The 127500-nt window shown below is 30.1% G+C and overlaps 7 protein-coding genes and 1 non-coding gene across 11 annotated transcripts in view; 6 read left to right on the forward strand and 2 right to left on the reverse strand.

Annotated features, from left to right (window-relative positions):
* The first annotated feature begins 22594 nt into the window (after positions 1-22594).
* LOC119599849 (serine, glycine and glutamine-rich protein-like) lies at positions 22595-24273 on the forward strand. The gene is made up of 2 exons (XM_037949759.1): positions 22595-22696; positions 22762-24273. Exons 1-2 carry the CDS (start codon positions 22691-22693, stop codon positions 23977-23979), a joined length of 1224 nt encoding a protein of 407 aa, XP_037805687.1. The 5' UTR covers positions 22595-22690; the 3' UTR covers positions 23980-24273.
* Positions 24274-25470: 1197 nt separating this feature from the next.
* On the forward strand, positions 25471-26039 carry LOC119599846. Its single transcript, XM_037949755.1, has 2 exons — positions 25471-25522; positions 25583-26039. The coding sequence occupies exons 1-2, from the start codon at positions 25517-25519 to the stop codon at positions 25976-25978; spliced, it is 402 nt and encodes a 133-aa protein (XP_037805683.1). The 5' UTR covers positions 25471-25516; the 3' UTR covers positions 25979-26039.
* A 1684-nt stretch (positions 26040-27723) lies between these two features.
* LOC119599852 (glycine-rich cell wall structural protein 1.8-like) lies at positions 27724-29422 on the reverse strand. Its single transcript, XM_037949762.1, has 2 exons — positions 29335-29422; positions 27724-29252 (listed from the first exon to the last, which is right to left on the reverse strand). The coding sequence occupies exons 1-2, from the start codon at positions 29338-29340 to the stop codon at positions 27870-27872; spliced, it is 1389 nt and encodes a 462-aa protein (XP_037805690.1). The 5' UTR covers positions 29341-29422; the 3' UTR covers positions 27724-27869.
* Positions 29423-35290: 5868 nt separating this feature from the next.
* LOC119599855 (katanin p80 WD40 repeat-containing subunit B1) lies at positions 35291-76539 on the reverse strand. Of its 3 annotated transcripts, none has more exons than XM_037949766.1 (11): positions 74596-74864; positions 72258-72385; positions 71957-72174; positions 48254-48604; positions 47918-48053; positions 46285-47442; positions 45413-45457; positions 45023-45216; positions 40505-40594; positions 40368-40442; positions 39887-40241 (listed from the first exon to the last, which is right to left on the reverse strand). In XM_037949766.1, exons 1-11 carry the CDS (start codon positions 74621-74623, stop codon positions 40007-40009), a joined length of 2658 nt encoding a protein of 885 aa, XP_037805694.1. In that variant the 5' UTR covers positions 74624-74864; the 3' UTR covers positions 39887-40006. The 3 variants fall into 3 exon arrangements, with proteins under 3 accessions (XP_037805695.1, XP_037805694.1, XP_037805693.1); XM_037949765.1 differs by lacking the exon at positions 74596-74864 and adding an exon at positions 75316-76539 and having other exon boundaries at positions 39889-40241; XM_037949767.1 differs by lacking the exons at positions 45413-45457; positions 74596-74864 and adding an exon at positions 75316-76539 and having other exon boundaries at positions 35291-40241.
* Positions 49274-54839, forward strand: LOC119599856 (peroxisomal multifunctional enzyme type 2). The gene is made up of 3 exons (XM_037949768.1): positions 49274-49477; positions 52755-53515; positions 53576-54839. The coding sequence occupies exons 2-3, from the start codon at positions 52813-52815 to the stop codon at positions 54661-54663; spliced, it is 1791 nt and encodes a 596-aa protein (XP_037805696.1). The 5' UTR covers positions 49274-49477; positions 52755-52812; the 3' UTR covers positions 54664-54839.
* Positions 76540-78242: 1703 nt separating the features above from the next.
* On the forward strand, positions 78243-79460 carry LOC119599860 (proteasome subunit alpha type-7-1). Its single transcript, XM_037949773.1, has 3 exons — positions 78243-78477; positions 78560-78789; positions 78846-79460. Exons 1-3 carry the CDS (start codon positions 78379-78381, stop codon positions 79261-79263), a joined length of 747 nt encoding a protein of 248 aa, XP_037805701.1. The 5' UTR covers positions 78243-78378; the 3' UTR covers positions 79264-79460.
* Positions 79461-84275: 4815 nt separating this feature from the next.
* Trnam-cau lies at positions 84276-84347 on the forward strand. The gene has a single exon. It is a non-coding gene; the product is annotated as a tRNA-Met (tRNA).
* Positions 84348-96108: 11761 nt separating this feature from the next.
* LOC119599853 (TWiK family of potassium channels protein 9) overlaps positions 96109-127500 on the forward strand; it is a 70411-nt gene continuing 39019 nt past the window's right edge. The window contains exon 1 of one of the 2 annotated variants that reach the window (XM_037949763.1): positions 96109-96511. In XM_037949763.1, coding sequence (XP_037805691.1) covers positions 96311-96511 — 201 coding nt within the window. In that variant the 5' untranslated portion in view covers positions 96109-96310. Of the gene's footprint in view, positions 96512-125977; positions 126483-127500 lie in introns of those variants that run through there. The other variant, XM_037949764.1, reaches the window with a different exon arrangement.

Here is a 127500-nt window from a genome sequence, read left to right on the forward strand (position 1 = left end):
GGAATTAACCCTTAGCATGTACTACTTCAAAATTGAACGATATGTAAAGGAATTTGTAAAATTTTGAAAATTATCTTTATTATGTTGTTTGAAAAGTTAGGATAAAAAAAACAACGTTCTACTTTAAAGCTTTAACATCTTCCTTAGGCAATGTTGAGCCCTTACTAAAGGATAAGGGTTAACAGAAAAATTTCATTATACTCTGAAACATGCTGAGGAGATATCACTTTTTAAAGGCAAATTCATTCCAAAAACAAATTCTTAAAAATTTGTTCACTTTCTTGTCTTCTTATCGCCACAGAATTACTGGAAAATGTAAGTCGAATTTACATGCCTAAAATATATACACAGATACTGACAAATACAGACATACATTAGGCCATATTTATTAACAAAAACAATGAAAATAAAATAAATAGAAACCAAAGCTTAGTTTCAATGTTGTAATTAATTTATATTTAAATATATATATATTTGTTTAATGAAAAATATAATGTAACAACAATATTTACAAGTTAAGAAAACATACTAAACAAAAACAAATTAAATTCTTTTATAATGACAATTCAATGTTGTTTAAGTATTTAAAGTTACATATTTAATAACAATAATAATATAAACCAGAAATTTATAATAAAAAAAAAAACATATTTACGATCAAAGAAATTTAATAATATTGAATGAATAAGAAACTATTTTTTAAAAGCTTTTTCTATATTTTATTTAAAACCAAACAAAACCCAAAAAAAAAATTAATAATGTTATTTCCATATACAAAACAAATAAAAAGCAAAACCAATTGAATTGAATAGTATTCGTTTATATAATCATCATCTCATTTATACAAATAACTTATTACAATAAAAAGCCTAAAACTAGCAAAAAGCTATAAAAAAAAATCCGGAATATTGTTTATAAATAACCAAAATTATGTATAAACAAATTCGTAAATATTCAACACACTGCTAAGTTTATGGTATTAATTGCTACTATCAAATATGTATTATATTAAATAAATATTAATCCTAATGCTTTGTACACAATGCACTGCATTTGAAAAGAAAGAAAGCAAAAAATAACATTATATACAACTTAAAAGTCAGCTAGCCAGCTTTTTACTAGTCACTTAACTTTTTACAACTTAACAATCACCACAAACTTTAAAGTGTGTTACTGAAAACTTTTCCATTCATTTAAGTTTTCATACCAAAAAATAAAAAAAAAAAACAAGTACAACCAATTGAAATGAATTTTAAATTCTTAAATTTTTGAAAACTGGCCTCTATGAAAGCATTTCACTTGAAAAATCGTAATCGTATCTGTTGGTATTTATAAAAGGCTCAGTAAAATAAATTTGAAAATATCTACGATATATTTCGTTATTTAAACCAGTCATCTTATATTTGGTTTAGACAACCAAATTTGTATCTCTTTTTTTTTAATTTTAAATTTATATCTTTAAACACTTTTGCTGCAAATTGATGATCATGTTTCATGTTAAAACGTGAATTAAAAAATTTTACATAAAAAGTCCCCCAAAAAGTATATAAATAAATGAAAACTTAGTTACAAAATGTATTAATTAAATGATGATAAAACAGAGAAACAAATTATATATTTAACAAAAAAAAAAAAAAAAAAAATAAATTATTGATATTGCTTAGAGTTTATTATATAAAACCAAAAAATATATATACATATATATAAAAATAAGTAATTATGTAACCAACACAAAAACAAATGAAAGCATACATAATAAAAATAATTATGTAATCACAAAATGTTTTATTAAAGTAGAATGTAAGTATAAATATATAAGCTATGAAAACTTGTTTCTTCAGTTAGCCGAGTTTCCAACGCTTCCACTGAGTTCCAACATTATAATCGTTTAAATCTTATGGTGTTACAACCAAAACGCTTAGAATGTGGGTCAAGCTACTTATAACTTCTACACGGCTGAAGCGATTCCATCGATATTGGTGTCAATGGAAAGCTTGGGAACCCGGCTTTTCTTCACTATAGAAGATTTTTCAACAATTGCCTCAAAAGGAAGTTTAAGCTTGATATAGTGGAGTTCCACACGCTTCAGATGAGTATCATGATCATGGATATTCGTTGAGTATTCTCAGAGATATGATCCTTCAAAGCTAGTAGTTCCACTGGCAATTAGCAGAAGACCAGTCGCATAAAAATCACTTGAAATTGCTTCCGAAAAATTTTTCTGCACCAGGAGAACAGAATCATGTAGTAGGTTGAAATCGTTCAATAAAAATATTTAAACGCTTATAACTCCTGAACGGCTGAAGCGATTTCAGTGATATTCGTGTCCAACGAAAGCTTGTGAACTCTACTTTCCTTCATGGAGAAATACAATTTCCAATGTTTGCATCCAAAGGTAGCTAAGCGTAAAATATACAAAAACGCTTGTAGTTATAAAGCTATTAAACTATTTCGATGAAAACTTGTTTCTTCAGATAGCCGAGTTCCCAACGCTTCCATTGAGTACCATCATCATATACTTTTGTTGGGTTTTCACGGAGTTATAATCGTTTAAATCTTATAGTGTTACAACCAAAACGCATATAATGTGGGTCAAGCTACTTATAAAATTGACTTATAACTTCTAAACGGCTGAAGCGATTCCATTGATATTGGTGTCAATGGAAAGCTTGGGAACTCAGCTTTTCTTCACTGTGGAACATTTTTCAACGACTGCCTCAAAAGAGAAGTTTAAGCTTGAAGTGTAGAAAAACGCTTATAATTAAAAAACTATGGGATATATTTCGATGAAACCTTCTTTATCAGATAGTGGAGTTCCACACGCTTCAGATGAGTACCATCATCATGGACATCCGTTGAGTCTTCTCAGAGATATGATCCTTCAAAGCTAGTAGTTCCACTGCCATATAGTAGAAGACCAGTCGCATAAAAATCACTTGAAATTGCTTCCGAAAAATTTTTCTGCACCAGGAGAACAGAATCATGTAGTAGGTTGAAATCGTTCAATAAAAATATTTAAACGCTTATAACTCCTGAACGGCTGAAGCGATTTCAGTGATATTCGTGTCCAACGAAAGCTTGTGAACTCTACTTTCCTTCATGGAGAAATACAATTTCCAATGTTCGCATTAAAAGGTAGCTAAGCGTAAAATATACAAAAACGCTTGTAGTTATAAAGTTATTAAACTATTTCGATAAAAACTTGTTTCTTCAGATAGCCGAGTTCCCAACGCTTCCATTGAGTACCATCATCATATACCTTTGTTGTGTTTTCACGGAGTTATAATCGTTTAAATCTTATAGTGTTACAACCAAAACGCTTATAATGTGGGTCAAGCTACTTATAAAAATTACTTATAACTTCTAAACGGCTGAAGCGATTCCATCGATATTGGTGTCAATGGAAAGCTTGGGAACTCGGCTTTTCTTCACTATAGAAGATTTTTCAACGATTGCCTAAAAAGGGAAGTTTAAGCTTGAAGTGTAGAAAAACGCTTATAATTAAAAAACTATGGGATATATTTCAATGAAACCTTCTTTATCAGATAGTGGAGTTCCACACGCTTCAGATGAGTACCATCATCATGGACATCCGTTGAGTCTTCTCAGAGATATGATCCTTCAAAGCTAGTAGTTCCACTGCCATATAGTAGAAGACCAGTCGCATAAAAATCACTTGAAATTGCTTCCGAAAAATTTTTCTGCACCAGGAGAACAGAATCATGTAGTAGGTTGAAATCGTTCAATAAAAATATTTAAACGCTTATAACTCCTGAACGGCTGAAGCGATTTCAGTGATATTCGTGTCCAACGAAAGCTTGTGAACTCTACTTTCCTTCATGGAGAAATACAATTTCCAATGTTTGCATCCAAAGGTAGCTAAGCGTAAAATATACAAAAAACGCTTTTTTCTACATTAAAAAAATTAATGTTAATGCAAGTTTATTGCATTAACATTAACATGGGTACATTTAATGCATTAAATTTGCATTAACATTAATATTTTTAAATTTAATGCATTAATTTTACATTAACATTAAATATTTGTGAAATTAATGCATTAATTTTACATTAACATTAAATATTTTTGAATTTAATGCATTAATTTTCCATTAACATTAAATAATAAATAAAAATTAATGCATTAATTTTCCATTAACATTAATGTATAAAATAATTTATAAAAATAAGAATACAGCGCTAAAGACCTCGGTCTAACTAAATTGAATGTTTTAAAGTCCTTTCTAATAAGTCCTATACTCACTGTGGAAGATTTTCAACGATTGCCTCAAAAGGGAAGTTTAAGCTTGAAGTGTAGAAAAACGCTTATAATTAAAAAACTATGGGATATATTTCGATGAAACCTTCTTTATCAGATAGTGGAGTTCCACACGCTTCAGATGAGTACCATCATCATGGACATCCGTTGAGTCTTCTCAGAGATATGATCCTTCAAAGCTAGTAGTTCCACTGGCAATTAGCAGAAGACCAGTCGCATAAAAATCACTTGAAATTGCTTCCGAAAAATTTTCTGCACCAGGAGAACAGAATCATGTAGTAGGTTGAAATCGTTCAATAAAAATATTTAAACGCTTATAACTCCTGAACGGCTGAAGGCGATTCAGTGATATTCGTGTCCATCGAAAGCTGTGGAACTACTTTCCTTCATGGAGAAATACAATTTCCAATGTTTGCATACAAAGGTAGCTAAGCGTAAAATATACAAAAACGCTTGTAGTTATAAAGCTATTAAACTATTCGATAAAAACTTGTTTCTTCAGATAGCCGAGTTCCCAACGCTTCCATTGAGTACCATCATCATATACTTTGTTGTGTTTTCACGGATTTATAATCGTTTAAATCTTTTAGTGTTACAACCAAAACGCTTATAATGTGGGTCAAGCTACTTATAAAAATTACTTATAACTTCTAAACGGCTGAAGCGATTCCATCGATATTGGTGTCAATGGAAAGCTTGGGAACTCGGCTTTTCTTCACTATAGAAGATTTTTCAACGATTGCCTCAAAAGGGAAGTTTAAGCTTGAAGTGTAGAAAAACGCTTATAATTAAAAAACTATGGGATATATTTCGATGAAACCTTCTTTATCAGATAGTGGAGTTCCACACGCTTCAGATGAGTACCATCATCATGGACATCCGTTGAGTCTTCTCAGAGATATGATCCTTCAAAGCTAGTAGTTCCACTGCCATATAGTAGAAGACCAGTCGCATAAAAATCACTTGAAATTGCTTCCGAAAAATTTTTCTGCACCAGGAGAACAGAATCATGTAGTAGGTTGAAATCGTTCAATAAAAATATTTAAACGCTTATAACTCCTGAACGGCTGAAGCGATTTCAGTGATATTCGTGTCCAACGAAAGCTTGTGAACTCTACTTTCCTTCATGGAGAAATACAATTTCCAATGTTTGCATACAAAGGTAGCTAAGCGTAAAATATACAAAAACGCTTGTAGTTATAAAGCTATTAAACTATTTCGATAAAAACTTGTTTCTTCAGATAGCCGAGTTCCCAACGCTTCCATTGAGTACCATCATCATATACTTTTGTTGGGTTTTCACGGAGTTATAATCGTTTAAATCTTATAGTGTTACAACCAAAACGCTTATAATGTGGGTCAAGCTACTTATAAAAATTACTTATAACTTCTAAATGGCTGAAGCGATTCCATCGATATTGGTGTCAATGGAAAGCTTGGGAACTCGGCTTTTCTTCACTATAGAAGATTTTTCAACGATTGCCTCAAAAGGGAAGTTTAAGCTTGAAGTGTAGAAAAACGCTTATAATTAAAAAACTATGGGATATATTTCGATGAAACCTTCTTTATCAGATAGTGGAGTTCCACACGCTTCAGATGAGTACCATCATCATGGACATCCGTTGAGTCTTCTCAGAGATATGATCCTTCAAAGCTAGTAGTTCCACTGCCATATAGTAGAAGACCAGTCGCATAAAAATCACTTGAAATTGCTTCCGAAAAATTTTTCTGCACCAGGAGAACAGAATCATATAGTAGGTTGAAATCGTTCAATAAAAATATTTAAACGCTTATAACTCCTGAACGGCTGAAGCGATTTCAGTGATATTCGTGTCCAACGAAAGCTTGTGAACTCTACTTTCCTTCATGGAGAAATACAATTTCCAATGTTTGCATCCAAAGGTAGCTAAGCGTAAAATATACAAAAACGCTTGTAGTTATAAAGCTATTAAACTATTTCGATGAAAACTTGTTTCTTCAGATAGCCGAGTTCCCAACGCTTCCATTGAGTACCATCATCATATACTTTTGTTGGGTTTTCACGGAGTTATAATCGTTTAAATCTTATAGTGTTACAACCAAAACGCTTATAATGTGGGTCAAGCTACTTATAAAATTGACTTATAACTTCTAAACGGCTGAAGCGATTCCATTGATATTGGTGTCAATGGAAAGTTTGGGAACTCAGCTTTTCTTCACTGTGGAAGATTTTTCAACGACTGCCTCAAAAGGGAAGTTTAAGCTTGAAGTGTAGAAAAACGCTTATAATTAAAAAACTATGGGATATATTTCGATGAAACCTTCTTTATCAGATAGTGGAGTTCCACACGCTTCAGATGAGTACCATCATCATGGACATCCGTTGAGTCTTCTCAGAGATATGATCCTTCAAAGCTAGTAGTTCCACTGGCAATTAGCAGAAGACCAGTCGCATAAAAATCACTTGAAATTGCTTCCGAAAAATTTTTCTGCACCAGGAGAACAGAATCATGTAGTAGGTTGAAATCGTTCAATAAAAATATTTAAACGCTTATAACTCCTGAACGGCTGAAGCGATTTCAGTGATATTCGTGTCCAACGAAAGCTTGTGAACTCTACTTTCCTTCATGGAGAAATACAATTTCCAATGTTTGCATCCAAAGGTAGCTAAGCGTAAAATATACAAAAACGCTTGTAGTTATAAAGCTATTAAACTATTTCGATGAAAACTTGTTTCTTCAGATAGCCGAGTTCCCAACGCTTCCATTGAGTACCATCATCATATACTTTTGTTGGGTTTTCACGGAGTTATAATCGTTTAAATCTTATAGTGTTACAACCAAAACGCTTATAATGTGGGTCAAGCTACTTATAAAATTGACTTATAACTTCTAAACGGCTGAAGCGATTCCATTGATATTGGTGTCAATGGAAAGCTTGGGAACTCAGCTTTTCTTCACTGTGGAAGATTTTTCAACGACTGCCTCAAAAGGGAAGTTTAAGCTTGAAGTGTAGAAAAACGCTTATACTTAAAAAACTATGGGATATATTTCGATGAAACCTTCTTTATCAGATAGTGGAGTTCCACACGCTTCAGATGAGTACCATCATCATGGTACATCCGTTGAGTCTTCTCAGAGATATGATCCTTCAAAGCTAGTAGTTCCACTGCCATATAGTAGAAGACCAGTCGCATAAAAATCACTTGAAATTGCTTCCGAAAAATTTTTCTGCACCAGGAGAACAGAATCATGTAGTAGGTTGAAATCGTTCAATAAAAATATTTAAACGCTTATAACTCCTGAACGGCTGAAGCGATTTCAGTGATATTCGTGTCCAACGAAAGCTTGTGAACTCTACTTTCCTTCATGGAGAAATACAATTTCCAATGTTTGCATCCAAAGGTAGCTAAGCGTAAAATATACAAAAACGCTTGTAGTTATAAAGCTATTAAACTATTTCGATGAAAACTTGTTTCTTCAGATAGCCGAGTTCCCAACGCTTCCATTGAGTACCATCATCATATACTTTTGTTGGGTTTTCACGGAGTTATAATCGTTTAAATCTTATAGTGTTACAACCAAAACGCTTATAATGTGGGTCAAGCTACTTATAAAATTGACTTATAACTTCTAAACGGCTGAAGCGATTCCATTGATATTGGTGTCAATGGAAAGTTTGGGAACTCAGCTTTTCTTCACTGTGGAAGATTTTTCAACGACTGCCTCAAAAGGGAAGTTTAAGCTTGAAGTGTAGAAAAACGCTTATAATTAAAAAACTATGGGATATATTTCGATGAAACCTTCTTTATCAGATAGTGGAGTTCCACACGCTTCAGATGAGTACCATCATCATGGACATCCGTTGAGTCTTCTCAGAGATATGATCCTTCAAAGCTAGTAGTTCCACTGGCAATTAGCAGAAGACCAGTCGCATAAAAATCACTTGAAATTGCTTCCGAAAAATTTTTCTGCACCAGGAGAACAGAATCATGTAGTAGGTTGAAATCGTTCAATAAAAATATTTAAACGCTTATAACTCCTGAACGGCTGAAGCGATTTCAGTGATATTCGTGTCCAACGAAAGCTTGTGAACTCTACTTTCCTTCATGGAGAAATACAATTTCCAATGTTTGCATCCAAAGGTAGCTAAGCGTAAAATATACAAAAACGCTTGTAGTTATAAAGCTATTAAACTATTTCGATGAAAACTTGTTTCTTCAGATAGCCGAGTTCCCAACGCTTCCATTGAGTACCATCATCATATACTTTTGTTGGGTTTTCACGGAGTTATAATCGTTTAAATCTTATAGTGTTACAACCAAAACGCTTATAATGTGGGTCAAGCTACTTATAAAATTGACTTATAACTTCTAAACGGCTGAAGCGATTCCATTGATATTGGTGTCAATGGAAAGCTTGGGAACTCAGCTTTTCTTCACTGTGGAAGATTTTTCAACGACTGCCTCAAAAGGGAAGTTTAAGCTTGAAGTGTAGAAAAACGCTTATAATTAAAAAACTATGGGATATATTTCGATGAAACCTTCTTTATCAGATAGTGGAGTTCCACACGCTTCAGATGAGTACCATCATCATGGACATCCGTTGAGTCTTCTCAGAGATATGATCCTTCAAAGCTAGTAGTTCCACTGCCATATAGTAGAAGACCAGTCGCATAAAAATCACTTGAAATTGCTTCCGAAAAATTTTTCTGCACCAGGAGAACAGAATCATGTAGTAGGTTGAAATCGTTCAATAAAAATATTTAAACGCTTATAACTCCTGAACGGCTGAAGCGATTTCAGTGATATTCGTGTCCAACGAAAGCTTGTGAACTCTACTTTCCTTCATGGAGAAATACAATTTCCAATGTTTGCATCCAAAGGTAGCTAAGCGTAAAATATACAAAAACGCTTGTAGTTATAAAGCTATTAAACTATTTCGATGAAAACTTGTTTCTTCAGATAGCCGAGTTCCCAACGCTTCCATTGAGTACCATCATCATATACTTTTGTTGGGTTTTCACGGAGTTATAATCGTTTAAATCTTATAGTGTTACAACCAAAACGCTTATAATGTGGGTCAAGCTACTTATAAAATTGACTTATAACTTCTAAACGGCTGAAGCGATTCCATTGATATTGGTGTCAATGGAAAGTTTGGGAACTCAGCTTTTCTTCACTGTGGAAGATTTTTCAACGACTGCCTCAAAAGGGAAGTTTAAGCTTGAAGTGTAGAAAAACGCTTATAATTAAAAAACTATGGGATATATTTCGATGAAACCTTCTTTATCAGATAGTGGAGTTCCACACGCTTCAGATGAGTACCATCATCATGGACATCCGTTGAGTCTTCTCAGAGATATGATCCTTCAAAGCTAGTAGTTCCACTGGCAATTAGCAGAAGACCAGTCGCATAAAAATCACTTGAAATTGCTTCCGAAAAATTTTTCTGCACCAGGAGAACAGAATCATGTAGTAGGTTGAAATCGTTCAATAAAAATATTTAAACGCTTATAACTCCTGAACGGCTGAAGCGATTTCAGTGATATTCGTGTCCAACGAAAGCTTGTGAACTCTACTTTCCTTCATGGAGAAATACAATTTCCAATGTTTGCATCCAAAGGTAGCTAAGCGTAAAATATACAAAAACGCTTGTAGTTATAAAGCTATTAAACTATTTCGATGAAAACTTGTTTCTTCAGATAGCCGAGTTCCCAACGCTTCCATTGAGTACCATCATCATATACTTTTGTTGGGTTTTCACGGAGTTATAATCGTTTAAATCTTATAGTGTTACAACCAAAACGCTTATAATGTGGGTCAAGCTACTTATAAAATTGACTTATAACTTCTAAACGGCTGAAGCGATTCCATTGATATTGGTGTCAATGGAAAGCTTGGGAACTCAGCTTTTCTTCACTGTGGAAGATTTTTCAACGACTGCCTCAAAAGGGAAGTTTAAGCTTGAAGTGTAGAAAAACGCTTATACTTAAAAAACTATGGGATATATTTCGATGAAACCTTCTTTATCAGATAGTGGAGTTCCACACGCTTCAGATGAGTACCATCATCATGGTACATCCGTTGAGTCTTCTCAGAGATATGATCCTTCAAAGCTAGTAGTTCCACTGCCATATAGTAGAAGACCAGTCGCATAAAAATCACTTGAAATTGCTTCCGAAAAATTTTTCTGCACCAGGAGAACAGAATCATGTAGTAGGTTGAAATCGTTCAATAAAAATATTTAAACGCTTATAACTCCTGAGCGGCTGAAGCGATTTCAGTGATATCCGTGTCCAACGAAAGCTTGTGAACTCTACTTTCCTTCATGGAGAAATACAATTTCCAATGTTTGCATCCAAAGGTAGCTAAGCGTAAAATATACAAAAACGCTTGTAGTTATAAAGCTATTAAACTATTTCGATGAAAACTTGTTTCTTCAGATAGCCGAGTTCCCAACGCTTCCATTGAGTACCATCATCATATACATTTGTTGTGTTTTCACGGAGTTATAATCGTTTAAATCTTATAGTGTTACAACCAAAACGCTTATAATGTGGGTCAAGCTACTTATAAAAATTACTTATAACTTCTAAACGGCTGAAGCGGTTCCATTGATATTGGTGTCAATGGAAAGCTTGGGAACTCAGCTTTTCTTCACTGTGGAACATTTTTCAACGACTGCCTCAAAAGAGAAAATTAAGCTTGAAGTGTAGAAAAACGTTTATAATTAAAAAACTATGGGATATATTTCGATGAAACCTTCTTTATCAGATAGTGGAGTTCCACACGCTTCAGATGAGTACCATCATCATGGACATCCGTTGAGTCTTCTCAGAGATATGATCCTTCAAAGCTAGTAGTTCCACTGGCAATTAGCAGAAGACCAGTCGCATAAAAATCACTTGAAATTGCTTCCGAAAAATTTTTCTGCACCAGGAGAACAGAATCATGTAGTAGGTTGAAATCGTTCAATAAAAATATTTAAACGCTTATAACTCCTGAACGGCTGAAGCGATTTCAGTGATATTCATGTCCAACGAAAGCTTGTGAACTCTACTTTCCTTCATGGAGAAATACAATTTCCAATGTTCGCATTAAAAGGTAGCTAAGCGTAAAATATACAAAAACGCTTGTTGTTATAAAGTTATTAAACTATTTCGATAAAAACTTGTTTCTTCAGATAGCCGAGTTCCCAACGCTTCCATTGAGTACCATCATCATATACATTTGTTGTGTTTTCACGGAGTTATAATCGTTTAAATCTTATAGTGTTACAACCAAAACGCTTATAATGTGGGTCAAGCTACTTATAAAAATTACTTATAACTTCTAAACGGCTGAAGCGATTCCATTGATATTGGTGTCAATGGAAAGCTTGGGAACTCAGCTTTTCTTCACTGTGGAACATTTTTCAACGACTGCCTCAAAAGAGAAAATTAAGCTTGAAGTGTAGAAAAACGCTTATAATTAAAAAACTATGGGATATATTTCGATGAAACCTTCTTTATCAGATAGTGGAGTTCCACACGCTTCAGATGAGTACCATCATCATGGACATCCGTTGAGTCTTCTCAGAGATATGATCCTTCAAAGCTAGTAGTTCCACTGCCATATAGTAGAAGACCAGTCGCATAAAAATCACTTGAAATTGATTCCGAAAAATTTTTCTGCACCAGGAGAACAGAATCATGTAGTAGGTTGAAATCGTTCAATAAAAATATTTAAACGCTTATAACTCCTGAACGGCTGAAGCGATTTCAGTGATATTCGTGTCCAACGAAAGCTTGTGAACTCTACTTTCCTTCATGGAGAAATACAATTTCCAATGTTTGCATACAAAGGTAGCTAAGAGTAAAATATACAAAAACGCTTGTAGTTATAAAGCTATTAAACTATTTCGATAAAAACTTGTTTCTTCAGATGGCCGAGTTCCCAACGCTTCCATTGAGTACCATCATCATATACTTTTGTTGTATTTTCACGGAGTTATAATCGTTTAAATCTTATAGAGTTCACAAGCTTTCGTTGGACATGAATATCACTGAAATCGCTTCAGCCGTTCAGGAGTTATAAGCGTTTAAATATTTTTATTGAACGATTTCAACCTACTACATGATTCTGTTCTCCTGGTGCAGAAAAAATTTTCGGAAGCAATTTCAAGTGATTTTTATGCGACTGGTCTTCTACTATTTGGCAGTGGAACTACTAGCTTTAAAGGATCATATCTCTGAGAAGACTCAACGGATGTCCATGATGATGGTACTCATCTGAAGCGTGTGGAACTCCACTATCTGATAAAGAACGTTTCATCGAAATTTATCCCATAGTTTTTTAATTATAAGCGTTTTTCTACACTTCAAGCTTAAACTTCCCTTTTGAGGCAATCGTTGAAAAATCTTCTATAGTGAAGAAAAGCCGAGTTCCCAAGCTTTCCATTGACACCAATAACGATGGAATCGCTTCAGCCGTTTAGAAGTTATAAGTAATTTTTATAAGTAGCTTGACCCACATTTTAAGCGTTTTGGTTGTAACACTATAAGATTTAAACGATTATAACTCCGTGAAAACACAACAAAGGTATGTGATGATGGTACTCAATGGAAGCGTTGGGAACTCGGCTATCTGAAGAAACAAGTTTTCATCGAAATAGTTTAATAGCTTTATAACTACAAGCGTTTTGGTATATTTTACGCTTAGCTACCTTTGGATGCAAACATTGGAAATTGTATTTCTCCATGAAGGAAAGTAGAGTTCACAAGCTTTCGTTGGACATGAATATCACTGAAATCGCTTCAGCCGTTCAGGAGTTATAAGCGTTTAAATATTTTTATTGAACGATTTCAACCTACTACATGATTCTGTTCTCCTGGTGCAGAAAAAATTTTCGGAAGCAATTTCAAGTGATTTTTATGCGACTGGTCTTCTACTATTTGGCAGTGGAACTACTAGCTTTAAAGGATCATATCTCTGAGAAGACTCAACGGATGTCCATGATGATGGTACTCATCTGAAGCGTGTGGAACTCCACTATCTGATAAAGAACGTTTCATCGAAATTTATCCCATAGTTTTTTAATTATAAGCGTTTTTCTACACTTCAAGCTTAAACTTCCCTTTTGAGGCAATCGTTGAAAAATCTTCTATAGTGAAGAAAAGCCGAGTTCCCAAGCTTTCCATTGACACCAATAACGATGGAATCGCTTCAGCCGTTTAGAAGTTATAAGTAATTTTTATAAGTAGCTTGACCCACATTCTAAGCGTTTTGGTTGTAACACTATAAGATTTAAACGATTATAACTCCGTGAAAACACAACAAAGGTATATGATGATGGTACTCAATGGAAGCGTTGGGAACTCGGCTATCTGAAGAAACAAGTTTTCATCGAAATAGTTTAATAGCTTTATAACTACAAGCGTTTTGGTATATTTTACGCTTAGCTACCTTTGGATGCAAACATTGGAAATTGTATTTCTCCATGAAGGAAAGTAGAGTTCACAAGCTTTCGTTGGACACGAATATCACTGAAATCGCTTCAGCCGTTCAGGAGTTATAAGCGTTTAAATACTTTTATTGAACGATTTCAACCTACTACATGATTCTGTTCTCCTGGTGCAGAAAAAATTTTCGGAAGCAATTTCAAGTGATTTTTATGCGACTGGTCTTCTACTATTTGGCAGTGGAACTACTAGCTTTAAAGGATCATATCTCTGAGAAGACTCAACGGATGTCCATGATGATGGTACTCATCTGAAGCGTGTGGAACTCCACTATCTGATAAAGAACGTTTCATCGAAATTTATCCCATAGTTTTTTAATTATAAGCGTTTTTCTACACTTCAAGCTCAAACTTCCCTTTTGAGGCAATCGTTGAAAAATCTTCTATAGTGAAGAAAAGCCGAGTTCCCAAGCTTTCCATTGACACCAATAACGATGGAATCGCTTCAGCCGTTTAGAAGTTATAAGTAATTTTTATAAGTAGCTTGACCCACATTCTAAGCGTTTTGGTTGTAACACTATAAGATTTAAACGATTATAACTCCGTGAAAACACAACAAAGGTATATGATGATGGTACTCAATGGAAGCGTTGGGAACTCGGCTATCTGAAGAAACAAGTTTTCATCGAAATAGTTTAATAGCTTTATAACTACAAGCGTTTTGGTATATTTTACGCTTAGCTACCTTTGGATGCAAACATTGGAAATTGTATTTCTCCATGAAGGAAAGTAGAGTTCACAAGCTTTCGTTGGACACGAATATCACTGAAATCGCTTCAGCCGTTCAGGAGTTATAAGCGTTTAAATATTTTTATTGAACGATTTCAACCTACTACATGATTCTGTTCTCCTGGTGCAGAAAATTTTTTCGGAAGCAATTTCAAGTGATTTTTATGCGACTGGTCTTCTACTATTTGGCAGTGGAACTACTAGCTTTAAAGGATCATATCTCTGAGAAGACTCAACGGATGTCCATGATGATGGTACTCATCTGAAGCGTGTGGAACTCCACTATCTGATAAAGAACGTTTCATCGAAATTTATCCCATAGTTTTTTAATTATAAGCGTTTTTCTACACTTCAAGCTTAAACTTCCCTTTTGAGGCAATCGTTGAAAAATCTTCTATAGTGAAGAAAAGCCGAGTTCCCAAGCTTTCCATTGACACCAATAACGATGGAATCGCTTCAGCCGTTTAGAAGTTATAAGTAATTTTTATAAGTAGCTTGACCCACATTCTAAGCGTTTTGGTTGTAACACTATAAGATTTAAACGATTATAACTCCGTGAAAACACAACAAAGGTATATGATGATGGTACTCAATGGAAGCGTTGGGAACTCGGCTATCTGAAGAAACAAGTTTTTATCGAAATAGTTTAATAACTTTATAACTACAAGCGTTTTTGTATATTTTACGCTTAGCTACCTTTTAATGCGAACATTGGAAATTGTATTTCTCCATGAAGGAAAGTAGAGTTCACAAGCTTTCGTTGGACACGAATATCACTGAAATCGCTTCAGCCGTTCAGGAGTTATAAGCGTTTAAATATTTTTATTGAACGATTTCAACCTACTACATGATTCTGTTCTCCTGGTGCAGAAAAATTTTTCGGAACCAATTTCAAGTGATTTTTATGCGACTGGTCTTCTACTATTTGGCAGTGGAACTACTAGCTTTGAAGGATCATATCTCTGAGAAGACTCAACGGATGTCCATGATGATGGTACTCATCTGAAGCGTGTGGAACTCCACTATCTGATAAAGAAGGTTTCATCGAAATATATCCCATAGTTTTTTAATTATAAGCGTTTTTCTACACTTCAAGCTTAAACTTCCCTTTTGAGGCAGTCGTTGAAAAATCTTCCACAGTGAAGAAAAGCCGAGTTCCCAAGCTTTCCATTGACACCAATATCAATGGAATCGCTTCAGCCGTTTAGAAGTTATAAGTCAATTTTATAAGTAGCTTGACCCACATTATAAGCGTTTCGGTTGTAACACTATAAGATTTAAACGATTATAACTCCGTGAAAACCCAACAAAAGTATATGATGATGGTACTCAATGGAAGCGTTGGGAACTCGGCTATCTGAAGAAACAAGTTTTCATCGAAATAGTTTAATAGCTTTATAACTACAAGCGTTTTTGTATATTTTACGCTTAGCTACCTTTGGATGCAAACATTGGAAATTGTATTTCTCCATGAAGGAAAGTAGAGTTCACAAGCTTTCGTTGGACACGAATATCACTGAAATCGCTTCAGCCGTTCAGGAGTTATAAGCGTTTAAATATTTTTATTGAACGATTTCAACCTACTACATGATTCTGTTCTCCTGGTGCAGAAAAATTTTTCGGAAGCAATTTCAAGTGATTTTTATGCGACTGGTCTTCTGCTAATTGCCAGTGGAACTACTAGCTTTGAAGGATCATATCTCTGAGAAGACTCAACGGATGTCCATGATGATGGTACTCATCTGAAGCGTGTGGAACTCCACTATCTGATAAAGAAGGTTTCATCGAAATATATCCCATAGTTTTTTAATTATAAACGTTTTTCTACACTTCAAGCTTAATTTTCTCTTTTGAGGCAGTCGTTGAAAAATGTTCCACAGTGAAGAAAAGCTACTTATAAAAATTACTTATAACTTCTAAACGGCTGAAGCGATTCCATCGATATTGGTGTCAATGGAAAGCTTGGTAACTCGGCTTTTCTTCACTTTAAAAGATTTTTCAACGATTGCCTCAAAAGGGAAGTTTAAGCTTAAAGTGTAGAAAAACGCTTATAATTAAAAAACTATGGGATATATTTCGATGAAACCTTCTTTATCAGATAGTGGACTTCCACACGCTTCAGATGAGTACCATCATCATGGACATCCGTTGAGTCTTCTCAGAGATATGATCCTTCAAATCTAGTAGTTCCACTGCCATATAGTAGAAGACCAGTCGCATAAAAATCACTTGAAATTGCTTCCGAAAAATTTTTCTGCACCAGGAGAACAGAATCACGTAGTAGGTTGAAATCGTTCAATAAAAATATTTAAACGCTTATAACTCCTGAACGGCTGAAGCGATTTCAGTGATATCCGTGTCCAACGAAAGCTTGTGAACTCTACTTTCCTTAATGGTGAAAAACAATTTTAAATGTTTGCATCCAAAGATAGCTAAGCGTAAAATATACAAAAACGCTTGTAGTTATAAAGCTATTAAACTATTTCGATGAAAACTTGTTTCTTCAGATTGCCGAGTTCCCAACACTTCCATTGAGTACCATCATCATATACTTTTGTTGGGTTTTCACGAAGTTATAATCGTTTAAATCTTATAGTGTTACAACCAAAACGCTTAGAATGTGGGTCTAGCTACTTATAAAAATTACTTATAGCTTCTAAACGGCTGAAGCGATTCCATCGATATTGGTGTCAATGGAAAGCTTGGGAACTCGGCTTTTCTTCACTATAGAAGATTTTTCAATGTATTTTTCATGTATGTAATTCAGAATTTCCCAATTAAATTTTAGAAAATTTTAATTATTATGTGTATATATATTTTTTTTTTTTTTTTTCATAATAATCCCTTTCTTTCTTAATAAATAACTCAAAAATTTGAACTCGGCTTTTCTTCACTATAGAAGATTTTTCAACGATTGCCTCAAAAGGGAAGTTTAAGCTTGAAGTGTAGAAAAACGCTTATAATTAAAAAACTATGGGATATATTTCGATGAAACCTTCTTTATCAGATAGTGGAGTTCCACACGCTTCAGATGAGTACCATCATCATGGACAGCCGTTGAGTCTTCTCAGAGATATGATCCTTCAAAGCTAATAGTTCCACTGGCTATTAGTAGAAGACCAGTCGCATAAAAATCAATTGAAATTGCTACCGAAAAATTTTTCTGCACCAGGAGAACAGAATCATGTAGCAAGTTGAAATCGTTCAATAAAAATATTTAAACGCTTATAACTCCTGAACGGCTGAAGCGATTTAAGTGATATTAGTGTCCAAGCTATGTGGCTATTTCGATGAAAACTTGTTTCTTCAGATAGCCGACGCTTCCATTGAGTACCAACATCATATACATTTGTTGGGTTTTCAAGTATTTATAATCGTTTAAATGTGTGAAGTTATAAGTATTCAAAGTTTCAAATGTACATATTCTAATCAAATGAATTTTATCTAGCCGCTGAGGTAATTTTCGTCTTAAATATTTTTAATTATAAATAGTCTTTCTTACGTAAAGCTTCAACTTTTTGTGGTGGTCAATATGGGAACATGTTTCAGAATCAAAATGGCTTTTAGTCAGAACAATAATCATGAGTTCAATTTTGCCCATGATATCTACTAGGTTTGATTGGCTTTTCTTTTCTCAATTGGCGCATTCCTATAAGTGGGTAGAAATATTTCATCATTTTGCATATATTTAAAAATAAATATACTTTATACTTACATAATTATGTATGTATATGCAAAACTTTTATATACATGCATATAAATATTAAAAAGCTAAAAGAGTTTACAAGAAATTTTTATTGTTTTATAACATAAGTTTCAAAATTACGATCTATATACATACATAAATATATTTCGATTGTCAGTCGTTGTGTAGATGTTAACTATTATTAATTTTGAAAATCATTAATTATAATTTACAAGCTTTATAAAAATATTTTAACAGTAGCTTAATTGCTCAATTTTATTTGGTGATTATTACACCGAAAATAATTCATGTCTTATATATACGAAAAATGTCGTACGTTCGACAAAATGGTTCGTTGTTTCGCACCACGAAATTGTTTCGTAATATGTACGAAATATTTTTGTATAATGCTAAATAATTTTATTTTAAATTTAAGCATGAATTATTTTTAGTGTAGTTTTTGATGTACAAAAGTGTTTGTTTTATTTTAGATTTATAAATTTACCCCAGAAAAATTAGGTAAAAAATGAGCAATCTAGGGAATTTCAGATAGCTTAATGAAAAATGGCATATAGCTTCTCGTTAGCATAATTAGTAAGGGATTAAATGTCACCGAAAATATCTTGTGCGCTAAGCGAGATATTGAAGATCAAAGGTTGCAAAAGTCAGATTTTGGCGAATATCTTGCTTATTATGCGTCGTACACTTTTTACAACTGATTATTTTTGCGTATCATTAGATGTTTTCGAGATATAGTGCATTATTTTTCCATAGAAAATAGGAAAAAATCGACATTATCTGTATTGGAGTTAAAAATATTAAGATTTGAATATGTTATTGCAATGAAAAAATAATACACTATAGCTCGAAAACAACTAATATTATGCTAAAATAATCCTCAACCAAAATATAGAAAATTTAATTCTCTATAGAAATTATAATAACATCAAAACGCATACGACGCGTAATAAGCGAGATATTCACTAAAAACAGATTATTCTGATTTTTAAATATCTCGACCTTTGACCTCAAATATCTCGTTTAGCGCAAACGATATTTTCGGTGATATTTCGGTAATAAATAGTAGAATAATATTTAGTTCTTCAATTGAAATTTATCTTATCCATACATATGTTTGTTGAAACTCCAAAAATCGCCTAAAGTGGGGCGGGCACCCACGGGAATATCTGCAACCCTATTTTATTTTAAAATTTATATTAATTTTATCGTATACAGTTTATTAGATTTAAATTTAGATTAACTTATAGTTAAATAAATAAATTACGAATGGTTATTAGCATTTTAAATTTAATTAATATGCATACATATATACATACATATATATATACATATATATGTATGTATTTGCAAATTATGCCAAAATTAGTAGAAAGAAATATTTGTGTTATTATGAATTTGTAACAAAATGTAAAGTAGAAAACTGGTTTTGATTTAACATTTGACCTGTCAAATGCACAATGGAGCCATGTTCGAAAAGCGAAAAAGAAATTTTAATTACTGATAAGAGAACAACATACGGCAGATACGAATTAAACTATTACTACAATTTTATTGGTGTTTACTTACTGCGATCTCCACGGTGTATTATAGAAATTTCCAATCGAATTTTAATAGCTTGTAGATTTTTCAGAAATTTTAATAATATGACTGCTCCTTGTACAATAAGTCGTTGCCGTACTAAAATTTCAATGTATTTTGTTGTTTTTTCTTATTAAAGATGAGTACGGGAACAGACATTATATGTATGTCATTCAGAATTTCCCAATTAAATTTTAGAAAATTTTAATTATTATGTGTATATATATTTTTTTTTTCTTCATAATAATCCCTTTCTTTCTTAATAAATAACTCAAAAATTTGACTTCTTAGATTTTTCCAATATTTTTTCTAGACTTAAAAATTGAAATCCATTATTTCGTATAGCACGACGAACTAGTCGACAAAAATTCGTTGCGTAAATTCGTCGAATGGAACACAATCAAATTATTCGTACAGCGAATCCGTTTCAAAATTTGTTTGTTCGAAATTGGAAAAAGTAAGAAAATAGAACAAAAATTATATTTTTGTGAATCTCCACGATTTTGAGATAATTTTAACGCTTTAAAATTTATTCGAACATTATTTCGATATTAGAAAATGTAAGAAATTGGCCTCGAAAAGAACTAAAATTATATTTTTGTGAATGAATATCCCCAATTTTGAGATTATTTTAACAGCTTCAAAATTTTTTCGAACGTTACTTCGAATTTTCGAACTTTATTTTCAATATTCCAACATAGCATTGTATTGTCATCGAGTGTACTCCAGACTGCCAAATTTCAGACAATTCGGGCCACGAGAACTGGTTCTAATGGCTATAAAAATTTTTCGAACTTAAGTTCGAATTTTCGAAAATTTTATTTTTAATTTTTATGACCCAGAGATTATTTTAAGAGCATAAAAAATTTTTCGAACATAACTTCGAATTTTCGAATATAATTTCGGATATTCGAACATAATATTGTATTGTCATTAGCTGTACTCACAACCGCTAAATTTCAGCAAATTCGGGCTACCGGAATTGGTTTTAAAACAATTTTCCCCAATTAATTCGTCGTTAGTCTGCGTAAGAAATGGAAATAAACCTATCGCATATTTCGTTAAGTATGACGAATTTCGTCATACGCAATGATTGTGTACATTTTCATATACTCAAGTGTGTTCTATTTCTGACGACGAATATTCGTTCCGAAAAATTCGTCGTTCGTCCCAATTGTGCGTATACTATTATTCAATCCTGATGTAGGGTACTCAGAAATAGTTTTAAAAAAATGAAAGTAAAATGTGATTTCATGTAGTATTAATAAAATATAAAAACAAATTAATAAAAAATTAAAAATGCACAAATTAGGCGACACAGACAAACCAACAATATTGGGAAGAATTAATAAATTTTTGGATTTTTTATAACGAAGAGGGTCAAAACGCACTTAAATCATGAAGTAGACATAGTAAAAGCAATACAAAAATGTTTATATTTATAAAGTGGTTATTTGGGATAAACTTAACATAACAACAATAGTAACATCCACGAAGAAGATTAAGCAATTAATTATAGTTTTTTTTTTTTTTGCTTTCTTGTTTTTGCTGTAATACATAGTTTGTCAGAGCAAATTAAAAATCAAAAATAGATAAATAAATTGAAAATTTAGAAAACGAAATTGAGATAATGAAGTAGAAGACGAGAAAAAATGAATATGCAACTGTGAATTATTAGTAACGAATGTTTTTTATACCCACCATCAAAAAAGATGGGGGGTATATTGATTTTGTCATTCCGTTTGTAACACATCGAAATATTGGTCATAGACCCACAAAAGTATATATATTCTGGGTCCTCATTAAATTCTAAGACGATCTAGCCATGTCTGTCCGTCTGTCCGTCTGTCCGTCAGTCTGTCTGTCTGTCTGTTGAAAGCACGATAGAGTCCGAACGGAAAGAGCTAGAGGTTTGAAATTTCACATAAATATTTTTTGTAGGTAAGGTTTGTTTGGTATTGAAAATGGGCAATATCGGTCCACGTTTTCGGATAGCCCCCATACAAGTGGCCCCTCGAAAAGCAGCTTTAACAGCCATATCTTGTTTAAAAATACAAATATAGCGATGAAATTCGACATAAGTAAGTTCCTTATGATCCAAAATCACTATGCAAAATTTTAAGAGGATCGGTCCATAATTGACCCTACCCCCCATATAAGGTCCCCTTTAGAAAATGACTTTAACGCTCATAACTGGCTTAAAAATACTAGTATATAGATGAAATTCAACATAAGTAAGTTTCATACGAGTCAAAATCTATCTAAAAAATTTTATGAGGATCGGTCCATGATTGACCCTACCCCCCATACAAGGTCCCCTTCAGAAAATGACTGCAACGCTCATTAATGGTTTAAAAATACGAGTGTAGCGATGAAATTCGACACAAATAAATTTAATACGAACCAAATTCTGTCTACCAAATTTTATGAGGATCGACCCATAATTGACCCTACCCCCTATATAAGGTCCTCTTCAGAAAATTACTTTAACGCTTAACTGGCCTAAATATACGAGTATATAGATGAAATTCGACATAAGTAAGTTTCATTCGAGTCAAACGAGGTGGGATGGTGGGTATATAAGATTCGGCATAGCCGAATATAAAACTCTTACTTGTTTTGTTTTTGTTTCTTCCAAACCAACGCATCCACAAGATTAAAAATTTTACTAATAGGTTGTCTATATGTACACATGGAGATACATATGTATGTACGTTAACATTATAATTAGTAGCGATCTTATTTTGGTTTTGGGATATCAGATTGATTTTAATTATGCAGCAGTGCCTGCTTTTGTTTTCTTATAAAATGTGAGCGAATCTATTGAAATGGTATCAGTCTCATTTCATTAAGACACAACAACTCATCAGGAGTTTCCCTAGATCTCTTAGAAACACATTAAGCAAGAAGATTCCTAAAATGAAGGTAAAACAAAAATATCATTTAATATTAAAGGAAAATAATTGAACATTTGTTTTCGTGATCTCTAGGTTTTCGTTTGTGTCTTAGCAGTTTTGGTAGCAACATGCTCGGCCGGTTTTATTGGCGGTGGTAGTTTTGGAGGTTCATCAGGTGGCGGTAGCTCATATTCCTCTGGTGGCGGTTACAGTTATGATGCTGGCCATGGAGGATCTGGCTCCGCCGGTGGTGTGGTCAAAACTATCCAAGTAATTCATGGCGGTTCAGTGGGTGGTGGTCATGGTGGTGGTGCTGGTGGTTATGGTGGTCAACAAGAAGTAAAGACTATCAAGGTTATCCATGAACAACAATCCGGTGGTCATGGTGATTTCTCTGGTCATTCTGACTACTCGGGTCATGGTGGTCAACAAGAAGTAAAGACTATCAAGGTTATTCATGAACAACAATCTGGCGGTCATGGTGGTTACTCTGGTCACAGTCATGGTGGTCAACAAGAAGTCAAAACCATTAAGGTTATTCATGAACAACAACCCGCTCCTCAAGTTAGTTATCCTGCTCCAGCTCCAGAATATGGTCACGACCACGGTCACGAAGAAGTCAAAACCATTAAAGTAATCCACGAACAACAACAAGCTCCTCAACATGTAAGTTTCCCTGCCCCCGCCCCTGAACATCACGATCATGCTCCCGTTGAAGAAGTTAAAACCATTAAGGTTATCCATGAACAACAACAAGCTCCTCAACAGGTTAGTTATCCCGCCCCTGAACACGGTCATGAGGAAGTCAAAACCATTAAAGTAATCCACGAACAACAACCCCAACAACATGCTAGTTACCCTGCTCCCGAACATGGCGGCTATGCTGACGCTGGTGCCCCAGAAGTTGTTAAAACCATTAAAGTTATTCATGAACAACAACCCGCTGCTGGCGGTCATGGCGGCTACTCTGCTGGTGGTCACGGCGGTGCTGCTCAAGAAGTTGTTAAAACCATCAAAGTCATTCATGAACAATCCTCTGCTGGGGGTAGTTATGCTGATTCTGGTTATTCTTCTGGCGGTTACTCTTCTGGTGGTTACTCTTCTGGTGGTTATGCTGATGCTGGTTCCTCTGCTGGTGCCGGTTTCGATGATACTTTCGAAACACTCAAATCCTTGAAGGTCATCGGTGCTTTGAGCCCCAACGGCGGTGCTCCATCTGGTGGTGCCAGTTACGGTGGTAGCTTTGGTGGCAGTTACGGTGGTGCTGCTCCCTCAAACTCTTACTTGCCTCCCTCCGGTGGTTGGCAATAAGTTCGCCCTCATCTATGCATTCATATATAGATAGGGAAATAGCGAAGCAAACTTAGCATCCACTCATCTCATGCTCACATCCATCCCATCTCACATTGTAAGTAGACATCAGTTTGTTGGATTGTTTGTCAAGCATGATTGTGCCAAAATCTGTTATTAGTTTTTTAAGTAGTCAATTTTTTTAGTTATGTAAGCCATAGTAGATCCATTTATTGTTACATCAAATGTTTCAGTGTAAAAAACACACACCAAAATTCATAAATAAACTTAGTTAAATAAAAAAAAATATTAAAAAACAAAAACATAATTTGTCTTTCTTTTCAAACGTTAATTGCCGGTGAACTCTTAAGCGTTATAATGACTTGGTCACTATTGAAACACACACGCCAACTTATTTACACCAAAAGAAATTAGTTAGTAGTAGTTAATTAATTTTCAAGTATATTCCAAATATTTGAACTGGTACAAATGTGGGATATTTTATAACAAAATAGTATTGGAATATTTACTTCTTAAACTACAACAAATTTAATAATTTCGTTTAGCTTTACCTTTCAATTGATATACATAATGCCTATATACAAGATTTTGTATCCATGTGTCCCAAAATATGTATCGTGGTTAGTAGTTATTATATAAGTTTATATTTTTTGCAGACTTTATAGAATATACTGGTTAATACTTATGGGATATCCGATAGCTTTGAAAACCTAATTTTAGCAAATACACGGACAGACAGACGATAATCATAAAATCGAATTTCCGAAAATGGGCTGAATCTGGCCACAGAATTTCTTCATCACATCAAAATAATAGCGCGAAGACATCATATTTTTTAAAATCTGTATGTCATCTCAAAGTCCAATATGTTGAATTGAAAATAAAAATATAACCCCCTTTATTCTTTCTTCGAGATAACTTAACCTAAACAAAGATGTCTCCATGCTATTATAGTGTCTCAAATATGGAAAAAACGGAGTTTTTCAAATATAAGAAAACGATATCTCAAAAACCAAATTTGTTAGAGAAATTCTGAGGCCAGATTCGAGTTAAGCTCAATACTCTAGAAAAGTATACTCTGGATTTTGACTTTCGCTCAGAAAAGTATTCTCTGAGTCCCTGAGTTTCAACTTTTTTCATATTTCCTGTGTTATTATAGCAATATTAAAATTTCGAACATTACTTCGAATTTTCGAAATTAAATCAATTAAGCCTTGTTATACAGATAATATAAATTTTAAATTTTATTGCAATCTGTGACATACACTTCACCCAACATTTAACTAAAATTTTTAATGAGTGTATCTCCATTATATTATATTAAAATTACGATGATGCAAAATAACCTACAACATAGCACAACACTCAACGAAGTAACTTTGAAACAAAATGATGAGTTAATACAAATAATAAAACTCATCATTCAACTATCACTATAAAATCAATGATGGACCATGAAAGTAAAATCAGTTACATCTCATCAAACTTAAGGATTACTTTAAAACTTTATCTTCACCGTAAACATAAAGCGGAAGATATGAAGGTCAGTAAAAAAAATCAATAAAAAAATATTTTTTAATTTAATTAAATTTGTTCCCTAAAGTTTTCAGTAACATTTGCTTTAGTGATACTCGTACTTCTACAACTATGTTCAACTATATCGGCTAGACCACCCAAAGGTGGCATTGGCGATGGTTATATATATCCCGTAACAAAAATGGGAACTAAACCCAAGAAAACTACTACATATTATGCTAAACCATTACATCCCCCTAAACCCAAACCTAAACCTCAGGTTTATAAAGTTATTATACATGATCAACCGGCCAATAAAGCACCTCCTCCAAAACAGGAACAAATTTTTAAAATAATAACATTACCAAAACATTCGGGACAGAATGGAGGAGGTAGTTCCCATGCTGGTAAATCGGTAAAAATTTTAAAAATCATACATGTTAAACAACCAAAAGGTGGTCAAGGTGGAGCTTGGGGAAAATAATTTTGGGTAATAGTAATATAAATAAGTGAAATGTAAATATTTATATAAATTATTTTTGTTATTTAAATTTAAATAAAGTATTATTAACATTATTCTATCAATTATGAGCTGAGAAGTTTTATTTTCCAAAAAGTATTTTTGTCGAATTTTATCTTAATTATATTATAATTTTTGAACGATTTATTGATATTTATGATACTTATTTTCGGCAAGAGAGGTTATTTGTGGGTAAAATCAATTATAAGAGATTTTGATTTTATATATAGTTTTTTAAACGAATTCATCATTGCTATTACTATTTATGCAATTTTTTTTCTGAACGGGACAACTGTAGCCCGATTTTTCTCATACTTTACAGTACCGATAATTTCTTTGTGCTGGAAAGTAATTCGTGCAAACTTTTATAACAATTGCTACATAATAGACGATAGAACACTTTGGGTGAAGTTCATCTTATAAGCTCCTTTTTTATGGACTCTGTCTTGCCAACGACGGACGAACATAGTTGGATCGTATTCGATCGAACCCAGAATATACATGTATGTATGTATATAATTTACGTTGTAACAGCGCCAATACACATGTTGAGCTTAAAACAACTATAAATCGAACAAGTGGGAAAGTATAGTCGGGCATGGCCGACCATATAAAACCCTACACCATGAGTATATTTTAAAAATTTGTATTTTTCACAAAGAATCTTTTATGTTGAATTTTACCTTAATTCCAAAGTATTTAAGTAATTTATTGATAAAAAAAAATTTTCTAAATGAGGCTTTATATAGGAGTATAGGTCAAACATGGGCCGATCCTCATTAAATTTGGGAAAAGGATATATTTTTAAATAATAGTTAACTATGTTGAGTTTCATTGCGATACAAATGGTTACAAGTCAATTTTAGACGTTTAAGACATTTTTTGAAGGGGGGTTTGTATGGGGGCTAGGGTCAAATAAGAGCCGATCATTACGAAAATCTGCATTTATACTTATATAAAACTTATTTGTGCCAATTTTTAGAGAGATAATAGCGTACCTCCCAAATCGGGAGGTACGGTTGTATGGGGGCTAGGTGAAATAATGGACCAATTTCAACCATTTTCATTTCTTCGTCCTTGTGCCAAAAAACATGCTTGGTCCAAATTTCATCAAATTATCTTGAAAATTGCGGCCTGTACCTTGCCCACAAGGTTTACATGGACAGCCAGCCAGCCGGACAGACGGACGGACATGTCTTAATCGACTCAAAATGTGATTCTGAGTCGATCGGTATACTTAAAGGTGGGTGTAGGACCAATATTTTTGTGTGTTACAAACATCAGCACAAACGTATAATACCCTCCCCACAATAGTGGTGTAGGGTATAACAACTTTAATATTGCCTTTATTTTAAGGCAAACCCATCATCGGACTATATCTCAGCAAATATAAGAGATTTTTAAATATTTCGAAAAGTATTGTTATGGTAAATTATGACAAGTTGCTCCAAAATAAAGGGGTTTAAAATTTTAGGACACGGTATTAAGAAAACATGTTTTGATGAAGAAATTCAGGAATTCAGCAGAACTCAACCCTTTATAACTACAAGTCAATATTTTAATGTTAATTTTAAGCCAGTCATTTTGATAAAAATGAAGAACAATTAAAATTAAAACAATATCAAACTGCAGCATTATAAAGAGTTTTCTTCCCATATAAATCTGCATATTTTGAAATGCATTAGATCCGATCACAAAATCACAACAACTTTTAATTATATATAATTTATTTTTTTTAACTTAATCCTAAACAGTTCATATTACATACTAAATAACAATAACGGTAATGATTCTACAGTTTTTACATAGAGACTAGATTAATCACATGTGGCTAACATAGCCAACCACAAAGTGCTTAATTCCATCCGTGAGAATGACCACCTTGTTCGTGGAATACTTTAATGGTTTTAACTTCTCGATGACCGCCATGGCCATGTTCAAAATGACCGCCGGAGAAACCACCATGGGAGTGACCAACATCTTCATGAATTACTTTGACGGTTTTAACTTCTTGGTGACCACCAAAATGTTCAACATGACCGCCGGAGAAACCACCATGACCACCTTCTTCGTGGAATACTTTAATGGTTTTAACTTCTTGATGACCACCATGACCATGTTCGAAGTGACCACCGGAGAAACCTCCATGACCACCTTCTTCGTGGATTACCTTAACAGTTTTAACCTCTTGATGACCGCCGGAGAAACCTCCATGACCACCTTCTTCGTGGATTACCTTAACAGTTTTAACTTCTTGATGACCGCCGGAGAAACCGCCATGGGAATGACCACCTTCTTCGTGGATGACTTTAACGGTTTTAACTTCTTGGTGGCCACCATGTTCAATATGACCGCCGGAGAAACCGCCATGACCACCTTCTTCGTGAATTACTTTAACGGTTTTAACTTCTTCGTGACCACCGTGACCATGCTCGAAATGACCGCCGGAGAAACCGCCATGACCACCTTCTTCGTGGATTACTTTAACAGTTTTTACTTCTTGATGTCCACCATGTTCGAAGTGACCACCGTGAGAATGGCCACCTTCTTCGTGAATTACTTTAACAGTTTTAACTTCTTCGTGACCGCCATGACCATGTTCGAAATGACCGCCAGAGAAACCTCCATGACCACCTTCTTCATGAATTACTTTAACAGTTTTAACTTCATGATGACCACCGTGACCACCAGAGAAACCTCCATGACCACCTTCTTCATGGATTACTTTAACAGTTTTAACTTCTTCGTGACCACCATGACCATGTTCGAAGTGACCGCCGGAGAAACCACCATGTCCACCTTCTTCGTGGATTACTTTAACAGTTTTAACTTCTTGATGACCACCATGGAATTGTTCAACATGACCACCAGAGAAACCGCCATGACCGCCTTCTTCGTGGATCACTTTAACAGTTTTAACTTCTTGATGACCACCGTGGAATTGTTCAACATGACCACCAGAGAAACCACCATGACCACCTTCTTCGTGGATTACTTTAACGGTTTTGACTTCTTCATGACCATGATCAAAACCACCAGAGAAGCCACCATGACCTCCATGGCCACCTTCTTCGTGGTGAACTACAACTGTGTGAACTTGGCCACCATCATGACCGCCATGGCCTCCTGCACCATAACCATAACCACCACTACCGCCACTGTTACCACCTTCAAGAATGCCAGCCAATAAACCGGCAGAGCAAGTAGTTGCCATAACAGCCAAAATACAGATGAATACCTAAAAACATTTGCAAAAAAGTAATCCTTTAAATATCGGCCCAAATAATCCACAGCATTTGATGTACGAACGATTTTTTTACCTTCATGTTGGAAATTTTGCGCTTAAGTCTTGTTTAATTTCCAACTAAAGCAAAACTGGAACTACTCTAAGGAATGTAAGTAACGAACTGATACTGTCTGCAAGTTCATCAATGATTTTTATACTAAAACTATAAAATCATTATAATCATTGTCGTCATCACTTTATTGTAATAAATTCAAATACTCTTCATAAATAGTTCATTCATTTCATTTAAATTCATTTAAAAATTACACAATTTCAAATAAAAATATATTTTGCATTTTGAAATTCCCCAAAATCTTCAAAATCTCTTCAAATACTTTTGTTAAGAGATTTTTTGTTGTTGTTTCATATATAAAATTAAAAAACAATAAAAAAGCTAACACTTTACAAGTAGTTTTTGCTAAATAAATATACAATATTTATACAGCATCCCAATTTTTCTGTTCGAACTAAAAGTATCAAACCCAATAAAAAAAAAATTGGCTAACATTATTTTATATCTCATTATCATATGAATGAATTATGATCGCGACGATTATTTTGAATTTATTAATGAGTTGGGGACGCCTATTCAACAAAAATCTTGTTGTTGTTCAAGTTTATAAAAATTTATGTTTTTGTTGTTGTAAACATTTAAACCAAAAAATTTCTTTCTTCAAAATAGTTTGCAAAAATTTAAAATTTTGCATAAAAAATATATTTTTGCAAAAGTTTATTATAAATTTACATTAATTTGAAAACAATTTCGATTTCATTTTTCACCACTTTGGTTTATAATTTAAAGATTTGATTAATTTAAAAAACATTTTTGTGCTCAGTATTTAATTAAAAAAGTCACTCCGTATTGATTCCCATTGAATCAGAAACGTAAAGACTTGTATTTTCTAGACGCATTATTTTTATGAAAAAGTACCATAAAGTCAAATTGTTATTCTAAGTTCAGACCCTTAAGGTCCGAGTGATTTGCAAGATAAGACCAGTAATCAAACAAAGGAAAATTAGTCTGATTAGAAAAGCTGCTGAGAAGCTAGCCAGGCCAGCCAAATGAAAAAGATCACCCATCTGTCACTATTTCAGATTAATTTTCAAGAGAATCCTTGACATTATCAAACAGTCCTGGAATAGTAGATTGGATTGCAAAATATCAAAGGCCTTATGGCCAACACTTGATGATCAGACCCTTAACGTCCGAATGATTTGTGAGATAAGACCAGTAACCATCAATAAAGGAAAATTATTCTATTTCCAAAAAGATGCTGAGAAGCCAGCAAGCCAGAGTTCAATCAAATGAAAAATGGCTACCAAGAAACTTATAGGTCTGGAAAGGCGCAGTCTAATGATTCATCATCACATCTGTCATTATTTTAGATTAATTTCCAAGAGAATCCGTGACATCATCAAACGTTCCTGGAATAGTAGATTGGATTGCAAAATATTAAAGGCCTTATGGACAACCCTTGATGTGAGGGCTACCAAGATACCACATACAGTCATATTCTAAGATCAGACCCTTAAGGTCCGACTGATTTGTGAGATAAGATAAGACCAGTAACCATCAATAAAGGAAAATTATTCTAATTCGAAAAGATGCTGAGAAGCCAGCAGCCCAGAGGTCAATCAAATGAAAAAGGGCTACCAAGAAACTTATAGGACTGGATAGGCGCAGTCTAATGATTCTCACAGAGATCTTAACGGGTCATTTCTCACTTATGGCCTTTGTCAGTAAGTTGGACAGTAATATACCGTACTAATGGGCAGGATATGTGAAGATGTAGAGGAACTAGAGACGTTTAAGCACATAATTTGCCACTGTCCTAGAATACAGAATGAAATGGCTGGGAATTAGGTTCCATGACCAACTGGGGGAAATTGCGGGACTCAAACCTTTATGGGGAAACTCAGATTCTCTCACAATTCTTTCTTCAGGGAATCGATTTGATAAAACTTTCAAGTTAAAACCTCTTGAGAATCGACCTGTTCAATTCCTCTCTCCTCTTAACTTGTTTTTTTTTCGAGTGAATTGAACCTTTTTATAAGCATAACCGTTCTTAATCTATCACCATTATGTAGATCATTATGTAAGATGTAAGAAAGCTTCAAAGCTTTGTCTGTAGTTTAGATATTTTTATAGGCAAGGGAGTTCTTAACATACAAATTTTTGAAAATTTCAAATCGGCCCTATCCATTCCAAAATTTTGGTTATAAACCTAATGTATATATCCGATTTAAACTAATAAAAATCTTAAATTAACAAAAGTAAACTCTTATACAAACTCTCTTTTATAAAAAGCAGTGTGATCATCATTCATTTTGTTAGACAAAAAAAATATGGGTCATTAAAGATTCTCATTAGAGGTTTGTATGTGAAATAAACAAAATTAAATTAATAATATTTAATAACAAAAAGAAAGACATAAACAAAATAACACTAATCTCTTATGTCGGCAGCAAAATTAAAAAAAAAACACCAAGTACTTTATATAATTGTGATAATAAATTTATCAAAATATGAACAGTGGTTGGGAGACAATTTATTTTCGGAAGTGAACATTTTTCAACTGAAAACTTTTTCAATGTAAAATATGTAAATTTATTTTTAATTTATGTACATATTAAGTACATATTAAGCAGAACATTTTTATGAGAGTAATAAAATTTAAAAAACTCTTTTGAATTGAAAATAAAAGATTTACAGACCACTGTGCATTAAATAGATACAAAATTATGACAAAAAAAGGCGTGTAAAGGTAAAAGACCATTAAATGGAGAATTATTCTCGTTAACTGAACCATACAAGTGTTATGTCGAGTTGAAATGTGTTAAAAACAAAAACAAAAGTTTTTTTAATAATTGCATAATGGTGGTGGTAAATGAACTACCAAAAAATGGGTGTATGTAGAAAGATCACTTACAGCCACCAAAAAAACCAAAACCGTACATAAAATCTAACGATCCAACAACAATTGGGCCAACAGAGCATGTAAGATTTCATAATTATTATGAATTTTTTTTAAAAATTAGTTTTAACAATTTAAGTTTTAAAATCTCTTATTTGAAGTTTCAATTAGTTGAAATTTGTGCTTAAAAGAGTAAAGAACTAAAAACTAGAATAATTATTAAGAAAAACAACAAAATAATAATAATAATGCTATACTTTATAATATTATTAACATTTCTAAAATGTTTAACCTCATATCCTATATCCAGTGAAAAATCCTCAATTGTACGTATTTACACTAAAGGAATAATGCCTTACGAAACCGATATTCTTTTACCATATTCTATAATACAAAAAATAAACGATCAACAAATATCGGGACATCAACCTTTTAAAACAAAAATACATGCTGTTATAAGACCAGGCAGTAAATTTATACCGAAATATCGTAAAAGTCGTAATAATCTTATTACTCCCACACGAAATTCCTTAAAAGGTCACATACATTTTCAACGAGATCGTTTTAATGCTAGAAATTTTAAACTTTATGATGATGATGGTGAATATTTATTAAATTTAAAATATCCTGATGAGTTAGCAATTGGAGAAATACAACATCCAGTTATTACAAATACTACCACAATGTATGTGGATAAGGGGCCGGTGCAAATGATAGCGGGAAATACAAATCGGGATTTGAAAAAATTAAGATCATCAAAAAAAGTAGTGCAACATGTGTGGATCAATTTGAAATAATTAATAATAGTTTTTGTGAAATATTTAAATAATGTTTTGATAAATAAATTATTATATTAGTGAAATAAAAAAATTAGCTGGATGTGTTTTGAATTGAGAAAAGGTTCTTAATTAGAATTGAAATAAATTCATATTCTTTAAAATTGTGTAATATTTGGGATGTAAATTTTCAGGTGATATTTAATTAAGAATCATCGAAAGTTTTTCATAAAATATTTTTTCAATAAGAAATTGAAATTAGTTGGAATAAAATTTTTGTGCCTAAGTAAGAGGAAAAAAGGTGGAATTTAATTTTATTTTAATAAAATTTCGTAAAAATGAGGACGATTATTTTGATATTGGCCACCAATGTTATATACCAATTTAAACACTGAGTATTTTGAAGATTTAAGGCCCGAAAAAAAGTGTTCTTAACCTAAAAAGGAATTTGGTTCTCTATCGTTCTAAACGTATTTTATGGATTTAAATTTAGAAAATCTTTATGGAATTAAAATCTATACGAGGGAAATTTTTGTCACTTTTTCGTTCTTTATCTATAGAATGAGAATCTAGAAGAGGGGAGTTTTTGGTACTTTTTTTGGTACACGATCACTGTAGCGTCTTGCAGGCTGAAAATGATTTCCAATTTGCCTAACATCTAGTATACGCTGGCCCATTTATGATGAGCGAAGGTCTCTTAGATTCATTGAGCTTTCAAGAATGATTCCATACCAAGTAGCCATCCTGACGGGTCACTGTATTAGCATACCAGGAAACTGAAACCTCCATTTACTAAGACTACTGCTCGAATTGTCACAACGAGGATGAAAAGGAAACTGCACTTTCAATTTCTTTGTCTCTGTCCTGCCTTAACAAACATTAGGACTGAGTTCTTTGGTAGTCCGATATGGCATGACCTAGGGGCTCTCTCTTATATTAACATAAACAAGATAAAGTCGTTCATTTGTTGTTCGATCCCATGTTGAACTCGGACATGTAATGTCCAAAGGTTGGGTCGAGGTATGATCTGTTATAAGGTATTACAACGGAATCAAGTGAGTCGATCATTAGCCGACTGGCATGGCATGACCTAGGGGCTCTCTCTTATATTAACATAAACAAGATAAAGTCGTTCAGTTGTTGTTCGATCCCATGTTGAACTCGGACATGTATTGTCCAAAGGTTGGGTCGAGGTATGATCTGTTATAAGGTATTACAACGGAATCAAGTGAGTCGATCATTAGCCGACTGGCATGGCATGACCTAGCGGCTCTATCTTATATTAACATAAACCAGATAGAGTCGTTCATTTGTTGTTCGATCCCATGTTGAACTCGGACATATAATGTCCAAAGATTGGGTCGAGGTATGATCCGTTATAAGGTATTACAACGGAATCAAGTGAGTCGGTCATTAGCCGATTACCTCATTAACCTAACATATGGGACTCTAGAGTAGGGTTTAACACTTTCACAATAGAAACAAATAGGTGTGGGACATATATTAACAAAATGGCGGCTTATTCTATTAATTACGCCATGAATTTAAATTTTTAAAGTTATAATCGATTCTATTGGATCTGTATAGAATCTATCTGTAATATATCCCCAGAAAAAGAAATAATCCATTTACCGTAAACGCAATTTTATTCCAATTAAGATCTTCTAATCACCCCTATTCTGCATTTCGATTACGTTTCCACATTCAGTTACGCTACGATCGAAAATTGGTATTCCAACAAAAATTCGGAATCGTAAGAAAAAGAAGATTGTGTGTATTCTGCATTACGATCGTACCTACGTTTTTGTAAGTTGTTAATTTAGTGAAGGAGCTTCGAATCGAAATGCAGAATACCATAGATGCCAAATGGAGAAAATTTCGATTCGAATTGAAATTCAGAATATTGGTGAATATGAAAATTTTGCGAAAAATGGGCGAACAAGAAGTAGTGAGCGTGTCATCTCCCACATAAAGTTAATACCTAAATTCGTATATCTGAGAAACTATAAAAGTAGAGTGTTTAAATTTTTTACGATCGCCTTAAACATCAATATTTTAGACAAAAAAAGTAAAAAGTAAAAGCGGTGATAAGAACTAATTTTAATTTTGCTTCTATTGTATAACAGATCCTTATATAAGTCCATCATCTAAAAACCACTTATAATACTCATTAATAGCTGCCCTGAAAGCATCACAAATTCGACTGTAATATCATACTTGTTTTCACATTTTCAGACACTATGTTTAACACTTAGATCCCCGGAAATTTAAAACATCGTTATTATTTTTTTGAAAAAATGTTTTAATTGTTTCTTTTTATTAAATATTATTAATTATTTGTTATGACAGTACATGTTTGTTTAAAAATATAAAATAAAACGTTATTACATACAGATAATTAATTAGCATTTAAATAACTAAAAATTAAATTAAAAGTTTATTTTTTAGGATTTTTTAAGATAAAACTACAAAGACATTTTAAAACTAAGTTTTTTTTTCAATTGAAACTTATAAAGTAAATTAAGCTTTAATAGAATTAAAGGACTTAATTAAAACTAATTATGAAAACTTTAGTTTTTTTTTTCCTTCGATAGGATTAAGTACAATTTTTTTGTTGTATTGTTTACTTTAAATAGGTATGAGTGTAAATATAAAATGTAAAGAACAGGAAGTAAGTGATGAAGAGTGAAAGAGAGAGAGAGTTGAATATAATGTTAGTGTTGTTGTTTTTATATAATTATAAATTGAAATGCATAAATATTAGAGCTTAGACATAATTAAATTAGTTTTATATACTTTAGTTTTATGTTTCGTAAAAGAAAACACAAATTTTAACAAAAGTTTAAACTTTAAAATGTTGTTTGTTTTTGACTAAATTTTTTGTGGCGATTTATTATTAATATTCTCTTTCTTTTTTTTTTTTTTGTAGATGATAAAAAAGAAATAAAATCATTATTGCTTTAAAAGAGTGTTATTTGTTATTAATTTAAAGTTAACAAATACATACATATTACTATTGCTTTGTGTTTTAGTTAATGTGTTTAATATGATGATAAGAAACTAAATTGTATATTTTGTTTTATTTTTTTATGGTTTTAAACTGAAATATACATACTTATAGTGATATGTGATTATTAATATTTTATTAATAAAAAAAAAAAACAGTTCAAAAAAGTGTTGTTGGTTTATTTGTTTGGTGGTAGTAGGTTTGTTTTTCTTTATTTGTTTTGAATTTCGAAAAAGCTTTAATATCGAATTTCTAATTATTTCTTAGTGTTTTAATTATAAGTAATTTTATTTCTTTGTTATTATATATTAAGTGCAAAAATATTTATTTTTTTATATTATATACTTTATTTATGTTAAAACATTTTCATTTATGTATTTCCTTTGTAAATGTTATTTACAGCAAGACGGTTTAAAATTTCTTTTGTTCTTTCAGGGTTAATATTTTTTTCATTAATTTCTTTGTTTTCTATAAGTATGATTTACAACCAATTTTCACATTCAATCATTGTCATAAATTTAATTTTTTGTTTCTTTAAATTTGAATCAAATTGTTTTTAAAAACTTTTCATTGCTACAGTCTCTAGGGGTTTATTTCTTCTTAATACCTACAATTCCTTTTAATCGGTTAATGAGTGAAAAAAAAGCAAATTAAAAATAATTTAAAAACAATAAAGGGCTTTTAACATAAAATACTATTTGTTTATAGTTTTTTTTTTAATGTTTGCATTTTATAAAAAGGCACTTTATGCAAATATTAGTTAAGGAAAACAAAACAGAAACGTTGAAGAGGGGGAATGCTATTAAATTCATTTGTTAAAGTTTTATTAATTTGTTAACAACAAAGTGGTTAAATAAAAATAAACCAAATACTTTATATTTGAGTAAAATTTTTTGTTTAAGTGTAAAAATTTGAATGTTTTTTTTTAATGGAAGATCAGTTTGTATGGGTTGATTGATTGGCTTGATGGTTTTTATTATAATAAAAATTAAATTAAAAAGAAGAAAATATGATTATAAATTTGGCAGTTGAATAATAATTTCAATAAAATCCATTTAAAATCTCGATTATTATGATTTTTTTATGTAATTTGAGTTGTAATAAAACAGCAATACAAATTAGAGTTGTAAAAATTTGAAATATTTAGGAAAAAAATTTATCACTAAAGACTGCCTGCTTCAGACAAGAATGAAATTTAATTTGCCCAAATATAAGAAATTTTCTTGAAAAATATTTAATTTTTATAGGATTTTAGCTTTAGTTTTTCAAAATTTTTATTTGTTCAGAACTAGCCGTTTAACCTTCCACTTAAGGTTATCCTAGCCACCGACTACCTAGTTGACTAGCTATTTTAACATGTGCTTGTCCTAACAGAAAGTCAATCGTCATACAATTTATGTACGTTTCATATTTTTAATGATTTGGGGATTCGATTCTTACTATTTATCACAAAATCCATTTCAAACTTAAATGTTTCGGAAACTTAAAACTTGTGCGAGTTTTACAAGCTTTTAGCAATGTTAGTTAATTAGTTTTATTAGTCACTTTGTAAAATAGTTTTAGTTTTATATTCGACAATATGAAATTAAAATCGAATTTCGTAGTAATTTTTGTTTAGCTCATGATCCTCAAAAATATCAAAAAATCAAATTTATGTTCAAAAGTCTTTAAAGGCTAAACAGTTTCTACTTATGCCAGATTTGTGCGGATTTGTTTTTTATTTCACTCAAAGTTTTGAAGTCGATAAATTTTCTTTTGATCCTGGACTCGCAACAGTATTTTGAGTATCAGACAATTTGACAAGAGGTTTTGAAGATTGAAGAAATTGGTTTTGTTATTTTGTAATAATTTAATTTTCACAATTCACTGTCGTTCCTACGACAATTGCACTATCATCCCACAGTTGTATACATACAGGTCTGAGTTTAAAACAAGTTAGGGCGTCATCGTCGTTACCTCGACTGTTTTGCGTCTCACGAATGGTATAATATATGACATCGAAAAACAATTTCTTGTTATATGTACGTTGTCTACAATAACCGCTAGTATTCATTTTATCTCAAAGTGAAGTAAAGTTTTGACCGGTGGACGTCATAAAATACTCAGATTATACGCTGATGGAAACCATTAAAACTCTTAAACTGTTTACTGGACGAGTACTTTGGAAAACAAAGTCAGCTTTCTATACAAAGATTTACACATGTGTGTGAAGAGTATTCCTCAAAGACTAGGACTGGTCCAAAGCTAATCCGAATATATGTACAAAAACATACTGCATTTAACATTGTGATGTTCTAGGTGATTGCCACTTAATCCATCCATGCATCCCATTAATCCCAAAACTAAAGTTATGGGAGTACATGATCCTATGTTAAAAAAATAAACATGATCCTGGTCAACAATACATAGGACTACTAAACGGATCTTGTACCCCAATAATGTTTACAAGGGAGTAGTTCCACGACTTTTATTGAACAAACTAACATTCAAATTCCTGATAAATAGTACAAAATCTATTATTCAAAGAGTAATGTTTGTTGGTTATTGATAAACTCAAAACTAAACGGGCCCATACACAACACCAACCAATTGGACTCGAGTGAGCTTGTGGTACGATTGTATCAATTGATTGTGTGATATTTTTGTGATTGTACCAAATTAACATTGTGCAAGCATGCTGGAGTATTATATGATTCAAACTTGAAGCTAATTAATAGGAGTAAAAATCAAAAATATATTTCAGGGGTGGCGAGTTATAGGTAAGGTTAGTTAAACTCCTGTAAAGTGTTAAATGTGTCCGATAAATGACGTATTAGTTTTATATTTGAATCAATGGTTAACGCTAAACCGATTAAAGTAGTTTGGTACCAAAATGAAGAGGTATCAACTAGTTAAATAATAAATTAAAAAGGTAAGTAAACTTTTTAAATAATTTTCTTTAGAAAATATCTTCCAAAGTAAAGAAATTTTCAACAAGAAAATATTTCGAAAACTTAGAGGATAATTTCAGATTACCGAAATTTTTTCTAGAAAAAAATCTTTTGAATCCGAAAAATATTCTTCGAACAGAAACCTAATTTCTGTAGTAGATATTAATAAAACGTTTAGTAAAAATTATTTAGAAAAAAAATTAGTTTTTTCATTAGTAAAAAGTTGTGATGATATGACAATTATCCCCAAAAATATTGAAGAATAGAATTAACTTTCAAACAAACTCTTAGAAAAATTTCACTAAATTGACTTTTTTCTTGTTCTATCTATGAATGTTGCTATTTTTCATATTCATAAAATATTTTCCCTACAAATATCTGAATTTTTACAACTCTAGTTATGAAAAAAGGAAAAGTAAATAAGATGATGTAAATGTTATTAAATAAAAAAACATAAATTAAAATCACACACTCACATACCAAAATCATTCTAAAATTAAATTGTATTAATACAAAACGGCCACATGCACACAGGACTACATACATTACAAAACAGAATCAAAAAATTAAATATACTAATTAAAAATACAAATTTAATTGGTGTTAAAATACTTTAAATTCAAATTCACATAAATTTAGGTGAAATTTAAAATTAATAAAATTAATAAACTAATAATTGATAATAAAAAAAGAACAAAATGTAAAGGTGCTGCCTGCAGCTGCTAAAACCAATTTCGAACCAAAAAGGAAAAGCAATGCAAAAAAAAACATGTTAATTTTTTAATAAGTTTAATTTTTTCACTTTATAAACAATGATTTTTTGTGTTATAATTACAAATAAGGAGTGTTTTTTTAATAAATTAAAAAACAGAAAAACAAAAATTTAGTTACACACAAAAAAAATAAAGAAAAAACAAAATTAAAATTATATAATAAAATAAAAATTAGAAACAAAGATAATCAAAAAAAAAAATAATAAAGAAAAAAACATTAATAAATAAATGTATTAAGAGAATATAAGTAAAAAGGTTAACTATTAAACATAAAAATTGTATAAGACCTGTGTACTTATTATTTCTTAAATATTAACAATCATATTTTGCAATTGGCTGAGGGTGGTACCAAAATGATTGCTTTCGGGTAAATTTCGTATTTGCAAAAGCCATCGTTGACATTCTAAACATTTACGATGGCGTTCTTCGCGTGTAACATCCACACCCAAACCATTGACCCAGGGATCAAGATTATCCTGAATAATTGGCAAGAAATTTGAGAGTATAACACGTAGCGTATCACAAGCACGTGTATAGTGACTAAAATAAAAAAGAAAATTAAAATGATATATTGTTTAGAATATAAGCAATCCGTTTGCAAAACAAAAGTTTTAAGAACCGTGTCTTTTTATCATTAAATATAAAAATTCTAATATTTTTACTTACAATTTATGTTGACTTTGCAGCAATTCATAAATTTCGGGTAATATTAAAATACATAAATCTAAATTCCAGGACGATCTATAATTAAATTGAAAGTTTATTTAATAAATTCGCTTTTGTTATATATTTCTATAACTTACGTTTTTTCTAATATTGCTCCTAATAGATCCACAAAAACTGTGCGACCCATTTTAATGGCCTGCCTAAGGGCAGCAAGAACATCATGAGATCTAAAAGAAAATATAATTTATTAGTAGGGAATTCTTTCATATATTTTAAGGAATGAGATGGAATAAATTTTAACACACACATTTTCAATTTGCTTATGATTAAAAACTTAATTTTTAAAAATTTTGCTCAATGCCCTTAAAATTTAATTATTTATTAATTTTTCCACATTACAATCACAAATTATATTCAGTAGGAATCGTATCCATAACGCACAGACTGATAAGCTAGTACATTACAAACTAGTCTACCGTTTTACTTTAAAAATTTCTGTTAAAGTAAAGTAAGGAGTGAGATCGAAAAATTCTTAACACACGTTTTTCATTACATTTTTCAACCAAAGTATTATTTGATTTTTTTTTTGATCAAGTTACCTTTGAAAAACATGTCAGTTATTATGTGTAATGTCAATTATATTAATTTTTTTGTTAATCTGATTAAAATGAGTGACCAGAAAAAAGTGCGTACTGAAATTATTAAATATTTTCAACTAAACCCAACTTGGTCTTACAAAAAGTTGGCCAAGCATACAAAGGTCTGCCGTCAAACTGTTTCCAATGTTATTAAACAGTACCGGGAGAACTTGTCAGTTGATAGAAAACCTGGTTCAGGTAGAAGGAATGGTCCACATGATGTTTCTAAAGCCAAAAAAATAGAACGCATTTTCAAAAGAGCTCCCAACACATCCGGTAGGAAAGCAGCCCGGTTAGCTCAGTGCTCGGACTATTTGGTACGAAAAGTTAAAGCTAATGCAGGTTTAAAAACATACAAGGCTCAAAAAGTTCCTGACAGGAACGCTGCTAAAAATTTAGAGGCCAAAAACAGAGCACGGAAATTGAAGTCAAGTTTTATAAAAAAATATTCTTGCTGCATAATGGATGACGAAACGTATGTTCTGGCAGATTTTTCGCAACTTCCAGGTCAAAAGTTTTATGTTGCTGATGCTCGAGGGAATGTTGAAGAAAAGTTTAGGACCCAAAAGCAGACAAAATTTCCCAGAAAGTTCTTGGTATGGCAAGCAATATGCAGTTGCGGCAAAAGAAGCCAATCATTTGTTACGACGGGCTCTATAAATACCGAAATTTACATCAAGGAATGTTTACAAAAAAGGCTGCTTCCATTCATAAGACTTCATAATGTGTCCACTTATTTTTGGCCTGACTTGGCATCCTGTCACTATGGTAAACAAGCCCTTGAGTGGTACAAGAACAATAATGTGGTATTTGTACCAAGAGAGGCAAATCCTCCAAACTGCCCGGAGCTAAGGCCAGTGGAGAGATATTGGGCTCTTGTTAAAAGAGAATTGAAGAGTACAAAAAAGGTGTCCAAAAGTGTGGTAGATTTTAAACGGAGATGGACTACATGTTCGAGCAAAGTGACAGAAAGCACTATAAAAACGTTAATGGAAGGGTTTCCGAAAAGGGTTCAAAATTTCATCACTAGTGATTAAAAATATAAAAATATTTTTTTTTTGTAAATTGTAATAATAATTTCAATCAAATAAAAAAAAAATAAAGCTGTAAGTTTCGTGGTTTCTTTTTTATAAACATATATGTATGTTAAGAATTTTTCGATCTCACTCCTTATATTTTTCTAAAATATTGTCCTGAACTAGGGTTCTATAGTTGAAACGAAAAGTCGACTTTTCGACTTTTTTCATTTAGTTAAATGTCGACTTTTCGACTTCTCGACTTTTTGCATTTTATGAAAAGTCGATTTTTCGACTTTTCGACTTTTTTCATTTAATTAAAAGTCGACTTTTAGACTTTTCGACTATAAGTATTTTATAAATGGTCGACTTTTCGACTTTTTCCGACTTTTCGAGTTTTTTCGACTTTTTGACTATTTTCGACTTTTTGATTTTTTCGACTTTTTGACTATTTTCGACTTCTTTCGACTTTTTTCGACTATTTTTTTGACTTTTTTCGAGTTTTTCCGACTATTTTAGAGTTTTTGACTTTTTTTCCACTTTTTTTAAGATTTTCGACTATTTTTGACTTGTTTGTACAATTTTCGAGTTTTCGACTTTTTTCGACTTTATTCGACTTTTTTCGACTTATCGACTTTCAGACTTTTCGACTTTTTTCGATTTTTATTGACAAAGTCGACTTTTCGACTTTTTTCACAGACCATAGTCGAGTTATCGACTTTTTTGGAACAAAATTGTCGACTTCGACTTTTCGACTTTTTTCGAAAAAAAGTCGATTGTTCGATTATTCGAAAGTCGATTTATAGAACCCTTTCCTGAACTGAGTCCGAATCTGGTATCAGATAACTCGAAGAAGAAAGAAGTTACACCTTTATTTTAAAGTCCACAGATTGGACTTTCTGAGTCCGAATCTGAGATATCGTCAGATATCTCGAAGCAGGAAGAAGATATAACAAAAGTTACATCTTTATTTTAAAGTCCACAGATGGGACTTCCCGATGACATAACAAAATTATCAAATAAAGACGTCTTCGTCTTTAAAAAATGGAGTTTCTTCAAACTTTAGAACAGGATAACATGAAAAACTCATGTGATGGAAAAATTTGTATGGATTCGTAATCAGCGATTAAAACTAAGCTACCCTTAGAAACACTTCGGCCTGTGTGATCTAAGTTTCACTGAAAAATCAATTTTTTACTTAGATCCACAAGTTTCACTAAAAATTCAAAGTTTTACTAAATATTCGAAGTTTTACTATAAAATTTCATTTAAAATTTGAAGTTTCACTAAATTTTCATTAAAATTTTCACTAATTTTTTATTAAAAAAAAGGTTCATTGAATAATCGAAGATTCACTAAAAATTTAAATTTTCGCTAAACATTAGAATTTCACTACAAGATTCGAAGTTTCACTAAAAATTGCAAGTTTCATCAAAAAATGTAATTTTTACGAAAATCAAAGTTTCACTTAAAATTCTAATTTTTCGGAATTTCATAAAGAATTCGACTTTTCACAAAATTTAAAATTTTTTTACAAAAAACTCGAATTTTTATAAAAAATTTGAATTTTTATCAAAAAATAATTAAAAAATCTAATTTTTATTTAATCAAAATTTCACTTAAACTTAAACATTTCCATTACAAAAAATTCAAATTTTCACAAAAAATCGATTCTTTACTAAAAATTTTAAATTTTTATTAAAATGCAATTTTTACTTAAATGTAAATTTTCACAAAAAATTTAAAATTGTAATAAAAATTTTTGTTTTCGAATTTTCACTAAAAAGCCAATTTTTTACTTAAAATTAAATTCTTTACTAAAAATTCGAATATTCATTAAAAATTCGACTTTTCTTAAATTTTCTTAAATTTAAATTTATACTAAAAATTCTCACATATATTTCGTTAAAAACTAATTTTTTCTCAAAAAATTTAAATTTTTGACTAAAAAGTTTTATTAAAACTGGAAGGGTTTAATAGAATTTCGAATTTTCATGAAAGCTTTATATATTCACTAAATTCAATTCTTCATAATATTCACTGAAATATAGATTTTTTACAAAAATTACTTCTGTACAAAATTCACTTTCATTTCTCCTATAAAGAAAACGACTGGATTTTTATAAAAATATCTTAAGCTTGTTTCGAAATCATTTAGTATCAAATTTATTGAATTGTTATTATGACCATTAAGTGGAAATGTAGAAATAAAGGATATGTGGGCATTTACATTGCTGGATCTATGGAAGATTCATCAACCTTATTCTAAACTGAGAAATACATTTATCTTAATTTTCTTCTACCAATCTGGACGGTTTTGGAAAACCAATCGAAAAACGCAGCTTTAGATTGCCAAACATATTTTTGTGCTCAATTTGTTTACTATTAATATGTACGTAAAAAAAATTACGCAATTTTTCACAATAAAATCTACAGTAACGTCTATTCAATTGCCTCATTTTGAAGATTATTTGATCCGATAATCAAAAAAAATTACCTATTTTATAAAAAAAAACATATTTTTGAAAATTTATACATAATGCCAAAGAATAGAATAACAAGTGTGTTAAAATTACTGCAAACTCACTCCTTTTTATATACCTTCTTAAAATTAGACTTGCTTCTTAAAATAACTTAATGCTTTTACATCTATTTGAGTTTTTCTTTAATTATTTTCTTATCACTTAGTTTTGTTTTTAAAATTTTTAAATTTGTTTTAGATTAATTCACTAAACATTTCACAATTTCTTGTTAACATGTTGTAGTTTTTGTAAACACCAATTAAATGTACAAATGTAAAATGATTTGACTTTCTGTCATTTTAACAAACAACCGAGAAATGCGATGAACATTTTTTAATTTTAATAAAATGAAGCCAATATATAACCCCTCCTCAAGTATATTTAGTTATGTTATTTTGATTCTCTTAATAGTATCAAGTTAATATTCATTAAAATTATGTAATTATAAAACTTTAAAAAAAAAAAATCTCTTAACATACCTTGTTGAATTTCGTATAATTTGTAAAGTTGCATTGCGATTACTTAATTCCTGATAAACTTGTTCATGTGTTGCTGATAACATTTCTATTTCTGGTACATTATCATCAATACCATGACGACTATTATTAAAGCTTTTTTGATTCATACCCGATTGACTGAGTAAAGACGGATCTGGACGATAACTAATAGGAATCTAAGAGAAATTATATAAACAATATAAGTAACATTTTAAAAACAAATATTTTAAAACCCAAATTGAATAATTGATAAACATGCATTCTTTTTCAACATTATTACAACAACAACAACTATAAGGATATTCAATATTGGGTTAAACAAAAATAAACATACAAAATAAATGAAAATAATGAATTAAAATAAATACACACATTTGCAGAGCCATTACTAGTATCCATGTTGTAACTAGAAAGGCGCTATAGTTTAAAAAAAAGAAGAGAAAAAGCAAAAAAAATACAATTTTATAGCATACAATATAAATTTATATGTACAATAACAACAACACCGTTTTATACGTAACACCAAAACCATTTTATTTTAGTATTAAGGATTTTTCTTATACAATTATAAAAAGGAAGTACAAGTGATCTAACTTATACAATTTCTATTTAGATTTTCCTAAACATTTTTATTATATGTGATAAAAGTACAGATTTTTCTAGTATTTAATTGGATAAAAAGTCAAAACTCAGATAGAAACCATTAAATCTTCAAACAGTACTTCCTTTTTATGTATATCAGGCATAGAAAATTCAGTAATGTACTTTTTTCGGTACTTTTTGGAACTCGAAAAATATCGCAGTACATCCATAATAAGATTGTCCATAGACTAGTCAATAGACTAGTCAATAGATTCGTCCATAGACTATTCAATAGATTAGTCAACATACTAGTCCGTAGACCAGTCAACAGAATAGTCTGTAGACTAGTCAACAGACTAAACCATAGACAAGTCAATAGTCCAGAATATTCAACCGACTAATCCAGAGACTAATGAACATACTAGTCCGCAGACTATTCAAAAGACTAGTCTACCGACAAGTCAGCTGACTAGTCCACCGAATAGTTAACATACTAGTCAACAGACTAGTCCTCAGACTAGTCAACAGACAAGTTTTTGAAAAAATTGAATACAATTTCAAAATAAAATTTCCTATGCCTGATATATAGTATCTAAATGAATCAATGCAAGAGAGACAACATTTTCCTATACTACAAAAACTACCACACACACACTACTTACTTGTGTCTGTCTTTGTGCCGCCGATTGCTGTGCTTGCTTTTGCGGTGATCTCAATTCCAACGAAGTACGTGAACGTGTAGGAGGTTTAGTTATTATTTGCACAGTGATATTTTTATTACGTGCATTCTCTTTATTCACATGTGCCTTATTTTTATTTACAACAATATGTGATGAAGCGGATTTCTTAATAAGCATATTATCATCCATTTTGTGCAATTCAGTTGTGCTGACGGATGATACTTGCGATAGTTTATTGCGTTGTTGAAAGGTGGAGGAAACACTGTTCTTAACACCACCACCACCGCTCGTTACCTGGGTAGTGCGTTTTGTAATGTGCGATGTTGTTTTTGGTTTAGCTGTCTTCGGAGGCGGATGGGCGAAATTCGACGAACTGGTTGTTGAACTCACCGAATTGCTGGTGCCATTTGCGGGGCCTGTCGAACCGGGCGGTTGATGAAGATTTGTATTGACTGGAAAATCTTCAACCATTTCGGTATTATCGTAATTTGTTATAACAGGCGGGAAACTTTCATTGAAATTTATTTCGGAATCCTGATTAAAAGGATCTACAAAACGTTCATATTGATATATATCCCCCCGTTCACCGGGCATTTTCAATGAGCTGGGACCATCAAAATTTAAAGCCCCCAAACTACTACCACCAAATGATGAATACGCGGTGCTTGAAGCTATATTGGGAAAATGATAAGGTGATGATGATAGTTTTTTCAAGGGGACATTAACACCACTACTACTTCCTCCCATTGACGTATAGCTTGTTTCAAAATCTGTTAGGGTTATATTTATTGAATTGCCTCCATGACCATTGAGGGGATGTGTGGAGACGGACGGTAGTGTGGGTGTTTGCATTGCTGGATCTATGGCAGATTCATCAACCAATTCTAAGCTGAGATTTGGCGACGAATGACCATCTAAACTCGGACTACGATTATCTTCATTTTCTTCCACCAATCTGGACGGTTTTGGACCACCAATCGAAAGTCTTAACTTTTGATTGCCTCGCGAAAAACTTTTTCGTGTGGTTGAGTTGTGATTAAAGGCGGGGGCGGTATTGTTAGATGGATTGTAAAAGGGAAATACGCGGTTAACACTGAGAGCATCAATACTAACGTATTCCTGTTCAAAGGAGCCACAAATCTAAAATTTAAATAAACAGATAATGATTTCTTTTGTCTATAATTTTTTGTATTTTTATCGAAAAATCAAGTTAATGTAATTTATGTTAAAAATTTTGACGATTTTTATCTCTAAAAATTTCGATTTTTCATCAAATATTTCATAAAAAATAAAAATTGGATTTTTCATCAAAAATACCACGTTTTTCTAAAAATCAGATTTTTCACTAAAAATGTAATTTTCCACCAAAAAATGTATTTTTTATTAAAAATCCGATTTCTCACTTAAAATTCTACTTTTTACTAAAAATTTAGTTTTCACTAAAAAATAAGATTTCTACAAAAAAAAAAAAAAAATCACTAAAAATTCAATTTTTCATTAAAAATTAGATTTTTCACTAAAAATTAGATTTTTCACTAAAAATTCGATTTTTCACTAAAAATCGATTTAGATATTTCGAACATAATATTGAATCACGAAAATTAAAAAAACATACCAATCTTCTGTTGACAATTTTCATATCACCCAATGCTGTCCAAGCTGATTTAATATGATCAAATTCTCGATCTGGTTCCCAACCAATTACTGAAATAGCAGCTGCTGTGCCCACAAACAAACACTCGCCATTTTCACTAAAATAGAAATGACACATTAATATTTTTATTTGATCAAATATATGGTTTTAATCTCGAATTAGTTCGGAAACAAATATCGTGAAGAAATTTAGCAGATTCCGTAAAAAAAAATCTAATATTTTGAAAAATTATTTCGGATTAGACCAATTTTACTATACAATAGAACTCTACATAAATCATAAAAAACAACAACTTACCTAAATGTTATACATTTAATGGGATGACGATAAAATAAACTAGTCGAATCTGTTTGTGTTATACGCGATTTTGTTTCCAAATCATATATACAGACGGTGCCATCAACACGACCGACAGCCAGTAAAAATTCAAATGGATGAAATTGTATGCAGGTTATAGCAGCACCAGCTGGTTGATCACAAAATTCCATAATCTGTTTACTCTTGCGTATATCCCAAATGATGACAGAACCTTCGGTGCCAGCCGAGGCAATCCAAAGGCCATCTGGTGAAAATTTCACAGAGTTAACATGTGATATATGACCACGATAGATTTTCATGCAACTGTTTTGATTGCGAACGTCCCAGAGTCTGAAAATAGGAAAATAAAATATAATATTAGAAAATTCACTGGAATAGATAAAGTACTATGTATTAGTTAGGATGAATATTATAGAATATTCAAGAAGTAAATTTACGAAAATTCACTCGAATAGATAAAGTACTATGTATTAGTTAGGTTGAATATTATAGAATATTCAAGAAGTGAAATTTAAGAACAAAAAAGTACCAAATAGTGTCTTCTTAAAGATTCTCATTCAATATGAATCGCGGATATTTAATATTATAAGTTTGGTTCCATATTATAGAAAATTCAAAAATTACCATTTCTAGGTTTAAAATTATATAAAATTTATAAAGTACCAGTTTAGAAATAAAAAAGTACCAAAAATATCTATTTTATTGATTCTCATTATACATATTCAAACTTAAAAAATTCCATTTCCGCCTAATCTATAGCATCCCACTGTTTAAGCAACATTTTAAGTTCGTTTGCAACCAATAATTTAATGTTACAACATGTCTAAAGTGGTGAAATATTAAAGGTATAGTAAAAAACTAGCAAAGCCACAAACCATATTAAAGTTGCCACATTTCAACTTTTTATTTAAATTAAAAACTCTACTAAACGAATAGTGTATTGAAAAGAAAATGTCAAATTATTAGCTTTTTTAGTTCTTTGTCTTTTTTCTTGTTTATTTTCATTCATTCGTCAAATTCAATCAAGTTGTAGACGGTCGGTCATTCCAGTTGTACTTCGCAATTTTCATTTTATGTTTTTCACTTATCGCTTTTGCAATAACAATTAAGACAAAAAATAATAAAAAAAATTGTTTAATCACAAAGATTTCTAAAGGAATTTTTATTGTTTTGCCAAAAATAAAGTAAAATCGAATTAAATTGGTAAGTTTTTGTGTTGACACACCCTTCACATCTCTCCGGCTTTTAATAATTTTCGTTTGTTTTCAACAAAAATAATGTTTAAAACTTGGTTAATTAAATAATTGAAAGTCTTTAAACGTATTAGAAATATATTTATTTTAAATTCAGATTTGATTATTCAAAATTTGGAGCTAATTTATTGGTGCCCCATAAATTGATTTTACTCTAAAAGTTCGAAAATTTTAGAAGGAACAAAGTTCATATTACAAAATACAAAAGTTGGCGATAACAACAAAAACAAGTATTAAATTTCTTAAGTTTCCAGCATGTTCGTTTACAACTATGTATAAAATAATGTTTGGCTGTAATCGAACATGTTTGCCATTGGAAAAAAGTTTAAATAGTTTTGCCTGCATAGTGGTGCAACAATTAAATTTTCAGGAAATCTTCAGGTTTAATTTAAGTTAAACTTATTGTTAAATTATTTAACTACGTAACTTTATTGATAAACTTTAAAAAAAAACACAGATTGTAAATAAAAATTTAATATTGTACCGAATTAGTTAGTAATTAGTTAGTAAGTTAGTGATAGTAGTTAGTTAGTTGGTTAGTTAGTTAGTTAGTTAGTTAGTTAGTTAGTTAGTTAGTTAGTTAGTTAGTTAGTTAGTTAGTTAGTTAGTAGTTAGTTAGTTAGTAGTTAGTTAGTTAGTTAGTTAGTTAGTTAGTTAGTAGTTAGTTAGTTAGTTAGTTAGTAGTTTTAGTTAGTAGTAGTTAGTTAGTTGTTAGTTAGTTAGTTAGTTAGTTAGTTAGTTAGTAGTAGTTAGTTAGTTAGTAGTTAGTTAGTTAGTTAGTTAGTTAGTTAGTTAGTTAGTTAGTTAGTTAGTTAGTTAGTTAGTTAGTTAGTTAGTTAGTTAGTTAGTGTTAGTTAGTTAGTTAGTTAGTTAGTTAGTTAGTTAGTTAGTTAGTTAGTTAGTTAGTAGTAGTTAGTAGTTAGTTTAGTTTAGTTAGTTAGTTTAGTTAGTTAGTAGTTAGTTAGTTAGAGTTAGTTAGTTAGTTAGTTAGTTAGTTAGTTAGTTAGTTAGTTAGTTAGTTAGTTAACTTCAAGCTTCAACAATAAAAATATGAGAACTATAAAACTTTTAGACATATAGGTATATAGGTTGTAGCGGTCTTTCAGGAAAATGTTAACGTTTTTTAAACTTAAATGGTAATATAAAGTACATTGTTACACTACACTTATACTGATCGATTATATGACCACTGTCCATCAAAAAGGATGATGGCAGATCAATCCTTATTTAATTTAATCCTTTATAAACCCACTTCAGAAAATGATTAATGTTTATAACTACATATCGTCACCTAAAACGCAAACGGCCCTATCTAACATTTTTAAAATTTTACAGGAGAAGCAAAAAACTATGTATATAAATTGAAAAGTTTGTTTCTATCAACGCGATTTATTTGTAGTAAATAAACAAATTATTTAATAGTGAAACCTATCATTTGTTATCATTGTTGACAGTGGCGTATATAAAAATGGATATATTAGACTTTTTACCTTCAATATTCAAATGTTTTTGTAGATAGGGCCTTTTGTTTTTTGTCAATAAAATCGATAATATTGGTCGTAGGAGTCCAATTTTTGGTGTGGACATTTGTTTTGATGCAATTCATTAGAATTAGCAATAAAATCGATTTTGATTTTTTTGTTAGTTAGGGCCCTTTGCGTTTCAGGTGACGATATATTAAGAATTCAAGTAAAGTGATGTAATTTGTCATAAACAAGATTTTTGTGAACCAAAATCTCTGTAGAATCGGTCAATAATTGACCACCAATATAACCACTCTTATAGAATATTACGTTATTGGAAATAAATTGTTTAAAAATCAAAGTATTTAAATTAATCTACAAAAATGATTCATTATTAGAAGTTAATCAACTCCTTCGAATTCTGAGAAGTTTCACTTAGTAATATCGATATATGGCAAGAATTTAATAAAAAATTATATTGAAAACTCAGTAAAAACGTGACAAATTTAGAGTTTAATCAATTCTTAAGGGATAGTTTATCATAATCGAAGTAATTTTAAGATTGTCAGCCCATCGAAGCTGTATCAACCGAAAGTTTTTTCCCCAGGAAAGAACTATCGGCCACAGTCGAACTTTTACAACAACAACAATAAAGAAGTATTTTCAATTGCTCCCAAGACATCTTTAACACTTTTTACCACATAATGAAGTTAGTGCTCTGTAATTAGTCTCTGGTCAAAAACAGTTTTCTTTGAAAAATTTTAAATGTTTGCTTTGATTTATTTTAGAACAAATGAAATACAGTTTCAAAAAATAGTCCTTTAAAAAAATAATATTTTCATTCATATAAATTAATAAAATATTTATTTTACTATCTGATAATGACTAGCGCTTTTTTGTTATCAAAATAGGATAATAATTATGTATACAAATTTCTTATCAATTAGCAAAAAGAATATCATTCTTTTTAAAATAAATAACATTTTAAGATAAATTTGTATGTATTAATAAACAGAACAAAGGAACAATTTTGTATATAAGTTTTAAGAAGACAGCTTTTAAGAACTCAATATTTAAAAATACTTCGCAGAGAACCTATACTTTTCTATTCCCAATACTACTACCTCCTTCTGAAACTTTTGTAGCAAAAAAAAAAAACAGCCTAAAATTTCAGCAATTTTTTTAATAAATTATACGTGACGAGTAAAAATGATCTTAATGTTCCTTTTTGAGATGATGACATTCGATATCGAACAAGATATATAGTAAATTTTAGCATAACTCCGATATCGAAATATTTTTTCGATAGGAAAACCTATTCGATCAAGTATGCGCATATTCGGCCCCTGTTTTGTAACTTTAGGCTTTACAACTTTTAAAAAATATTATTATAATAAACTGCACTTTATAAAATTTTCCACATTTGCCATAATTTCACATGTTACGCCCACTTTTCTTTAACAAAGAAAACACTAAAGAACTCACATTTTACAGCTCTGTACTATAGAGAAATAATCTATAAAATAAAAAGTCTTATCGCAAAACCTAGTATGTAATTGTGTACTCTTCTTCGATTTATCTTTAAATACACCGGTTCCACAAATATACAAATACACTTGCAAATTATTATCGTCTACTCCGGCTATTTTCTTTAGTATATGTGGACAACAAAACTGAACTTTGACGGGCCTGTATTTCTTGTATTTGAATATATTTGCAAACTTAAATAACATTTTTTCCATTTTAATTGTTTTTTTTTTTCAGTTTCAAATTGTACTCAGTTTGGTTTTGACCAGAGCAACAATAACAACATAAAATAAAAATGGCCACTGATCAATTGCGTTATGATGGACGTGTAGCTATTGTGACTGGTGCCGGTGCTGGTTTGGGTCGTGAATATGCTTTACTTTTGGCTTCCCGTGGTGCCAAGGTAGTAGTAAATGATTTGGGTGGTGCTCATAATGGTGAGGGTGCCTCCACACGTGCTGCCGATTTGGTGGTCAATGAAATTAAAGCCAAAGGTGGTGAGGCCGTAGCCAATTACAACTCCGTAGTGGATGGTGATAAAGTTGTAGAAACCGCCATTCAAACTTATGGCCGTGTGGATATTATCATCAATAATGCTGGTATTTTACGTGATCGTAGTATTTTAAAGACTTCCGAACAAGATTGGAATTTGGTTAATGATGTCCATTTAAAGGGTAGTTTTAAGGTGACCCAAGCTGCTTGGCCCCATATGAAGAAACAGAATTATGGTCGTATTATTATGACTTCGTCGAATTCCGGTATTTATGGTAATTTTGGTCAAGCCAATTACTCGGCTGCCAAAATGGGTTTGGTGGGTTTAGCCAATACGGTAGCCATTGAAGGCGCCAAAAATAATATACACTGCAATGTTATTGTGCCCACTGCAGCCAGTCGTATGACTGAGGGCATTTTACCCGATATATTGTTCAATGAATTGAAGCCACAATTGATTGCGCCCGTAGTGGCCTATTTGTGTCATGAATCTTGTGAAGATACAGGTTAGTTTCAGAGATTTATATAATAAATTGCAATAATTTATATTTCTTTTTAATTTTAAGGCTCCTATATTGAAAGTGCTGCCGGTTGGGCAACCAAGGTCCACATGGTACGCGGTAAAGGTTGTGTCTTGCGTACCTCTATTGAACAGGATACAATTACTCCTGAATATGTCAAACATGTTTGGTCTAAAGTTACCGATATGCGTGACGCCAAACATTTGAATGCTATTGGTGAAGCCTCTGGCACTTTGTTAGAAGTTTTGGAAAATCTTAAAGAAGGTAAAATTGGCGGTATTGAAGATACTTTCAATTTTGCTTCAAAGGATTTGATTTTGTATGCTTTGGGTATTGGTGCTACGGTCAAGAATCCCAGTGACTTGAAATTCTTGTATGAAAATGATCCTGATTTCACAGCCATTCCCTCATTCTTTGTTATGCCTGGTCTTCTGCTTAGCATGACGACCAATTTGGTTTCCAGTGCTTTGCCTGATGGTAAAGCTGATTTAACTAATATTTTGCATGGTGAGCAGTATTTGGAAATTTGCGATGATATTCCCACCAGTGGCAAATTGAATACCAATGGCAAGGTGTTCGATGTTATGGATAAGGGTTCTGGTGCTGTTGTGGTAACCAGCTGTGATTCTTATGATGAAAATGGCCGTTTGTTGGTTAAAAATCAAAGTTCCATTTTTGTGGTTGGTGCCGGTAAATTCGATGGTAAGAAGAATCCCAAGGAGGGTGTAGTACCTACTGTGCCCAATCCTAGCCGTAAACCTGATGCCTCTGTGCAATATAAAACCTCTGAAGATCAAGCTGCTCTTTATCGCTTGTCTGGTGACTTAAACCCTCTACACATTGATCCCAACTTTGCTGCTATTGCTGGCTTCAAGACTCCCATTTTGCATGGTCTCTGCTCTTTGGGTTTCTCTGTACGCGCTGTTTTAGCTAAATATGCCAACAACAATTCCGCCCTCTTTAAGGCCGTAAAAGTACGTTTTGCTGCTCCCGTATTGCCGGGACAAACATTGAAGGTCGATATGTGGAAGGAAGGTAAACGTATTCATTTCAAAACCAGCATTGTAGAAACTGGTAAGGATGTTATAACTGGCGCCTATGTTGATCTTAAAGATACTTCTGCTAAATTGTAAATAATTTGATCTTTCCCTGTATTCAATATTTTGCTTTCAATTAGGGATTTTATTTGTTTAGATTGTTGGTTTTAGACTGGTTTAAGATATAAATATGTTTATTTTTTTACTTCAATTCGAAAATTTATTATTAAAAATAATAAATAAATAAAATGCTAAATACTTTTAAAAGATAATTGTTTTGTGTTTTAATTTTTTGCTTAAGGCTTGCGTGAGATTAAAATTTTTGATAAGATTTTGTTAAATTTGTTGAATAATCGTTATCGTGTCATTGGGTACAAAGGTGTTTTATTATTTAAATTGTATACAGTCAGTGCATGTTGGTAAACAATGAAAATTTCTATAATTTGAAATATTAAATTATGAAGTTCAAGGCCATTTATGAAATTTATGGAAAATGCAGCAAATGTAACTCGAGTCCTTGGCCTAGGAATTGATAAGTTTTACAATGAATTTAATTTAAACAAAAGAGTTAACCAAAAACATAAGGTTTTTGTATAAAAACTGCAAAATTTATATCATAACTCTTTAAATATGTCTGTAATACTAAAAAGTATTGAATTACTTGAAGTAACTGAACAGATTTCAATTTTATTTAAACTTTTCAAACATCACCCTAATTTTACCAAATAATTAATTACTTTAAACAACTGCAATTAATTTCAAAACAAAGAAACGCCGGAAGCCTAAAAGTATGTATAAATAAATCTATAAAAATAACCATTTATCACTGGAAAAATATTAAGAAAAGAACACGTCTCATACGCCCCAAATTAAAAAAGCAATAAAGAAGAAAATCATTTTAAAGTAATCGTAATAAAAGCAAAGAAAGTGTCTTCTTTAATATGCTAAAAAAAAACAAAATTAATATTTTTCACTTTTAACCTCTTCTCAACCATAACAAAAGGGTTATGTATGGATATTAAACAAAATTTAAACCGTGGTAATAAACTAACAAACAAACAACTCGCTAAACATTTGAAACAATTTCTATTATGTGCTACAAAAGTTTGTTGGTGTCAACTTTTTTCATTTAACATTGAAAAGAAAACAGCCACATAATCGTACATATTTATAGAAATTACACTCACTAACCAAATAAAGCAGATTTAACAAGCTTTATTTATTAAAAATGAGCGTAGTTATTAAAAACAAAACTTTTAAAATAAATGTGAAAACACACAATAAAAACAACGTTTTAAAAACGCAACAAAATTTAGAAAATGTCACATGGTGCACAGTTTGACGAATGTATCTAAAAATTAAACCATTTCCCAAATTATTTGCCGATAAAAGGGAAAGTTTTTTTGTTGGCCCTAATTTCTGACATGTATGAGATATCTGGGATACATTTTAAACATATCCACAATAACCAAATTGTGGAAGCATTAAATTAAATTTATATAAAAACTTATTTGGGTTGTTAAGATGGGTTAATAGTCATAGAGACAGCTGACTCACTTGGGTCCATGAGCGGGTGTCGTTGTGTTATTCGAGAGCGGATCATGACTCGACCCACGCTCAGGGCATTACCTGTCCATATTAAGCACGGAATGGAACTATCTCGAGATGCGAATGAACGAATCTATATTCGATTTCAATACTAGATATATATAGCGAATCTATCATGCAGGAATGTTCAAGGTCTCAGTCGTAATACCCGACAAAGTAGTACAGACACATTATTTTGTATATGGAAGATTCAATACTCTAACATGCACACTTAAGTATAAACAGTAATGTCACCCTTAAAAGCCAAAACCAGTTCTGTGACATTCGGCCGTCATAAAAAGAGCAGGTCAGCCCCGATGTCGAGCACTTCTACAAATGATCTAATGTGCGCAGATTTAATCATCGGCGAGCAGACAGACCACCGTTTCTTGACTTTCTCTACTTATTCAATGGGCAATCGAGCAAATCGAGCAATTGATCAACTACCGCAACATTTTTACCAAATTTGTCATTCTTCAATTCTGTACGCAGTTTTATAGAATCAAAAATTTACCTCAAGTAATCGGTATTCAAACAAATTATTCAGACTTCCTTCCTCTTAGTAAACCCGCCCCCTCTGTCAATGAGTTCACAAAATTAATTATTCCTGTAAGAGATGGCAAGACATCATAAGTAGTAATCCTTTTGGTGATTTTGACTATCGTACTCCGTTTTTAGGTTAATTTTAAAACAATTTTTGAAAAACTTAACTCTTTCGATCTCCTGTTACAGAACATCTTTCCAATCAAAATTGGAATTACTTCCTTATTTTGCTTTAATTGTTTCGGAATGAACCCATTTTCAGATTATGAAGTGGAATTAAAATTTCTATGTAGTTAATACGAAAAAGTAGCGACGAATTGTCGCAGCAGTTCGACAAAGAGTCAAGGCATCCGAAAAAGGCAGTAATTTCCACTAACGTCTAACCTGGATTACTCTTATTGGTTGTTCGTCCTGAACGTACATATTTTTAACTGAAAGGCAAAAAAACAGTGGTCACTTTAGTGTCCGCTTTGTGTGTCAGAACGGAGCTAGTCGTTGCTTTACAGTCTATAGAGTAAAACTTGAAAACCTAAAAACTTAAGCAAAAAGGTTCATTGCCATGCATTGACTCCTTTGGACTAGTTTTCTGACTGTCTCTTTGTAAACTGTGGAGTGATGATTGACTTCCTCCTAGGACAAGCACATGTTAAAATAGCTAATCGCCTGGGTAGTAGGGTGTGAAGAATGTCAAAAAAATCTTTGGAAACGGTGTAATAGTGGTAAGTAAATACGAGCAGCGGCAGAAAACAACACACGATCATATAAACTTAAAAAAATAATAAAAGCCACCTCACACTTTTATAGATCCCCAAAATCATTAACAGCGTTTCTAATTGCACGACAACCAAATAAAAGACAACAACAATTAACTTAACTACACTACTGATCGTGTCATAGGGTTTTCGAAATATATTCACATAATAATTTTTCCTTTATAGATAAAAAAAGCTTATACGACCACGAAAACATTGTCATTTTATAAAACAACAACAACAATAATAAACCACATTAGTTTAAGCAAAAAAAAAATTAACAAACTTATTTGTAACTGAATTGTTATTGTTAACTGCTGTTAACTATTAAACATCGTAATTGGTTGTATATCAGTCAAAAACTTTAGCAGACAGACGATTTTGGCCGTAATAGCCAACACACGATTTTAAACTTTTTTGTTAGGTTTTTTTTTTTCTTCTCCTCTCTTTCTCTTTTACTCTTTCTAAAGAAGAAAGTAAAAATAAATAATTACATTTACAACAACTTTTCAAATGATATGGACAAACAAAATGTTTTGTTTACGCCATTAAAAAAATTTGATTAATTTCTTATATTGTTTGAGAGTGAAAACTCTATTACAATTGATTCTATAGTGAATTTGAATTTGAAGACATATTTCACAAAGAGATAAAATAAATAATAAGTTTACAAAGATAAAATGACAGCATTGCACCGTTATTTATTTAAATTTATCTCTAAAACGTAAAGATAAATTTAAATTGTATAATAAAGATTAAAATATTTTTATTTTATTTAAGAAAGTTTTTGATTTCACGATTGTATATTAGAAAATTGTATGGTTTTTTATTGTTTTATTATTTTAGAATAAAATTTTGAATAATAAATAAGCCTATTTATGGACAATATATAAATCCTATTCTTTCAATATTTTGTTTTTAACTAGTGTTGTCAAAGTATAGAAATCGAAAGTGTAGTATATTTTCAGAAGATTTCGATATCAAAAGTAACTATTAAATACAGAGACAGAAAATAATTATTATCCATGAAATTTTTGCTTAAAAAAATCAGTATGAAAGAAACGTCCTAGAAATGTTCTGAATGCACCAAAATATTTGCCAGGCCTTTTTTAATCGATTTCTTCAATAAACTTTTTTTTCTTGATTTTTATAATAAAAATTTAAAATAAAAATTATTTTTGATTTTTATTCTATTTGTTTCAATAAAAAATAATTTTTCTTTTTTTTAATAATACTCAGTAATTTTTATTTATTCAAACAAAAAATAGAAATCAATCAATGATTTTTATTTTTCAAAACTAAGAATAAAAATCACCTAAAATAAATATATTTTATATATTTATTTTAGGTGATTTAGGTGATATAGGTGATATATAAAATATATATATATTTTTTTTAATTTGTTCGAAATTAATGAATTGATTTTAAGAATATTTTAACAACTCCGAACATAATTTCGAATATTTGGACATACATAATATTATATTGTCATCAAGTGCACCCAAGACTCCAAAATTTCATTAATCCGGGCTACGTTTACTAGTTTTATCTGCTTTAAAATTTTTCGAAGTTAAATTCGAATTTTCGGAAATTTTATTTTTAGTTTTTATGATTCGGAGATAATTTAAAGAGCATAAACAATTTTTCGAACATAACTTCGAATTTTCGAACTTAATTTCGAAAGTTCACACAATACTGAAAAATTTCAGCTAATTCGGACTACGATTACTAGTTTTAACAGCTTTAAAATTTTTTCGAACTTAAGTTCCAATTTTCGAAAATTTTATTTTTAGTTTTTATGATTCAGAGATTACTTTTAGTGCATAAAAAATTTTTCGAACATTACTTCGAAAGTTCGAATCTAATTTCCGCAAAATTTTAGCAAATTCGGTTGACGATATCAGTGGTAAAGAAATGTTACCAATTTTCTATTAATCTCTGTTCAAAAACGATCATTTTTAATGTGTTTTAAACGTAAATATCTCATAATGAGTTTTATAATTAATTTCAAAAAATAAAAATCATTGTCTGATTTTTATTTGGGCTTTATGATTTAAAAATTATTTGTGTTTTTTATTATTGATTTTTATTTGAAAAAGTTCTCAGTAATTTTTACGGAAAACATAAAAAATACAAATCAAAAGCAATTTGTATTTTCTGAGAAATGAAATACAAATCAAATATAAATTTTAAATTTGATTTTTTTAAATAAAAATAATAACAATTACATGTTGTTTCTAGATAACGAGCGAGTAGTTTGAGCACAAATTTTACTTGTATTTTGTTATTGTAACAAAAACCAAATACAAGTAAAATTTTAACTCAAACTACTCACACGTTATCTAGAAACAACACATTACTGTCTCTGATTAAATATCTAAATTTTAGAATTTTTCTTTTGAAATCTAACACTTTTTTAATAAAAACTTATCTAACAGTTTTAGAACTTTCCATTACTATTCTTAACTACTTTTCTTAAACAATCGTAATCTGATCTCCCCCTCGCTGATTGGTCATCTCTGTGAGTAAATATTTTATTCACAAAAAATTTGCAAAAAAAAAAAAAAAATAAAATAAATAAATTGTTTAATACTCTTATTCAATAGAAATTTAAATAATGTCGTTTTATTATTTGTTTGTATTTGATTTGATTTTTTTTTCTTTCATACGTTTTTTATGTCTTTTATTGTTATTTGCTTTCTTAATAGAATTATTTCATTCATTAAGTATGTGTGATTTTATTTCACTTTTTATTTTAAATATTTCGTAGCTGTTGTTGCTGTTGTTTTTTATATAAATAAACTTAAAACAAAATTTGCATAAAATTAGTTTGTTGTTTTTGTTTAACAACAAACTAGGTTAATTTATGCCATATACTTGGCTGACTGTATGGTTTTTTAACAAAAAAAAACAAAAAAAAAGAAAGATACCCGCACATAGTCAGCTATACAGATACATAGTTAGAAAGATAGATAAATAGATATTTACAAAAAGTTTTTAAAAAATAATAAAAAATAAAAAACATGTTTTATTATGTTCTAATTATGGCTTTCTTTGTTGTTTTCTTAGCGAAATAAATTTCATATTTTATATTCGGTTCCGTTTATGGTCAAATTATTTGTAACAACATATTTCCGGTTAAATGAAATATTTTATTTAAAACAAGAAAATAACAATTTATGAAAAACAAACAGAAATGTAAGAAAACTACTTTCGCAAAATCTTTTTAATTGCTATTTGTTTTATGGTAATTTATTAGTGTAATTCAGAAAATTATCTGATTTAAATGGAAACAAGTATTAGAAATTAGCTTTTTATTATTAAGCTATTAATTGCAAAACAACGTAATACCAAATAAATCTTTTTATCACAATCATTTTTTAAAAGAATTGAAATAAAGTATCGAGTCATGTCTACAACATGGACTATAGTATACAGCAGTCTGAAGTGAAGTCAGAAATGTAGTCTGGACTGTAGTATAAATCTATAGTCTAAACGATTATCTTTAAAGTAGTCTATACTGTAGTCTGGACTATAATGTGAACTACAATCTGAAATATAATGTGAACTATAGTCTGGACTATAATGTGAGCTATAGTCTGGAGTATAGAGTGAACTATAGACTGGACTATAGTCTGAACTATAGCCAGCACTATAGTGTAAAATATAATGTGGACTATATAGTCTGAGATATAAACTATAATCTGAATCTATAGTCTACAATATTGTCTTTACTATAGTTTAAATTACAGCCTGGCTATAGTCTGATCTAGACTCTAGAGTATAATCTGGACTGAAGTCTTAACTATAGCCTGAAATATAGTTTGGACTATAGTTTGAACTATTTTATGTAATATAGTCAATCTCAATTCTATTGAGATATGACATAATTTGGACCCTGGACTTTAGTCTAAATCTAAAGTATGGACTTTTGTTTTGATATAGTCTAATCCATATTTAGGACTATAGTAAAAACCATAGTTTGAACTATAGTCTGCACTATATGCTACACTATGACCTGAACTACAATCAGAACTGTAGAGGAACCCATTAACATACTTAATCGGTTAAATTTAATATAACAATCTGAATAATATAAACAAATAAATAACACAGTGAAACAAAATAAGCGAAAATTGAAATACCTGGAAAGTGATACTATTTTTCTGAAAGTTGGACCCGATTAGAACAAGAGTATGTTTTTGAAATTTGCCAAACACCTCCAAAATCTTGAGTTACGGGTAAAAAACCGGTTTTTCGTACCTATAAACACTTATAAATCAGTAACTTAGTTAAATCTCAACCGATTTCAAGTTTCTCCACGGTACAAAACTAAAATCAAAATTATGATTGCTGATGAAATTCACACATATCTCTCCAGGTTACTTAAACATTATATATATCATTATAAAGGCCTCAGCTTCTGCTTTCTAAATCTGTGGAGAATTTTAAAATCGGTTGAGATGCATCTAAGTTACTGACTTTTAAGAGCTTAAAGGCCCAAAAACCCGATTTTTTACCCGTAACTCAAGATTTTTGAGGTGTTTGGCAAATTTCAAAAACATACTCTTGTTCTACTCGGATCCACCTTTCAGTAAAATAGTATCACTTCCAAGTTATTTATTTTTGTCACATAGTGTAATCTGAATATTGAAATACATACTCAAGTCCGCATTGATTAATTTAAAAATATAATTTAACACTTCCTTAAAGAATTTTCTAGTTTTATAAAAAACAGTTTCATACAAAAATCTTTAATACAATAAAAACAAAAATATTTAACTAATATCATGAATTAAAAACTTTTAATTCCTATTTACGTTTCTAATATTTTCTATATAAAAAAACACAATATTTATACTTAATATTAAACGCCTCTTAGTCTTAATCATAAATCTTGTCTTAGCATATTTGGTAATATCTCTACGATACAACTATGTATGTATGTGAACTAAACTATGCATAAAATTCTCGTACTATGACGAAAATAATATCTCTTAAAATCAATAGAAATATTCGTACAAGTGGTTTTTATAGTTTATATACGAATATTCAAGCAGTTAGTCAATTGTAGAGGCCAACAACCACCAGCAGCCGGTCACAAGTATTTGTTTTTATTTTGAAAAAAAAAAAACAACAAATTTTTTTGTGAATGAAATTGAAGAAAAATCAAATATAAAAACTCGTAACTATAAATCTTTGAAGTAAAACGCGTTGATCTCCAACACATTTAAAATACTAAAAGCAATTAAAAAAATATGACACCCCTCATCTAATGCTTCAAAAAACAAAAAAAAAATCATTCATACACCTCCAATTCTAAATATTTTTAAATGAAGAATAGAAATAGATAAAAAATGTTGATCGAAAACAGAGCTTAAAAGAATTACATCTTTTTTTTATTCTAAATGTAAGCCAAACTTTTGAAAAATAATGTTTCTATAAGGAAGTTACCGAAAAGTCTGATATTTAGAACTTACACCTGGCGACGATGTAATTTATTTCATATTAAGAAGTTATACTCGAAAAAGATATAAAAGCTGGTAAAAAGACCGGCATAATCCAAATAATGTCGTTTCGAGAAAAATGGCTTTGAATATTTAATGGCATTTTACTAATTTTTAAATAACTTTTAGACAAAACAAGAGATTTGAAAAATAAAACCAGATTCAGATAGTTGAGTTTAATAGCTTTCTCAACTAAATTTACATTTAATTTTTATTTATTTAATATTCGTGAAACCATGAGTTTTTGTTTTTGCGTTTACAACAAAAAATCGGTCTCATACTTAATAAGGTCGGAAAATTATATTCTTGATATTACAAACGGAATTACAAACTTATATATACTCTTTTCACTCCCCCCGGGGCATGTTTCCTTGATGAATGACCCCATCTTGGTGTATTGCAATCCTGGGGTAAAGAGGTTCTCCCAGTACCTCTAGTCTGCCGGGACTATTTGATCATCACAAGTTTGATGATCAAATGTATCCTCGGCCTTTCCTTGGAATGATTTGACATGGGGCCGAACCCATATATCTGTGGATATGTCGGAATGACGGATAGAGTGACGATTGAAGTGACGGAAAAGTTTGTTGAGACGTTGGAGGAGTTGTTAATACCTAAATTTTTAATTTATCGGGGATTTCCCTTCATTATTGAGTGTGTTGGAGTTTACTCTAAAATATGCTCAATTTAACACACAGTAGGTCCTTGTGGCCACTGAAATACGTCTGACTAATTAAATATAGATCTGTGTTTTCGAACCACCAATTACCTCCCTAGGTGATGTTGCCGAAACAACAGAGTCATCTTAGTAGTGTTTTTGGGCGACTTTAAGAGGTCAAGGAATGCACTGGGGTGAGTAGGGACAAGATCATTACTTATAGCATCAATAGGATGTTTTCATTTGATGGTTGGGTCCGCCTCTTCTATCGGCTCTAACCAGTGATTGTATTTTCCTTTGTCGGGGTTTGATAAGCTTGACACATGATACCTGTCATTCATCAACGGGGCTACTATGGCAAGAGATTGGATAGCTCGAGTACTTGAGCAAAGTTCTTGTATATGAACCAGCAAATCATGTACAAAAATTGACATGTGCGTGTAAGATACACAAAGGGGTGGTGGTAAGTCGTCAAAGAAGCTCACTTAGTGGTTGAAAAAGATCACCGTGATATAAGGCCAACACGGCAAATGTTCACATAAAGCACTTCGACATATGTACATACCCTTTTCACGAAGGTGAAGGGTATACAAATGTGTAAAGCTTAAAACAACAAATTAATTCCTTTAAAGTACTGCTATACATATTTGTGTTTTGTTACTATGATTGGATACTTAACATTCAGTTCATATTAATTCAAACTTTAAATTACAAACACACACACACAAGAGTATGAGTAGCTGTGTACAAAAAAAAAATACGTAGTCTATGATGCAACCTACGCATCATTTGCTTTAAAATAATAAAATAAAAAAAATTATAGTTTGAAAATCTACTACAATAAAGAAAAATTAAAAAATCAAGCAAAATTTATTTTATATCACAGCTTGTCTTTTGTCAGTTTGCAAAGTCATTGTTTTTTCTTCTTCTTAAGCGAATTTGCCAGTTTTCACTAATTCCCTAACAGCTGTTCGTTAGTTTTCTTTCCAAGCACACAACTGTTATGCTACTATTCTCATTAAGTGTTTTTTTATTTTTCTATTTTTTGTAATTTTGCCTTAAGTTTATTTCTATTGCCTCTAGCTTCTGCTTATTACGTTTTTTTTTTGGCAGAGAAGTTATTAACTTTTTCTGTTTAATTTTTGCGTCGACTTTTGTTTGAATTTTTTTATCTTTTGTTTTTGAAACACAAATAATGATTCATATAAATTTATTTATTTTTTTTTTCTTATTTTATTTTAATACCTTCATTATCGTATTGTTTTTGTAGTCGGTTTGTCGTTGTTGTTTTATTTTCAACTGAATATTTGTTATTTATAATTCAATACGATCTTTATTGTTATTTGAACTTTGCATAAATGTTTTTTTTTTTTTTTGTTGCTGTTGCCTGCTATTTCATTTAAGTCGAACTTAAACTAACTACACAAGGCTATTTGATTTTAAAACTGAACAAAAAATGAAAAGATAAAAAAATAAAATAAAACACATTAAATTTTAAATCGTTTAAACGCTTATCAGTACTTCTCCTCCCCTGGTAGGGAGGAATCAATTTAGAAATGTTTTTCGTACTAAAAAGAACGATCTAAGTTTGAAATTCTATTAAATGTCATTAAATTCTGCTATTTCAAAATATTCAACATATTCTGTAAATCAAATTTAATAGATTTTAATAAACCTGAAATTCACAAAGTTATATTTAATGGTTTCATAATCAAATTCTAGTTATCCGTTACTTTTTAATCATAAATATTTTGTTTTATTTTTAATTATGATTTAATGTCTTATGTCTGTTTATTTAAAAGAAGTAATCTTGATAAATCAATTTTATTGTCATGACAATTAGAGTTTTCCTCAGAAGTAATAAACTGACAATAATGGCGTTCACATTATGAAATCATAGTTTTTTTTTACGATTCAGTTAATCGTTATGCATACACATAATATGTAATTAACATTAGGGAGGATCAAAAAGTATTTATTAATTTATATTAAACGTACCTTAAACATTTAAGCTATGCTAAATCCGAAAAATTTTGAAAGCCCGATCCGTTATTTTAAAAATAGTTTTTTTATTATAAAATAAATTATTGATATTTAAAAATAATTAAAAGCTTTTGATAAGCGAAAATCTTTGCTTCTAAACTAAGATTCTATGAGTCGTCGATAGTCAAACCTTCTCTCGAAAATCACACAAAAAATCTCTACGAAGTACACTTGACACGTGTGCAGGTGTCTATATCGCTGATACCGATATAAAAAGGACCATCAGGCTGCCTGAGGAATGTAGTGCCTTCCAAGCATAGATACTGGCGATCTGGAAATGATACGGAATCATATCGATCTAGGGTCAATTGTGACAATTTATGTCGATAGTCAAGCTGTTCTTAGAGCAGCATACATTCGTACATTCGCACCTGGTTTTAGATTGTAGAACAGTTCTTAGGGACATTATGAGCCTGTTTACGATTAGACTATGATAGGTTCGGTCAATGTATATGAAGTTGCAAACAAATTACCTACATTAGATCCGAAGATTGAGAAATACGACAAAGATAGAAGTGTATAACCACCAGTCTGTCACTATTATAGTTTGATTTTCGAAAGAATTTGTGACATCATCAACCACCAGTCCTGGAACAGCAGAATGGATTCGAAAATATAAAAGGCCTTATGGCCAACACTTGAAAATACTTATAGGACTTGATAGGCGCAGTCGTAAGATTCTGACAAGTATCTTAACACAGCATTGCTCAATTATTGCTTTTGTCTCTAAGTGAGAGTGTAATATACCGGACTATTGCAGGATATGCAAAGATGGAGAGAAACTAGAGACGTTTGCCACAGTCCTAGAATATAGAATTTCAGGTTGAAATGGCTGGGAATAGGTTCTATGACGAACTGGGAGAAATTGACGGACTCCACCATCGCAGTATACGAAGTTTTATCAGGGGAATTAGTAATTTCTCTATCTTGGAATCTTACACTAAAACTTAAACGACCCAAGAACGATATTTTTAAAATCGGCAACAATCGAGCAAATATATACAGCACATATTTCAAGGAATTAAAAAAGAATTATGATGAAAGCTATACCTCATAAAGATTAAGGGAACAATTCTTCAAAGTTTTCCCAATAAATTGAAGCGAGAATGGTTCCTAAATGTCTGTCAAGATAATTAAATTGTGCCTGATTAAGAGAAATGTTGTAAATAGTAACATAAGATAAAAATAACAAAATTCATAAAGGCAACATTTTTACTAAAATCCTGTTTTTTTTTAAAAAGGAAATAAATACATTTTGATAGAAAAATTTTACTAAAAATCCGAGTTTGACTAAAATAATATGTTTGACTAAAAAACTTTTAAAATCTTCCGATTTGGATGAAATTTGAAACAAGGTTAGTACTATTAAGTAGTACGCCAGACTTTTTCAGCTCTATCGGTTATGAACTGCCGGAGTTAGTTCACTCATTCAAATGAGTGTAACTTTTCACCTATTGGTCCTAGCAAAAGTTGCCCAAAGGAGATAAGATAGATAATTTCATTGTTTAAAAAAAAAAATTTTTAATTTTTATTTCTTAAAGGAAATGGTGTAAGCTTTCTATTAAGTAAAAAAAATACAACAAAAATTTCCATTTTGAAAAAATTAAGAGCCAAGTATTGAAAAAAATTTGATTCCTAAGTTAAAAAAATTTTTTTTTTTTTTGATAAATATCACACTCGCATTCCATTCTGGGACTATAAAGCCATTAACGGAAATTGTCTAAGCTTTCATTTGATCAAAAATAAAAAAATAAAAAAAAATTGAGTTTTTAAAAAACCTGACCAAAAAGTCCAACTTTGACTCCCTCTAACTTCGGCAGTTCTTAACCGATAGAGCTGAAATTTGTGTACTAACCTTGGTGTAATTTCATCAAAATCAATTTTTTGAGTTGGGTCACTTGACATGAAATGCCCATATATTTTTTCAACAAGTAGCTGATGCCTTTGGAAAGGTAATTCGATATTTTACATTTTATACATTGACAAAATGAATACCGCTTTAACAAAATTTTTTCAAAATAATCCATTTTCAGAATCTTCGTAGAACAGATTCTTCTTTGAAAACTAAAATTAAAAGTATGTTAAAAATTGTGCGGAGAGAATCGGTCTACAGTATAAAGTTGTAATTTCCTCTCACAATTATTTTGTATTACTCCAATCTACACACCTTACACAGGAAATGTTATTCAACTTTAATTAATTTACCAAAGTTTCGAAAAAGGGAACCATACTTGGTTAATTAGTTTTTTTTTAAACGCCATTTTTTTGTTACCCAATTCGTTTAAAGGTCTGAGTGTGTGTATGTGCAAAAAATTTAACAAAGATATACCCCACATAAAGCTATCTGTCTGTGTTGGTACAAAAAGTGATTAATTTTTTAGCCAAAAGTCTTTGTTAAGACTGGATTCATACGCATGTGCAAAATTATATGCTTGTAACGTGAGTAGTTCATAAAGTTGAAATTTAAACTACTTTTCAAAAAATCACCTACGCATGGTAATCAGTTCATGAATTACAAAAAAGCAATGTATAAATATTTAGCAAAAAGACTAAAAAAAACTAAAAACAAAATACCATATTTTTAAAAATAAACTAACACAACAAAAAAGATATACATAGATACCATGTAAATGTACATAAATACTACAAGTAGTACAAATATGATGTATGTATGTAGACCTCAATAAATAAATGCAACCTTATATGAATGTAAGAATATTATTTAATTTTTATTATTTTTTTTTTTTTTTTTTGTAACTATAATGAATACTTAACTAAGGGGCGTTTATAATTTTTTAATTTTTTTTTTCTTATTTTGCATATTTACATTGTTTTACGTTTTATACCTACGAGTTGTTGGTTATTGTAATTTGTTTGAAGACGAGACTGACTACGTCAAAATATTTATGAGAAATTTATGCCTTAAAACTTGCAACCATATAGGAAATGTACAACTACTCTTTTTATTTAAGGAAGTGCTGGCGGTATAATTAAAATAAAAATATTTAAGATTTATTGTTTTATATATCAAAAATAAAAAATAAAAACAAAATGTACTTTTGTTAAATTATTATGTGAATTTATAAACAATATTATGTAGGAATCCACAAACAATTGAACAAGTAATAAGTCATACAATGTAATGAAATTAATCACTTTTTTACAAATTGTATACACAAGTTTTTTTTAACGAATTAATTTCATTAATTCAAAAACATTCGAATCTTTCGTTCTAAAGAGTATTTTTTTGCAAATTATTTGGGTAGAGTTTCATAATGTCTATTCTCATGTCGCTATGGCGATTTCAAAGTGTCACAACGTCCATGAGCATAACATCATAAAGTATATGGTTTACAAAAGAAAGTTTTATATAGGGAAGCTGGTATTCGAAACACAATAGAGCGGCTATCCCTGACCCAAAATGCAGCATACAACAAAGTTAGGAGCAATTATATATGAGTCTTTTTCTTAAATCCTATACAGATCAAATTTTTTTTACTTTATCGCATTCGAGTCATTTATGACTCATCCGCTCATGAATTGTGTCCATTTTATGATCATAGATGATACTTTTGTCTGCATAAAATGATGATACCCTATGAGCACATCTTCTGATCAATTTCGATTGATTTTTGAATCCTTTTAAGTCTAATTGCTGGTCGTTTTGGAATATTCAATTAAAGCAACTGAGGAATTTCTATGCTGTAGAAATAATATTGGCAATCTAGTAACAGAACAACAGGATACATCTCGGCTCTGGAAGGATCACACATTTTGCGAAGATCGAAAATCGTATGACTTGGAATTATAACGAGAATAAGGATCAGTAATACTATTTACTACAAAAGTTTCATGTTTTTCGGTCACAATATCGCAATACTCGAAAATCAGTCAAAAATCTTGGGATTCGAGGTGAAATATTCCTCTTCCTATAGCAAAAATAATAGTGACAATCTAGTCACTTACGAACATGGTACACCTCGGCTGTGAAAGAATTACTTTTCCAAGCTTTTAGCAGGAATTAAAGTAACAATTTCCGAGGATCGAAGATCTTACGACTTGGCATTATGACGAGAATATGGATCACACGAACATTTAGTAAAGTCCTTTCCATACTCGAAAATCAGTCAAAGATCATGGGACTCAAGGTGAAAAAGGACAAGACGAAGTATCTGTTTGTAAGCGCAAAACATCGAAAAAAAATGTTCTTTTATCTTTTCTTTCGTACGTCGTACTGACAGTGTTCGAGAGAAGATTATGGCCCTATACAACAAGGTAATGGTTTTCAAAACATTCTGAATCACGAGATGTACGGATTTTAAGCGGACATTATTAGACACGTATTGGACACATGGATAATCATACCACTGATGCGCCAAATACCTTTGGGATGACCGGGTACAATAACACATAACACTTACTGCCTGTTCCTCTAAATGCGAACCAACATTTCATTCTTACTTTATATTGAAAACTACAACAATTGTTTTTTTTGTTGCCTTTTGGCTCTAACTAACCAAAAATTCAATATCTATTTTATAGTTGATTCTAATGTAATGCATTAAAACAAACGGAATCCTCCGACCAAAATTAGCGATTTTATTGACAAAACAAAAAAGGCCCTATCTACAAAACCATTTAAATATTAAAGTTAAATAGTCCAATTTATTCATTTTTATATACGCCATTGTCAACTATCATAACAAATGATAGGTTTCACTATTAAACAATTTGTTTATTTACTACAAATAAAACGTGTTAATAGAAACAAACTTTTTAATTTGAATAGTTTTTTGCTTCTCCTGTAAAATTTTAAAAATGTTATGTAGGTCCGTTTGTGGTTTAGGTAGCTATATGTATGTTGTTTCTGTTTTCAGCCAACACAAGAACATATAACAATGAAAATATTTTTAGTAGTTGTTTTGAAATATTGCATATATAGTATATCCATTATTTATGGACCAATTTCGCTGTAATAATGAATATTTGAACCCTAAATATATCTGTGATCTTGATTTGAACAAACATACAGACAGACAGTTGAACAGACGAACATAACATAGTCGACCCTGTTATATGTATATAAGAATCCAGAATATATAGTGTCGCATGAAGGTGAGAAGTAAAATCTTTTTTGTTTGTAAAACACTTTTTTAATACAAAGTTTTTTGGTATGAACTAATCCCTGTCATAGTATGTAAATATGTATAATTAAAAGAGAAAAAAAAAAAACAATTTCAAACAAATATAATTCCATTTTAAAAGCGAATAGAAAAACTTTTTCTAAGAGTGCTTGTTTAGCTGGGTGGTACATAGATTTGACCTCTCATAAATTGTAATTGAAATAAATTTTCAATTGAATTAAGTTGGCATTTGTGTTTGGAACTCAAAGCTAAAATAAATCATTACTTATCACACAAAAGAATAACTCTCAGCCGCTGTTGATCATGATGCCTGCTGACAATGATAATGATCACAAAACATAAATTATAATTTTTTGTTTAACTATTGATAAGCATTTCTTTCAAAACGTTTTTAAATTAAGCTTTTCAAATTGAATTTCAAATATATTTTGTATAAATATTTTTATTGTTTATTTGTTGTGGTTTTTCTTGCGTTACCATCCAAAGAGTTGATAATGAAAAATAAACGAAACTATTGAAGAAATATTTATTTTATATGATTTATATTTTTTTTACATAATACATCTGTATCATTTTAGAGGTTTTTGGTGAGTTTGTGCGTGTTTTGATTTTGTTGGTTTTATTTTCGTAATCTATTTTATTTGCTGAATACAGAAATTGAAAGTAATTTAAGAAGAGGCTAGCTAAATAATATAATGCATACGTATGTATAATAGAAAAATTACTTATTAAATAAGAAAAATTATTGTATTTTATCTATCAGCAGCCTACACGATTGAATTAAAAACCACAACAACAAGTGTTTGGTTTTTAATATAAGTGGTTTTAATAATAATAAATATGAGTCTGTTGTATTTATTTCCTACATTCACATGAAAAAAATATTGAATGGTATTGAAAATGATGTTTTAAGATCATTCGATTTTTATATATTTTTATTTAAAGAGAAAAAAGAGAAAAAAATCATATTATTCAATATTTATATAAAAAACCTAGCCCAACTAGAATCTAAGTGATGACGAAATTGTATTGCAAAGCAAACAAATAGTATTTGATTTGGAAATTTATCTCGAAATTTATCTCATTATATCTTTTTATTTTTGTAATTTTATATTTATTTAAATATTTTCTATTAAATTTTCTTCATAAACTCACCTTACTGTTGTATCATTACTGCCCGAAACTACATACTCTCCGGATGGATTAAAATCCAATGTTCGCACACTTTTCATATGACCATTTAATGTGGAACATATTGTTTGGGCATTTAAATCCCAACGTCTTATAATGCCTATATCATCGGCAGAATATACAAAATCATCATTGTATGCAAAACGTACACAATCTATGGGTCGATTGTGACCGGTTAGTGACTAAAAGTAAAAGAAATATAAATAATCAACTTATTAATATTCTGTTGTTAAACAGTAACAATAAAAAAAAAACGTTAACTTACCATAAAACATTCTGTTTGTCCTATGGCCCATAAATTAACATTACGATCTTGACCACCCGTAACTAAAACACGACCCGTTTCACCAACATCCAGACAAGTAACATTGCCATTATGCGCTTTTATCTCATCTGAAATGAAAAAAGAATAAATATGAATTTTTAACTCTTTAGTTGTTTTTAAGGAAAGTGAAAACGAAAAATCGTATTTTAATAAAAATAATATTTATTATCTTTTTTTGAAAAATAGAAAAAATCGGATATTTAGTGAGAAATCAAGTTCTTTGCCAAAATCAAATTTTTAACGAAAAATCGGACTTTTATTTTAAATTGGATTTTACTGAAACATAGAAATTTTAGTAAAATTTAATAAATAATCGAATTTGTGGAAAACAATAAGTAAAAAAACATATTTCTACCTTGATTCTGAAATATTTTGACAGTTGTTGACATAAAAATTATTTATGCAAAATTCGATCGTGATAAGTGAATTATTGATTTTCAGGCTATTTTCTGAAGGGGAGATACAAGAATATTTAACATAATTATGAGCTCAAGAGCCCTATTCGGAGGTACGAATAGGGCAAAATGACCGATTTCAAACATTTTCAATAGGCTTCGTCCTATTTGCTAAATTTTATCAAATTATCTCGAAAATTGCGATTCGGCATTTATCGGTAGACAATTTTATCTACCTCTGTTCTTCCTTAGAATAGTTAGTAACTGCTATTTGATCTGTTCTTTTTTGCAATACATGGACTTTGTATTGATATTTACAAGCAACAGCGTTTCATTTAAAATATTTCATAAATATTGTATAATCGTTGATAATGTATATTTTTTGCAATTTCTTTACTTATTATGTAAATCTTTTTAAATTAAATAATTTCTATAATCAACAAAATAAAAGCTGAATGAAAAATAAGTATAATTTTTACTTTTAATGATATGGATACACATTTTTAAGCTTAATTTTATAAATTTCTTTATTTCATATTCATAAATTTTCCGGCTTCTTTGTTCTGATTGTACTTAAGGAACATTAAGCTGATTTTATTATTAATTGAAAAAATATGAAACATTAATCAACACATATAAAGAAGAACATCCAAAATAAGTTAATCAAACAACTAAATTGTTTTTGTTAATTCAAACAGATTTGATCGAAACATAGTCATTTGAAAAATACGATATTGGAAGTATCTTTTAAATTACTTGGAAGTTAAGAAATAGCAAAAGAAAAGAACATTCTATACTCGTTCTTTAACCAAACATATGTAAGTATTAATTCCCATCTCTCTAATCTCTTAATAACCAAACTTCAAAGCCTTTGATATATTTCAATTTAAGGCCTTAAGATCATAAAATCAACCACATTCGCCCATTACAAATTGCGATTTGTACAATGATATGTAATCTCTCTACAAAAGAAGCAGGTGATGGCGTCTAAATTTCACTCTTCAGAAATTGGTTATGTAGCTATCAGTCAAAATGATCAATGTACTATTATTAAATCATAAGAATACAGTGAGTCGATATTAGATATAAAAGGAAAATACTCTTATTGAAACCCTTTCTGATTTCTATATAACAAGCCAATTCCTCACAAAATACTAGAATAGGAGAGACAACACAGTTGTTCGTCTTTAGGAAGGGAAATCAACATGTTAGTTGTAGCCCCACTTTCATGCTTCCAATAACAAATAAGATAAACTACTGTATCATGGGTGGTTTTAACTATAAAACTATCAAACACACCGGACAGCTTCATCAGAAACTATGACCGCTAAATCAATATACTATAACAATAACTGGCCAATATCATTCGGATTATATATAATCGCTTAATTCGATGAATCATATACACCACAGTCCGAAATTTTCAAGATAATTTGATGAACTCTTTTCTTGACTCGAGAACGATGCCTACTGGAAATGGTTGAAAGCGGTCCATTATCTCACCTTGCCCACAAACAACCGTTCCTGCCGAATAAGGCTTATAAGCTTATATAACGAAAAATTATAGTTTTCGTCAATTTATTGTTATATCAAGTTTTTAGTGAAGATATTTCGAAAAAGAAACGCAATATGCCAAATGTTTTAAGCCTTTATTTTAAAGTTGTAAAAATGGAGTTTCAGATAGAATACCACATTTTATAAATAAAAATTCTCTTCGAGCAGTTCTAACGTGTCAAAAAGGGACGAATATGGCGTTTTTTAAACTAGAACAGATGTGATCGATCGATTCTGACAGATTCGAACTCTAGTAGGTAGGTACCTATCACGATAAAATTCAGAATAAATAACTTTATTGTAAACATAATGCCTCTACACATACTCACTTTTGTACGGCATCATATGGTCGGCCATGCCCGATTATACATTATTTTTTACATTTAATTTAGTTAGCATAGGATAATTAAAAAGGCAACTTTTCTTCAATTTAATGTCGCCGTACACTCCCCTTTCTGACCATATTACACTTCCTGTAAATTAATATTCCCAACTTCTTTCACACAAAATTAAACTAATAAGTATCCTTTAAGTTATTAACAAAGGAAAACAAAAACATATTCCCTAAACAAAAGCCGGTAGGTAAGCTTATATCTACGAAAAATAATAGAAATAAAACACCAAAAGGAATCACAAAATAAAATACCAAAACAAAGAGAATCTAAAAAAAATACAAATATCCCCCAAATAAAAATTTTACCGTTACGAAAAGAAAACGTCAACCCGGCAGGGTGACACCATTAGTAAAACAACAACAAACAAAAAAGCCAATACACATGGGAGAAAAGAAAAACTGAAAACGCACAAAATAAAATAAAAACTGACAACCAAAGAATCACATAAAAAAATGCAAAAGCAAAACTAAAAAATCAAATGATTTGCATAACCTTGCAATTGTTTAGCATATTCTATATGTATTTTTGTATGTATGTATGTATGTTTTTATCTATAATGCAGTTGTTGTTGCACAAACTAGGCAATAAATCTTTTACACATTAATGAGTGCTAAATAAAAAATCAAAAAAACAGCAGCCGGAGCTGCAACTTACATATTCTTTCGGTTAATTTACGCGCTAATGCCATCACTTTATTTTAGCCACTTTTTTAATTTTTGCTACTGCTGCTGTTGTATAGTTGTTGTTGTTGTTGTTTTGGGGTTCGTTGAATTTAGTTTAGTTTTTTTTTTCAGCAAACAGTGGATCAATGTACAAAGTGATGGATGATGTCTTCCTACTACCACTTTTATAATAATATGTATAATTTTTTTGTTTTGTTTGTGTTTATTTTTATTGTTTTATTTTTTTCTATTTGCTTTTTTACCATTAACTGATCTTTTAGGCCACTACTTAGTCATTCACTCACAATACACTCACTCACTTACTTACTTAACCACTTGGATTTACTACTCTATTCTATTCTTTAATTTACTTTACTTTGCTCTTTTGCTTGTTTTGATTTGAAATTGAGATTTTTAATTTATTTTTTTTTTCTTTCTTTATTCAATTTCTTCCAATACAAATCAATTGCTGGCTTGTTACTTTTTTAGAATTTCCGCTTTTAGCTATTGGATTTTTTTCTTCTTGTTTTTTGTATTTATTTCTTTATTTATAATGCCACATTTAGATATTTTTTGGTTTCGTTGTACGAACCAAATTAGCTCAAGAATTTCTACACTTTTGTCGAAGCGGAGTGGAGCAATTGATTGGGGATTTTTATTACACTTCACTGATGTTTTTGTTGCTGTTGTATTGTCTTGCTGTTATTTTTACACCTCAAATTTAATTTTATTTATTTCTTTTCGATTTTGTGTATTTAATTTCTTCTTGCCACTTCATGGGGCCTTTAGCAAACTTTTCTATTTTCAAATTGGACGACGTCGTCTAACTACAACGTTAATGCTGATGACTGCAAGACACCAACAAACAAACACGGCCCAACAGCACAAGACATTCAACGATTCACTCTATTTTTTTGCTTTTTTCGGTTTGATTTTTTTTCGTAACATTCAAGCCCCAAATTTACTTTTTTAACTTTCTTATAAATATTTGCAATTATTTAACACTTTTAACTTTTTTTTTCTATTTTAAAAATAAAATTTTTATAAAAATTTCTTTTCTAGTTAAATAAAAACAAAAAATCCTTTCTCCCGTGTTACTTTTTTCTGTTTTTTTTGGTAGACAGACACACACAAACACTAGTTGTCAAAATAATCGACGACAGAGAAACAGTAGAAGAAAAATTAAAATGAAACGATAAAGTAGACGCACAAAAGAAAACTAACTAACAACAACAAAAAGAAATTTCAAATTTTTACTGACAGTTTGTTGGCAGAGTGGAGAACGTAGGAATGAAAGAGATAAACTGTTTAAAAAGGTGAAAATAAGAAAAAGCAATTGGTTAACAAGTTAGAGGGAGAAGGTTATATATTTCTATTTTGAAATGTTAAAAGAGGAGTTACCGGACTGTTTTTGTGTTAATATGGAGAAGTAGGATAAACAATAAATTTGAAATTTGTTTTTAACTGCAATTAAAGTTTCAAATAAAATAAAAAATAATTTTAATATGAATAGATTTGAAAAAAGCATTTAGTCGGTTATTTTCGTTTCACGAAAATAATTTTGCAGTTCAATCGGGAATAATAACACAGGCCAACATATGTTTTAACTCAGAGACAAGTATACTTTTTATACAAATGATTTATTAGCAGCGCTGAATCCGATTCTAGCCCCAGACTTTATGCATCACATAACGCGTCATGAAGATGAGAAATAAAGTCGAAATTTGTTTTTAACTGTAATTAGAGTTTCAAATAAAATAAAAAAAAATTGATTTGAACAGATTTGATAAAGGCGTTTTGTCGGTTATTTTCGTTTCAAGAAAACAATTTTAAATGTTTTAACCCAGAGACCAAAGTATATTATTTATACAAATGATTTAGCAGCGCTGAATCCGAATCTGGGCTCAGAATTTATGCATCACATAAGGTTTCCATATAACGCGTCATGAAAATGAAAAAATACCGGTTTTTCCATATTTAGGACGCATAACTATACCTTTATTTATAAATTTCGGTATTTCATATAAAAGTCCAACTTTAAAATAAAGATTTAAGCATGATATAAAGAACTATATCATGTTTTTTAAAATTGTAAAATAGGCAATCAAATTTTAAAAAAGTTTTTTAATTTTAGGAATAAAGTTTTGAATGAAAAAATGTTTTTAAAAATTTAGAAATATGAAAAAATAAATCAAAAAACATAATATGCACTAAAAAAGTAAAATATGCTCTAAAAACTTGAAAATATGCCTTAAATATGCTACATAAGCCAAATCATGCAAAATTATGCTATAATGGGTAAAATATGCAATATTATGATCTAACAAATCTATGCCAAAATTCTTAAATTATTCTGAAACATATAAATATATTGTCCATAGGCCTATACGACGCATCACAAAAACACGCATTTAAATAATTTGGTTTTCACAATCATCACCTTTCAAATCGTTCGAATTCCATCAAATAACAGATTATTGTTAAGTCAAACAAAAAAGAACTAAAAAGAGAAAAACTTCAAAATCTTCAAATGAAAAACCACGAAAAATGCCTTGAAATGTTTATTGAACGGCACACGCAAACAGCATTCCACTCTTCTGTATCCTGTTTATGATTTTTATTGGTTTTGCGATCTTTTTTATTCAAATTATCCAATTTTATTTTTTTCACAAAAAATTTTTCAATAATTTTTATTTGATGTTTTTTTTATATTTTTTAATTTTCTTTTTTGTGACAATTCAAGGCATGTAAAATTGAGAACGTACTTTTCTACTGATTCTACCTTATTATTGTTTTATTATGCAATTTTGTAATATTTTTTTAAATAATTACAAATGATTTGTACTTCACACACCATTGTTTGTAATAGAGTTTACTTCCCATACAAACAACTATGAAAATGTAGTAAAAATACTACGCATTTTAGCAACACTGAAGCTGACAAACAGTTTTTTGAGTTTTTTGCAAATAATCGTCGGTGTTTTGTTTAGCGGCAGCAAATTTCAACAAGAGTTTGGAAATATTTAATTATTTTACATATTTTTAATAAAAAACTATGTCACGTTACGATCGCGCTGTTACCATCTTCTCTCCCGATGGTCATTTATTGCAAGTGGAATATGCTCAGGAAGCTGTGCGAAAAGGATCAACAGCGGTAAGATGGAAAAAAACTTAACCTCGTTTTAATGGTGCTAAAGAAAATCTCCAATATAAAATTTTTTGTTTATTCCCTTAAGGTTGGTGTACGTGGAGTCAATTGTGTGGTTTTAGGTGTAGAAAAGAAATCGGTAGCGAAATTGCAAGAAGAACGTACAGTGCGTAAGATTTGTTTGCTGGACAATCATGTTGTTATGGCATTTGCTGGTCTCACCGCTGATGCTCGCATTTTGATTAATAGAGCTCAAGTGGAGTGTCAAAGTCATAAGTTAAATGTAGAAGATCCAGTTACTTTGGAATACATTACCAGGTAAGTTAGCTTTATTCTGCAAAATTGAGTCTTAAGTAATATTTTGTCCATCGCAGATACATTGCCCAATTGAAACAAAAGTACACACAAAGCAATGGTCGTCGTCCATTTGGTATTTCCTGCTTAATAGGAGGTTTTGATTTTGATGGTACTCCTCATTTGTATCAAACTGAACCCTCAGGTATTTACTATGAATGGAAAGCTAACGCCACTGGCCGTTCAGCAAAAACAGTGCGTGAATTCCTCGAGAAACACTACAAAGATGAAGAAGTTGAAACAGAAAATGGTGCCGTCAAATTGGCCATTAAAGCTTTGTTAGAAGTGGCGCAGTCGGGCCAAAAGAATTTAGAAATCGCCGTTATGGAAAAGGACAAACCATTGAAAATGTTAGATGTCCAAACTATAGAACAGTATGTAGCTGTGATTGAGAAGGAAAAGGAAGAAGAGGCAGAGAAGAAAAAGCAGAAGAAATAAACTTGTATAGTTTAAGATGCTGCCACCACAGTCCTTTTCTTTTTTGTTTCGTCATCGTAATATTCAACATAATAAGAACACGATCCTGTGAAACACATGGTTTTTTTTCTAATATATTAATTTAAAATAACTGGTTTAATTTTTAGCTTTTCTAAATGTGGAAATAAAACAAACAAGAGAAAATTTTAAGTGAATATGAGATCCGCTTTCGCTTTGTTGTTTTACATTATAACTAAAGCGGGAGTTTTTTGTGTATGAAGCTGAATAATTGTCAAATTCTTCTAAAATTCTAAATATTTCTTATGGTAACTATTTTATTAATGTACAGCAGGAGTTTCTTTGTATTTCGATTTGAAAGAAAAGGCCAACACTAAACAATTTTTACAGCTGTGATATAACTCCATTCTGATCAAAAGTAGATTTATTTCCATTCTTTGCTTCTTCGGGTAAATAAAAATATCGAAACGCAAACTTTACCAAGAACAATATCTTCTATAATAAACATATCAATGTGATTGTTTGATACGCCTTTTTATACCCTACATAACAATATAATGGGGAGGGTATTATGCGTTTATGCTGATGTTTGTAGCAACGACACTTACTTTTTCACCGATTAAGCTTTTTCCGTCTGTCTGTGTGCCCATAAAAAAAACTTGTGCCTATACTATTGAGAGCAATTTGCAAGATAAAATTCCCCAAATTGGGCTTTTAAGCTCACAATTATGTTAAATGTTCTACGTAGTATCTTCAAAATTCGACACAACTTAGTTATTTATAAGTCTAAATGATACATCCGCTTTTCGAAATGATCAGGCTTCAGTCAGATAATGACTTGAAGGTCAATAATATACTGTAAACACATTAATGTAAAAGTAAATCGCTCTACCAAAATTTATGAGAATAGGCTCCTGGCACCACTGATGCCCGACTATATATTCTTGTTTTATTATATAGATGTAGTATATTCTAGGAGTATTAATAGTCGTACACATATGTATACATATATCAGACATTCCAGTTCGTAGTGATCCAATTTTCCCAGATTAACATTGATTTTGACAATTCCAAAAAAAAAAAAAACATTAAGTTTGGACAGCATTAATTCAAAAATGTTTAACAGATTTTGTGTTTTCTTTATAAAAATTAATTTTTGATGGAAAACTAATGTGATCAATTGTCTCGAAACAAACTATACATTCCATATAGATCGAAATTTCAAGGGAATTTATACAGTCCCGCTCACTTAAATAGGTTCACTGTTTTGTTTACATTCAAATTCATTTTTTTCAAAAACTAATGGACTAATTAGTAACATTAAAATTTTAAATAATAACATGATGTCTTAGGTATCACAAGTAAGACAAAAATTAGCACAATACCTAATAACTGATTTTTAATAATTTATTTTCTAAAACACTTCGTTTTTGAACAATGTTTTTTTGGATCATTTAAATCAACAAACAACAACAAAATGCATTTTTCATGAAACTTTTTTACTTTTATAAACAAGGTTTTAGAAAAGATTTAATAAGGAACATATCCACCGTTAGTTCATATAACTTCCAAAATTCGAGGTGATAAAGAGTTATAAAGATTCTTAAGTAAAGGTAAGGAAGTTTCGGTCCAAGCTGTTTTAATTCCTTCAATACTGTCTGCCCGACCTATACACTTTAGGAGAAAGAATATCCGAAACGTTTTCAATCAAAAATTGGTGAGAAGATTATGGAGGCCACTCCAAAATTTTTACATTCTATCTTTGAATCCATCCTTTTACATCCCTAGAGGTAAGGATCGGGACATTATATTTTTCAAATTTCCACGTCATGGGTTCAAAGATATCCGAAAATGTGAAATAAGCGTGAAATAAGCTGTTTCCATTATGGCATTACAATTCTTACTCGATAAAAGAAATTGAAGCTCACATGTTTTATAATATGAAATTGCCCTCCACTATATCCAACATCATCCACAGCTATGCAGACGACTTACGTAGAGGTCTTCCTTTCAAAAATCATAAAAAATAATGATCTGGTCCTTCTAAATTAAACTTTTCTTCATCCGAATAAACAAGATGTTGATATTGCTTTTTATAACCATGTGTTCACGTGCAAACTGAAGAGGTTTTTTCTTTATGAGTGGCAATTGGAGTAGCTTTTATTAATTGTTTAATATTGTTAAAGCCTTGGCCCTTCTTACAATACGTTTTACTACAGCTAGGCTTGCTGTAACACCCACTTTTTATTTAAATTTTGCTGCAGAATCACTTGACTTGGAGGCAGATTTTATGAAATCTCTTCTGTGCGCTTTTGTTATGAGTCCATATGTACGTCCATTAATGTTTTCTTAATATTCAGACTATTTTCTTTTAAAATTGCGAATAACATTCTGAATTTGCCCATTTTTTTAGCCAATTTCCTGTGATTTCCAAAAACGCTTAAATTTTGCCATTTTATTCTTTAGTCAATGGCTTACCGCGACCTATTTTTTAAAAAATATATTGCCTATATTTACAGTCACTAAATTATGAATAAATTCTACCTACTGCCAGCAGTAAACTGATTTTATTCTGAATGAACCTAATCAAGTGAGCCAAAAAAAAATATAGCTAAAAAACGTAGTGTGTTAGAAAAAAAATTATTAAAAATCAGCTATTAAATGTAAACAAAAAAGTGAACCTATTTAAGTAAACGGGAGTGTTCATATATCTTTTCAGTAGTTAAAGCGTGAATAAGTAAAGATTAGTTCAGACCTATCAAATATTTGACGAAAAAAAAAAAAAAAAACGAAAAAAATTTTAATGCGATACATTAATTAGTATAGAATCAATAAATGTCGACTATATGTTGATTTTTTAGGGGTCACATCAGATTAAGATGTGAACTAAACAACATTTGTATAAATTTAGGATTCGTTGCAAAGATTCTTTTAAATTTATTAGCACAATAAAACCTAAAATGGGTTCTATCTAGGCTCGAATTTTTTCACAAAGTCATTATTAGTACATATGTGAATTTTGTTCTTCTGAGAGTTATTTTAAAATTATCCATGATTCATTTATGAATCCAATCTAACTTTACAGAATTTGATACAGCGAGAATTTTTTAGATGAAATCATTTTATTTCAAAACTACAATATTTATACGGGGTAATATCGATTATTAAGGGCCAATCTTTAGGTGAAAGATTAGCGATTAAATTAAAATTAATCCTCGAAAGCTGTTTTTGAGTACTCAATTAGTTAATTTTGTTTGCAAGTTTAAGCGCCCAATGGAGGTGGTTTAAACTTAAGCACTAAATGCAAAAGTGTAAACAGCTGATGCAAAAAAATTAATAAAATGTTTATAAATATAAACATTAAAATGTTCTATTTATTGATTAGTATAAATTATGGATACTTCAAAATACATTTTTTTGTTTTTAATTTAAGTTTTCATTAATTTTCATATTAAATTTACAATTGTCTTCTTCTTTTTTATAAAATATGCATTGTTTTCATAACAAACAGTGACATTTTCTGTTGTTTTGTATGGCAACACTGCGAAGTTTAATCTTGTACTCAAAAACATCAAAGGGGATTAACATAAGATTAAATTTATTTTTAGATTAACTAATCTGATTATTAATTGGCATTTGATTACCATCTCAAAACCCCGCTCTAAATGATCTTTGATTAATTTCTATTTTAGGACATCAATTGTAAATGTAAAGAAAATAGAGAAGATAACTTTATTTGGGGTCTAGTCCCAAATGTGTGTGAAGGTCTAAAATTAGTATATTTCCGCTAAAATATATTGATGGATTTAACTGATTGACGGACAAAAAGTGCTAAGAGTTACAAAGTGTTATTTTTGTTTTAAAAAACTTTTTAAGTTAAAATTTAAAGGGTCTTTATTAAAAAATATGAAAAGAAATACTCACAAATTTTAAAAATGATTGATGTTGTTTACACCTTTCTTTATAGGCTTCAAAACAATAGATAAGAAATTTAATTAATTTTAATCATAATTTGTGAAAAACTTATGGATTATAAGAAAATATAAAAGTTATTAATGAATATTAACAGGCGAGACTAATGATCATTAGTATGACAAAGAAAAGGTCAACAAATCATATAAAATATAACCAAGCATTCTCATTCCTTACAAAAGTCATTAATACAAACCAAACAATAATGGAATATCTAACTCTATTAAATAGAAAACAACTAAAAACCATAAATATTTTAGTTTTTCTTTTATTAAGTCTGAACTTTTTTCTTTTCTTTTTTTTTTGCTTTATGCAGTTTTTCTTTCTAACGTACATGTGTATTTCCTGTTAGTTTAACATTCAAACATAAACAAACATTCATGTTATAGAATAGAATTGAGAGAGACGTGACTTGTTTTCATAATAAACAAACTTCAATTCCAAATAAAAACAGAAAACAAAAAAGAAGGAAGGTAAAAATAATAATTTCAATATGTTAAAGGTGAAACTAGTTAGTTTTTTATGTATGTATGTAAAATAAAAGAAAATGCAAATAAAATAAAATAAACATTTAAATTCTTGTGGCAGTTAATTTAGACCCAATTTACACAGAACAAAGTTTTCTTTTGTTTACACATAACAAGTCTCTTGCAAACCTAAGGACAAAGAAAGAAATTTTAAAAGAAAACGTGAAAAATTGCGGATTTACACTAGACAATTTTACTAGCCCAAGTTTTTGTTGCTTTTGTATAAGAGAAACAAGATAGAAATACAAAATAAAAATCTTGGACAAGTTAAATTGTCGAGTCTAAATCAGGTCTTACAAACAAAGACTTGCGGCAAAAAAACAAGTGTAAATAAACCATGTTTAATAAAACGCACTGCATGGTGTGTATGTGTAAACCCAGCGAAAAAATCCAATAAGATTTTTCTTATTACAAGAATAAAATAACTGTGTATTTGGTTTTGCTGTTGACATGTGTGTTAGGGGTTGTTGTTTGTGTTTAATTTTATATTTCGATTTTGACACGCAGTTGATAACAAGCAGAGTGGCGCAGTGGAAGCGTGCTGGGCCCATAACCCAGAGGTCCGAGGATCGAAACCTTGCTCTGCTAGCAAAGTTGGAAAGTTTTTTTTTTTTTTAATTTTTACTATTTTTTATTTAATAAATTATATTTGACTGTTTTATGTGAGATTTGTTAGTGACTGATATTGTTTGCTCTTCTATATCGAAAGAAATGCGATACAAAATGAATTTGTATGAAAATCGTTTAAAAAATTATAAACTGAGTGTTTATACTTAAAGGGGTATTCAATTATTCGACTTTTATTTCCATAGGTTTTTGACAAATAAATGTTTGAGGTTTTCACTTAGCTGGTTAATAACACAGACCAACAAAATTTAAAAAAGTCGTAACCCACATATGAATATATATGTATTTCTAAATGGTTGAGCTGCGCTGAATCCGAATCTTAGAATCTCGATCTCATCATATTTTCGAGATATTTGAAAAAACAAAAAGTTTTTTGCCAAATTTTAGACGTTGTAACAGAGGGAATACATACATCTTTATTTATTAAATCTGTTACGTCGTCCAATCGTTACGAAAGTCCAATCTTCCAAATTTTAACTTATGTTATATATTTATCCATCTTTGAGATATTTTCAATTAAAGCTTGAAACAACTATAAATCCGAAAATTTTACGGCAAAAATTTCATCGTTCGATATCTTCGCAAGTACAAGAGATTTTTAATTGATTCTAATGCGATTTTATGTATAACTATAAGAAGCATATAATAAAAGCGAAGTGGAATTTTGCTTTTTTATTTTTATGGTTGTTCCAAATTTTAGCTTTAGATATCTCGAAGATGCATGAAGATATGACGAAGTTTAAACCTTTATTTTTAAGTTGACAGATGGGACTTTAGGATGACGATGTCTTCGCGTGGTTATAATGATTTAAATATAGCCAAAAACGGGGATTTTTCAGTTCTTACTTCTAAAGAATTTTCAAGGAACCAATACTTTGAAACTAGTTTTCAATTATCAGGATTTTCCGATAGATAGAGTTAGTGTTAATAGTTTATCAACATTTTCTCAAAACTGGTCCCAATCTTGTCAAACAAAGTACACTAAAAAATAAACAATTTCATAGATGTGTTTGTTCTATAAAGCTTCCGTAAAACTAGTTTTGATGATAAAAATGTCGGATTAATTTCATAGGAACATAATATACATATGTTTATATAACTTAATAAAGTCCCCCTTAAATAACTTAATAAAATCCCCCTGATAAGCTCGCTTTTGCGTTTTTGTAGCAATTTAAACGTATCGCTCTAATTGTGCTTCTACATTTAATTTGTATTTTTTTTATCATAATAAACTTTGGGGCAAAAAATGAATACATTTTAAATGGGATCAAAACAAACAGGTACAATTTTAATACATATTTTATTACACATTAAAAATTTGTGATAATAATTTGTCATTTTTTGTTTTTTTTTTTATTTATTTGGGCAGTTAGTTAGGTTTTGATAGATGTGTATTTTATGTAAATTAGACAAAAAATGGTAAACAACGAATAAATAAGGAGCTAAACAAGTAAAATGTTAAAAAAAACATTTTTGATATTTTAAGACAAAAAAATATTCTATAGAAATTATAAATAGGACGTATGACACTGTAAAAGATATCGTGTGATTAATGAGGATTAATGTTCAAATTTGAATTATGTTCCCAAACTTCTCAAAATAAAAGGCTCATAAGTATGGCCAGCAATTATAAAACTATTTTGAATATTAAAAAAATTATGTAAATTTTAAGGAAAATATGTTAATATCCAAAAGTTTTTAAGGAGAAAAAAAAAATTTTATTTAAAAATCAGAAAGATAAAAACTTTTAATTTTATTATATTTTTATTAAATTCGATTCTACAAAATGGATTTGAACTTTAAAACAATCATGGAACTTCGAAAAATGAAACTTACTTTAAATAGCAGAAGTTAGTAAATTTCCTAACTGAACTGAATTCATATAATCATTATTTACTAAAACAAATCTATACGAAATCATTTATTGATTGATGTTCATTATCAAAAAAAAAAACGTGTCATCATTTTACCACCACATCGCAACAAATCGTTAAATTTTCCAATTTTTGACATTAAAACAAAGTTTACGCCAACATGACTAGTAAAATCTGACAGACCCAGACAAGTCAAGTCAACTAGTAGTATGTAAAAATATTTTAGGGGGAAAAACAAAACAAAATTTAATTGAAATAATGAATTTTACAAATTTTGTTTTATTTTGTTGCAAAAATTTATTTATTTTCTTTGTGGCAAAAAATAAACAAAAATTTTTTACGATCTATAATGAAAAAAGTAAAAAAACCACTGGAAAAGAAACTATTTTAGTTGATTTCGTATCATGGAGAGATGGACAGATGAATTTGAGCAATAAGAACCGTGAACAAAACAATATAAACTGTTTTATGCTAATGAATTCCATTTAATAATTTTAACAAAATTTCCCACTAAAAACCGATTTTTGTATGAAAAACCTTAAATCGGATGTAGTTTCTTAAATAAAGCTTCAATTGAGAAAATAGTGAAAATCTGTGATCACTCATATTTTCCACTAAAAATCGATTTTTATATGAAAACCTTAAATCGGCTGTAGTTTCTTAAATAACGCTCCAATTGAGAAAATAGTGAAAATCTGTGATCACTCATATTTCCAACTAAAAATCGACTTTTATATGAAATCCTTAAATCGGCTGTAGTTTCTTAAATAACGCTCCAATTGAGAAAATAGTGAAAATCTGTGATCAGTCATATTTTCCATTAAAAATCGATTTTTATATGGAAAACTTAAAATCGGCTGTAGTTTCTTAAATAACGCTCCAATTGAGAAAATAGTGAAAATCTGTGATCACTCATATTTCCAACTAAAAATCGACTTTTATATGGAAAACTTAAAATCGGCTGTAGTTTCTTAAATAACGCTCCAATTGAGAAAATAGTGAAAATCTGTGATCACTCATATTTCCAACTAAAAATCGACTTTTATATGAAAAACCTTAAATCGGCTGTAGTTTCTTAAATAACGCTCCAATTGAGAAAATAGTGAAAATCTGTGATCACTCATATTTCCAAATAAAAATCGACTTTTATATGAAAAACCTTAAATCGGCTGTAGTTTCTTAAATAACGCTCCAATTGAGAAAATAGTGAAAATCTGTGATCACTCATATTTCCAACTAAAAATCGACTTTTATATGGAAAACATAAAATCGGCAGTAGTTTCTTAAATAAAGCTTCAATTGAGAAATTAGTGAAAATCTGTGATCACTCATATTTTCCACTAAAAATCGATTTTTATATGAAAACCTTAAATCGGCTGTAGTTTCTTAAATAACGCTCCAATTGAGAAAATAGTGAAAATCTGTGATCACTCATATTTCCAACTAAAAATCGACTTTTATATGGAAAACATAAAATCGGCTGTAGTTTCTTAAATAAAGCTTCAATGGAGAAATTAGTGAAAACCTGTGATCACTCATATTTCCAACTAAAAATCGACTTTTATATGAAAAACCTTAAATCGGCTGTAGTTTCTTAAATAACGCTCTAATTGAGAAAATAGTGAAAATCTGTGATCACTCATATTTTCCACTAAAATTCGATTTTTATATGAAAAACCTTAAATAGGCTGTAGTTTCTTAAATAACGCTCCAATTGAGAAAATAGTGAAAATCTGTGATCACTCATATTTCCAACTAAAAATCGACTTTTATATGAAAAACCTTAAATAGGCTGTAGTTTCTTAAATAACGCTCCAATTGAGAAAATAGTGAAAATCTGTGATCACTCATATTTTCCACTAAAATTCGATTTTTATATGAAAAACCTTAAATAGGCTGTAGTTTCTTAAATAACGCTCCAATTGAGAAAATAGTGAAAATCTGTGATCACTCATATTTCCAACTAAAAATCGACTTTTATATGAAAAACCTTAAATCGGCTGTAGTTTCTTAAATAACGCTCCAATTGAGAAAATAGTGAAAAGCTGTGATCACTCATATTTCCAACTAAAAATCGATTTTTATATCGAAAACTTAAAATCGGCTGTAGTTTCTTAAATAACGCTCCAATTGAGAAATTAATGAAATTCTGTGATCACTCATATTTTCCACTAAAAATCGCAAACAAAATGACGTTTTAATACACAACTTAATACTGACATTATTTCATTATAAATTTAGTTTATTCAACATTTAATGACGACATTATAAAATACAAAACAATTTTGTTTATTGTATTAAATTTTTTCCTACAAACAATAAGTACTATTTCTAAAACTGTATAATTTTCACCTCTTTTCAATTTTTTTTTTTTGAAATTTCTTGCAATCTATTCTTAATTTCTCCAGCGCAAAAAAAATTGTTTAACAAACTAGAAAATATGTATATTTTTGAATAATTATTTTCATTTTTATTGATGTTCAATGTTTTTAGTTGTTGTTTTAATTGTTGGCGTTATTTAATCGACTTCGTATATTATGTATGTGTGTGTGTTATTGTTGTTTTTGTATTTTTTTTTAATATTGTTTAGAACATTTATTTTGGCCATTCAACAATTTTATCGAACTGTGTGAAGATTAATATTGTTTTGTTTTTGTATTTTATATGAATGTTTAAATTTTTTTATTTGGTTTTTATTTTGCAAATATTTATACAAATATAAATAAATGTTTTATAAATATGTGCAAATATAATAAGTGTTTGTACTTAAATTTATTAAAAGAAAAATAAATTGGGCGGCTCGATCGTTTGGTTCTGGAAGTGGGCACTTAACTTAAGTATAAGAGATATTTTAAGTATTAGAAATAATGAAAAGAAACAACATTATGAAGAGGTTGTATGTTATGTTATCTTTTAAATTAACAACAAATATTTAATGTTTTAAATTGTTTGTGTGTTTTTATACTATTTACCTTTGATAGTAGAGTATATAGTATATAAGTTTGTCGTTCCGTTTGTAATTTCCAAACTTCTGTATCTTTATAGATAGTGAAGCCGATGAAGATTTGTCTATCTGTTTGCCCATTTACATGTCAATTTATAACTTCGCGATTCAAGTCTCCAATAATTCTATCAGATATACTTAACTAACTAGACTATAGTCTACACTATAGATTAAACTATAGCCTACAGTATAGTTTAGACTATAGTCTACACTATAGTTAAGACTATAGTCTACACTATAGACTAGACTATATTCTACATTATCGTCTACACTATTGACTAGACTATAGTCTACACTATAGACTAGACAATAGCCTACACTATAGTCTACACTATAGTCTATACTATAGACTAGACTATAGTCTACAATATAGACTAGACTATAGTCTAAACTATAGTCTACACTATAGACTGGACTATAGTCTACACTATAGACTAGACTATAGTCTACACTATAGACTAGACTATAGTCTACACTATAGACTAGACTATAGTCTACACTATAGACTAGACTATATTCTACACTATAGACTAGACTATAGTCTACACTATAGACTAGACTATAGTCTACACTATAGACTAGACTATAGTCTACACTATAGACTAGACTATAGTCTACACTATAGACTAGACTATAGTCTACACTATAGACTAGACTATAGTCTACACTATAGACTAGACTATAGTCTACACTATAGACTAGACTATAGTCTACACTATAGACTAGACTATAGTCTACACTATAGACTAGACTATAGTCTACACTATAGACTAGACTATAGTCTACACTATAGACTAGACTATAGTCTACACTATAGACTAGACTATAGTATACACTATAGACTAGACTATAGTATACACTATAGACTAGACTATAGTCTACACTATAGACTAGACTATAGTCTACACTATAGACTAGACTATAGTCTACACTATAGACTAGACTATAGTCTACACTATAGACTAGACTATAGTCTACACTATAGACTAGTCTATAGTCTACACTATAGACTAGTCTATAGTCTACACTATAGACTAGTCTATAGTCTACACTATAGACTAGACTATAGTATACACTGTAGACTAGACTATAGTATACACTATAGACTAGACTATAGCCTACACTATAGACAAGAATATAATCTACACTATAGACTGGTCTATAGTCTACAATAGACTATAGTCTACACTAGACTATAGTCTACCCTAGACTATAGTCTACCCTAGACTATAGTCTACCCTAGACTATAGTCTACCCTAGACTATAGTCTACACTATAGACTAGACTATAGTCTACACTATAGACTAAACTTCAGTCTACACTATAGACTAGACTATAGTCTACACTATAGACTAGACTATAGTCTACACTATAGACTAGACTATAGTCTACACTATAGACTAGACTATAGTCTGCACTATAGACTAGACTATAGTCTACACTATAGACTAGACTATAGTCTACACTATAGACTAGACTATAGTCTACACTATAGTCTACACTATAGACTGGACTATAGTCTACACTATAGTCTACACTATAGTCTACACTATAGTCTACACTATAGTATACACTATAGTCTACACTATAGTCTACACTATAGTCTACACTATAGTCTACACTATAGTCTACACTATAGTCTACACTATAGTCTACACTATAGTCTACACTATAGTCTACACTATAGTCTACACTATAGTCTACACTATAGTCTACACTATAGTCTACACTATAGTCTACACTATAGTCTACACTATAGTCTACACTATAGTCAACACTATAGTCTACACTATAGTCTACACTATAGTCAACACTATAGTCAACACTATAGTCTACAGTAAATCACAGATTTCCACCAAAAATAGATTTTTTTATAAAAGATCTAAAATTATCCGTAGTTCCATAAATAACGCTCCAATTGGTCACTCATATTTCCCACCAAAAATGTATTTTTATATGAAAAACCTAAAATCGGCTGTAGGTCCTTTAATACTGCTCGAATTGAGAAATAGTAGAAATCTGCGATCACTCATAGTTTATATTAAATATCGATTTCAAAAAAATCAGTTGTAGATCCTTAATTAAATCTGTGATCACTTATATTTTTTAAGTTTCCTGGACTGTTATATGAGAAACCTAAAATCGGCTGTCATCCTTAAATAATGCTCCAATTAAGAAAATGGCTAAAATCTGTGATCATATTAGATTTTTTTTATTCAAAAAATCTATATTTAAAGGATATCCATGAGGACTTTGTTACGTTAATAATATTTAAATTTATATGAAGAAAACTCTTTTGCAGCAAAAAGTTAAAAATTCGTCATAGCTGATGACTAGATTTTCTTTTATGCAAAAACAAACAAAAAAACCTTCAAAAATATAAATAAAATTTACAACTTTTACATAATTTATTAATATTGACAAAAATATGACCCAATATTATTCTCTTCAACTTGACAACAAAAGCAAATCGAATACTATAGACGGAACAATAAAATAAATAATTGACTCCAAACTTTTTTATAGTTTTTTCAAGGACATTTCCTTATGACAAAAATACAATTATATGTATGTATGTCCTGCTTAATATTTGTTGTAAGAAAAAACAAGAATCATACAAGTTGTGTTTACGTTTGAAGGACTTAAAATAAATATATATGAAGAAAAAAACAAAAAAAGAAACTTTCTCTTCTATAGAGGTTTGAAAGGGAGTTTTGGAATTAGTTAAGATGAAAAGAGTTCAAATGGGGTTAAAAGGTGAGATTTGAATAATAAATTTCTGCTACTTACACATTGGTTTCGGCAAAGTTTGTAATAGTTATTCTTGTTTAGACTGTAAAAAGAAAAATAAATAAAGATTTTAAATTCATACATCTATTTTCTTTTAATCATCTTGTTAATTATTAAATATTTTAATATATAATTCGCACTAATACTCATATTAAAAAGCAACAAATTTCCAAAAGCAAACAATATTTCTAAGGTAAAAACTGTTGGCAAAAAACAGCACTGAATAATTCACACATTCTCATCACGCAGACAGACAGACACAATGAATGAATTTTCACTTCAAATGAAGGAATACTTTATACATCATAGGTGCTGATGCTGCCAAGGAAGATGATGATGATGTTATTGTTGATTACTACAATGACGATGATGTGAACGAAAATAACAATTTTTACGAGATGAACAACTAAAAGATGATGTTGGCAAAAAATATATATTTTGTAAGAGAAATTGTTTTCTAAGGAAAAACACGAAAATATGAAGTACGAAGAGTTTTCCCGACACGTTGTTCAAATATTCGCTGGTTGAGTACGAAAAGTTGAATATCCAGCATCAGTTAGTGTTTTGATAGTGTAACGTAAGGTTTGAAATCGTATTAAACGGAAAAATAACGCAAAGTTTAAACATAATAATAAAAAGAAAAAAATAAGGAAAAATAACATAAATTTGCGAATGAATTAAAATGTTTATTTGAAAAAAATTCCAAATTTAAGCAAACAAATAAATGTAAATATTATAAATAAAATAAATTAATTAAAGGCAATAAAAAATGTAATAAATTGAAAATATTTCCAAAATAAAATACATATTTACAAAAAATAAAATAAATATTGAAAAATAAAAAAAACGTAATAAACTAAAATTATCACTCATACGTTTAAGTGTCTCAAAAAAAAATCTTTTAAAAAATTAAGGCAAACTTTTATAGTTTAAATAATTTTTCTCAAATATAATATTTCAATTAAAAATAATTGCCTAGAAAAATATTAAACAAATTTACACATACATATGTATAACTCAACAACCAACCAACAGCATTTCGTTTTTTGTGATAATTTTGCGACACTCATACGTCTCGGTGTCTGCCAGTAATAAAATATTTTAATTATACGTATAATTTATTTTTATATACGGGTTCACAAGCCAAACGTATACGTTCCAGTGTCCATCATTGCAAGAAAAAAAAATACATAAATTTTATTTTAAGAGATGCTGCCTGTAAATATCTAAATATTAATAGTGTTTTGCTTGTTTTGCTGAAAAAAATAATAATAATTAAACTATTTTTAAAAATTTTTGTGTGAAAATAATTAGTGCAAAAAATATGTTTAAACAAATATTAAAAACAAAATTTTTTCACACATAAAAAAATACACTAAAACTGTGAAAATTTTGTGTTTATATTTAATTGTTTCTAGGAATATTAATAAAAAATATTTTTTTTAAATGTTTGTGTTATTTGGTCTAATAAGCTTTTTTGATAATTGTAATTATTTTAAATAAATTTAATTGCAAAACTCTATAAGAAGGAAAAGTTTTAGGGCCCCTTTAAACTACACAATAATCCAAACTATAGACAAGCCTTTAGTCCAGAATAGACATGACAATAGTCTAGACTATAGACCAGACTTTAGTCCAGACTATAAAACGGACTTTAGTCCAGACTATAGACAAGGCCATAGTCCAGACTATAGACCAGACTTTAATCTAGACTGTAGAATAGACTTTAGTTCAGATTGTACTACACTTCATAGTTTGAACTATGGAATAGACTATAGTGTGGACTATGGAATAGACTATAGTCTGGACTATAGAATAGACTATAGTCTGGACTATAAAATAGACTATAGTCTGGACTATAAAATAGACTATAGTCTGGACTATAAAATAGACAACAGTCTGGACTATAGAATAGACTATAGTCTGGACTATAGAATAGACTATAGTCTGGACTATAGAATAGACTATAGTCTGGACTATAGAATAGACTATAGTCTGGACTATAGAATAGACTATAGTCTGGACTATAGAATAGACTATAGTCTGGACTATAGAATAGACTATAGTCTGGACTATAGAATAGACTATAGTCTGGACTATAGAATAGACTATAGTCTGGACTATAGAATAGACTATAGTCTGGACTATAGAATAGACTATAGTCTGGACTATAGAATAGACTATAGTCTGGACTATAGAATAGACTATAGTCTGGACTATAGAATAGACTATAGTCTGGACTATAGAATAGACTATAGTCTGGACTATAGAATAGACTATAGTCTGGACTATGGAATAGACTATAGTCTGGACTATGGAATAGATTATAGTCTGGAATATAGAATAGACTATAGTCTGGACTATAGAATAGATTATAGTCTGGACTATAGAATTGCTTATACTCTGGACTATAGAATAGATTATAGTCTGGACTACAGAATAGCTTATAGTCTGGACTATAGAATAGACTATAGTCTGGACTATAGAATAGACTATAGTCTGGACTATAGAATAGACTATAGCCTGGACTATAGAATGAACTATAGTCTGGACTATAAAACAGACTTTAGTCTGGACTATAGAATAAACTATAGTCTGGCCTATAGAATATACTATAGTCTGGACTATAGAATAGACTATAGTCTGGACTATAGACTATAGTCTGGACTATAGAATAGACTAAAGTCTGGACTATAAAATAGACTAAAGTCTGGACTATAAAATAGACTATAGTCTGTACTATAGAATAGACTATAGTCTGTACTATAGAATAGACTATAGTCTGTACTCCAGAATAGACTATAGTCTGGAATATAGAATAGACTATAGCCTGGACTATAGAATAGACTTATAGTCTGGACTTAAGAATAGACTATAGTCTGGACTTTAGAATTGACTATAGTCTGGACTAAGAATAGACTATAATCTGGACTGTAGAATAGACTATAGTCAGGACTGTAGAATAGACTATGGTATTTACTATAAAATAGACTATAGTCTGATCTATAGAATAGACTATAGTCTGGACTATATAATAGACTATGGTATTCACTATAGAATAGACTATAGTCTGGACTATAGAATAGACTATGGTATTCACTATAGAATAGACTATAGTCTGGACTATAGAATAGACTATAGTCTGGACTATAGAATAGACTATAGTCTGGACTTTAAAATAGACTATAGTTTGGACTATAGAATAGACTATAGTCTGGTCTGTAGAATAGACTATAGTCTGGACTATAGAATAGAGTATGGTCTGGACTATAGAATAGACTATGTTCTGAACTATAGAATAGACTATGGTCTGGGCTATAGAATATACTATAGTCTGGACTATAAAATAGACAATAGTCTGAACTTTAGAATAGACTATAGTCTGAAGTACAGTCTGAATATATAGTGGCGCAGTAGGCTAGACTAGACTAATAACCAGTCTATAGACTCAAATACAGTCCACACTACAGTCTATGGACTGAACTAGAGTCCAGACACTAGACTATAGAACACTTTAGTCCAGACTATAGGCTAGTCTGTAGTTTATACTAAGTTAGTTTTTTTCGATCAAGACTAGAGTCCAGAATATATACTAGACTATTGTCTAGTCTAAAGACTGAAATACAGACTATAGTACTGACTATAGCCTACTCTTTACTCCAGACTATAGGCTGGTCTGTAGTTTAAAGTAAGTTAGTTTTCTTCGATCCTAGCTTATTGTATTGTTATTAGATGTATTAATTATAATTAATCAATAATTATTGCCAAAATTCGAACTATAGAACTAGAACTCAAGTTGCCGAATTCCTTAACATAGATGGTATTAAGAACAGATAAATCCCCCATTATTGGTCTCGGACCGATGCAAAACTTAAAACAGCTAGTGCTGCTCTAATTACATATTAAATTTATTGTCTTTCAAATATTTATGAATTACTACTAAGCATAAATGTAAATATTTCAAATATTAATTAATCCTTGCAGTTAAATATTATACAAAGTTTTCAAACTTAATAAAAAGTAGCTACTTAAAACAAATAAAGAAAAATATAATTTAATCCTAAATATTCATGACAAATACCACTGAAATGTTATTAAAATCATAAAGTAAAGAAAAATAAATAAAATTTATGCAAAAGCACAAAAATTAAAATTATAATTTCATAAAAAAAAAAAACAAAAAGCGAAAAAACTAATAAAGAAAGTCAAATAAATTTAAAAACTTCAAAACTAAATAAATCTAAAATACTAAAACAATGGTGGAGTTTGATGCAACGGATGATGCTAATGCTGAGCTTTTAAACAAGCTAAAACATCTGGATGTGAGGGTGGAAACCGTTGAAACCAATAAGGGGATTTGTAAGAAAAGTTTTTGGAAATCGTTAAAATTAAGGGCAGCCTTAAATCACATTGGTTTATTGGTGGGTTTATCGGTATACTGTGGAGTTGGTGGCATGGTGAGTAATATAAAAGGAAATTGTATAAAAAATATTTTAATATAAAAAAAAAAAGATTTTTTGTTATAAATGTTGTACAAGTAATGTAAAAATTGCTTTTTTTATTATAAATGTTTTACATTTATATTGCATTTTATGCAAATGAAAACGATAATGTTTTTTGAAATCAGAAAATGCAAAAAGTTAAATGGACATTGACATGAACTTAATCAACATTTATTGTTTTTTTTTTTTTTCTTTTGTTCGTTTAGAGTGTTGAACAAAAGAAAAATATTACAAGAATCATCAACATAAAATTGCTACTAATTTCGTTAATATTAGGAATGCAATTTGCTCAAATATATTTAAATTTATCAAACTATAGATTAGACTATAGTTCAGAATGTTGGCCATTAGTATGTAGACCATGACGTATGTATGTAGCTCAAACTACAGCCCAAAATATACTCCATAATATAGACAGTATATAAACTAGACTACATACTATACTATAGAATAGTCTATAGTCTAGACTATACAGTAGACTACGGTACAGACTATATAGTAGGCTATAGTCTAGACTACATAGTAGGCTATAGCCTAGTCTATAGAGAAGACTATAGTCCAGACTATAGTCTATAGACCAGACTGTAGACCAGACTATAGTCTAGACTATAAACCAGGCTATAGTCCAGACAATAGTCCAGACTATAGATCAGACTATGGTCTAGACTATAGTCCAAACTATAGACCAGACTCTGGGCTAGACTATAGTACAGACTGTAGACTAGACTATAGTCCAGACTGTAGACTAGACTATAGTCCAGACTATAGACTAGACTATAGTCTACACTGTAGTCTAGATTATAGACCAGACTATTGACTAGACTATAGACTAGACTATAGTCCAGACTATAGACTAGACTATAATCCAGGTTATAGAATAGACTATAGACAGACTATAGTCCAGACTATAGACCTGACTATAGTCCAGACAATAGATTAGACTATAGTCCAGACTATAGTCTAGACTATAGAAAGACTATAGTCCAGACTATAGAGTAGACTATAGAGAAGACTATACACAGACTATATTCCAGACTATAGACTAGACTATAGACAGACTATAGTCCTGACTATAGACTAGACTGTAGACAGACTATAGTCCAGACTATAGACAGACTATAGAATAGACTATAGACAGACTATAGAATAGACTATAGACAGACTATAGAATAGACTATAGACAGACTATAGAATAGACTATAGAATAGACTATAGACAGACTATAGTCCGGACTATAGACTAGACTATAGACTAGACTATAGTCCAGACTATAGACTAGACTATAGTCCAGACAAAAGACTAGACTATAGTCCAGAGAATAGACTAGACTATAGTCCAGACTAGACTATAGTTAATACTAATGATGAAAAGTGCTTCCAACTAAACGTTATATTACATATATTCTCAACCGTTGTCCAGCTGATCGTTAATCTTCTTAATTATAATATTTTCAACAAAAAGGCTACTAAAAATGTCTACTCACTGATAAAATGACATTGTAATTTTCAAAAAAAATAATTTATATTCAACATTTAAATGTCTATTTGACTACAGCTAAAACAGAACGTGAAAAAAACTTTTGCTAGGCATTCAGTTTAAGGTAAAGTATTTCAGTCAGTTAAGAAAGTTTTATTGCTACAGAAAAAAAAGACACAAATAAAATTTATTTAAGAATTTTATTTTAAATGTCGCCAGTGATTTCTCCTTAAGCAATTCTAAAATGGATTTGTATTTATTTTTTGTTTCTCTTAAGGATTTATAAAAATTTTCTGTTCGTTGAGGTAGTCAATCAAAGAGGAATTTTTATTGTTTCTTTTACCACTTATACTTCTATTTAACTTTCCATGTGTTTTGTATTTGTTGCTATTTGGTTTGGCAAGTTTGCGTGCTGCACGTGTCAACAAGGTAGCAAGGCAGGGTAAGAAATGGAAAGTAACTGCCACACAGTATTCAAATTTTTTTAGTCATTTATTTCCCTATTGATTTTTGTGTTCGCTGAAAACGTTTTTTAGCGGATTTACGGACATTTTGATTTTAAAGAAATTATTTATTTGGGTCATGTTGAAACATGCATATTCGTTGTTTAATTATTGTTACTGTTGTTATTGGTGTTAATTTGGGGTCAGATTTTTTGGAGCCGGCAGATCACATGCAAAATAAATAAAATTACTTAATATTAACCAAACATGATAAATTAAATTAAAGTCGTCCTGTTAAATGAGGGAATTCTTTAAGGGTTTGTTAAATTTGTGTTAAAGTTCTATTAAAATTAAGTTATTTATTCTGTAAGTAGTTGAGTGTGGCCATAACCTTTGACTATATAATTTTGTTTTTATGGAATCATAAAAAAGTTTCCTTTTTATAGGGAGCATATAATTAATATTTAATTTAATGATACTCTTGTTGTTAACGTGGTCAGGTAAAAGAAATTTAAACACAAAACTTTTTATTTCTATAGAAATTATTATAATTTACTTTAATTTTGTTTCCTTCTAACAAATTTCCTTTAATAGAAATAATAACAAAAAACACAAAAAAAGTGAAACGATAAAGGAAATAAAGCTAAAAAGGTTTCTGTAATTCATATAATGATAAGAGCAATAGCAAAAAATACACTAAAGCCCACTTAAATCACTTAATGCCAATTTGGTACCGAAACAACTAACAAGAAAAACCCCATAAAGTATACAATTTACTTTTTTTGGAAATTAGTCCCCAAAAAGGGGAAAACTCCTGCCATAAATAAACTCCACTCCATGTCTTTGGCAATATGTCTTTCTTTTCTGATACTTAACTCTCTTAATCATAAAACAAATTGCCTTTACGCACAGAATATAATTGATAAATAACAGTTCGAAATAAGACATTGAATGAATGAACGAAAAAAAAGACAAATTTTTAAAGCACGCAAGGACATAATTAAAAATCAAATATAAAGAAGACGTTACGCGCTAAAATTACAGTAAGAGAAAGTATGGGGTGAAATTATAAGACAATGAATCAATGAAATAGTCTAGTCTATAGTCTAGTCTATAGTCTAGTCTATAGTCTAGTCTATAGTCTAGTCTATAGTCTAGTCTATAGTCTAGTCTATAGTCTAGTCTATAGTCTAGGCTATAGTCTAGTCTATAGTCTAGTCTATAGTCTAGTCTATAGTCTAGTCTATAGTCTAGTCTATAGTCTAGTCTATAGTCTAGTCTATAGTCTAGTCTATAGTTTAGTCTATAGTCTAGTCTATAGTCTAGTCTATAGTCTAGTCTATAGTCTAGTCTAGTATCTAGTCTATAGTCTAGTCTATAGTCTAGTCTATAGTCTAGTCTATAGTCTAGTCTATAGTCTAGTCTATAGTTAGTCTATAGTTAGTCTATAGTCTAGTCTATAGTCTAGTCTATAGTCTAGTCTATAGTCTAGTCTCTGTCTAGTCTAGTCTAGTATAGTCTAGTCTATAGTCTAGTCTATAGTCTATTCTATAGTCTAGTCTATAGTCTATTCTATAGTCTAGTCTATAGTCTAGTCTATAGTCTAGTCTATAGTCTAGTCTATAGTCTAGTCTATAGTCTAGTCTATAGTCTAGTCTATAGTCTAGTCTATAGTCTAGTCTATAGTCTAGTCTATAGTCTAGTCTATAGTCTAGTCTATAGTCTAGTCTATAGTCTAGTCTATAGTCTAGTCTATAGTCTAGTCTATAGTCTAGTCTACAGTCTAGTCTATAGTCTAGTCAATAGTCTAGTCTATAGTCTAGTCTATAGTCTAGTCTATAGTCTAGTCAATAGTCTAGTATATAGTCTAGTCTATAGTCTAGTCTATAGTCTAGTCTATAGTCTAGTCTATAGTCTAGTCTATGGTCTAGTCTATAGTCTAGTCTATAGTCTAGTCTATAGTCTAGTCTATAGTCTAGTCTATAGTCTAGTCTAGAATCTAGTCTATAGTCTAGTCTATAGTCTAGTCTATAGTCTAGTCTATAGTCTAGTCTATAGTCTAGTCTATAGTCTAGTCTATAGTCAGTCTATAGTCTAGTCTATAGTCTAGTCTATAGTCTAGTCTATAGTCTAGTCTATAGTTTATTCCATAGTCCTGTTTGTTCTAGTCTATTGTCTATTCCATAGTTTTCTACTACATAGTAGTAGTAAAAATTTTTCAGTGTACACTACAATATGTGTGTTTGTATTTCCAGTCACTTGACATTATTTACTACATTAATTTCTAATGAGATTATAGAATGTGTTAAAAAATCCGTATACATATTACACTGGAAAAGGACTAAAACGCCACTATAACAAATATAAAAACTTTAAAGCATTTTAATTGTTGTGTTGTTAAATTAAAAAAAAAAAAATTATACGCCCCAGCAATTTTCCCACATTGCCTCATAATTTTCAACTTTGAGTTAAAGAGAATATTCCTTCATTTTTATAAAGAAAGCATTTTTCCTTAAGAATTACTACAGCTACTGACAGAATAGCAAAGAAAAACTATTCACTTTGTTGCGCATAAAACATGGAAGACACAAAGTAAATAACAATCAAACAACAACCCACCTCGTCAGTCTGACGGACGCCTAAAACATTGCATATGCATTGATTTTCTCTTCTTTTAATGGTGTTAGTTTCCTTTTTTGTTACTGTTTTGATGTTTATTGCCTTTGGAAACATATACTATTTTCTTATAACACTGAGAGCGAGAAAATATAGTGTTAGTATAAAAAGAAAAGCCTTTTATTTATTATTTCAAGCTTCAAATATAAAAACGTACACATATATTAATAAACTACTATGAACTTACATACGTATGTATGTATGCATAAAAAACACGTCATTATAATTATACAGATGCACAAACTTGCATAAAACATTTATTTACAACCCAGTATTTTTGTAATATGTGTTCTGTTAATATAATGTTTTTGTTAGTAAAAAAAAAATAAATAAAATATTGTAAACGGATATGGAAATGTTCTTTGCATACTTTCATTATTATCAACACACATACCAAAACACTATATAAACAAACATAAACGTTTAGACACAGTAAAACTTGTTATGAGTGTAATTTTCTCTCTATTTATACTTATTGCAGGCATGGAATATTTAAATTTTGAAATTATACATAACTTTTTCCAAAAAAGTACATTTTTAAGATGAAAAGTACCAAAATAACCTTTTGTTAGTTGTAATGAATAGTTATTATATGTAATGAATAGTTCATGGACTATTCTATAAATTCGTAATTAGTCTATTCACTGGTCTAAGAAAAATTTTATTGACTAGCTCAGGGACTAGTAAGTATATTGTCTGGTATATAAACTAGTTTATTGACTAGACTATGGACAAGTATGAACAAGGATTACTAAAGAAATAGACAATAAATTAGTTCATAGTTTCTTGAGTAGCCTAAAAAGTAGTCAAGTAGGGTGGTTAGACCAACTAGTCTTTGAACTGGTCTATGAGTTAGTCCAGTTTATTATCTAGTCTACTGAACTATTGTCGATTAGTCTATTACTTTATCTAATAACTTGTCTATGGACTACTTAGCATAAGTTTAAAAAATAAAAAAGTGCTAAATTTTCCATCCCTGACTTATTGCCTACATATTGTTTGTTTTTGCTGTTTTAGAAAAGCATTGTTTATTTATTTACTAAACAGTGTATGTAGATCGAGTGTTGAAAATGCTGTTATTTTAGCCTTGACCGCCATTAAACTATTTTGAACTTTTGATTCCAATGTTTTGAATGCAATTATTTGTGTATATTTCCTCGTTGTTGTGTTTAATTGTTGTATTTTCTTGTATAATTACGAATATTGTTTCTATCAAAACAATACAAAGCGGAATAAATGGCAATTAAAATTTGTATAATTGTTTTTGATTTGTTATAATTGTGGCTACTATTATCGAAAAAAATCTCGTTATAAATAATTTCAAAGATTTAGAAACAAAAGCAACAATCATCACATTTAATGTTTTTGGAATAAATAAGAAAATCCCGTTCTGTGCTGAAACATATTTTATTATTAAAGTGGACAAAATAATTAATGTATATTTGTAATTTTCATGACCTTTATTAAATGTTATGGTAATCTCCATCAAATAAATGCAAACAAATACAAAAGAAAAAATTTTCATACGTTTGTCGGAAATTCCTTTTTTACTTCCGTTTGCGATTTCATGGCACATTATATTGTCTTTTATCTATTAAGTCTCTCTACAACATGACTTAATAGCAACCTTCAAAAAAGCCCACAAAAAGACAAATGTATTAGAATTAATGACACAAACACACATGTACGTTATGTGTGTAAACGTGTCCTATTTCTTTTTATAAATATCCTGTCATGTATGTTGACAACCCGTACATGATACTATCAAAACTACCTTTTCGCGTATAAAATTTATTATTACGGCAAATATTTGCCTTTTAAGATTAAAAGAAATTAATAAAAATAAAAAAAGCAAACTTTTATACACTTTAAAAATATCGATTTTTAAACATTGTTTGTTCTATTAATGAGTTGTTAAGAAAACGTATTAAATGGAATTTGATTTTGTTTAATTTAGTTCATTAATTTTAATTTGGTTTTCTTAGCATTTTATTTTTCTTTTAATACATCAACACTTTTCTGGAAAGAAAATTAAATTAAAATTCATGCAAATACAATGAAACAATTAAATATGAGAGGAAATTTCTGTTAAAAAATGAAGAAAAGGTGTGAAAGTGTATTTTTTAATGAAAATCGCAAAATTAATAAAATTGGCAATTAAAATATAAATTATTAAAAATATCCAAAACATTTTGGAAGTATTTTTAACAGAATAAAGATTATAGACTAGACTATACTATAGACTAGACTATAGACTAGACTATAGACTAGGCTATAGACTAGACTATAGACTAGACTATAGACTATACTATAGACTAGACTATAGACTAGACTATAGACTACACTATAGACTAGACTATAGACTAGACTTTAGACTAGACTATAGACTAGACTATAGACTAGACTATAGACTAGACTATAGACTAGACTATAGACTAGACTATAGACTAGACTATAGACTAGACTATAGACTAGACTATAGACTAGACTATAGACTAGACTATAGACTAGACTAGACTATAGACTAGACTATAGACTAGACTATAGACTAGACTATAGACTAGACTATAGACTAGACTATAGACTAGACTATAGACTAGACTATAGACTAGACTATAGACTAGACTAGACTAGACTATAGACTAGACTATAGACTAGACTATAGACTAGACTATAGACTAGACTATAGACTAGACTATAGACTAGACTATAGACTAGACTATAGACTAGACTATAGACTAGACTATAGACTAGACTATAGACTAGACTATAGACTAGACTAGAGACTAGACTATAGACTAGACTATAGACTAGACTATAGACTAGACTATAGACTAGACTATAGACTAGACTATAGACTAGACTATAGACTAGACTATAGACAAGACTATAGACAAGACTATAGACTAGACTATAGACTAGACTAGACTATAGACAAGACTATAGACAAGACTATAGACTAGACTATAGACAAGACTATAGACAAGACTATAGACTAGACTATAGACTAGACTATAGACTAGACTATAGACTAGACTATAGACTAGACTATAGACTAGACTATAGACTAGACTATAGACTAGACTATAGACTAGACTAGAGACTAGACTATAGACTAGACTATAGACTAGACTATAGACTAGACTATAGACTAGACTATAGACTAGACTATAGACTAGACTATAGACTAGACTATAGACTAGACTATAGACTAGACTATAGACTAGACTATAGACTAGACTATAGACTAGACTATAGACTAGACTATAGACTAGACTAGAGACTAGACTAGAGACTAGACTATAGACTAGACTAGAGACTAGACTATAGACTAGACTATAGACTAGAATATAGACTAGACTATAGACTAAACTATAGACTAGACTATAGACTAGACTATAGACTAGACTATAGACTAGACTATAGACTAGACTATAGACTAGACTATAGACTAGACTATAGACTAGACTATAGACTAGACTATAGACTAGACTATAGACTAGACTATAGACTAGACTATAGACTAGACTATAGACTAGACTATAGACTAGACTATAGACTAGACTATAGACTATATAGACTAGACTATAGACTAGACTATAGACTAGACTATAGACTAGACTATAGACTAGACTATAGACTAGACTATAGACTAGACTATAGACTAGACTATAGACTAGACTATAGACTAGACTATAGACTAGACTATAGACTAGACTATAGACTAGACTATAGACTAGACTATAGACTAGACTATAGACTAGACTATAGACTAGACTATAGACTAGACTATAGACTAGACTATAGACTAGACTATAGACTAGACCTATAGACTAGACTATAGACTAGACTATAGACTAGACTATAGACTAGACTATAGACTAGACTATAGACTAGACTATAGACTAGACTATAGACTAGACTATAGACTAGACTATAGACTAGACTATAGACTAGACTATAGACTAGACTATAGACTAGACATAGACTAGACTATAGACTAGACTATAGACTAGACTATAGACTAGACTATAGACTAGACTATAGACTAGACTATAGACTAGACTATAGACTAGACTATAGACTAGACTATAGACTAGACTATAGACTAGACTATAGACTAGACTATAGACTAGACTATAGACTAGACTATAGACTAGACTATAGACTAGACTATAGACTAGACTATAGACTAGACTATAGACTAGACTATAGACTAGACTATAGACTAGACTATAGACTAGACTATAGACTAGACTATAGACTAGACTATAGACTAGACTATAGACTAGACTATAGACTAGACTAGACTAGACTAGACTATAGACTAGACTATAGACTAGACTATAGACTAGACTATAGACTAGACTATAGACTAGACTATAGACTAGACTATAGACTAGACTATAGACTAGACTATAGACTAGACTATAGACTAGACTATAGACTAGACTATAGACTAGACTATAGACTAGACTATAGACTAGACTATAGACTAGACTATAGACTAGACTATAGACTAGACTATAGACTAGACTATAGACTAAATTATTAATTTGACAATAAAAAAATACATCTGTAGTTGCTAATAATGTTCAAAATAGTTTCATCTGGGTGGTCGTTGTAATCCATATTGTAATCACTACAATATATGTATATCTTTTTCTTGATATATACTTACATACCCTTCATACATACTTAAAAACTCATTAGGATTTTTATTTAAATAACAGAGAATAATCCCAAGAAAATGGAAAATAAACAAGCAAAACTAAATTATATTTAGACCAATAATAAAAAAACACCAACAAATAAAATATAAACATTATAATGATGCAAAATACATCTTCATCACTCAACACTAAAATGAGTTTAGTCAAGAGGGAAACATTCATCAAGTTTTTATTATTCCCCCCAAAAAACACTTAAAATAGTCAGGGTTATACTAGGTCTGGAAAATGCATAATTACCAATTAACGCTCTTGGGTAATCTTTCAGCAATTAAACATAAATAGGAATTAAAAAATTTAAAAAAAAAACGAAAAGATTAATTATTAAGTAATTTTGAATATTAAACAAAATGCTCAATAAAGTTTTAATAGTGATGGATGTTGTTTGTGTTAAGAGGAAAAAAAAACAAACAAACAATTATTATATTCTTTATATTTTATGTTAACAATTTGACCTAATTATTATAAAGAGTTATTGACGTTTTGCAAGTTCTTTATACGAGGTGGTCTTTTGTCTGATCAATCTTATGTCAAATTCAAGGAAAACAATAAAAGTATTTTTTCTTGTGTGTTAATTTTAATATAAATATTTGGCAGATTTACTCGAAATCTGAATAAAAGAACAAAGTAAGATTGTTGAACATGATTTATAAGAAAAATTTACATGTAAATTGTATGATTTGAGTGGACTACCAATGAGATGATGCTATCAATAAGAATATTATGTAAATATTTACTTTCACATGAAGTCAATGAACTTATTTAAGATATTTTGTTGTTTATTGTGATGACACATACAATTTTGAAGAATTCTTTTTACATAATAAGAAAAACTTAAAGAAAGAAGAAAACCTTAGATATATATTTTTTTTGGTTAATACACTAATTCATTCCTAGATTTTCTTTTAGACTATAGACTAGACTATAGACTAGACTATAGACTAGACTATAGACTAGACTATAGACTAGACTATAGACTAGACTATAGACTAGACTATAGACTAGACTATAGACTAGACTATAGACTAGACTATAGACTAGACTATAGACTAGACTATAGACTAGACTATAGACTAGACTATAGACTAGACTATAGACTAGACTATAGACTAGACTATAGACTAGACTATAGACTAGACTATAGACTAGACTATAGACTAGACTATAGACTAGACTATAGACTAGACTATAGACTAGACTATAGACCAGACTAAAGACTAGACTATAGACCTAGACTATAGACTAGACTATAGACTAGACTATAGACTAGACTATACACCAGACTATAGACTAGACTATAGACTAGACTATAGACTAGACTATAGACTAGACTATAGACTAGACTATAGACTAGACTATAGACTAGACTATAGACTAGACTATAGACTAGACTATAGACTAGACTATAGACTAGACTATAGACTAGACTATAGACTAGACTATAGACTAGACTATAGACTAGACTATAGACTAGACTATAGACTAGACTATAGACTAGACTATAGACTAGACTATAGACTAGACTATAGACTAGACTATAGACTAGACTATAGACTATAGACTAGACTATAGACTAGACTATAGACTAGACTATAGACTAGACTATAGACTAGACTATAGACTAGACTATAGACTAGACTATAGACTAGACTATAGACTAGACTATAGACTAGACTATAGACTAGACTATAGACTAGACTATAGACTAGACTATAGACTAGACTATAGACTAGACTATAGACTAGACTATAGACTAGACTATAGACTAGACTATAGACTAGACTATAGACTAGACTATAGACTAGACTATAGACTAGACTATAGACTAGACTATAGACTAGACTATAGACTAGACTATAGACTAGACTATAGACTAGACTATAGACTAGACTATAGACTAGACTATAGACTAGACTATAGACTAGACTATAGACTAGACTATAGACTAGACTATAGACTAGACTATAGACTAGACTATAGACTAGACTATAGACTAGACTATAGACTAGACTATAGACTAGACTATAGACTAGACTATAGACTAGACTATAGACTAGACTATAGACTAGACTATAGACTAGACTATAGACTAGACTATAGACTAGACTATAGACTAGACTATAGACTAGACTATAGACTAGACTATAGACTATACTATAGACTAGACTATAGACTAGACTATAGACTAGACTATAGACTAGACTATAGACTAGACTATAGACTAGACTATAGACTAGACTATAGACTAGACTATAGACTAGACTATAGACTAGACTATAGACTAGACTATAGACTAGACTATAGACTAGACTATAGACTAGACTATAGACTAGACTATAGACCAGACTATAGACTAGACTATAGACTAGACTATAAATCTCTTTAAATAGAGAGGGAATTTCAAGGGTATTTTTGACAAACACAGAAAATTCCTGATCAATAGACGTTGTTCATAAAAATGTTATAATACACAATCAATAAAGTTCTAATTAGCCTCGTCCGCACCAATTGACTTCGAAATGATAAATTTATACATTTTCAACACTTTATTAAAGTCTGCTTTTTCTAGCATTTAATAAACTTAACAAAAGGGGGAACTCATACAAAAATCCCTATATAAAAAGAAATATACCTGACTTTTCCTATGATATATTGCATAAATACACATATACGAAAGATACAGAAACCATGTCACACTTTGCTTTATTACAAAAACCAACAGAAACACACACACACCCTCCATACCACTCAATAAAAACGACCTTTTAAACACTTTCAAAGGCCACTTATCTTCCTAAAGAATAACATAAAAAAGACCAAATTCGACAAAGGGAAAAATGCTATAAAATATATTTTATAGATACAACGAATGAGTTTGAAAACATATTAAGAACAACAAATATACACAAACATTTATAGTAGAGTCGTGATACCAATGTATGTTTTTATGTCTAGATATTCTGGGTTCTCCATTCATTCTAAATATTTAAGCAAGAAAAATTATTTAGAGCTTTGTGTAAAGGAAAATCTTTGAAGCAAATCAAATATTTAGCTACAAATATTTTATCAACACACAAATAAAACTAATATTTTGAGCAGGGGTGTTAAGATTTATGGTCACCATAATCAAGTCTTTTTGGAATACTTCTCGTATGGTTATAGAGACAGCACAGAAACTGATAGACAGACAGGAACACGCACCCACATATATTTATACTTTCACTTTGGAATGACATCTTAAAAATTGGAGTGTGTCACTCACTTGTAGAAAGTTTTTCTTTTATGTAGTTTGTGTTTTTTGTTTGGTTTAGTTTGTTGTTGAAGGAAAATAGTTTATAGATTTTTAGGGGATCCTAACTATAAAACAAAACAAATATAGAGCATAAAAAACTATTAAAACTTCAATTTAAGGAAAAAAAGATTGATATGCTAGTTATGAAAGGAAGTTTTAACTGCTAAAGAAAAACGGTGAAGTACTTAAAATTGATCAACAATTTTAGTTGAAATGGGTTTATATATTTCTTCTCTCAATAGAAAGTTTATCATTATCAGTCTAATCTATAGTCCATAGTATAGTGTTTGGTCTAGTCTATAGTGTATGCTATAGAGTAGTATATAATGCAGTCTATAGTGTAGTCTAGTCTATAGTCTAGTCTATAGTCTAGTCTATAGTCTAGTCTATAGTCTAGTCTATAGTCTAGTCTATAGTCTAGTCAATAGTCTAGTCTATAGTCTAGTCTATAGTCTAGTCTATAGTCTAGTCTATAGTCTAGTCTATAGTCTAGTCTATAGTCTAGTCTATAGTCTAGTCTATAGTCTAGTCTATAGTCTAGTATAGTCTAGTCTATAGTCTAGTCTATAGTCTAGTCTATAGTCTAGTCTATAGTCTAGTCTATAGTCTAGTCTATAGTCTAGTCTATAGTCTAGTCTATAGTCTAGTCTATAGTCTAGTCTATAGTCTAGTCTATAGTCTAGTCTATAGTCTAGTCTATAGTCTAGTCTATAGTCTAGTATAGTCTAGTCTATAGTCTAGTCTATAGTCTAGTCTATAGTCTAGTCTATAGTCTAGTCTATAGTCTAGTCTATAATCTAGTCTATAGTCTAGTCTATAGTCTAGTCTATAGTCTAGTCCATAGTCTAGTCTATAGTCTAGTCTATTGTCTAGTCTATAGTCTAGTCTATAGTCTAGTCTATTGTCTAGTCTATAGTCTAGTCTATAGTCTAGTCTATAGTCTAGTCTATAGTCTAGTCTATAGTCTAGTCTATAGTCTAGTCTATAGTCTAGTCTATAGTCTAGTCTATAGTCTAGTCTATAGTCTAGTCTATAGTCTAGTCTATAGTCTAGTCTATAATCTAGTCTATAGTCTAGTCTATAGTCTAGTCTATTGTCTAGTCTATAGTCTAGTCTATAGTCTAGTCTATAGTCTAGTCTATAGTCTAGTCTATAGTCTAGTCTATAGTCTAGTCTATAGTCTAGTCTATAGTCTAGTCTATAGTCTAGTCTATATTTAGTCTATAGTCTAGTCTATAGTCTAGTCTATAGTCTAGTCTATAGTCTAGTCTATAGTCTAGTCTATAGTCTAATCTATAGTCTAGTCTATAGTCTAGTCTATAGTCTAGTCTATAGTCTAGTCTATAGTCTAGTCTATAGTCTAGTCTATAGTCTAGTCTATAGTCTAGTCTATAGTCTAGTCTATAGTCTAGTCTATAGTCTAGTCTATAGTCTAGTCTATAGTCTAGTCTATAGTCTAGTCTATAGTCTAGTCTATAGTCTAGTCTATATAGTCTATAGTCTAGTCTATAGTCTAGTCTATAGTCTAGTCTATAGTCTAGTCTATAGTCTAGTCTATAGTCTAGTCTATAGTCTAGTCTATAGTCTAGTCTATAGTCTAGTCTATAGTCTAGTCTATAGTCTAGTCTATAGTCTAGTCTATAGTCTAGTCTATAGTCTAGTCTATAGTCTAGTCTATAGTCTAGTCTATAGTCTAGTCTATAGTCTAGTCTATAGTCTAGTCTATAGTCTAGTCTATAGTCTAGTCTATAGTCTAGTCTATAGTCTAGTCTATAGTCTAGTCTATAGTCTAGTCTATAGTCTAGTCTATAGTCCTAGTCTATAGTCCTAGTCTATAGTCTAGTCTTAGTCTAGTCTATAGTCTAGTCTATAGTCTAGTCTATAGTCTAGTCTATAGTCTAGTCTATAGTCTAGTCTATAGTCTAGTCTATAGTCTAGTCTATAGTCTAGTCTATAGTCTAGTCTATAGTCTAGTCTATAGTGTAGTCTATAGTCTAGTCTATAGTCTAGTCTATAGTCTAGTCTATAGTCTAGTCTATAGTCTAGTCTATAGTCTAGTCTATAGTCTAGTCTATAGTCTAGTCTATAGTCTAGTCTATAGTGTAGTCTATAGTCTAGTCTATAGTCTAGTCTGTAGTCTAGTCGATAGTCTAGTCTATAGTCTAATCGATAGTCTAGTCTATAGTCTAGTCTATAGTCTAGTCTATATTCTAGTCTATAGTCTAGTCTATAGTCTAGTCTATAGTCTAGTCTATAGTCTAGTCTATAGTCTAGTCTATAGTCTAGTCTATAGTCTAGTCTATTATCTAGTCTTTATTCTTGAAATATATAAATTCTTATAAAGTTTTCCAAATACTCTTCCTGAAATAAATAAAATCATTAATTTCTGCTGGTGAACCACGGTGCTGCGTTTATGCAAATTCTTTTCATTTTACAATGTTTAAGTGCAATAAATAATAATCACATACAAAAAACGTATTGTTTTTTATAAAGAATTCAGCAAAACTAATAGAGTTTAAAGAAATATGTTTCAATACCTGTTTATTATCGAAAAATCGAATTTAATATCTTAAAGTATAAAAAAATGAAATAAAATTTTAATCCCTTAACACACATTTAATAACCAATAATCTTCAACGACCTCTTTCCATATAATACATAAAATGTACAGCAAACATATGTTCCTTTTTATATACAAATAAGAAACAAAATCTAACATATATTTTTCGAAAAGAAATGCTTGAGAGTCAGTCAGCCAGTTAGCAGCAGACAGACTGTCTATATGACTAACGCTCTGATTTAGTAGAGTTTGAAAATGTTGGATTTTATAATGATCACTTATCATAATTTTTATGGCCCATTAATGTGTTAAATTAAACAATTTATTTTAAGTGTTTTGATGATGGGCCTATAAAAACAACAACATACAAAAACAGAAAAACAAACAAAGAAATTAAATAAGAAATTATTGGAATTTTTGTTTTATTTTAATTAATTGTAGTTTATTGTTTTGTTTGTTATTTAGTTTAATTGATAGTATTTATTACGTGTAAGGGTCAAGAGGTCATATTTCTGAAATGTTTAGAGGGAACCAAAACCAAAATGTTTACATTTCTATAGTCTAGTCTATGGGCTAGTCTATAGTCTAGTCTAGTCTACAGTCTAGTCTATAGTCTAGTCTATAGTCTATAGTCTAGTCTATAGTCTAGTCTATAGTCTAGTCTATAGTCTAGTCTATAGTCTAGTCTATAGTCTAGTCTATAGTCTAGTCTATAGTCTAGTCTATAGTCTAGTCTATAGTCTAGTCTATAGTCTAGTCTATAGTCTAGTCTATAGTCTAGTCTATAGTCTAGTCTATAGTCTAGTCTATAGTCTAGTCTATAGTCTAGTCTATAGTCTAGTCTATAGTCTAGTCTATAGTCTAGTCTATAGTCTAGTCTATAGTCTAGTCTATAGTCTAGTCTATAGTCTAGTCTATAGTCTAGTCTATAGTCTAGTCTATAGTCTAGTCTATAGTCTAGTCTATAGTCTAGTCTATAGTCTAGTCTATAGTCTAGTCTATAGTCTAGTCTATAGTCTAGTCTATAGTCTAGTCTATAGTCTAGTCTATAGTCTAGTCTATAGTCTAGTCTATAGTCTAGTCTATAGTCTAGTCTATAGTCTAGTCTATAGTCTAGTCTATAGTCTTCTATAGTCTAGTCTATAGTCTAGTCTATAGTCTAGTCTATAGTCTAGTCTATAGTCTAGTCTATAGTCTAGTCTATAGTCTAGTCTATAGTCTAGTCTATAGTCTAGTCTATAGTCTAGTCTAGTCTAGTCTATAGTCTAGTCTATAGTCTAGTCTATAGTCTAGTCTATAGTCTAGTCTATAGTCTAGTCTATAGTCTAGTCTATAGTCTAGTCTATAGTCTAGTCTATAGTCTAGTCTATAGTCTAGTCTATAGTCTAGTCTATAGTCTAGTCTATAGTCTAGTCTATAGTCTAGTCTATAGTCTAGTCTATAGTCTAGTCTATAGTCTAGTCTATAGTCTAGTCTATAGTCTAGTCTATAGTCTAGTCTATAGTCTAGTCTATAGTCTAGTCTATAGTCTAGTCTATAGTCTAGTCTATAGTCTAGTCTATAGTCTAGTCTATAGTCTAGTCTATAGTCTAGTCTAGTCTAGTCTAGTCTAGTCTAGTCTATAGTCTAGTCCATAGACTAGTCTATATAGTCTATAGTCTGTTCTATAATCTAGTCTATATTCTAGTCTATAGTCTACCCCATAGTCTAGTCAATAGTCTAGTCAATAGTCTAGTCAATAGTCTAGTCAATAGTCTAGTCAATAGTCTAGTCAATAGTCTAGTCAATAGTCTAGTCAATAGTCTAGTCAATAGTCTAGTCAATAGTCTAGTCAATAGTCTAGTCTATAGTCTAGTGCATAGTCTAGCCTATAGTCTTATTTATAATCAAGTATAAATCTAGTATATAGTATAGTGCATATTCTAGTCTATAGTCTAGTCCAAAGTCTAGTCTATAGCCTAATCTATACTAAGTATATAGTCTAGTGATGAACCACGACTTCGGAAATATATTAAGAACAAAAATACAAACTTTTGAATATAGTTGATTACTTAATTCAACCTAACAAATATCTAACTGAAAATTGCTGAAAGTCTATTACTGTTTAATAAAATAAAATCCTTTGAGTTGACATCACACTCCTGTTGATTCAATCAACCATGTTTAGACCAGAAGACAAAGAAAGGTTTTAGTAAATTGACCAAACATACTATTCCAATTCAAGTGAAACTCGTTAAATCAAATACCACCACATTTGCAACATTATCAGATGAAAATCTACTAAACTATTGCAGGTGACAGGAGAATAATTTTCCAGCTGCAATTGAAAAGAAAAAGAACATAATATCGAAATACATAGATTGAAAATGTGTTCAATCAGGCGAAAGTGTGAAATTGAAAGAGAAACGTGAGAGAAATATAATAAAGGATTACAACAAAAATTATAATTTACTTAGAAGATATAGAAGTAAATGAAAAACGATGTTAACAAATGTTAGGTAAAATAAATTAAATGTTGGAATTTAGCAAAGTGTGACCAAATCGGAAGGCATGTAAACATTTCTTAGACAATAACCGAAGGGAAACATACAATTTGATCTATTTTTGGTTCATTGAATTAACAAATGGAAATAGTATGTAAATGATTTAATAACATTATGTAAAAATTCCTATTTTTTAAGATATTGAAATTTCTGTTTAATAATGTGAGTTTTTTTTTGGACTTTTCTCGGATGAATGAATCCCCAAAGAATGTATTATTTTATCTATAAAAATATTCTTTTGTTTTCTTTTAACAACCACATGCTGTCTAGCAAATTAAAATAAAACAAAAGTTGCCGACATCAAAATATTTTGCAGTAAATTTTTAACAAATTATTAAGTTAAAATAAACGAAATTTTTATATTAAAAAATTTAACACTTGTTTATTATTAATAAACACTAGATCAACGGAAAAAAAACAAGTTAGAGTGCTATATTCGGCTATGCCGAATCTTAAATACCCTCCACCAAATAATTTTTAGATAACTTGCCGAAATTTTTTTTGTCGAACTAATTTTGATTAGGTCCAGGAAAATGTATATTAATACGCCAGTTCGAAAACATTTTAATAGAATGATGTATCTATACACAGAATATGGGAGTTGTGGCCAATAATGGACTGATCAGGAAACAATTTCGTATAATGATTTATATGCAGACAAAGATCAGGTCTAATTTTACTCCAATAGCTTTATTAATCAATGAAATACGTGCGTTTAGGTGACTTTAGGAAGTGGACTTTATATAGGAGCTATGATCAATTAAGGGCCTATCCGGAAAAATTTCGCAGAGTGATTCATATGTGCACAAATCATATTTTATCAAGATATCTTTATTTGATAATTAAATATGTGCGTTTAAGGGATTTTTTGAAGTGGACCTATTACCAAATATGGACCAATCCAGAAAAAATTTGGTACAATGTTTTATATGCCTATCCGCAAAAAATTTCGTAGAGTGATTTATGTAAAGACACAATATATTTGTGTCGAATTTTCTCAAATTAACTTTATTTGACAATGAAATATGTATGTTTAAGTGATTCTCAGATGTGGACCTTATATAGAAGCTATGACCAATAATGGACCGATCCGAGAAAAAAGTGGTAGAATGATTCATATGTACACAAAACTTATTCAAGTCGAATTTTACCCTATAGCTTTAGAATTCAATGAAATATATGTGTTTAAGTGCTTTTCGGAAGTGGACCTTATATGGGAACTATGACCAATTATGGGCCTATTCGGGAAACATTTCGCAGAGTGATTCATATTTGGACAAAACATGTTTGTGTCGAATTTTATCAAGATAGCTTTATTTGATAATGAAATATGTGCTTTTAAGTGATTTTCGTAAGTGGACCTTATATGGGAGTTATGACCAATAATGGACCGACAGGTAAAAAATTTATAAAATGATTTGTACGTACACAAAACATATTCAAGTCGAATATTATCCCAATAGCTTTAGAATTCAATGAAATATATGCGTTTAAGTGATTTTCGGAAGTGGACCTTATATGGGAGCTATGACCAATTATAGGCCTATCCGCAAAAAATTTCGTAGAGTTATTCATGTTTAGGCAAAACATATTTGTGTCGAATTTTGTCAATATAGCTTTACTTGGCATTGAAATATGTGCTTTTAAGTGATTTTCGGAAGTGGGCCTTATATGGGATCTATGACCAATTATGGACCGATCCGTAAAAAATTTTGTAGAATGATTTGTATTTCGACTAAACATATTTGTGTCGAATTTCATCAAAATAGCTTTAGTTGACAATGAAATATGAGCTTTTAACTGATTTTCGGAAGTGGGCTTTATATGGGAGCTATGACCAATAATGGACCGATCCGGAAAAAATTTGGTAGAATGATTTGTATGTACACAAAACATATCCAACTCGAATTTTATCACAATAGCTTTATTCATCAATGAAATGTGTGCGTTTAGGTGATTTTCGGAATAGGACCTTATATGGGAGCTAAGACCAATTGTGGACCGACTGAGATCTACGTCGACAGTATGATTTCTGTTCATATTATATTTACATGTGCAAAATTTCGTGTTGATACCGATATATTTGAGGGAGTTATTAACGATAAACTAATTTCCGGGAATATATACCTTTGTATGGGGGCTATGGGAAATATTGGATCGATTGTAAAGATTTTCAAGATAATTGATCACTGCCATAAAAAAATAATGTGTGACAAAATTCATCGAAATATCTTTGGTAGTTTCTGAGAAAACTTCAAAAGAATTATGAAAAAAACGTAATTTTTTTCGAGGTAGTCTGAAATTTTTACTCATAACTTTTTACGTTGTGAACCGATTTTGCTGATTTTCAATACCAAACTGCTTAGGATAATAACAACTGATGGTGGTGGAGGGTATAAAAAATTGTTTTATACACTAAGGCCCCTTATTGCGTCGTTATTGTGGATCGAGCACAGTTTCATATCAATATTTGATCGATTTCCATTTAAAATAGTTTTTTCATCTCAACTAAAAAAAGAAAATCAAAATCTCGAAAACACAAATTTTAATTGCATAAATTAAGAACTAAAAGTGACAACTCAAATAAACATAAATCTTTTATTTCAAATTCATGTTTATAGTTTTCAACTTAATATGAAAAGCGTGTCTAATATTTAACACATAAACTTCTTAATTACCAACAGTTTTAAATTAATTCTGAATGAAACATAATTTCCTTAAAAAAGCCACAAAATTTAAGTTTCTTAAAATTCTTTAATTTTATAGTTTTTTTCTTTTTAACTTTTCAAATATTTTTGTACACGCAACAAAATCATGTGTCACATTTGACTTGAAATGTTGCTAAGGCTAGCAAGCGAATGACCCAACCCACAAATGTATAACCACAAAGTTATAAAATCAAATTGTAAAACAAAAACAAAAGTCAAAGAAAATAAAAATATTTAATAAATGACACCTTAAACGTTTCACGAACTCATGCCAAACAAAAAACACACGAAATGAAAAGCTTCTTAACTGATTGGCCTACAAATATACTTCTAATTCGAAACACAACTAAGAGTTTATAAAATAAATATTTTGCCAAAAACTCTCAACTAAAAAGAAACCAACTTTACCCAGCCATAGACAAAATTTTGTACAACAAAAACTGAAATTTTTAAATAACAGCTAAATAATGAAAAATTATACACAAAACTAAAAAAAAACGGATATATTGTAGTAAAGCGGAAATGGGTAAGGCTCCATGTATATACTTACCAACACTCATTCCTATTTTTACATTTATAAACATGACTTGTACAAGTTTTTGCTTTTGTTACTTAAAATAAAAGAATAAAAATCTAAAATGGAATTCGAATAAATATTAAATAACAAACAAAAATTAAACTTACTTTTATTTTACAAACAAACACACACAAATACACATTTGTAATGTTTAGTACTGGTATAAAGGTTTTTGTTAAACTCCCCATAGTCTGTGTGATATCCTTACTGAATGGTTAACTTAATTATCCCCATTTCTTAAATAAATGTGTAACAAATAGCACGCAATATTTGTTCTACTAAATTGTGAAAAAGTAAAGTACAAAAATTGGTACATCCCACATCCATCAACCGGAAGGAAATCAGTAATAATAAAAGTAGTAAATGTACATGCTGGTGAAAAAGCAACCGTAGTGTTTGTATTCAAATAAATTTGTATTTTGATTGTACAACAAGTTTATAAAATAGTTGATAATCCGTACTGCAAAATAAATTATTATATATATGCAGCTCATAGTCTGGTCTATAGTCTAGGCTATAGTATAGTGTAGTCTATATTCTGGGTTATAGTATAGTATAGTCTATATTTAAGGTTATAGTCCAGTCTATAGTCTAGTCTATAGTCTAGTCTATAGCCTAGTCTATAGTCTTGTCTATAGTCTAGTCTATAGTCTATGGTCTAGTCTATGGTCTAGTCTATGGTCTAGTCTATAGTCTAGTCTATAGTCTAGTCTATAGACTATAGTCTAGTCTATAGTCTAGTCTATAGTCTAGTCTATAGTCTAGTCTATAGTCTAGTCTATAGTCTAGTCTATAGTCTAGTCTATAGTCTAGTCTATAGTCTAGTCTATAGTCTAGTCTATAGTCTAGTCTATAGTCTAGTCTATAGTCTAGTCTATAGTCTAGTCTATAGTCTAGTCTATAGTCTAGTCTATAGTCTAGTCTATAGTCTAGTCTATAGTCAATTCTATAGTCTATTCTATAGTCTAGTCTATAGTCAATTCTATAGTCTATTCTATAGTCTAGTCTATAGTCTAGTCTATAGTCTAGTCTATAGTCTAGTCTATAGTATAGTCTATAGTCTAGTCTATAGTCTAGTCTATAGTCTAGTCTATAGTCTAGTCTATAGTCTAGTCTATAGTCTAGTCTATAGTCTAGTCTATAGTCTAGTCTATAGTCTAGTCTATAGTCTAGTCTATAGTCTAGTCTAAGTCTAGTCTATAGTCTAGTCTATAGTAGTCTATAGTCTAGTCTATAGTCTAGTCTATAGTCTAGTCTATAGTCTAGTCTATAGTCTAGTCTATAGTCTAGTCTATAGTCTAGTCTATAGTCTAGTCTATAGTCTAGTCTATAGTCTAGTCTATAGTCTAGTCTAGTCTAGTCTATAGTCTAGTCTATAGTCTAGTCTATAGTCAATTCTATAGTCTAGTCTATAGTCTAGTCTATAGTCTAGTCTATAGTCTAGTCTATAGTCTAGTCTATAGTCTAGTCTATAGTCTAGTCTATAGTCTAGTCTATAGTCTAGTCTATAGTCTAGTTTGTAGTCTAGTCTATAGTCTAGTCTATAGTCTAGTCTATAGTCTAGTCTATAGTCTAGTCTATAGTCTAGGTCTATAGTCTAGTCTATAGTCTAGTCTCTAGTCTAGTCTATAGTCTAGTCTATAGTCTAGTCTAGTCTAGTCTAGTCTATAGTCTAGTCTATAGTCTAGTCTATAGTCTAGTCTATAGTCTAGTCTATAGTCGTAGTCTATAGTCTAGTCTATAGTCTAGTCTATAGTCTAGTCTATAGTCTAGTCTATAGTCTAGTCTATAGTCTAGTCTATAGTGTAGTCTATAGTCTAGTCTATAGTCTAGTCTATAGTCTAGTCTATAGTCTAGTCTATAGTCTAGTCTATAGTCTAGTCTATAGTCTAGTCTATATTCTGGTCTCTTATTAACTTATCGTTCATAGAAAATTTAAGAATATTTTGAAAACTACAAACATGTTTTTTAACATTTAATAGAAAAATATAATTTTTACATTTATCTGCCAAATATGTTAAGTATTGATCATAAATGCCAAAACAAATTAAAATTTTGATGGTCACCCACAGTAAACTAAAAACAATAATTTTTAATTTTGCTGTCAAAAATTCAAAAATTAGCAATAAAAAATGTCGAAAAAATGGGTATTGTGCAAATTGCTTGACAATTTATGAAAAACCACCAAATGTCTTTATCTGTCATGTGTTTTTCTTAAAGAAAATACAAACCAAAAATAAACATTTGTACATTTTATTTTCAGTCCTTCATACTATTTCCTACACGTGCTTGCAACCTCAAACAAGTTGTGTTTACATTCTGTTAGTTTTTCTTTTGACACTCATAGTGAAAAAAATCTACAATTCGCAAACTCACAAATACAAATAACAAAATAAATTGCTCGTCTTTTTTTACTTTCACACACGACGTCATATCCCTTCAAACATTTAGAAGACAAAACTATTGCGCATCACCCCAGACGCCACGTCAGAAACACTTCTGGACGGTTGTCAGACGAGAACGCACATTTTACAAAAACAAAATACATTGATTTCGAATTTTCGTCTTCTAGAAATACACTTTTAAGTTTCTTCCGGATGATAGTTAGAAGAGTCCATCCATTTGCTTAAACAAAAAACATTGACTGTTGAATTTTTTTCATCTGGAAGTATACGTTTTAGTGACTTCTCTATGAGAGTTGGGTGAGAACACACATTTTACAATAACAAAATACATTGTTTCCTAATTTGTATCTTCTTGATTTGTATGTTTATGTCACTTCTGGAAGACAGTTTGAAGAGTGTTCACATTAATGTTGTATTTTATTCATCTGGAAGTGTGGATTGTAGTCACTTCTGGACGATTGTCAGACGAGAGCACACATTTTACAAAAACAAAATACATTGATTTCTAGTTTTCGCCGTCTGGAAGTATACTTTTAGGTTACTTCCGGATGATAGTAAAAAGAGTACAAAAACAAAAAAATATAAATACTCCATTTTTTTAGCGTGAACGCGAAAAAAATAAAAATAAATAATGCAGAAATTTTGCTAAGTTCAGTGATGTTTTGCGTTTTGTCCAGTCATGTTCAGTTTTAATTATTCATTGTAAAACTTAAATGAGTTATTGAGTTTAATGTTCATAGAAAAATAGTGTAATTAATATATTGTAAATCTTAAGAAAAAAAAAAAACAATATGACAGTGTTGTGTTAAAAGTAAACTGTTAATAAACATTTAAGAAGGTTTTGTTAATTGGTGAAGTTTATTAAATTAAATAAATAAAATTGAAAAGTAAGTTGTAATATTTTACATTAAAATAGTACTATATTTTAGGAATAAGTTAACAACTCTAAACGGCTTCCATTTCCATTATTTTTAAACGAAGTCTAATATGTTTAATTAAAAATGTTTTTATATAAAATTTCGTCTCTCTCTTAATTGGTTTAGGAGTTATAAGCATTTAAAGACTTTTTCAAGTTGTAAGTTTCGGCTTTCATTTGATGAATATTGCATTTTTAACCTATTTAGATTTATTTGAGTTAAATCTTAACTTTCAATATTTTTTAAACTATTAGCGCGTTTAGGTCCTTTTTCTAGATTACGTATGATCACTTTGAGCTAAAATTTTATTTGTATTTCATTATCGTAACCAAATACATTAAAATTTTTACTTAAAGTATTCAAACGCTATCTGGAATCATTATATTGAAATTAATACATAAATTATTTTTTGACTTGGGTCACTCGACACGAAATTGCCCATATAAGATATTTAATATTGAAAACAGATATTTTTAAACCCACCTTTTTTTAAATAAATACAATTTTATTAATTTTCATATAGCTTTGGATTTAATTATTCTAATTATAGGTACTTTTTTAGTTATTAACACCAGGTCTTTTTCAATGACCTATCATATGATACTAATATTCTTAATATTGAGCATGCCGTTCCCAAGATATTACCTAAGTAGATAGTTTTTGAACGTGTATAACTCCTTAATTAGAAGAGAGCAAAATAGTATTGCAGTATTAGTGTCAAAAGCAATATCCCGTTTAGGGTCGTTAAGGTGTTTCTATCGTTAGTGACTGTAAATAATTTTAAAAATAATCCATGGCTTAGTAATTTCAGATCTTTATAGATGGTTTAATTCCAAGTTATTTAAAAAATGTTTATGAAAGGTAATGTTTTTATTGATTAAAAACAATAAATAAATAAATTAATTTTTAATTATTTTATTTTTTTAGAAAGTAGTAGCTAATATTGTACCCCCTATTAAAATACTTCTAACCGAATTAAAATATAAAAAAGGGATCTGGTAAGTTATATATGTCTTATTTCATCACGCGGTTCCATTAAAAATGTCGATTATTTGCAGAAAATGTAAAAAATGGATCTGAACGTTTAAATTTCGGTGGGAAATGTATTGATCATAAGAGAATCCTATTTTTATTGCTTCCTAAAGTATAACAGGTAATTTCAATAAATACAAAAGTATGTATGTATATTAAATATTAATTATAACATTATTTTTGTTTACTTCGTTGAAGGATTAATGCGTTCCAAAATATAACTCTTACAATTTGATGGATTGATCATAAAATTTATGAAGAACTACAAAAAGAGTCCAACGTTTTACAATTTTTGGAAGTATACCAGTCAACAGTTGGAATATTAATACAGATTTCCTGAAAATTATCTTATTATAAGGTAATAATTCTAAATTGTGGATACATATGTACATTAAACCGACTCACTCTGTATGGAAAGCAAAAACGTGCTTTTGTTACCTCTCTCAAAATTTACCTTGCTTTGTTTTATGATGATTCCGAAAATATTTAAAGTCTAGCGATGACCGTTCGTGAGCTGGACCAAATTAAAAAAGGTATTTTGGAATTATTTTTTTTAATTTTTGTTTGTTTTGAAACAAAATATCCAATACGGGGTATCGTTTAAAAGGTATTTTAAAGCCGCGTCCAATGATGTATTAATCATAAATAACCGTCTTTTTATAATTGTCATATTCCAAAATATTTAAAATTGTTAGGTTTTTCACTAAAAAAAAATAAAATGTATGCACAATTTTGCGCACCACTAGACTTGGCTTCAAAAAACCTTTCAAATGATACTACATACTATAATGGACAACACTTAACAGAAAATATTTTGGGTAACATCATATTACATAACAGCGAATATTATGAGGCACCATTTTTTGTGAGTCGGTCTAATGTACATACATATATTACTTTTTTTAAATTAGTTGTTAAATCAATTATTTTTCTACTATTTTAATTTCAATTATTTCAATAAAAACTATAAAATTTCATTTTATTTAGATTTATTTTTATAGATTTTATTTTGGTGAGTATACAAATAGAAGAAGAGAATACTCTTCTTCTAGAAGAAGAGAAAACTCATCTTCTAGAAGAAGAGAAAACTTATCTTCTAGAAGATAAGATAGGAACACTTCTAGATGATACTAAGTAGTCACTTCAAGAAGTGACTTCCTATTTACATCTAGAAGAGTCTTTGGCAATACCTTACTTCCAAGAGTCATCTAGAAGTTTCTTCTGGGGGTCTTCCAGAAGTATCTTCCACGTTACTCTTAGACGTTCCCCAGCTCGGCATCAGTTCTTCCCGACTGGTGACAAGAATTCGTATACTTCCGCAACATCGCTGGCGAGCTTTTAGCACGTTTGGAAGTTTCATACGGGTAACTTCCGCAATAGAAAATGTTTGTAGGGATTCTTGCTTTATTTTCCGTTTGCCTGACCAAGTTTATTAGAGTGTATGTGAGAAATTGTGTTTGCGGAAAATTGTTTACATGAATTTTCGTCTGATTGAATTTGTTTTTTCGTTGTTTCTTTTTTTTCTTTTTTTTTGGAAAAACCAACAACAAAAGTAACAGCCGCCATAAATTGAAGCCTGTATGTTTGAAAAGAAATTTTGAGTTTTTTAGTTGATGCGTTGACAACGTAGCGGACGGTTGGTGGTTTGAAAGTGTTTTTTGTTACCAAGAAAAGAAGTGAAAGAAAATATATGAAACAAAAATATAAGCATTAAATATAAATAAACAAAATAATAAAAAACAAAAAAAAAAAAAAATTAAAAAGTAATAAAAAATTAAATATAACTCATACGCCTTGTTAATCCTGATTTGAATTCATGATAATTAAAAATCACTCATACGCCTGGTGTTTCTCAAAACTCGTGTTGAAATTAATAAATTTCTGACAATGAAAATAGTTTTCCCTTTTTTAATTTAATTTTATTGCAAATTGAAAAATAAATGAAACAAAAGAAAATATAATAATTATTGCGGCTTTGACTGGATATACATACATACAATAAAATGGTCAAAATGGTTAAAGAAAAAAGTCGAAAAAAATAATTAAAAATTAAATAAATGTGGCATTTAAAAATTTTTATAAATTTTTTTGATGGATTTAATTAATGTTTTTTCAAATCAACTTGCACAATACCAAATCTTCGATACTAATATTGCTAATTTATAATAAAATTGTAAATATTCTTCTGTGTAACTGAAAGTGACAATAAAAATTCCACATTTAATGATATTTAAAGTTCAAATGTAAAATGTAGGATAATTAAATGAAAATATTTTATTTATAAAATTTGCAAAATCTTTATATAGTTTTTAAAAATTTAGAGAATTTTTAAAGACTAGACTATAGACCTGACTATAGACAAGACTATAGACTAGACTATATTCTTGTCTATTGGTTAGACTATAGTTCTAACTAAACTCTAGTCTAGACTATAAACTAAAGTCTTGGCTATAGACTAGACTATAGACCTGACAATAATCTACACTATTGTCCTGACTCTAGACTAGACTATAAACTAAAGTCTTGGCTATAGACTAGACTATAGACCTGACAATAGCCTACACTGTAGTCCTGACTATTGACTAGACTATAGTCCTGACTATAGACTAGAATATAGTCCTGACTATAGACTAGAATATCGTCTTGCCTATAGGCTAGACTATAGTCCTGACTATAGACTAGACTGTATTCCTGACTATAGACTATTGCCCTGACTAGAGACTAGACTATAGTCCTGACTATAAACTATACTGTAGTCCTGACTACAGACTAAACTATAGTCCCGAATATAAAATAGACTATAGTCCTGACTATAGACTAGACTATAGTCCTGACTACAGACTTGACTATAGACTAGACTATAGATTAGACTATAGTCCTGACTATAGTCCTGATTATAGACAAGACTATAGTCTGAATATAGACAAGACTATAGTCTGAATATAGACAAGACTAAAGTCTAACTATAGACTAGACTATATTCGTGACTAGACTATAGTCATGACTATAAACTACACTGTAGTCCTTACTACAGACTAGACTATAGTCCTGACTATAAACTAGACTATAGTCCTGACCACAAACTAGACTATAGTCCTGACTATATACTAGACAATAGTCCTGACTATAAACTAGACTTTGGTCCTGACTATAAACTAGACTATAGTCCTAACTATAGACTAGACTACAGTCCTGACTACAGACTTGACTATAGACAAGACTATAGATTAGATTATAGTCCTGTCTATAGTCCTGATTAAAGACAAGACTATAGTCTGACTATATACAAGACTATACTCTGACTATAGACAACACTATAGTCTAACTACAGACTAGACTTTAGTCAAGACTATAGTCAAGACTATAGACTGGACTGTCAAGACTATAGTCAAGACTATTGACCTGACTGTAGACTAGACTATAGTCCTGATTATTGACTAGACTGTAGTCCTGACTATAGACTAGACTATAGTCTGACGATAGACTGGACTATAGTATTGACTATAGACTAGACTATAGTCCTGTCTATAGAGTGGAATATAGTCCTGACTACAGTCTAGACTATAGTTCTGATTATAGACTAGACTAGACTATAGTCTAGACTGACTGAACACTAGACTACGTTCCTGGCAATAGACTAGGCTGTAGTCTAAAATATAGGCTAGACTATTGCACAGATTATAGACTAGTCTATTATCAAAGCTATAGACTAGACTATTGTCTAAACTATATACTAGACTATATGCCAGACTAGACTATAGTTTTGACTAAAAAGTAAACTACTACAATATAGACTATAGTTCATATATAGATATTTTCCATAATACAAATAAAAGCGTAAATATACATATTTTTCAGAATAATTTTTACAACATATTGACAAAGCCTTTGATTTATAAAAAATTTTGCAAAGAAATATAAAAATTTAATTCAAATCTCTGTGTAGACTAAGAGAATAATTTCTATAAATAAAAGAATTCTGTTAATTCAAATTACCAAAGAAAATTCTATTGCTAATAATAAAACACACTCTATTTCATTTAAGAAGAAACAATAGAAAAAATAGTGTTAAGATAAATTATACAAACTAAAATCCAATGCAAACATATCAATCGTAATGAAACAATTTTTTAATAAAACTTTCAACAAAGAAATCATTTATTTTATGGCATGTGTTCCTGTTAAAAATCAATTAGAAAAAAATTGCAAGTATTTTCCATATTGAAACACACTTTTTAATGAATTTAATGCAATAAATTACAAGAAACAACAAGTGAAGAAAATAATAAAAAATTTAATTAATTAATTGCAAACTAAAAATAAATTTTGCATCAAAGTGAAATAAAGTGTTTTGAAAAAAATGGTAGAATTTGATGTACAAGATGATGTGAATACAGAACTTTTACAAAAACTTAAACATTTAGATGTGCGTGTGGAAAATGGTGACGGGTCAATGGGCCAAAGTCTAAGTAAAACATCATGGTGGAAGTCTTTAAAATGGAAAGCAACCTTAAATCATATCGGTTTATTAGTCTCATTGTCAATTTATTGTGGTGTAGGTGGTTTGGTAAGTGATTTTCCACATTCGTTCGTTCATCTGCTTTAAATATTTTCTTTGTTTTTTTTTTTTTTTTTCATTTATTTAAAATTTTATTAAATTTTTTGTTGTTGTCTAAACTATAAATTGCTTTGGTTTTTAAATTTATGACTTTCGTTGAGAGACTGGAAATTTATATAAATTTTTTTCTATTGTTTTGTCTGCTTGTTTTATTTTTAAAATTAAATTTTTAAAAATAATTTTTAAGTTTTAAGTAATTTTTTCTTTTTTGGTTTATGACCCATATAAATAAGTTTTTTTTTTTTTTTGATTTTTGCAGCAGCTGTTAATGCTGCTGTTACCAAAACAATTAAAAAATTTTTGTGCTGAAAATAGTTTTTTTCTGTTAAAACCGTTTATATGTAAATCTATAATTTTATGGTTATTTTGTAGTAAATGCTTGAAATGCGTGTGCATATCATTCAACACAAAACTGTTATAAAAGAAGAATAATAAAAAAGAACTAAAAAGAAAATCAAAAAAATCTGAAACAATTTTGTAACAATGAATATTCATCATCATTATTAGGCTAAAGATGCAATAATATTCAAAAAGCACTTACAGTTAGAGGGAAAAGTGTGCGTACAATAATATTAAGAACAAATTTTAAGCTCTAACACCTTAGTTTCTAATAAATTCACTTTATTGTTAATAATTACAGATTTTATTACAAAAAAATTGTGTACGAAAACTTTTTCTAACTACTGTACTGAATTGAGAGCGTAACTTCTGCCTATTTTTTATGGATTCTAGCTAAAAGTTTTGTGGTCATAAAATTTTGTGAAGAATTAATTATCGATTTTATTTGCTGTAAACACTAACATTAAATTATTTTTGAGTAGATTTCCTAAAACACTAAATTAAGACCAAATCAGTCAATAAATAGGCCCACACACATAATATTATATTAAAACAATTTTAAGGCTTAAAACTTCTAGGAATTTGACATTTAAAAATTAGAAGCAACAAGTGTTTTCTACAAAATTAA

This window comes from Lucilia sericata, unplaced genomic scaffold (genome assembly GCF_015586225.1).
Source record: "Lucilia sericata isolate MDLA Ls3-8-SP2 unplaced genomic scaffold, ASM1558622v1 Contig000093F_arrow, whole genome shotgun sequence".
Lineage (NCBI taxonomy): Eukaryota > Metazoa > Arthropoda > Insecta > Diptera > Calliphoridae > Lucilia > Lucilia sericata.

Bases quoted from the DNA above. Each gene is read 5' to 3' on its own strand.
- LOC119599856 (XM_037949768.1), top strand. From the start codon at position 52,813: ATGGCCACTGATCAATTGCGTTATGATGGACGTGTAGCTATTGTGACT. The intron at 53,516-53,575 runs GTTAGTTTCAGA...TTTAATTTTAAG, and splicing joins TGAATCTTGTGAAGATACAG to GCTCCTATATTGAAAGTGCT.
- LOC119599855 (XM_037949765.1), bottom strand. From the start codon at position 75,349: ATGGCATTAGCGCGTAAATTAACCGAAAGAATAT. The intron at 45,458-46,284 runs GTAAGTAGTGTG...TTTAAACTATAG, and splicing joins CGGCACAAAGACAGACACAA to CGCCTTTCTAGTTACAACAT. The intron at 40,242-40,367 runs GTAAGTAAAAAT...TTTTTATTTTAG, and splicing joins CTGCAAAGTCAACATAAATT to TCACTATACACGTGCTTGTG.
- LOC119599860 (XM_037949773.1), top strand. From the start codon at position 78,379: ATGTCACGTTACGATCGCGCTGTTACCATCTTCTCTCCCGATGGTCAT. The intron at 78,478-78,559 runs GTAAGATGGAAA...TATTCCCTTAAG, and splicing joins TGCGAAAAGGATCAACAGCG to GTTGGTGTACGTGGAGTCAA. The intron at 78,790-78,845 runs GTAAGTTAGCTT...TGTCCATCGCAG, and splicing joins ACTTTGGAATACATTACCAG to ATACATTGCCCAATTGAAAC.